We start from the raw sequence: 126,813 nt of genomic DNA, 5'->3' as shown, positions 1-126,813 counted from the left end.
GAGACATCTGCTGAGGGCAGTGCCAGTGACTCGAGTCCAGTATCGCTGGAGGGATACTTCTGGGAGTGTGTTTATTTTTGGAGTAGACCACTCCATCTACTGGCCAGACTACCCAGAGAGGAGGATCCGTCTCTGTTGCCACTGGTTATAGAACTGGTAATGCTCAATTCCCGGATAAAAGCTTCCTCAAACACATGCGTATGATAAAAAAAGATTGGCGTCCTTTCCTTTTCAAATATCAGATTTACTACAGTACCAGTCAAAGCTTGTACACACCTACTCATTCAAGGGCTTTTCTTTATTTTTAATATTTTCTACATTGTAGAACAATAGTGAAGACATCAAAATTATGAAATAAAACATATGGAATCATGTAGTAACCAAAAAAGTGTTAAACAAATCAAAATATTATTTATATTATAGATTCTTCAAAGTAGCCACCCTTTGCCTTGACAGCTTAGCACTCTTGGCATTCTCTCAACCAGCTTCACCTGGAACGCTTTTCCAACAGTCTTGAAGGAGTTCCCACATATGCTGAGCACTTGTTGGCTGCTTTTTCTTCACTCTGCAGTCCAACTCATCCCAAACCATCGCAACTGGATCGAGGTCAGGTGATTGTGGAGGCCAGTTCATCTGATGCAGCACTCCATCACTCTCCTTCTTGGTCAAACAGCCCTTATACAGCCTGGAGGTGTGTTGAGTCATTGTCCTGTTGAAAAACAAATGATAGTCCCACTAAGCACAAACCAGATGGGATGGTGTATCGTTGCAGAATGCTTTGGTAGCCATGCTTGAATTCTAAATAAATCACAATGTCACCAACAAAGCACCCCCACACCACCTCCTCCATGCTTCACGGTAGGAACTACACATGCAGAGATCATCCGTTCACCTACTCTGCGTCTCACAAAGACAAGGCGGTTTGAACCAAAAATCTCAAATTTGGACCAAAGGACAGATTTCCTACCGGTCTAATGTCCATTACTCATATTTCCTGGCCCAAGCAAGTCTCTTGTTCTTATTGGTGTCCTTTAGTAGTGGTTTCTTTGCAGCAATTTGACCATGAAGGCCTGATTTCACACAGTCTCCTTTGAACAGTTGATGTTGAGCTGTGTCTGTTGCTTGAACTCTGTGACGCATTTATTTGGGCTGCAATTGAGGTGCAGTGAACCTATCCTCTGCAGCAGGGGTAACTCTGGGTCTTACTTTCCTGTGGCAATCCTTATGAGAGCCAGTTTCATCATAGCGCTTCATGGTTTTTGCGACGGCACTTGAAGAATATTTTAAAGTTCTTGAAATTTTCCGCATTGACTGACCTTCATGTCTTAAAGGAATGATGGACTATCGTTTCCCTTTGCTTATTTCAGCTGTTCTTGCCCTATGGACTTTTACCAAATAGGGCTATCTTCTGTATACCACCCCTAACTTGTCACAACACAACTGATTGGCTCAAACACATTAAGGAAAGAAATTCCACAAATTAACTTAAGGCACACCTGTTAATTGAAATGCATTCCAGGTGACTACCTTATGAAGCTGGTTGAGAATACCAAGAGTGTACAAAGCTGTCAAGGCAAAGTGTGGCTACTTTGAAGAATCTCAAATACAAAATATATTTTGATTTGTATAACACTTTTTTGGTTACTACATGCTTCGATGTGTCATTTCATAGTTTCGATGTCTTCACTATTATTCTACAATGTAGAAAATAATAAAACCAAAGAAAACCCTGGAATGAGTAGGTGTGTCCAAACTTTTGACTGGTACTGTATATTTTTCACAAGTTGGTCAAATCTGTATTTTTCCCTGATGGGCCTTTCAGTAAATGTTTGAGTAGGTATTTCAGATTTCACACATTTCTAATTTAACAAAACGCAGGAATGTCACTGACATAATACATTGTTTATTCTGGGTGGGGAGGAAAGGCCAAGATTAGCAAAGTCCTGCACAAATAATCATTGATGACACTAAACCAGATACCTGTGCCTTCAAAGTCACATTTCAATAGTTATTTCATTGATTGCTAGTCAAAAACAAATATCTATTGAATTATTTTGACATATACATTCAGATAAATATTGACCTTCCTTGTTGCAAAGACATTTTAGCTCACAAAACAAATATTTATGTGGCGCTTAACTATTAGGAGATCTGTTTTAGAAGAAAAGTTTGAAGAGAGAAAGTCCATCCACAGCTCTGGCAATGTTCTTGAAGTGCCTTCTTGGTCCCAGGTTGACAAAGTCTTTGGCTATGTGGATCTCTGTGTGTAAGTCCAAGGTGCCGCTTTATGTTGATTGGAAGTTGGTCCAGAGTGGCTCACTAGGAAAGCTCCATATCTGCTGTGGAGGAAGTGCTGCTGGATGCCTCAGGCGCTGTGGTTGCCACCAACCGCTCCCGATTGCCAAACACCTCAGCGACTGGAGACAGCACGCAAAGAAAGTCAGTGAACATACTCGGTCACGTACACACAAACACACCATGTTGATAACCATCAGCTACTGATCTACCACCTCAGTGACCAAGCGGACACACAGATATACAAACCCATGACTCTACTACCAAGCAGGAGAGATGATAGCTAAATAAACTTACAGTCAAAGCCCATAATAAATAGATGTTCAATACAGAGGGAGAGCAATACTATCCCTCTGTATTGAACAGGTAGTTTTTTGTAGCCACTGTGCTTCTACATCTGCATTGCTTGCCGTTTTAGGCTGGGTTTCTGCTAATGTAAAAAGGGCTTTATAAATACATTTGGTTGATTGATTAAAAAGTGTAAAGGCTAGTTGTCATATTCTAAATATCTATATTTTTCTGGAACAAAAATAAAATACATGATAGACTCGGCTTGATAGACTCAGCTCCTTATCAGGCCTAGAGCAGAAGGTAATGAAATTGAAACTGTACCTGCTGCCACATCACTTATGTCCCAAACCCGCAGGCCATCCCTCTGTCCTCCAAATGCATATACAAAGGGCATGTCAGGACAGCACGCTGCACAGAACAGCACCCCCTATCAACAGAAAGGGAGCATTTCACCGCAACAGCCACATTAACAGCACACATCCAAACATTCGCTGTTAGACAGAAACATGATGGAGCTTATTGCAATGACATGGCAATGATTACAGCGACAGAGAAACCATCGTTACCATTTTCATGTCCCGGGTGTGAACTAGATTGGGCTTGTTCCCCAAGATGTCCCAAATCTTGACGTGTTTGTCTGCTGACGAGGTGACCAAGCATCCCCGGATCTGGCTGCTAAGGTCCAAGCCTACAGGGCCAGAGACAACTGACTTCAATTCTGTTCCCCTGACCTTGAATGCCATGTTTGTGTACCAGTACTCATCCAGTATTTTAACTTCTGAATATGAATGGGTAGGGGCTAGAGGAAGTAGGGGCAGAAATTGGCCTCTGACCACACCCACCTGACACCTCTCCGTCATGTGCCCTTAGCGTAAACACTGGCTTGTCCGAGCGTGCGTCCAGACAGTAAACAAAGCCGTCCTCTGTGCTCGCCTAAAACACCGCCAAACATCAGTGAGAGCGGAAACAGGAAAGTGCACCGAGCATTTTCCATGTGAAAGTTAGCCAATATGCTATGTGAGAGGTGGCAAGAGGGCAGCTTACCAGGAAGTTGCAGGGCGAGAAGTGGTTCCAGGCGACCCTTTCCACCTGCCCGCTAAACCTCCAAGTGCGATGGCTGCTGTCCGGGCTGCGGCAGTCATACAGGATTGCCGACCTGGCCAGAGGAAGAAGACACCGGTTAAGACTTGTTAGTTTTGTACATTCACAATCCCGACCTCCTATATACAGGAGATGACAATTAATTTGACAATTTCAGAGGTTGTAACAGATTAAGATTGGACATACTTATCGTATGATCCTGATATCAGGGTCTGAGCTTCAAAGGGGTGGAACATCAACGTCTGAACCTAAAAGGGACTTGACTTTAATGTTTGAGATCAACATTACAAGTAAGCAGGCGAGGCTACATCCAAAATCAACTTCACATTGTATTTTTGTTTATTTACAGTAGGTCCATTATGGGAAGTTAAACAGGCTGTGATGACTGGATACACGTACCTTGTCAGTGTGTCTGCGCAGTGTTGTTGCCGGCTTACCCTGTCCCAGATCCCACAGGATCACGGTTTCGTCGGCTGACCCACTGGCCAAGACGTTGCTGTGGAAAAGAGAAGCAACACACAGAAACTCAGAGTAAAGGTGGAGGGTAGGTTTGTGACAAGTGACATTGTGATTGTGTGGTTACACTGACATGAGTGGAAAGGTCTGGGGCTAGGGGTCAGGGGTAACGGGGACAACTCCCAATATGACTCACCGGACCAGTTTGTTCCAGGATAAGTCCAGTACAGCGTCTGTATGACCTTCCACTGGCTCTGCTGCAGCCTAAAAATTCAAATTGCATGTTAGGATACGGGCCATAGTGAGGAGACACCAACACCATAAACATAACAGTAGAAACTACCACATCCAAGTCCTTGTGGGAAGATGACCTTTTTGCTTTTCTTTTTCTTCTTGGAGGCCTTCTTGCTCCCCAGGGTGAAGGCAGGCTCTAGGCAGTCCACCACATCCAGGTCCCACACGTCGATCTGCGGTGTCATGTTTCCTATAGCCGCATAATTGCCTGTACAAACGGATGGAGTTAATGTGAAGTTAAAAAAAACATGTTATACACTGAGAAAACTCTGAATTGAATGTCCATTTCGCAGAGTCGGGTTGTGATTAACTGCTGTTTGAGCTTAACTCAAAGTCAAATCTGAGAATCCATTCAACACTATAAAAAGTGAATTCACTCACCTGTGCCTTCTGGACTAGGGTCAAAGTTAAGCCACTCCACACACAGTGGATAGGCTGACAGGAGTATGTCATGGTGAACATAGAGGGATTCCTCCTCGGAGTTGTATACTGTGCAGAGGCAAATAAATACATGAATTAAAACCTTTGTTTTTACACTGGCATGTACACGGAGTATACCAAATGTTAGGAAATCTTCATAATATTGAGTTGCAACCCCCCCCTTTCCCTCAGAACAGACTCAATTCGTCAGGGCATGGACACTGCAAGGTTTCAAAAGTATTCCACAGGGATGCTGGCCCATGTTGTGGGAAATTGGCTGGATGTCCTTTGGGTGATGGACCATTCTTCATACACAGGGGAAACTGTTCATGAAATTCCCAGCAGCGTTGCAGTTTGACACAAACCATTGCGCCTGGCACCTGCTACCATACCCCGTACAAAGGCATTTCAATATTTTGTCTTGCCCATTCAACCTCTGATTGGTAGATATACACAATCCATGTCCCAAGGTTTAAAAATCCTTCTTTAACCCGTCTCCTCCATCTACACTGATTGAAGTGGATTTGACGTCAGATGAAAGCTATGATCGCTTGTTTGACAGTCTATGTCATGGAAAGAGCATGTTTTGTACACTCACTATGTCTACACTGATACTATTTGATGCTGTGAAGCAGGAGTTTTACACAAGTAAGTCTAAGCTGAGAGTCAAATTGCCAGTTAGAACAACAGTCTCTGTAACTCACCGTGAATCTCCAGGTTGCAGCAGTCCTTCTCTGCTCTGCCTGAAATGATGAGGTTATCATTGGGCTTAATTTGAAAGTCCTCTCGCTCATACTGGTCCTGAGACACAAAGAAAAGATAACTAAGTCTGAACGACACAGAATTACCAGAAATGAAGAGCTGGGACGATAAACCGAAAATGATCGACACCAACCACTTATCGCAGGCATTTTGCTGATATCATTTATTACGATAAGTAGCCTAAACTAGAGAAATGTGAAGTTTGAAATGAAATAAGTTTGTTCAATGGGACAATTGATGGCTACAACAATCAAATTAGTAGTAGTAGTTTAAAGGATAATAAAAATTTAAAAAACACCGTGGTGCACATTATAAACGTATTGTTTCTATTTATCAGTATCGCATCAATTAGGTTATTCATCACAATATGGATTTTTTTTAAGTAGCAGGTAGCCTAGCAGTTAGAGGGTTGGGCCAGTAACCAAAAGGTCGCTGGATCGAATACCCAAACAGACATGGTGAAAAATCTATCGATGGCCCTTAAGCAAGGCACTTGACCCCAATTTGTACTACTATGGCTGACCCTGTAAAACATCACATTTTACTGCACCTATCCGGTGTGCGACAAAACATATTTTATGTGATATGCTTGGCATGCACTACTAGTTGGTACCAAACCAGACTGGTGAGATGTTTCATCACTCTGAACTGGCACATAGCCCTGGACTCACTGTGTCTTTGATGGTAATGTGAGGATCCTCCTCGTTGGTGCTGAACACTGTGAGGCCGGCAAGGCTGTCACCAAGGTTGGCAGTCACTGTACCAGAAAAAAAAGATGAACAGTAAGAGAGAGTTATTTGGGAAAAAAACAAACAGTGATTAACACAGTCCTCATGGCATATTAACAAACAGAGATAACCCATGAATTTAAGATCAGACATAATCTGAGAGCAGATGCTGAAACTATATTTACCCTCGTCTTCCTCGTCATATCTATCCAAACCATACTCTGCTAGTTCATCAGCTTCTTCCCTTCCTGCTTCATTTTCATCTTGCTCTGGCTCCTGTCCCTGAACAGCTTCTGCCTCGTCACTCTGTTCCTGCCCGCTGGCCATGCCTTCATCCTCTTCCTCTTCACCTATGCGTTCACTGAGTAAACACAAATAAACTCAGCAAAAAAATAAACGTCCCTTTTTCAGGACCCTGTCTTCCAAAGATAATTCGTAAAAATCCAAATAACTTCACAGATCATTGTAAAGGGTTTAAACACGGTTTCCCATGCTTGTTCAATGAACCATAAACAATTAATGAACATGCACCTGTGGAACGGTCATTAAGACACTAAAAGCTTACAGACGGTAGGCAATTAAGGTCACAGTTATGAAAACTTAGGACACTAAAGAGGCCTTTCTACTGACTGAAAAACACCAAAAGATGCCCAAGGTCCCTGCTCATCTGAGTGAACGTGCCTAACACGGAACCCAAACCGGCTGCGCACGTGTGCCATCGTGCATACATTTATTTTGTCCACCCACGCCAAAGATCACGATACGCAGGTTAAAATATCAAAACAAACTCTGAACCAATTACGTTAATTTGGGGACAGGTCGAAAAGCATTAAACATTTATGGCAATTTAGTTAACTAGCTTGCTGTTGCTAGCTAATTTGTTCTGGGATATAAAAATGTTGTTGTTATTTTACCTGAAATGCAATTAATCCACCCATAAAACAGTCAACCGAATCGTTTCTAGTCATTTCTCCTCCTTCTAGGACTTATATTGCGATTGGCAACTTTCATAAATTAGGTGCATTACCGCCATTGACCTCATTCGTCTTTTAGTCACCCACGTGGGTATAACCAATGAGGAGATGGCACGTGGGTACCTTCTTCTATAAACCAATGAGGAGATGGGAGAGGCAGGACTTGCATCGCAATCTGCATTACAAAGAGAACTGACTTCTATTTTAGCGCTTGGCAATGCAGACGCTCGTTGGCGCGCGCGAGCAGTGGGTGTAATAATTGAATAATATAGATTTCTAAATTCATTTTGCAACGCTTGCGCTAGTGAGTGGTGTAGTTAGCCTGTTAGGCATGCTTTAAGGAGGCATGAGGACTGCAGATGTGGCCAGGGCAACAAATTGCAATGTCCGTACTGCGAGACGCCTAAGACAGCGCTACAGAGAGACAGGACGGACAGCTGATAGTCCTCGCAGTGGCAGACCACATGTAACAACACCTGCACAGGACCGGAACATCTGAACATCACAACTGTGGGACCGGTACAGGATGGCAACAACAACTACCTGACTTACACCAGGAACGCACAATCCCTTCATCAGTGCTCAGACTATCCGCAATAGGCTGAGAGAGGCTGGACTGAGGGCTTGTAGGCCCTTTGTAAGGCAGGCCCTCACCAGACATCGCCGGTAACAACGTCACCTATGGGCACAAACCCACCGTCGATGGACCAGATAGGACTGGCAAAAAGTGCTCTTCACTGACGAGTCGCGGTTTTGTCTCACCAGGGGTGATGGTCGGACTTGCGTTTATCGTCAAACGAATGAGCGTTACACCGAGGCCTGTACTCTGGAGCAGGATCGATTTGGAGATGGAGGGTCCGTTATGGTCTGGGGTGGTGTGTCACAGCATCATCGGACTGAGCTTGTTGTCATTACAGGCAATCTCAACGCTGTGCGTTACAGGGAAGACATCCTCCTCCCTCATGTGGTACCCTTCCTGCAGGCTCAACCTGACATGACAATGCCACCAGCCATACTGCTCGTTCTGTGCGTAATTTTCTGCAAGACAAGAATGTCAGTGTTCTGCCATGACCAGCGAAGAGCCCGGATCTCAATCCCATTGAGCACATCTGGGACCTGTTGAATCAGAGGGTGAGGGCTAGGGCCATTCCCCCCAGAATTTCTGGGAAATTGCAGGTGCCTTGGTGGAAAAGTGGGGTAACATCTCACAGCAAGAACAGGCAAATCTGGTGCAGTCCATGAGGAGATGCACTGCAGTACTTAATGCAGCTGGTGGCCACACCAGATACTGACTGTTACTTTTGATTTTGAACCCCCCCCCCTTTGTTCAGGGACACATTATTCAATTTCTGTAAGTCACATGTCTGTGGAACTTGTTCAGTTTATGTCTCAGTTGTTGAATCTTGTTATGTTCATACAAATATTTACACATGTTAAGTTTGCTGAAAATAAATGCAGTTGACAGTGAGAGGACGTTTCTTTTTTTGCTGAGTTTACATTGACACAAATACATTAATTGCTAATCCTGAACAAGAGTTCAAAGAAATCACCATTTATAATGTTGGGGTCAATTTAATTTTTAACTCGTTTGATTTGATGAAACCCCCACCACTGAGGAAATTATTTCTGAGTCACTTCGCGGGTCCATAAATAATGAGTATTTCAAACATTTAGCTACACATCTCAATTAATATCCTATATTGACTGAGTTTGAATAGCAGTTTCAGTCTCATAGTCCCACTCAGGTCAGTGTTCTTTTCTGAAGCCCTCCAAATAAACAAAAAAAGTTATGTCAAGTAAGTCATCCAAAAACTCCACCAACCCCAATTGTTCTTTTGCCTCTGCTATAATGTGTTGCAATTCTTCTTTGCTCAACTCCACCTGTAACAAAATGTGGCAACAAGTTAAAACAGACATTACCTAGCTGTTGCCATTCATTTTATTTGCATGAATTATTATAAATGCTGTAACTACAACAGAACGTATTAACTAGCTTGCTATCTGGGGTGTATTCATTAATCGAATTCCGTTGCAAAATGTTTTGCAACTGAAACCGTTTACTCCGAATAATACGTTTTGCAACAAAACGAGAGTTTCTATTGGCCAAATTCTGGTAGGTCCCTCCCCGTTTCGTTCGCTTCAGTTAGATTCCTAGAGTAAACGGTTTCCGTTTTGCAACGGAATCCGACTAATGAAAACACCACAGAAGAATTTCTGTCTTGTTGGCAATTTAGCTAGCTACTTACCTTATCTGGTGTTTCCTTCGAAACGCCACGCTTTACCCATCCAACACAAGTGATTTGAGAACTCATTATTGACAATGTTCTAGTAACAACATTCAATGTAATGTACAACTCTAAAGTGTTCAAAACCACTTCGTAAAGATCCAAAAGTTACATACAAATTGCACGCATTGACATGTGAGTTGGGTCTTATACTGTTTAGAAAGGCAGTGTCGCAGACTGATGACGTTAAACGGAGGGGGGGGGGGTCCCTTGTTCTTCTTCTTTGAGTTTTTTATTGGCGGATCGCAACTAAATAACAGGTGCATACACCGCTACTTACAGTACTGGACTGTGAGACCGGTCACGACCAGTCTATACCACTATATCCAAATCAAATTGTATTAGTCACATACAAGTGTTTAGAAAATGTTATTGCGGGTGTAGCGAAACGCTTGTGTTTCTAGCTTCGACAGTGCAGTAATATCTAACAAGTAATATCTTGTTAGATCATTTCACAACATATGCCCAATACACACACATCTAGTAAAGGAATGGAATTAAGAATATATAAATATATGTGCGAGTAATGTCAGAGCGACATAGACTTAGATACAGTAGAATAGTATAGAATATAGTATACAGTCGTGGCAAAAGTTTTGAGAATGACACAAATATACATTTTCACAAAGTCTGCTGCCTCAGTTTCTATGATGGCAATTTGCATATACTCCAGAATGTTATGAAGAGTGATCAAAAGAATTTCAATTAATTGCAAAATCCCTCTTTGCCATGCAAATTAACTGAATCCCCCAAAAAACATTCCCACTGCATTTCAGCCCTGCCACAAAAGGACCAGCTGACATCATGTCAGTGATTCTCTCATTAACACAGGTGTGAGTGTTGATGAGGACAAGGCTGGAGATCACTCTGTCATGCTGATTGAGGTCAAATAACAGACTGGAAGCTTAAAAAGGAGGGTGGTGCTTGGAATCATTGTTCTTCCTCTGTCAAGCATGGTTACCTGCAAGGAAACACCTGCCATCATCATTGCTTTGCACAAAAAGGGCTTCACAGGCAAGGATATTGCTGCCAGTAAGATTGCACCTAAATCAACCATTTATCGGATCATCAAGAACTTCAAGGAGAGCGGTTCAATTGTTGTGAAGAAGGCTTCAGGGCGCCCAAGAAAGTCCAGCAAGCTCCAGGACTGTCTCCTAAAGTTGATTCAGCTGTGGGATCGGGGCAAGGGCGTGGGCTCACTCATAATTTTGCCTCAGAACACAGTCATGAATAAAGAATGGTACCAACACATCCTCCGAGAGCAACTTCTCCCAACCATCCAGGAACAGTTTTGTGACGAACAATGCCTTTTCCAGCATGATGGAGCACCTTGCCATAAGGCAAAAGTGATAACTAAGTGGCTCGAGGAACAAAACATCAATATTTTGGATCCATGGCCAGGAAACTCCCCAGACCTTAATCCCATTGAGAACTTGTGGTCGATCCTCAAGAGGCGGGTGGACAAACAAAAACCCACAAAGCATTGATTATGCAAGAATGGGCTGCCATCAGTCAGGATGTGGCCCAGAAGTTAATTGTCAGCATGCCAGGGCGGATTGCAGAGGTCTTGAAAAAGAAGGGTCAAAACTGCAAATATTGACTCTTTGCATCAACTTCATGTAATTGTCAATAAAAGCCTTTGACAGTTATGAAATGCTTGTAATTATACTTCAGTATTCCATAGTAACATCTGACAAAAATATCTAAAGACACTGAGGCAGCAAATTTTGTGGAAATTAATATTTGTGTCATTCTCAAAACTTTTGGCCACAACTGTATACATATGAGATGAGTAACGCAAGATATGTAGACATTATTAAAGTTATTATTAAAGTGCAACTTGGGTGATGTGCCTTCCTCAAGGGCACAGCGACAGACAGCTCCGATGCTCGTCGGATGTGGCAGGGCTTGCAAACTATTACAGACTACAAAGGGAAGCACAGACGCGAGCTGCCCAGTGACACGAGCATGCCAGACAAGCTAAATTACTTCTATGCACACTTTGAGGCAAGTAACACTGAAACATGCATGAGAGCATCAGCTGTTCCAGACGACTGTGTGATCACGCTCTCCGTAGCCAATGTGAGTAAGACCTTTAAACAGGTCAACATTCACAAGGCCGCAGGGCCAGACGGATTACCAGTATGTATACTCCGAGCATGCGCTGACCAACTGGCAAGTGTCTTCACTGACATTTTCAACCTCTCCCTGTCGGAGTCTGTAATACCAACATGTTTCAAGCAGACCACCATAGTGCCTGTGCCCAAGAACACTAAGGTAACCTGCCTTAATGACTACCAACCCGTAGCACTCACGTCTGTAGCCATGAAGTGCTTTGAAAGGCTGGTCATGGCTCACATCAACACCATTATCCCAGAAACCCTAGACCCACACCAATTTGCATACCTCCCCAACAGATCCACATATGATGCAATCTCTATTGCACTCCACACTGCCCTGTCACACCTGGACAAAAGGAACACCTATGTGAGAATGCTATTCATTGACTACAGCTCAGCGTTCAACACCATAGTGCCCTCAAGCTCACCACTAAGCTAAGTACCCTGGGACTAAACACCTCCCTCTGCAACTGGATCCTCGACCTCCTGACGGGCCGCCCCCAGGTGGTAAGGGCAGGTAACAACACATCCGCCACGCTGATCCGCAACACAGGGGACCCTCAGGGGTGCGTGCTCAGTCCCCTCCTGCACTCCCTGTTCACTCATGACTGCATGGCCAGGCACGACTCCAACACCATCATTAAGTTTGCCGATGACACAACAGTTGTAGGCCTGATCACAGACAACGATGAGACAGCCTATAGGGAGGAGGTCAGAGACCTGGCCGTGTGGTGCCAGGACAACAACCTCTCTCTCAACGTGATCAAGAAAAAGGAGATGATTGTGGACTACAGGAAAAGGAGGACCGAGCACGCCCCCATTCTCATCGACGGGGCTGGAGTGAAGCAGGTTTAGAGCTTCAAGTTCCTTGGTGTCCACTTCACCAACAAACTATCATGGTCCAAGCACAAAAAGACAGTTGTGAAGAGGGCATGACAAAACCTATTCCTCCTCAGACTGAAAGATGTGGCATGATGTGGCATGGGTCCTCAGATCCTGGTATGGCAACTGCTCGGCCTCTGACCGCAAGGCACTACAGAGGGTAGTGTGTACGGCCCAGTACATCACTGGGGCCAAGCTTCCTGCCATCCAAGACCTCTATATCAGGCGGTGTCAGAGGAAAACCCTAAAAATGGTCAGACTCCAGCCACCCTAGTCATAGACTGTTCTCTCTGCTACCGCACGGAAAGCGTTACCGGAGCTCCAAGTCTGGGTCGAAGAGGCTTCTACACAGCTTCTACCCCCAACCCATAAGACTCCTGAACAGCTAATCAAATGGCTACCCAGGCTATTTGCATTGCCCCACCCCCCTTTTACGCTGCTGCTACTCTCTGTTTATTATCTATGCATAGTCACTTTAATAACTCTACCTACATTACATATTACCTCAATTACCTCGACTAACCGGTGCCCACGCATATTGACTCTGTACAGGTACCTCCTGTACATAACCTCACTATTGTTATTTTACTGCTGCTTTTTAATTATTTTTTCTTTAATTTCTTATTTTTTGCTTATCTAATTTTTTTACTTAACAGGTATTTTTCTTAAAACTGCATTGTTGGTTAAGGGCTTGTACTGTAAGTAAGCATGTCACTGTAAGGTCTACACTTGTTGTATTCCGCGTATGTGACAAATCAAATTTGATTTGTGTTCCATTTATTAAAGTGGCCAGTGATTTCAAGCTAGTGAATTCAATATCCTCTTAATAACGAACCTTGAACAAAACCCCAAAACTGTACTCTTTCAGTCAGATTTAAATGTCTATTCAGATCCCTACACAGGCTCGGGAACCTCGGAGGGGGGAACCTCTTCATTCAGTATTTCCTGTAACATTTCTGCTGTAAAGTCCTGGAGATTCAGAAATCTGTTTGCCGCCTTCACAATGATGTCTAACTTCTTACATGTTTTATGAGTTTGACTAGTGCAATGTATCACTTGCGCTATAAACACAACAAAGTGCACCTTCTTCACTGTCGGGATCCTTCTCCTGCATGGCATTCACTGCAGACTGTCAGACATCTGCTACCATCTCATGTCTACTCACTCCTTCACACCGGGGTGTTCAATCATTTGCCTGAACAAAAGACTGTGTTGATTACTACCAGAGAGGAAGACGTGAAGCGAGAGGTTTTACTCTGCCCAAAATCTGTCCATGAAAACAATCTAACGACGTGAGGAATTTTTGCACAGAGGTCAATGAGAGTATCGAATTTGCTCAACAAAAAATCGAATTGCTAATTTGCTACGTGAGGCTTATTTGATGGAATAAAATTGTCATAATGGTTAGGTTGTTATGAATGCAACGATATAAGTGGACAGACGTGGCATTTCGGTAACTTTGACAAAAAAAAACTTTATATCGGAGGTTCTTTTTCATTTTAAATTGAACCTTTATTTAACTAGGCAAGTCAGTTAACAACAAATTCTTACTTACAATGACGGCCTACCACGGCCAAACCCTAACCCAGACGACATTGGGCCAATTGTGCGCTGCTCTATGGGACTTCTAATCACTGCCGGTTGTAACACAGCCTGAAATCAAACCTGGGTCTGTAGTGACGCCTCTAGCATTGAGATGCAGTGCCTTAGACCGCTGCGCCACTCGGGAGCCCTGTTGTCATAGCGATAGATATAGGATTCATCATGGATATAACACGTTTTAGCATGGACATTGCCATTGAAGGCTTCCACCATTTTAAAGTAGTCAACTGGTTGGGGATTCCTATGAGTTAGTAGAAATCAGCCAAAGAAGAAAACGAACTACTTTAAAATGCCGTCAAAGACGCTATAATGGCACAGATGCAAAGATGAGTCCTCTATCTATTTCTATCGCCTGTTGTTCACAGCATATCTGCCCTCTCATTGGATAGAATGGTCACACCTGATCTCCCCTCCTCCCATCCGCCTTCCATATTTGAGGACACGTATTTCCATTGTTAAAGCGGTCACTTGACTATCTTGTCAATATGATAGACAATCTTTGTTACTAGATAACATTTGAGTCCAAAAGCAAACAAACATCAGTCACAAACCAGTCACAAGACTGTCGGGGCAATGGCAGACACAACACACCATTTCAAGTATGAGAACATGTGCAGTTTATTTGGAAGAAGAACTGTATCTGACCTGAACTTTGAAAGGACGACCAACATAATCACGGTTCTATATAAAAAAACAAAGAATTTAGATTTTATTTGGGATAACATACAAATTACAATACACTTGACAAAATACTTGAAAGACAAATATTGTACACAGGGCAGATTCTTAGTTCATATATACCTTTGGTTTTAAAAAATCACAATAATACAGCAACATATATTGATTCAAGAGGTTAGTCTATGGCGATAGACTTCTATCAAAATGCTTAAAATCGAATACATAGGTCAAAAATGTTACTGTAAATACTTGAGGTGACCATGAGTATGTATGGAAGCTCTTTCCCGCCACCCAAAAATAAAATCTGACTACGAGTTATGAGGTAGAAAGTCATAATTATATGATAGTAAGTCATTATTATGAGATATGTTCAGGCGATCTGTATCATATAAATCCAATGTGCACTTTGCATCAGGCCCTCCTCAACTAAGGATAACCTTATGCATATCTTATAGTCAATCACACATTGTGTGTGTGAATGTGAGAGAGAGAAAAAGATAGAGTGATTGTGGTGATATTGTTCAATATTAACGTATTGAAGAGTTTGTTGATGTGAGTTGGTGCCTGTTTGATGACATCTGGTTGACATCAGATTTAATTAATATGTACAAACATTAGGAACACCTTCCTAATATTGAGTTGCACTCCCTTTTGCCCCCAGAACAGCCTCAATTTGTTGGGTCATGGACTCTACAAGGTGTCGAAAGTGTTCCACAGGGATGCTGGCCCATGTTGACTTCAATGCTTTCCACAGTTGTGTCAAGTTGGCTGGATGTCCTTTGGGTGGTGGACCATTCTTGATATACACGGGAAACTATTGAGCGTGAAAAACCCAGTAGCGTTGAAGTTCTTGACACTCTCAAACCAATGCGCCTGGCACTTACTACCATACCCCGTTCAAAGGCACTTAAATCTTTTGTCTTGCCCTTTCACCCTCTGAATGGCACACATGCACAATCCATGACTCAATAAAAATCCTTCTTTAACCTGTCTCTTCCCTTTCATCTACACTGATTGAAGTGGGTTTTACAAGTAAGATCAATAAGGAATCATAGCTTTCACCTGGATTCACCTGGTCAGTCTATGTCATGGAAATATGTTTTTACATTCAGTGTAAAGCCACTGATTCTTCAATAATGTAACTTAGAAATTAGTAACGGTCTTACCCAATCAGAACCCAAAATATAAGCTTGGTTTACTCTCTTGTGTGTAAACAATGTAATTGTAAACAAACACAGTATAGCTTCAACACATGTTTAAAAATATAATTTGTATCTCATGGATGGTCAGTCCTTGCATCCATATGAGTCCTTGTGTCTATGTATTTGAGATTGGTTACATTTCTCCTACCCCATTCCTCAGCTGTGGTGGGAGAAGCTTTGTTATTGTGCGAATCCCAGATTTCCCCTTTAAAAGGGGTCGACCTGCAGGACTATTCAATGTCCATGATCCAGACATTCTATCTCATAATTATAACTTTCTATCTCATAATTATACCTTATTATCTCATAACTCGTAGTCAGATATTTTTTCTTGGGTGGCGGGAACGAGCTTCCATACTTGATGGCTTGCCTGGTCAACGCAATTTGAGCTTTTGGAATTATTCCTGACTAAATCAAGCACACCTTGAGTATTATAAATGTTTGGATAGGCCTAGGCCACAAATTGTATAAAAATCTGTATGTTGTTTAAATTAGAAAAGTATTGTTGTCATTCATAATCTTCCATATTTACCATACAGTCAAACATATGGCATTGAATCCTAATTTTAACAATACAAGACACATTAAATGTAACAGTGTACATGTAACAATCAGTGACATAAAAGTGCTAAATATGCAATAGATCCAGAGATCTGAGCAACAGAGCTGAGCTTCATGGCTGGTTTGGTTGGTCGTAGTCCCCACCAAGCTATTAAGCTACTACTAATGTTAATAATATTAATTCATAGTAATTAAAGTTATTAAAACATGTATTGAATACATCTTTAGCTGCTCACAATACTTGTAAATATTGTAGGTCCTGACAAAGGCAGGACTCTCTCTTCTCTGACAAAGTTTCGGAGATTAAAAGTAAAGGTCCATCTCCTCCTCCTTGTCCTCATTGTGTTTAAGTATCTTATCAGAGACAGGCTTTAAGCGTTTGGTCACCAGTTTGAGGTTGGTCTCGTGAAGGATGACCTGGCTCAAGTACTTCTCTCGTTTGATCTGTTCCCTCACTGTGTAAGGCACGTCCGGGATCACGTAGGACAGAACGAACTTGGTCAGGTATACAATGTGCTGAGGGGACAATGGTATAAGGGTCGGAAGGAGGGAAAACATTATTAGGATTTCTTGAAAGGCTAGAAAATGTCCATCTGGCATTAGACTACACTGTAGAAAGAAAAATCAGGTCAAAGCAACATTTCAGAGAAATTTCTACTCACCTCTACAACTATTATGAAAGCCATCTTGGCAGCTATCACATGCCAGTAGTAGATACTGTATTCATATTGTCTGTGGTGTCCTGGTGGATATCTGAAATCTCGATATCTAAAGTATGACAGAGAGACTGCATGAACTATTTCAATGTCTAACACGATTTCATTTAAACCCATCTCATATACATTCACATTACCTGCAGGTGGTGCTGTTATTGAACCAGTAAGGTGTTTGCAAGGGCCGGCTCTTGTTGGAGAAGTCCTGGATGTCGAACACAGAGAGCGTGTTGTTGATGTAGCCCTGCATGGTGTGACTGGAATGGTCTCCATAGGGATACACAGAGAAAGACCAGTAGTAAACCAATCGTGGGATCATGTCTGATGTGAAGGCAATGATCATGGCCTGGCAGGGAGACAAGGAAGTGGAGGAGACAGTGCACTTTAAACTGGTGCTCATCATAATAGATTAATTATTATCTAAGAATGTCACTACATCAGCATGGTAACAATTAAATCATATGACTGACATCCAGTGATGGGATTATGCAATGGAGAATAAACCAAGATAAATACATTGTCACGGCTGTTGAATGAACTGGACCAAGGTGCAGCGTGCAGCGTACATTTTATTTTTATTTTACACTGCAAAACAAACGGTGAAGCTAAAGGCTATGTGCCATAAACAAAGTCAACCTCCCACAAAGACAGGTGGGAAAAAGGGCTACCATAGAAATACAAATAATAGAACATAGAATACCCACCCCAACTCACACCCTGACCAAACCAAAACAGAGACATAAAAAGGATCTCTAAGGTCAGGGCGTGACATACATCATCTTAAAAAATATATGTATGTTTCATAATACTTCATAATCCAATGGAGGAGCCATCACTCACATTTGATGCCACAGCCAAGATGGCGACACCTTGGAGAATGGGTTGCCACGCCCCGATGTCTTGGGCCTTCTCTGGAACCATGCGGCGGAACTGGGTGATGATCTTCCAGGCGTCCACCCGGATCTCAAAGAGGTTATTGACCAGAGCCAGGACAGGAGCCAGGGGGAAGGAGGCCACAAACAGAGTCACAAAACCAAACTGGATCACTGTAGGAAAAAGCCACGCAGACACAAAGCCAAATTTGATCACTGCAGAAAAAAAGCATTTCCATCAATAGATCTGGGAACCTGATACTATGATAGTAGTTGATAGGCTAGCTAGGGGGGAACCTGATACTATGATAGTAGCTGATTGGCTAGCTAGGGGGGAACCTGATACTATGGTAGTATCTGATAGGCTAGCTAGGGGGATCCTGATACTATGATAGTAGCTGATAGGCTAGCTAGGGGGAACCTGATACCATGATAGTTAGTAGCTCATAGGCTAGCTAGGGGAGAACCTGATACTATGATAGTTATAAGCTGATAGGCTAGCTAGGGGGGATCATGATACTATGATAGTAGCTGATAGGCTAGCTAGGGGGAACCTGACACTATGATAGTTAGTAGCTCATAGGCTAGCTAGGGGAGAACCTGATACTATGATAGTTAGAAGCTGATAGCCCAGCTAGTGGGGAACCTGATACTATGATAGTAGCTGATAGGCAAGCTAGGGGGGAACCTGATATTATGATAATAGTTGATAGGCTAGCTAGGGGGGAATCTGATACTATGATAGTAGCAGATAGGCTAGCTAGAGGGGAACCTGACACTATGACAGTTAGTACTGATAGGCCAGCTAGGGGGAACCTGATACTATGATATTAGCTGATAGGCTAGCTAGGGGGGGAACCTGATACTATGATAGTAGCTGATTGGTTAGCTAGGGGGGAACCTGATACTATGATAGTTAGTAGCTGATGGGCTAGCTAGGGGGGAACCTGATACTATGATAGTAGCTAGGGGGGATTTGCACCATATAGCTTATGTCCATCCAACCCTTCTAGATTAAGTAAGTGCCTTGGGGATAGGGGCTAGAGGTGGTTTCTGGACAGACCCCAAAGAAATAGCAGGATCAGCTTAAAAAACTTCAGAGCATACGCATATAGCTACCACCATATTGTGTCCACACCTATCCAATCCTCTCAGATCTACAGAGATGCCCGGGGATAGGGGCTAGGGGTTGATTTGGGTGGGAGAGAGGGAGAGAGTTTGCCTCATTCTTCATATCTTACCCATCTCCAGGTATTCATAGAAGAGGCCCAGCTTCCCAATGGGCTGCAGCTGATAGTCCTGCTCCCAGCGAGGAATCACTTTTTCAGACCCCACACGTGTGCAGTAGCGGAATATCAAATTCTTCATCCACCTGATGAGAAACATGTCAATCGCAGAATCATGATGCGTATAACAAGGTAATAGAGCTCGCCAGCTTGTAGTCCTAAAAAACTGAAATTAGTTAGCATTTTCTATGGGGAAAATACTAAAAATACTAAAAAACTGAAATTAGTTAGCATTTCCTATGGGGAAAATTAATAGGGAAAGAATGGGGTTTTGGGATAAATGCCGAAAATAAGGTCTGAGGTTGAAATAGGATTAGGAGATATTATACGTTTTCTCCTATGAGATAATATCAGCCAGTTAACATGACCTTAATGAATTGTGAAGCCTTTATGTGCTTTATGTTTTTGTTTTGATTACATAAATGCTTTAAAATTCACAAAAAGTGACGTTAGCGGATGAAAAGGATCTCATAGAACAAAACGTATAAGATCTCCTAAGCCTGTGTTTTTGGCATTTATCCAGAAACCCAACAAAAAAACATGAATTTCCCCATAGGCTTTGGCCAATAAGCCATGGTAGAGTTAGTCTCCGTTAGTGCCTACAAGGAGACGCCTTTATGATTGCTCTCTGAATCAGATAATAATCATGTCTGGATACAGATACACTGGAAGATAAGGGGGAATTGCATTTTGAGTTGGGATGGAATAAACCATTGAACCAACCCTGATCCAATGTAACTGGGAAACTTTACGGTTGCTGGGCTCCTAGAGAGCTGATGTGGTTGGCTATTTTATGTTCTTCCATTGAACCAAAAACTTACGGCAACAACACCTCCTGAATGTTATTCCAGATGGCTTTACCGCCCATGATGACAGTGAGCTGGGTTGTCAACTCAATCAGGCATCCTCCTGGATCACACTGGTAAGGATGTGACACAAACAATGCATGAACCAATGTCGGCCATCTTGTAGTATTACATGATAAAGCACCTCCATTCAAACAACTTGTATTTTGTGGAAGATTTTCTCATCTAGGTCTTTCATTTGAAATATGAGTCAAACAAAAATGCCACAGAATGCAACAGCTAATAATTTGGAAACGTAGTTAGAAGACAAGCGAAGTGGAAAAAGCAAAACACTGTCATACTGTGTTATCACATATTCTGTGCCAAGCACCAATCAACTGAGCCTTCAATCAACTGATCTTTCAATCAACTGATAGGCGTACGTACCTCCTCATTCCTGTACTTTCCCAGCAGGTAAACAGGTTGCCCAGGGTAACCAACCACTTTCCCTTTGGCAAAGGCAATGTAGAAGCAGGAGGAGTAGTAGTTGACAAACTGGAACAGGAACATCTTCAGAGTCAGACTGTTCTCATAATCCGTCCTGGTCCTTGGTAGCTCTTTAAAATGAAGTAAGGCATCTTCTCAGTCTCATCAAAAAAACATCAGGCTTAAATCAAGCTTTTGTGGTGTCCAGATTCTGCAAGTGACTCTGAATAAGGATATCAGCTAAGGGCTATTGTGGTGGTGTGAATTTCCTACAGTATAAATATGTTGGCATACATATATTTGGATTACTTCAGACCTATTGGCGTGCAATATTTACTCATATCATGGTATAATTGCAGAATGTTTGGGGCACTGCATCAACCTTGCTAAGGCATGTTTGAGTGAATATTAGCCCTTGTCTGCAAGCAGTTTGAGAAACACCATAGTTCCGTATAGCAAACCACATATTTCCTGTTGTTTGACATTGGGGTGTCTCACCGAAGTCAGTGATCCAGATGGCAACCCTCTCATACAGGATGTTGAGCACCATGATTACTACGAAGCTGATGATAGAAGCAGTGACGGAGGTGGCCATTTGTGCGGTCACATACTCCTTAAACGGTTCGAGCTCCTTTAGGTCAGACTGGAGTCTCGTCGAAAATGAGAAGAACACTGCCAGTCGGTATACGATGATGGCCACCACTGATGCTAGGATCAACACAATCTGAACACAAGCACAAACACAAGAATTGAAGGGGTCAGACTTGAAACAAAGGTTAGGGTTATATAAAACATTTTTTGCTGTTGGAGTGCATATGAATTGGCCTATTCAGAACAAGATAACAGTAGAGAAATCCAAAAGTTTTTACCCAGAATAAGACGGTCCCGATTCCTAAAGACACTCTTATACACCGTCCACAGGTTGTATAAGGTACTTTCTCTTTTACCTAAATGAAGAATAACATGTTTTACAATGAAGTAATGATACAGGTAATATTTAAATTTTAAAACAAGTATATAACATTGCTATCATCAGTTGTGGAGTGTTCTTCTGGCCTCCTGAGTCTGACGCTATGGAATCACCATAGGGACTGTGTGACGAACACATCTTCCTTACCCGTGTGACAGGGTTGATTCTCTCGTGGTTACACTTGGCCTCATACTCGGGACGAGGTTGCTCCTCCTGCTCCAGGAACTCCACGGTGTCCCACTCATACTCCAGTTCTGCTTGGTAGCGCTTCCAGAACTCCAGAAACACGGTCACTAGACCCAGGATGGGAACAAGAGTGTAAAGCTTTATTTTACTTGCCTGGTCCTAGACTGTAGCATGTGCTGAGGAAAACTCTAATATGATTATCATGCAACATCTAATTGCTAATAAGCTTATATCAACAAAACTACACACTAAAATAATACAGTTTCTGAAACCTCTACATTTGAACATTTGGTAAGTTTAATTAATTAAATGACTCACCCCAAATGGCCATAAAGACAGCAAACACCAGCGTCCCATAGTTATCAAATATGCACAGTTTCTAAGGAAAACAAGATCACATGAAATACTTTGCTTTTCACATCATTTTTTCTCTCCATCCATGACTCTTTGTAAATTTATATGAAAACAAACCCTGTTCAAAAAGGTTTAATATGACTTGTAGCATGTCTCATGGGCCAAGGAGTCTGAGAAAACAGTCTGACATAACAAGCATTGGCAAATATAATTTTAAGGGACTCACTATCCATATAAGTCACTTTCATAATCATAATCACTCTGAATTAACCATGTGAGTGAATGAGAAAAGAACCTGTACAGCCATGGACCGGAATTAGTGAACCCTAATGTATGCATGACTTACTTTAGAAGATTCACAGGTGCTGTTCAGCCTCCAGTATGTGCACTCCTTATCACACTGCGGACACATCACAATATTTCCTCCAATCAAAGGGTCGCACACCTCTTTGCTGTCCAATAAATGAACAGAACAGATGGGTCAAACTTCACCAAAAACTCAACAACAAGATGCAACAAAGTTGTTAATCATTGGGTTTTCACACAGTTAGAGTGTCAGAGAACGGCATGGAAGGAACATCAATCAACTTATATTTACTCTACTTAACCTTATGTGTAAATAATTGATCTTCATTTGATATACACTAGATTTAGCAACTTGTAATATATTTCTATGGTGTTGTGGGTTTCTGAAGTACTTTCTATGACTTTTAAACATACCTCCAGGTGCTTGTTTCTTGAGTCGTGTACCCATAAATGAAACAGCCAAGTCCAACAATGGCAGCGAGGGCTAGCATGGCTGTATAGAAGCCCAGCCAAGCAAAGTAAATTCCAATCTTTTCCCCATAATACTTTCTGTGAGAAAATGAAAATTTTATTATTTCCATCCCATATTTTCCGTAATTACAATGATTAGGCCTCTAAGCACATTCTGTTTGGAATAATAATTCTCAACACCTTATTATGCTAAAGCAGCGATGTGTGTGCAATGTGCATTTTTGCGAAAGTAGATTAAAGCATGAATTACCTTATGAGATCAAGTGGCTGCATCTTATAGAAACTTTTAGGGTGAGCCCACTCGTTATACAGGAGGTATCTCTCATTGGGGCACTCATCTTCTTTCGACCTGACGTTGAATCTGCACTAAAGTAAGTTCACAGAAAACAAAACTAAAAAGTCCATAAAAACACTGCTCAGTCTTTTCACAGATCGATTGGTGTTTAATGTACTATGTTGTCAGTTACTAGTGCCACCCCACTCTTTATCCCCACTCACATCATGCAGGGGATAAGCAGCCTTGTACACCCCCCCATCGAGCAGCTTTGTGACACCAAACTTCTTGATGTTCCCTCGCACCTCATAGGGGGCTCGGCTGAGGATGTAGTAGGCCTGAGGAGGAAGACCAACCATTCTGTTATCATTGAAGTGTTAAGAAAAGAGTGTTAACACTATGTTTTAAGTATAGGTACATTGATATTTTCATAGCGCAAGGGCTGAATAACCAAAGGGCTGAATAACCAATCTAAGTGGTCTACAGACAAAATATCTTCCAACACCATTTAGCAGCATCAGAAACCTGAGATGCTTAAACTACCGAAAGAAAGTCAATGAGGTGACTTCTTTTTAGTGATTTATTTTGAATCTCTATCAAAATCTAGTACGCTGCTGCATCTTTAACCTCTTATTGGTTGACTTTGGGGTTTATACTCCATGATGAGGTAAAGAAAGCAGTGCACTTGCCATTCTACTCCTCATGGATGGCGTGAAGAAGAGGTCCCGGTCCTTCACGTAGAAGTACTCCAGCCTGTCCTTCTCGAACGGGGCAGTAAAGTACTCCGTCTCCTTGGCTATGAGGTCCTCGCTGGGGTAGAAGTGTCTGGTGATGCAGCTGAGGAAGTTGAAGGGTGAGGACGTGGTGGACAGGTCATTGGGCTGAATGGGCAGCTTGATGTGGAGGACCTCGGCGTAGGTACACAGCACATCCCAGGGCATGTGCACCTTGACGAACAACAGCTTCTCATCTACCACCTTGTCGGAATGACGAAGATAAAACAACAAGATAAGGCAGCCCTTTTCATTTCAACTAAATGTATTACAACTTCAGTAATCCCCTAAGGGGCAATTAAGAAGACATTGCCATGATCACAAATTACATCCTTGACATAAAACAAGTACTAAAACATCACATAAATCTAATGCAATACTTTATTATCTACAAAATCAGAAGTTGGCTCTGTGTTTATCAATGTTAACTCATTGATCCTATTCCATGAAATACCACTAAAGTTTGCCAATATTTGGGAAACTACTCAAATAATGGGATTGGTGCCATAGTTTTCCCACTGCAATTCAATCTCAACCCTTTCTGAGGAAATAGTTGGCTGTTAAAGGAAAACTTTGTAAAACCACTGTGTCTGCTATCTAAAATGCAGCCAAAAACAAGATCCACAGGGTCACTTAAATAAGCAGCATGATAATAAAACTATGTAACAAAAACAAACATTAGGTATTTCTCTACCATTTCAGACCAAACGAATGTAAGATACTAAATATTGTTTCCATCCAATCTTCCCTGAAGATCGACACACTCAACCCCACTCTGCAAGCTAACAGCAGAGTAAATACATAAAGCCAGTCCTTGTAAAATGCATTATGTGGCCACTCACAGATCTGGCAGCCTCTAGTTCCATCCCCATCTTCATCAAGCTGGCCTCAAAGTACTCTCTGCGTTGCTAGGGAAGAGAATACAGGATGTTAAATCAATGGATCCTGTGTTTGTAACACTGCCCCTTCTGTTTCCCTATTGGATGAGATCCAATCTGTTTCTCTTATTACTCTTGTAATGACAAGTGCTTTACAAATGTAAAATGTAATATCTAATACATTATTATTATTATCCCATCTTAACTGTGGTTGTGTATAGTAAATAATGAATTAAAAGTGTCATTATATTGACATTAGATTGACTTATTTCCCCTCAATGGATAGCAATGCACTGACTGATTTCAACCATGTATGAAACTGACTACATCTATATGGGAATTGTGTGTACGATACAAGACTTCTGATAAAACCACGTCAAATAAATAAAAGCTCATTGGTCAATCAAAATACATTGCTACTACATACTGTACGTCTGTATGCTTCTGTTATGTGCATCCACAATACTTGTAGAGAATTGTAAATACAGGATATATAACTGGGTTGGGAATGACTAAAGGGTCAGTTTCTAGGGAAGTGGAATTTTGACTCCTTTTCCCTCTCCGTCTGTGAAAGTGCATTAAAACCACCACAGCAGCCCTTCAGTATAATGGAGTGTCTATATAATGGAGTGTCTAGTCTGGGCATGTCATAATAGCCCCAATGGGTCATGACATCAAGAGCTTGGCAACATAAGCGACCACAGCTGCATAGGAGGCGTGTACACTCCTGCTGCTTTCAATACTCCCTGCTCACAAACCATTCATTGTAAAACATTCAACATATGGGGGATTGTTGGTGAATCACAAATGTTACCTCTATCAAAGGTGCATTTACTTATTATTTCAGCCATTATGATGTGCCAAAATCTGACATTTAGAAAATGATATTTTGACATTTGCAAGGATAGTGTGTTAGTGTATGTTACATTTCTGTCACCTGGATGGATATTGTGAAACAGAGATTTTACTTTCATAAAAGTGTGTAATACAGTACACAACATACCTGCATTTGCAACACCCTGTCTAGAGTTTCCTCATGTTTTATTTTGGTATGTTTATTTGGCATATGATGATAAAATTATTGTACATTTGTAAATGGCCTCATATTAATCATAGGGATACCTTAGATCTGACACACCGTGACTGCAGCAAATAAAAACTCCCTGTACAAATATTCAAAGTCAGTTATCCGGGTGTACAATGAGAAAGTGTTGTGTGAATGCCGTAGGTCCTGCCATAAGACAACATCAGCTTCTATGACGGAACATAACACTGATTCCTACAAGTTAACATCTTTGATGGAATGCGGCTTTAGTAACTTGTTTCATAGATAGTACAGTACTCCTCTTAAGCTTTAAGAAAACACATTTAGATTCACATATTCCTCAAAAGTATGCTTACATTGTGAAACTGCATATCATTTCAAACATGCTTTTTCACAGCACAGTAGGAATACTGTTTTTAACTTCTGTTAGACAGAAACCTGCTGACCATGTTGAAAGTGAATAAGGACACTTAGACTCACAATCTGCCACTAGAAATGCACTTACTTTACGTTTCTGGAACGTTCTATTTTTGTCAATCTCCTTCATGTCCTCATCTTCATAGACTAAGACAAAGTCGATCCGTCTAACCCCATCATTGAAGAACAGAGAGTCAGATTTGCCGTTGAACTCAGCCTGTGGGCAAAAACAACAGGCGATATCTGGTAGCTCCACAGTGATATCGGGTAGCTCCACAGCCTCAAACTCAAACTCTTCTTCTTCCATGATATCATACATGTCCTTTAACGAGAGAGGGACTGACAGACAGCCTCACTGTGCTTGTATGAGACCCTACTAGACAACGTCTTTCTCAACTGACATCAGACTTAGATGGGAGAGGGAGGGAAGAGTCTACAATAGCAAAAAGTGACACACCCTTTTTTGTTCCATGAACGATAACAGTCCACATTTGGATTGGGATCAAACATAGACCTCTCTTGTAATTACAGATATTTGCCACATTGATTCATGCATTTTCTGCATATGAAAATACAAAAGCGAATTCATCCACATCCCTCTTGGTGAAATAAATGCAAGAACAAGCCATGTTATACAAATATGGTATTAATTGTAAAGTTGTTCATTGGCAGCTCAAACTAATACTACAACTACTATCAAAGCTATGCGTACTAATCATTTTCATAATGCAGAAATGTTATACAATTTAAAGGGTTGAGACTCACCTTCTCCACTTTGGGCACTGATGCCCCCTCAGGTATACTCTCAAAGGTTGGGAAAAACTCCTGAGAATAGACTGCCCCCCCCCAAAAAAAAACATGTATTAAAGACATGAGAGACATGCATGACAAGATCTTGATGGAGATGTGACTCTTCTTAACCAACATCTTTTGTAAGACTCTGACAAGGCCCAGCAGATTATTATGCATTATCAGATTTAATGAGCATATGCACCAGTGCAAAGTACTCAGATCTTTATTTCAGAGGGGAATATAATACCAAAGTAAAGCACATTCAACAACCCACATTAATATGTGTTCATTCAGTTAAATGTTATATTTTATTGTGTCTGGTACTACATTCATACTTTACACAACAGATGACATTCCATCTGGAAAACTTCTAAACGTCCCATGGTAGGAAGTACTATGGAAACCTAATGTAACTGGAATCAGATGGTGTTTGGAAAACATTACCCTTAGTAACGCCCTGGAAAAGACTGTAAATGTTCAAACTCAGATACTCCATGATGGAATAGTTTGTTTAAGTCTCTTAGGCAAGTACCTCCATTCGACAAGTTGATAGCAACTGTGCTAATAAAACTGTGCTGAAAACATTATTTAAAAATCTTCCAATGTTATTGAATTGAAGCATGCCTGATGTACTTCACTTGACTTGCTTGTATGCAATATTTCTCACTTGTTTGGCATGCAGATCCTTTGAAGTTACCAGAAATACTTAAATACTTGCATACTGCATGCCATGTGTCATGCATTTCTCCAAGTTTGACTGTGAACATATGAGACACCATACAATCTTTACCTTCAGCAAAACCATCTAGCTATGTGATTTATACAGGTAACCCTTTTCCCCCTGTAGAGTACTTCCCTAGGAACAGACATGCTACGCTGAGCCTGCTTGTACTGATGCTAGACCAGGTCAAAGGCTATGTTTACTAGCTCATGGTAGAAAGACAGACTGATGAAGCACCAGCACTTGTTGGAAGCACTTTCAAAGTACTTTGTTAAATGGAGAGAGTATAAAACACATAAATCGATGTGGATTTTTTTCAGGCCCTTCCCTCAGTGCATATATAACCTGAAACTACAATTATTATCAAGTAATTATCTAGTAATGAAAACCTGCCTGATCCCAGAGAATTGATACATTGTAGGAGAGTGGGAGTCTACATTGGGCCAAAAATATGTTCGTTTCTTGTGAATTTAGACTGGAGTAGGGGAAAGCTGTGCAGTCAGCCATAGGCTATGACTGAAATCTGGCATCTGTGAATGTAATCAATGCAGTTGTTAGGCCTATGCCTATCTATTGCTATGTCCTCCAGTGTGATCAAGGAATACTTATGTATTCCAGCGACCTTAGTACAACTAGCGACGTAGTCAAGTAAGTCGGACCTCTTGGTGTATTGGCTAAGGCCTTAGCCTGACAACCACAGATATCCCAACATTCGCTGCACTGGTGTCAGAAGTGGGATGGGGCATCCTTCATGGTAAACACTGAGGCCATGGAATGTGTGCCTGTGCATAAAGAGATTTGGAAACATTGGAGCTTACTTTCCAAAGGAAGGATTGACCAGTCAGTGACTGGGTTTGATTCTCAGTTAGGATACCCTCTAATTCACTACAGTATTATTGACACTGTGGTAGATGATAATGAAGTTTATGATCATGTATAGTGTAAGGTAGAGCAGAACCCTCTCATTACAGAGGGCAATGGTGGTGCCAAAAGTCAGTAGTTATTGCATAATTCTTGAACGTATGAAATAATAAAGGAGAAAACATATAAGGTGTACAACATAATTACATTTGACAAGAAAAGAAATGTGCACAAAAAAACTATATTTTGAATAGCGTAGCGTAGCATATGGTTCATGATAGGTGGAAACGAAAGGCTACAAAGGAAGCCTACATTCTTCCGCCCTTTTCTCTTGCGATAAAATATCTTGTGTCGCGAAAGATAATGAAATCCACGTGAACTTACCGACGTCATCTATCATACCCATCTCTATCTCCGTGTCGCCCTCCAATTCTGTTTCGGACACATAATCCATTTTAAAATTGTCGTTGTACCCGTTCTCACTAATTTTAATAAATCTGTCACATATCACAAGTCATAAATGGTTAAAAGTGGAGGGTTGTCTGGAAAATTTTACCGCGGGAATAACACATCATGTAGATTACTGCCAATGACCTGCATGTGTTCCAAAAGTTGACAAACTTTATTTGTCAACATTGTTTCAAAAGAAAAAACAGTGCATGCTTTTCAGAACAAATTCTAATTTGAAAGAGTGGGTGGGTAGTCCTATACGGACTATGGGTAATTTAGGAGGAGGGTTTTTGAGTAGTCTCTCTAGACAGACCGGTTCCCTCCCACCAGCCTAGTTTTTGAGCGATTTGGCAGCTTTGTTACGCCCACATAAACTGTCTGAATAGCATTCGTGGCCCGTAGTGTAGTTGTCGTTTTCCGATTTTCATATGCAGTGAATGGATGATTGTCATTGGGAAATGTTATTATTGCGTTTGCTGGTTATTATTAACCAGTGGGCCCGTGGGTGTCCTCAAAGAGCTTTGGAGTCCTGAAAAGGTAGGGACAAAGCAAACAAATTGAACATAACAGTATGGTCAACATATCTCACATTTAATTGAAAGATTGTTTGACATCCATATTGTGGAATTTCATATCTTGAGTGTTGACAATAAATATAGACCAAATATTTTACTCTTAAAATGTGACCCCTTGTTATCTGTTCTGATCCCAACCAAATTCCCTGTCAGATACTGTTCCCTATACTGTTCCATATGAGATAGACCTACGGGTCCCCACCATACTGTTCCCCATTAGATAAGTTCAGTGGCGACCCATCATTCATTGCCTGTTTTGCATGTTATTTTGGAATTAATACGTGTCACATATCAGTTTGCAAACAATGTAAAACAAATATACACTACCGTTCAAAGGTTTGGGCTCACTTAGAAATGTCCTTGTTTTTGAAAGAAAAGCACATTTATTTGTCCATTAAAATAACATCAAATTGATCAGAAATACAGTGTAGACATTGTTAATGTTGTAAATGACTATTGTAGCTGGAAACGGCAGATTTGTAATGGAATATCTATGTAGGCGTACAGAGGCCCATTTTCAGAAACCATCACTCCTGTGTTCCAATGGCACGTTGTGTTAGCTAATCCAAGTTGATCATTTTAAAAGGCTAATTGATCATTAGAAAACCCTTTTGCAGTTGTGTTAGCACAGCTGAAAACTGTTGGGCTGATTAAATAAGCAATAAAACTGGCCTTCTTTAGACTAGTTGAGTATCTGGAGCATCAGATTACTTTTTCTTTGCAACTCTGCCTAGAAGGCCAGCATCCAGGAGTTGCCTCTTCACTGTTGACGTTGAGACTGGTGTTTTGCGCGTACTATTTAATGAAGCTGCCAGTTGAGGACTTGTGAGGCGTCTGTTTCTCAAACTAGACACTCTAATGTACTTGTCCTCTTGCTCAATTGTGCACCGGAGCCTCCCACTCCTCTTTCTATTCTGGTTAGAGCCAGTTTGCGCTGTTCTGTGAAGGGAGTAGTACACAGCGTTGCACGAGAGCTTCAGTTTATTGCCAATTTCTCGCATGGAATAGCCTTCATTTCTCAGAACAAGAATAGAATGACGAGTTTCAGAAGAAAGTCTTTGTTACTGGCCATTTGAGCCTGTAATCGAACTCACAAATGCTGATGCTCCAGATACTCAATTAGTCTAAAGAAGGCCAGTTCTATTGCTTCTTTAATCAGCACAACAGTTTTCAGCTGTGCTAACAAAGTTGTAGTCGGAAGTTTACATACACTTAGGTTGGAGTCATTAAAACTCATTTTTCAACCACTCCACAAATTTCTTGTTAACAAACTATAGTTTTGGCAAGTTGGTTAGGGCATCTACTTTGTGCATGACGCAAGTAATTTTTCCATCAATTGTTTACAGACAGATTATTTCACTTATAATTCACTTTATCACAATTCCAGCGGGTCAGAAGTTTACATACACTAAGTTTACTGTGCCTTTAAACAGCTTGGAAAATTCCAGAAAATGATGTCATGGCTTTAGAAGTTTCTGATAGGCTCATTGACATAATTTGAGTCAATTGGAGGTGTACCTGTGGATGTATTTCAAAGCCTACCTTCAAACTCAGTGCCTCTTTGCTTGACATCATGGGGAAAATCTAAAGAAATCAGCCAAGACCTCAGATATATATATTTTTTACCTCCATAAGTCTGGTTCATCCTTGGGAGCAATTTCCAAACACCTGAAGGTACCATGTTCATCTGTACAAACAAATATAAACACCATGGGACCACGCAGCCGTCATACCGCTCAGGAAGGAGGAGCGTTCTGTCTACTAGAGATGAACGTACTTTGGTGCGAAAAGTGCAAATCAATCACAGAACAACAGCAAAGGACCTTGTGAAGATGCTGGAGGAAACAGGTACAAACGTATCTATATCCACAGTAAAACGAGTCCTATACTGACATAACCTGAAAGGCCGCTCAGCAAGGAAGAAGCCACTGCTCCAAAACCGCCATAAAAATGCCAGACTACGCTTTGCAACTGCACATGGGGACAAAGATCGCACTTTTTGGAGAAATGTGCTCTGGTCTGATGAAACAAAAATACAACTCTTTGGCCATAATGACCATTGTTATGTTTGGAGGACAAAGGGGTAGGCTTGCAAACCGAAGAACACTATCCCAACCGTGAAGCACGGGGGTGGCAGTATCATGTTGTGGGGGTGCTTTGCTGCAGGAGGGACTGGTGCATTTCACAAAATAGATGGCATCATGAGGATGAAAAATGATGTGGATATATTAAAGCCACATCTCAAGACATCAGTCAGGAAGTTAAAACTTAGTTGCAAATGGGTCTTCCAAATGGACAATGGCCCCAAGCATACTTCCAAAGTTGTGGCAAAATGGCTTAAGGACAACAAAGTCAAGGTATTGGAGTGGCCATCACAAAGCCCTGACCTCAATCCTATAGAAAAGTTGTGGGCAGAACAGAAAAAGCATGTGCGAGCAATGAGGCATACAAACCTGACTCAGTTACACCAGCTCTGTCAGGAGGAATGGGCCAAAATTCACCCAACTTATTGTGGGAAGCTTGTGGAAGGCTACCCAAAACATGTGACCCAAGTTAAACAATTTAAAGGCAATGCTACCAAATACTAATTGAGTGTATGTAAACTTCTGACCCACTGGGAATGTGATGAAAGAAATAAAAGCTGAAATAAATTATTCTCTCTACTATTATTCTGACATTTCACATTCTTAAAATAAAGTGGTGATCTTAACTGGCCTAAGACATGGATTTTTTTACTCGGATTGAATGTCAGGAATTGTGAAAAACTGAGTTTAAATGTATTTGGCTAAGGTGTATGTAAACTTCCGAATTCAACTGTAATTGCAAAATGGTTTTCTAATCATCAATTAGCCTTTTAAAATGATAAACTTGGATTAGCTAACACAACATGCCATTGGAACACAGGAGTGATGGTTGCTGATAATGGGCCTCTGTACGCCTATGTAGATATTCCATAAAAAATCTGCCGTTTCCACCTACAATAGTAATTTACAACATTAACAATGTCTTCACTGTATTTGTGATCAAATTGATGTTATATTAATGGACAAAAAATTAGCTTTCTTTCAAAAACAAGGACCTTTCTAAGTGACCCCAAACTTTTGAACGGTAGTGTACATCGTAAACAGCTACGGTACAATTCTGTCCCACAAGCAATTAATCCAGGTGTATGGAGATGTATGCTAAATACAAAATTATAACCAACTAATCTCAGCTCTGCCACAAAAATGGAAGGGGCAATTACTTTAAAGAGAAAATAATGAATTAGTTTAAAAATAATAAATGACTTAAAACCACAAATATAAATCGGAAAATGTATCAGTTTCAAAAACAGTCAAGAGGGTTGACAACTACGCTCCATAAAATTCAAGCGTTGGGAACAGAATTTCGATATCCCAACATCATGGCATCGGGTTTATGAACTGATATACAAAACAACAATTGACCAGTGGTGGAAAAAGTACTCAATTTTCATACTTGAGTAAAAGTAACGATACCCTAATAGAAAATGACTCAAGTAAATGTGAAAGTCACCCAGTAAAATACCACTTGAGTAAAAGTCTTAAAGTATTCGGTTTTAAATATACTTAAGTATCAAATGGAAATGTAATTGCCAAAATATACAGTTGAAGTCGGAAGTTTACATACACTTAGGTTGGAGTCATTAAAACTCATTTTTCAACCACTCCACAAATTTCTTGTTAACAAACTATAGTTTTGGCAAGTCGGTGAGGACATCTACTTTGTGCATGACTGTCACGCCCTGACCATAGTTTGCTTTGTATGTTTTATGTTTTGGTTGGTCAGGGTGTGATCTGTGTGGGCATTCTATGTTGTATGTCTGGTTTGTCTATTTCTGTGTTTGGCCTGATATGGTTCTCAATCAGAGGCAGGTGTTTTGCGTTGTCTCTGATTGGGAACCATATTTAGGTAGCCTGTTTTGTATTGTGGGTTGTGGGTTATTGTCTATGTGTAGTGTTTTAGTGTCAGCACTATTTGTTATATAGCTTCACGTTCGTTTGTTGTTTTGTATAGTTTGTCAAGTGTTCTTCGTTTCGTCTTCGTTTATTAAATTAAGTATGTATTCTAACCAGGCTAAGTTTTGGTCCGATTCTTACTCCTCCTCAGACGAGGAGGATTACGACGAACGTGACAATGACCAAAGTAATTTTCCCAACAATTGTTTACAGACAGATTATTTCACGTATAACTCACTGTATCACAATTCCAGTGGGTCAGAAGTTTATATACACTAAGTTGACTGTGCCTTTAAACAGCTTGGAAAATTCCAGAAAATTATGTCATGGCTTTAGAAGCTTCTGATAGGCTAATTGACATAATTTGAGTCAATTGGAGGTGTACCTGTGGATGTATTTCAAGGCCTACCTTCAAACTAAGTGTGAGAAGTGCAAATCAGTCCCAGAACAACAGCAAAGGACCTTGTGAAGATGCTGGAGGAAACAGGTACAAAAGTATCTATATCCACAGTAAAACAAGTCCTATATCAACATAACCTGAAAGGCCGCTCAGCAAGGAAGAAGCCACTGCTCCAAAAGCGCCATAAAAAATGCCAGATTACGGTTTACAACTGCACATGGGGACAAAGATCGCACTTTTTGGAGAAATGTCCTCTGGTCTGATGAAACAAAAATAGAACTGTTTGGCCATAATGACCATTGTTATGTTTGGGGGGAAAAGGTGGAGGCTTGCAAGTCGAAGAACACCATCCCAACCGTGAAGCACGGGGGTGGCAGCATCATGTTGAGGGGGTGCTTTGCTGCAGGAGGGACTGGGGCACTTCACAAAATAGATGGCATCATGAGGATGAAAAATTATTTGGATATATTGAATCTCAAGACGTCAGTCAGGAAGTCAAAGCTTGGTCGCAAATGGGTCTTCCAAATGGACAATGACCCCAAGCATACTTCCAAAGTTGTGGCAAAATGGCTTGGAGTGGCCATCACAAAGCCCTGACCTCAATCCTATAGAAAAGTTGTGGGCAGAACAGAAAAAGCGTGTGCGAGCAAGGAGGCCTACAAACCTGACTCAGTTACATCAGCTCTGTCAGGAGGAATGGGCCAAAATTCACCCAACTTATTGTGGGAAGTTTGTGAAAGGCTACCCAAAACGTTTGACCCAAGTTAAACAATTTAAAGGCAATGCTACCAAATACTAATTGAGTGTATGTAAACTTCTGACCCACTGGGAATGTGATGAAAGAAATAAAAGCTGAAATAAATCATTCTCTCTACTATTATTCTGACATTTCACATTCTTAAAATAAAGTGGTGATCCTAACTGACCTACGACAGGGAATTTTTACTAGGATTAAATGTCAGGAATTGTGAAAAACTGAGTTTAAATGTATTTGGCTAAGGTTTATGTAGACTTCCGACTTCAACTGTACTTAAGTATCAAAAGTAAAAATACAAATCATTTCAAATTCCTTCTATTAAGCAAATCAGATGGCCCAATTTTTTTGGGAAAGCCAGGGGCACACTCCAACACTCAGACATGACTTACTAACAAAGTATGTGTGTTTAGTGAGTCCGCCAGATCAGAGGCAGTAGGGATGACCAGGGATGTTCTCTTGATAAGTGCGTGAATTGGACCCTTTTCCTTTCCTGCTAAGCATTCAAAATGTATCGAGTTCTTTTGAGTATCAGGGAAAATGTGTCGTGTCTCTGGCTTGTCATTAAATGTGAAGACTGTTATTTTATCAAATCAATTCTCTATATGTAATTATTATCACGTGATAAAACTAATAATGTAAACTTTAATTAACTAGGAAGTCGGGGCACCACAGGAACATTTTTATAGAGTCTTTTCCCCGAATCGATTTTAAAGATATTTTCATATCTTATCGAGTACAGTCTTCTATTAATGAATTACTACCTCATCAGTTCTCATTCCAAACGACGTAAAATTCTTGGCTATCTGCACGAACCCAGCCTTTACTATAATCATCCATACACCAATTGGCTCAATCATTTATTTTTTCTAACTAATTACACAATTACAGAATATACAATTCATGATAACATTATACAGTAAAATACCATCCCTAGTGGACTAAACAACACAAAACAGTGTGGTTATAACACAGTAAATTCAGAGGAAGACTAAGGACATGGGTCTCTATCGGACCTGGGAAGCTATTCTCACATAAATGCATATGCCACTAACGATCGCTCATTTGGAAAAGCAATTCATTGTATTTACGTGAAGCTGACTTCGATAGTTGAGCTGGTGATGTGAGTCTCTGGTTTGCCCAGTCGATGTCTCCCTCGTCCTTTGTAGAATCTTCCGGGTTGTTGTGTGAGAGGTTCACATGGTCTGAGAGGTTCATCTCACTCTGGAGATTCATCCTCGTTGGTCAGTGTTCTTGACAAGTCCTCCCGTTATTTGGAACTTAGGTGACTTTGGGTCATGGGGGCTTTTATAGAAATGTAGAAAAGGGATTGGTTCATCATTTCCAACCATTGTCTATTCACTTGGGCGTGGCTACTGACTTAGTTAAACTTTACAGGGAAGACCATTTTCTAATTTTAAAGGTTAACATCACATTATATCATTTCACAAATAGTTTAATCTTTACTCATTCATTTTATACAAGAATTAGATGCAAGCCTCATAACTGAGGAACCTGTATTAACAGAGTTAGGGTAATGTGGCTGTATTGTCTTTCATGAGGTCACAAACATGAAACAAAACTGACAGGGTCATAGCTGACTTCGCCACCGACCGTTTCCACGTTCTCTAAATTATGAATAATGTTTAATTCTCCAATTCTGGGATGTAGTATAATTGGGCGGGAGAGCCTCTTTGTCTTACTGTGAAATTCTCTCTCTCCATACTGCATGGTCAATGAGAGAAGTGTATCTGAAAGGAATTGACGACGTGGTTGTAAAGTCGTAAAACTGCCTCCCCCTCCCCCCTAACAGGAGAGGGGGGGTTGTTCACATCTCTGCTAGCCAATTCTCTGAAAGGGCTAGCGTCATGACAAATGTATGGAGTAAAAAGTAAATCATTTTCTTTAGGAAGTGAAGTAAAAGTAAAAGTTGTCCAAAATATAAATTGTTTAGTAAAGTACAGATACCCCAAAAATGATTTAAGTAGTATTTTTACTTAAGTACTTTATACCACTGCAATTGACGCATCAATCCGTTCTTTTCAATTTAAGCTATTATATGAAATTCTCGCTACAAAAAGAATGCTCTGTATATCGGACATTAAACAGTCAGCCCTGTGCAGACTCTGCCATGTGGAAACAGAATCAAAGAGTATCTCTTTTGGTACTGTCCATCGGTGGCTTGTTTTTGGAGTCCAGGAATGGATGTTATGTCATAATATCAGGGCACGGTTGGACCTACAAACTGCATTTTGGGGGAGTTTGAAGGACCACAGTCAGTCAATATGAAATAACATTGTGCTGTTGGGTAAAATGTTTATTTTGGGGTCAATTTCAGCAGAAATGTTGCAGACGGGAGTTTCAAGTCCCTAGTGAGACACCACGGGAGAATGGAGGGATGTAGCAAGAGGAAATGGTAGAATTAGGATTCACTGGGAAAGCTGGGTTGATCTGTGGCTGTCTAAAGGTTGGAAATAATGAGTGTGGGAATAAATATATACACACATGCACAGTATAAAGGTTTGAGGTCCTCCAATCAGGGGTGAGGGTGGGGATGTGATTATTGTATGTTTTGCATTTAGTTATTTATGTTTTGTGTTTTGGTTTCATGCTGTGAGCGGTGTCTGTGCTGGTGGATGCGCTCGCTTCCATGCCCTCCCGAACGTTGGGAGGGGCTCAGTCCTACCCGCCCTTGGAAAAACCCTAGGGGCGGGGGCAGGGGCTTCGCCCTTCAGGCCTCTTGGGGCAGGTGGGGACGAGCGCACCCACTGACCAGAGCACCTACTGATGGGAGCAGCCATTGGTATTGTCATTGTATTGTTGTTTTAATATATAGTATATAGTGTTTAACATACACATTAAAAATGTATAAATAAAAAAACTATAATATTTTAAACACACATGAAGGTAACCATAAGCAATCATTTCTGATTATATATCTTTTTAACACAAATGTTGAAAATTGGTGGATATAGAATTTTGGAAATAAACTCTTTATTAACTACAAAGTAATGATCTAGTTATTAACAAACTGTCCGAAGATCCCGACGATCGAAGGATATTTGATTGTGTGGGAAAGTGGGAGTGTACATTGGGCCAATAATAGTAGGGGCAAGCTGTGCAGCCAGCCATAGGCTATGACTAAAATCTTGCATCTGTGAATCAGTGTGGTTGTTAGCCTATGCTATGTCCACCAGTGTGATAAAGGAATATTTATGTATTCCAGCGACCTTAGTTCAACAACTAGTGACCTCGTCAATTGAGTCTGACTTATTGGTGTAATGGCTACCGTGTTAGCCTGACAACCACAGATATTTAGGCTCGAGTCCCGGTCACGACACCCAAAATTCGCTGCATTGTAAGAAGTGGTATGGAGCATCCTTCATGGTAAACACTGAGAGCATCGAAGGTGTGCCTGTGCATGAGTGACCTTGGACTGACAGTTGCAGAGACAGTTTGAGTCCAAACTAATTTACTACAGTTTCATAAACACTGATGATAATGAAGTTTATGATAACGTATAGTGTAGGGTATATTGAGGCAGATAGATAGAGGCAGATACAACAGATAACTGAGTTGAGTGTTCCTCAGCTAAGCAGAACGCTCTCATTACAGAGGGCAAGGGTGGTGCCAAAAGTCAATACTGTTATTGCATACTTTTTAAAGTTTGAAATAACAAAGGAGAAAATATATAAGGGACACAACAGAATAACATTTGAGCAAATAAAATACAATTTTGGTTCATGATAGGCGGAAACGAAAGGTTACAGAGGAAGGCTACATTATTCCGCCATTTTCTCTTGCAATAAATCCTCTCGTGTTGCAAAAGATAATGAAATCTACGTTAACTCACCAACTTCCATTCCCATCTCTATCTCCGTGTCGCCATCCAAATTTGTCTCGGACAAAGAATCCATTTCAAGAATGTTGTCCCCACTCTCATTCATCTCAAATATGTCACATATCACAACAAGTCATCAACGGTTAAACCTGGATAGCAAAATGTTACAGCGGAATTAACAATTCATGTGAGATCACCGCCAATGAGCTGCATGTATTTCAAAAGTTCCCACTTTATTTCTCAACATTGTTTCAAATGAAAAAACATTGCATGCTTTTTAGATCAAGTTCAAACTTGAGAGAATGGGTGGGGTAGTCCTATGAGTACTATGGGTACTTTAGGAGGTGTTTTTTTAGTAGTCTCCGACAGACGGGTTTCCTCCCACAATGTTGTTATCAAACCAATGTAGGTCTGCCATTTCCGAGATCAGTTTTTGAGCGACTTGGCAGGACGGGCAGCTTTGTAACGCCCACATAAGTACGGTCTAATAATTGACTGTATATAGTATATATATATATATATATATATATACAGTATATATATATATATGCAACAGCATTCTTTAGGCCCGTATTGTAATATGAAACTGTTTTCCAGTTTCCATATGCAATGAATGATTCTCATTGTAAAATGTTATTATTGCATTTGCTGGTTATAGGTCTGTGATTCTCAACCAGGCGGCCCCTGAGGGGCGTCAAAGAGCTTAGGGGTCCTGAAAAAGCAGTGATGAAATGAACAAAATGAACATAACAGTAGGAAGGCCAAAATACCTCACATTTAATTTAACAATCGTTTGACATCCATTCATATATTGTGCAATTTCATGTCTTGAGAAACCCGCACACTGCACTTGGTAGTGTAACTGCTCTTTATTAAGCTTTACGTATCGGCCTCAAGGTCTTCGTCAGAGCTTTTTCAAAAAACAAAAAAAGCTCTGACGAAGGCCTTGAGGCCGATACATAAAGCTTAATAAAGAGCAGCGATACTAGCAAGAGCAGTGTGCGGGTTTCTTCTTTTTTTCTCATCTTATTCAACTGTTACCATGCACCTGCAACAAAGATCGCTCAGATGTGCGAGTCCCTTTTGAATTTTATATCTTGAGTGTTGACAATGAATATCGAGCACATCTTGTTATTTGTTCTGTTCCCAACCAAATTCCCTGTCAGATACTGTTCCATATACTGTTCCATATTAGATAGACCTACTGTTCCCTGTTCCATATTCAATGTACCTACTGTTCCCATACGGTTTCCCATTAGATAAGTTCCATATCACAGTGTTCGCAGATACTTTTGTTCCCCATCTTTGCTTCCTATCAGGTACTGATACCCCATCAGATAGGTTTGGGTCAACTGTTCCCTATCAAGTAGATACTGTTCCCCATCATAATTGTGCCCTGACAAATACTGTTCCAACCTTTCTTATCATAATACAGAGTATAGCCATAATGACAAATTGAAATGAAAGCAAATACATGATTTGTCAAAATACATGATTTATACGATTTAAATGAAAAATATTTAAATTGAACGTGTCATATGCTGCACATGGATTGTGCACATTTTCAACAGCAGGGATCATCAGCTAAATTCAGCCATGGGACAATTTTTTCTTGAGAGGATGGTCTGGGGGGCGGAACATAATAAAAACATATTCGTACACTTCAAATTGACCGCAAGAAGCCTAAACAGATTTAATATTTGACTAAAACAGAATAATTTCAAACCTTGATTACATTTGGGAACATTGGGGGCCGTCTTTCGGATGGGACGTTAAAACTGGTGTCCTGACTCTGTGGTCATTCAAAATCCCATGAAGTTTATTGTAAGAGTAGGGGTTTTCACCCCGGTGTCATGGCTAAATTCCCAACCTGGCCACATTCCATCATGGCCGCCTAATCATCCCCCTCATTCCTAATTGGCATACATCACTCCTCACCTCTCCACCTGATAGCTGATGTATGGTGAATGTTCTGACACAAAAATGGTAGCTCAGTTGGTAGAAAAGTGCTATATAAATCCAATACATTTATATATTTTTTGGTATACAATCAAATACGTGGCGGCAGGTAGCCTAGTGGTTAGAGCGTTGGGCCAGTCACCGAAAGTCATTGTAAAGAAGAATAAGAAAGAATAAGAATTTGTTCTTAACTGACTTGCCTAGTTAAATTAAAAACATATGAGTGGGAATACTTGGGGACATATTTCCAAAATTAACATCAATTGGATCTATTTTCCTGGTGTTTTACAGCCTTTTATGTCCAACAATGAAAATTCTGAAAACTTGGGGGTCAAATTAAACCAAATTTGGTCCGCGGGCCTCCACTTGGGGAACCCTGCTCAATTTATCTAAGCAAAGAAGACAGGAACCATGAAAATATGTTGAAGTAAGACACGGACCATCCATACACGACGGACATGGTTCCATCAATAACATCTACAGCCGCCTCTGATTTTTTTTTGCTTCAGCATTATGTCGTTTTTTTTATTACCTACATAGATAGCTTTTAACTTAGTTGTACAACTACAATCCATATTTTCGTTGGTGGAAAGGAACCATACAATACGGGTGCTATATGGTGTGAAAACCTTACTTTAATTTAGACTAATTTGTAAGCTAAGTATGTTTGATAGCTAATCTGGCTAGCAAACTAAACTAACATTAGCTTGGGTTAACGTTGGCAAATCGACGCGCCTCAGTCTCTTCGGTCCCAGGTACTTCTGCAGACGGCTCACCCACTAGTTAGCTAGCTAGCTAACGTAGCAATGAAGTTTTTTAATCGGTCTGGAAACTAGCTAGCTAGCTAACGCTTGTAATTAAATCTAGCTAGCCAAGTTAAGTAAGCAAGCTAGCTAACGACTGTTATCCTAACGACATTGCAGGGGCCAGGGTAACTTATCTCAGCTAAAGGACATTATAGCTAAAGGACATTGTCATAGGGCATGTTTCTCTTTCAGCCTAGTTAGCTACTGTATATATTAGCAATGTAAATTGGTGTCAGTACGTAGGCTGCAGCTAGCTAACGTTACTGGTGCCTTGCTCTTTTTATCTAAATTGAGAAGAGATGGTATTTTAACACCAGACGAAATATCTCCTATCACCTCAGCAGAACTCACACAGGGCTGAACCAGGGATGATGTTCTCAGTCTCCCACAAGACAGCCTTCGTGGTCGACCACTGCCCTTATATGGCAGAGTCCAGTCGGCAGCAGGTGGAGTGTGACGTGCTGACCAAGAGCCGTGGCCAGGGCATGATCCCGCTAGCCCCAGTGTCCAAGTCCCTGTGGACCTGTGCTGTGGAGTGCTCCATGGAGTACTGCCGCATCCTCTACGACGTTTACCCCCTCAAGAAACTGGTGAGTCCCTCCATCCCATAGCCTGGCGGTCTAGTCTGTTTTAGCCCAGGTCAGAACGGAGTATAGTCTGTCTGTGCGTTGGCCACCTCGTCTGTGTTCATTCATATTCCGAGTTGGGCACAGCACATTATATTGCTTCAGTGGTTATGTTTCAGATCAACTACATTGTGAGTGATTCAGAGTTCCACATTCTGAACAGCTGGAGGCAAGAGGACCAAAGCACTCATGAGGTACTTTATTTCCATCTTCGAGAGATGGATGCTTATTTATCAACAGGGCAGCAATTTTTTACAGCACCAGTTCTATGATTCTAAGCAATCTATTGTTGAAAGTCTACATCTTTTTGTTATTGCAATACTCACTACACTACTACCAATCTCATTGTCTCATTTTGAGGTTAACCAATCCTGTCCAGATAGAGGTTTTGTTGTAATGTATTGTTGACTTGACTTGCTTTCATGTGATAGCTCATGTCTGCTCTGGCAGCTGTGGGTCCACCTAACCCACAGGAGGACCCTGAGTGTTGCAGCGTCCTGCACGGCCTGGTGGCAGCGGTGGAGTCACTGTGTAAGATCACTGAGTACCAGCACGAGGCACGCACCACCCTCATGGACACTGCTGACAGGGTGGCCAACAGGGGGCGCATTATCTGCCTCACAAACGCCAAGAGGTAAACATTAACATAATTAGTAAATAATTGTTTATTTATTATAATACAATTTTTTTAGGGGATAGATCAGCTATGAAATTAACAGAAAGATTTGGAACTATCAAATAACATTACTTGTATAATTTCAAATCCCCAAATCCACACACTTAATCATTCACAGGTTTTTCTTTATTTTTTACTATTTTCTACATTGTAGAATAATAGTGAAGACATCAAAACTATAAAATAACACATGGAATCATGTAGTAACCAAAAAAAAGTGTTCAACAAATCAAAATGTATTTGAGATTCTTCAAAGTAGCCAGCCACCCTTTGCCTTGATGAGAGCTTTGCACACTCTTGGCATTTTCTCAACCAGCAATTACCTGGAATGCTTTTCCAACAGTCTTGGAGTTCCCACATATGCTGAGCACTTGTTGGCTGCTTTTCCTTCACTCTGCGGTCCAACTCATCCCAAACCATCTCAATTGTGTTGAGGTCGGGTGATTCTGGAGGCCAGGTCATCTGATGCAGCACTCCATCACTCTCCTTCTTGGTCAATTATCCCTTACACAGCCTGGAGGTGTGTTGGGTCATTGTCCTGTTGAAAAACAAATGATAGTCCCACTAAGCGCAAACCAGATGGGATGGCGTATTGCTGCAGAATGCTGTGGTAGCCATGCTGGTTAAGTGTTCCTTGAATTCTAAATAAATCACAGACAGTGTCACCAGCAAAGCACCATAACACCTCCTCCTCCATGTTTTACGGTGGAAACTACACATGCAGAGATTATACGTTCACCCACACCACGTCTCACAAAGACATGGCGGTTGGAACCAAAAATCTCAAATTTGGACTCCTGACCAATGGACACATTTCCACCGGTCTAATGTCCATTGCTCGTGTTTCTTGGCCCAAGCAAGTCTCTGCTTCTTATTGGTGTCCTTTAGTAGTGGTTTCTTTGCAGCAATTTGACCATGAAGGCCTGATTCACACAGTATCCTCTGAACAGTTGATGTTGAGATGTGTCTGTTACTTGAATTTTGTGAAGCATTTATTTGGGCTGCAATTTCTGAGGCTGGTAACTCTAATGAACTTATCCTCTGCAGCGGAGGTAACTCTGGGTCTTCCTTTCCTGTGGCGGTCCTCATGAGAGCCAGTTCCATGATAGTTTTTGTGACTGTATTTGAAGAAACGTTCAAAGTTCTTGACATTTTCTGGATTGACTGACCTTTTTTATTTAACCAGGTAAGTTGACTGAGAACACATTCTCATTTACAGCAACAACCTGGGGAATAGTTACAGGGGAGAGGGATAAATGAGCCAATTGTAAACTGGGGATGATTCGGTGACCGTGATGGTATGAAGGCCAGATTGGAAATTTAGCCAGGACACTGGGGTTAACACCCTTACAATAAGTGCCATGGGATCTTTAGTGGCCACAGAGATTCAGGACACCTGTTTTAACCTCCCATCTGAAAGACGGCGCCCTACACAGGGCATTGTCCCCAATCACTGCCCTGGGGCATTGGGATATTTTTTTAGACCAGAGGAAAGGGGGGCTCCTACTGGCACTCCAACACCACTTCCAGCAACATCTGGTCTCCCATCCAGGACCAACCCTGCTTAGCTTTAGAAGCAAGCCAGCAGTAGGATGCAGGGTGGTATGCTGCTGGCTTATGTCTTAAAGTAATAATTTCTCTTTGTTTATTTGAGTTGTTCTTGCCATAATATGGGCTTTACCAAATAGGGCTATTTTCTGTATACCACCCCTACCAAACATTAAGAAGGAAAAAAATTCCACAAATTAACTTTTAACATAGCACCCCTGTTAATTGAAATGCATTCCAGTTGACTACCTCTTGAAGCTGGTTGAGAGAATGCCAAGAGTGTGCAAAGTTGTCATCAAGGCAAAGGGTGGCTACTTTGAAAAATCTCAAATATATTTTGATTTAACACTTTTTTGCTCACAACATGATTCCATATGTGTTATTTCATACTTTTGATGTCTTCACTACAATGTAGAAAATATTAAAAATAAAGAAAAACCCTTGAATGAGTAGGTGTGTCCAAACTTTAGACTGGTACTGTATATATATATTTTTATTATGCCCCTACCCCCCCTCTCCACTAGTTGTAGGACCCGTGGAAAATATTACAATTATATATATACACTGAGTGTACTTTACATTGACCAGGGATCATCAACTGGATTCAGCTGCAGGCTGATTTTTATTTTTTTCATTTTTTTTCTCATTTGTGAATGTTTAGGGGGCCGGAACATAATTACAAATAATGTATAGACTGCACATTGACCACAAGAAGCCCAAACAGAAGATTAAACCCTAAGCACTTCAAACCTTGCTGACATTTGTATGCAATTACACATTTCTATTATGCGTGATAATACTTTGGAACAGATTTCCGAAATTAAAATCACTTGGAGCTGATTTGCTGGTCTTTTTACAGTCTTTTATGTCCAACAATAAATAAAAAAATTGGGGCCGCCAGTTGGGGTACCCTGACATAGACTGATCAGGTGAATCCAGGTGAAAGCTATGATGCCTTATTGATGTCACTTGTTAAATCCACTTCAATCACTGTAGATCGGGGCTCTCCAACACTGTTCCTGGAGAGCTTCCGTCCTGTAAATTCTCTCTCCAACCCTAATCTAGCATACCTGATTCTTATAATTAGCTGGTAGATAAGATGAATCGGGTTAGTTACAACTGGTGTTGTAACAAAAACATACAGGAGGGTAGCTCTCCAGGAACAGGGTTGTGGATCCCTGGTATATATGAAAGGGAGGAGGCAGGGTAAAGAAGGATTTTTAAGCCTTGAGACAATTGAGACATGGATTGTGTGTGTGTCATTCAGAGGGTAAATGGGCACGACACAATATTTGTGCCTATGAACGGGATATGGTAATTGGTGCCAGGTGCACCGGTTTGAGTGTCAAGAACTGCAATGCTGCTGGGTTTTCCACGCTCAACAGTTTCCCGTGTATATCAAGAATGGTCCACCACTCAAAGGACATCCAGCCAACTTGACACAACTGTGGGAAGCATTGGAGTCAACATGGGCCACCATCCCTGTGGAATGCTTTCGACAGCTTGTAGAGTCCATGCCCTGACAAATTGACCACTACAATCTTAATTCCAACCCTCAGATGTCCACAGACTAACCCATCTTTCCCAGTACACTACAGTTTTAATATTTCCTTTTGCAATACATTCTTCTATTTTACTGTGAAGACTTACGAAGGTCTTGAACCTCTCTGTTTGTGCCAAGATTTCCCTTAAAATAAATACTCATATTTCCCATTGATTGATGGTGGTTTTTCAGATCTCCTAACAGTGCTGTTTGTAGGTCCCTCTGAACAGACATTATTAAATTTTTTACATTTTAGTCATTTAGCAGACGCTCTTATCCAGAGCGACTTACAGTAGAGTGCATACATTTTTATTACATTTTTTACATACTGAGACAAGGATATCCCTACCGGCCAAGAGCAGACGCTCTTATCCAGAGCGACTTACAGTAGAGTGCATACATTCTATTACATCTTTACATACTGAGACAAGGATATCCCTACCGGCCAAACCCTCCCTAACCCGGACGACGCTATGCCAATTGTGCGTCGCCCCACGGATCTCCCGGTTGCGGCCGGCTGCGACAGAGCCTGGGCGCGAACCCAGCCCAGCCTGGGCGCGAACCCAGAGACTCTGGTGGCGCAGCTAGCACTGCGATGCAGTGCCCTAGACCACTGCGCCACCCGGGAGACTGACTTAACAACCACTCCTGGACCTGACTCCAAAAGTGAGCCACCGAAGGACAGTACCAAAAGAGATGATCTATTGATTCTGTTAAACCTCGTTATTAATTGAGAACCTGTAGATACTGAAGTAATGCCCATCTTTGAAGGCATCCATGGAAATCCTAATGGGGTATTGTGTGTTTCTGTCTGTTACAGTGACACCCATGTGCGAATGCTGGAGGACTGTGTGCAGGAGACCATTCTAGAGCAAAACAAGATGGCAGCAGGCTCAGACAGGTATGAGAGATTGAGAAGAGAATAACACTGTTTTTACACTCTTTAGTGGGGATAAAATATGAACTTTAGAAGTCAGATTTTGGGGGGGATTTTTGATGGGAGAACTCAAATGGATTTAGAGGAGGAGATTTGTTAGACTGGGTTAATTTCATTGGGCATCTTAAAAGGGCTTCGAGAGGATCCTAAAGAAGTGTCTTGAATCTTTCCGATGCATTCCAATGTGTCTCTGTGTTTCAGACTGATGTCTATCCAGCAGTGTGAGCTGGTGCTCGTCCACATCTTCCCTCAAGGAGAGGACACCCTGGTCTCAGACCGGCCAAAGAAAGAGGTAGGTTTAAACCTGCTCAGGGTTGCATTAAATTGACTCTGTTTTCACCTAGTCTTAAAGTTAATCTAGATATGTATAACATCGCTCCAAACACACTTTGTCATATCAAACGCATACTTAATCTGATGTAGATAAAGTATACTGTTAGTATCCTGTAAACGTGTGCTCATTTCCACATGCTGTAGTTACAAAGTTCTATAGAGATGCCATACAATAAAAAATGGCATGCTACTTTGTTAGTGTTAAAGTCCTACATAGTCCTCCTCTGTACCGGCAGGTCTCCTCTCTGCTGACCAGCGAGGTTCACAGTGTGCGGGCAGGGAGGCACCTGGCCACCAAACTCAACATTCTAGTGCAGCAGCACTTTGACCTTGCCTCCACCACCATCACCAACATCCCAATGAAGGTACATCTTCTGTCCTCTAGCTCTCCCAAGGTTCAGGCCTTCACCAGCCCCATCTATAACCTTTCACCCTTTTCACTAACTCCCACCCATTACTTCCTTCAGGGCTGTGTCCCAGCAGTCTTGAGTTAACTATTTTCCCGCCTCCTTCATGTCATGACTGATGTTAGATTAGTTATTTAAGGTATAAGATGGGCTACTTTTGAAGGTTGGACGAACGTTTGAAAAGGGCGACGTCCCATCTGCAAAATGACCTATCCTGACCCGCCCACTTATTTTCTCTCCATCCACAAACCAACACATTACACATTTTCTATTGGCCCTTCCACCCAATGCACCTATCGCTTCACTCGCCTCAACCTTCTGATACCCTAACCTTGCCACACCCCCACCCCATGCTCGGCCCCAAAATGTCCCAAACTTCATTCTTCTTCCCCGTCAGCCATTGTGCACTATTATTTTACACACTGTTCTTTATTTGTTCATCATCATGTTGAAATGACTCTTGGAACCGCTGCTGTTTTCATGCTGTATTTTCTGTTTTGCTAGCCCACATTAAATGTTTGCGAGCAGGTCAGTACTCTTAAACACACACCAAGAGGGACCGCGAAACGCAAGGCTGTGTGGATTGGTTTTGTCCATCCATCGGACGCTCAACAGCCCTCACTTTTGATTGGCCACCGATTGTCTACTTGACATTCCAGCAGCCAATCAGAGTTGAGAGTGTTAGCATGTTTGGTGGATGAGAATGTACGCATTACGTGCCCTGTAGTTTGCCCCCCCCCCGGCCTCATGTCCTGTATGACTCCTTGTTGGTGCCTTCTCTACCTCAGAGTTGATTGGTCGCAGTCCCTCCTTGTAGTGTCTTGTTGTGGTCCTTTGTGCTGTGTTGAGTAGTACGTATTGATATCAGACCTCCCTCCTTTCCCTCTCTCTTTCCTCTCTCTCTTTCTCTCATTTGAATAGTAAGTCATTTAGTCCCTAGCCATGATAGGCAGGTAGACGCCTATCTCCTAACTTTTGCCCCAAATGTTTTTGTCCTCCATGTAGTCCCATGTTATTTATCTGGGTTAGAAAACATGTACAGCCCTTTTCATTGAAATACACGTCAGACCCTTAAACTTTAGACTGCAACAACCACAGCTATCCATCTTCACATCACCGGAATTACCATATAGGAAGAACGGAAGAGAGAACAAAAGAGAGACGATGCAAAGATCAGTGGTTTATGCATTTGCTGGTACTTCTCGAACCCTTGTTAACATGAAGCAGCAGTATTTGTTTGTCTTGACAGCAGTGGATAGGCACTCACTACTGCAAGTCGCTCTGGATAAGAGTGTCTGCCAAATGACTACAATGTCAATGAAAAGGATACCTTGCTGACGTCTCTTTTTTTGGTCTTCTCCGTCTCCTGTGGGTGTGAAGGAGGAGCAGCACGCCAACACGTCGGCCAATTACGACGTAGAGCTCCTGCATCACAGGGACGCCCATCTTGAGTTCTTCAAAAGTGGTGAGGTTTTAAGAAATAATAATAAAATATTCTGTATTGTTTTGGCCACTAAATTATTGTGGCTTTTAGTGGCTTGGCCATAAAACCACTACAGTAAACATTCAGTTTCTCCCTTTCATCTCTCCTCTTTTTCTGTTGTTCAGGCGACCTGCACATGGCTGGTAGTACGAGTCGAGACAGTGGACTTAAGGAGACAGTTACTCTTAAGTGGTGCACTCCTCGCACCAACAGTGTAGGTAGGCACCATGAACCCTGGGAAACGTAGTTATTTGTTGTCGCGCTAACTTAATGAAAAGTCTCGGTAGAGGTGGGGCTTGAGTGGCGTTTGAAATTATAAAGATAAAAGAAGAGATTGAAAAATGGCTGAAAATGTCCTTGATATCGACACATCAAAATCCCAAGAGCATTTTCTGTTGTAATATTCTCCTTTGGCTTATCTGGATATTTCCCGTGTGTCTGTGTGTGAACTGGTGGCTCAGAACTGCACTACTGCACTGGAGCCTATCGGATCTCGCCTACGGACGTCAACAGCCGACCCTCATCGTGTTTGACCAACTTCTTGCTGAACGGTGAGCCTGAATATTTTTGCCCCGACCCCTTGCCTCTACCCCCTACCCTAAATGTTAATACTACTTGCATACGGAAAATACAAACAAATGTAGTTGAAATACAGATGGTGATTGATTGCATTGCAGGTCGCTCAGTGCTGCTGGAGCAGCCCAGGAAGTCCGGGTCAAAGGTCATCAGCCACATGCTGAGCAGCCACGGCGGGGAGATCTTCCTGCACGTGCTCAATAGCACCCGCTCCACCCTGGAGGACCCTCCCTCCATTAGCGAGGGCTGCGGGGGCCGGGTGACTGACTACCGCATCACTGTAAGCCCCTCCCACCCCTTCCTCCTCTACCCCATAGTGACTGACTACCACATTACTGTAAGCCCCTCCCACCCCTTCCTCCTCTACCCCATAGTGACTGACTACCACATCACTGTAAGGGGCAGAGGACGTTTAGCCACAACTAATTGGAGTTTGTTTACAAATCTAATGCATATAAAATGTCAACGTGAAAACACATAAACAATGAATTGGTGTAACAGCTGTGTACTGTGTTCTATGTAACAATGTATACCTGTAATATCCTATATTTACGCTGTGTCTATGTAACTACCATGTTAACACTGGTAGGTATAAAATACACTTATTCTAAAAGTGGGACCAAAAGTTTTATACCAGTCTTTTTGGTGTGTCTGCCGCAGGACTTTGGCGAGTTCATGAGGGAGAACCGTCTGACTCCTGTCCCAGAGTCCCCAGACGCTGAGGCTAGTGGCAAGCCCCCGGCGGAGAGGGCCAAAGCCCAGCTGGAGCGTTATACTCGCTATTGGCCAATGATCATCTCCCAGACCACCATCTTCAACATGCAGGCGGTGAGCAGGACAACCGCCTTTCACACACTGCACAGTTGCTCACCTCACATCACTCGTTTGATAAATTTTTTAACGGTGTGTGTAATTTTGTGTGAAATGTGTGTTCATTGTATGTGTGTGACTGTGTATGTGTTAATTGTGTGTGGTGTGTGTGATCCAGGTGGTTCCGCTGGCTAACCTCATAGTGAAGGAGAGTCTGAGTGAGGAGGACTTGCTGACCTGCCAGAAGACCGTTTACAACCTGGTGGATATGGAGAGGAAGAACGACCCTCTTCCCATCTCCACTGTGGGCTCCAGGGGAAAGGGCCCTAAAAGGTAGTCTGGCTCCGTGTGAGAGAGAGACTGATGTTGTGACTTAGTGTCACTCCCTGAGTGTTTAGGGGTGGGAAACAGGGTGTGTGTGTGTGTGTACGTGTCTGTTTTTGTGTGTGTTTGTATGTTAGGGATGTGTGCAGGAGAGAGTGAATTGGGGAGAGAGTCTGAAAGTGTAACTGTGTCGCTTTATGACTGTTTGGAGGTGGGAACCATATATAAGTTCAGTGTGTGTGCCTGGTCTCCTGTCCTGACTGGTTAATGTCTCCTCCGGGCTTTAGGGATGAGCAGTACCGCATCATGTGGAACGAGCTGGAGACTCTGGTGAAGACCCACGTGGCGGGCAGCGAGCGACACCAGAGGGTTCTGGACTGCATCATCGCCTGCCGCAGCAAACCCCCCGAGGAAGAGGAGAGGAAGAAACGGGGGAGGAAGAGGGAGGACAAAGAGGACAAGGCAGAGAAGAACATCAACAAGGATTCAGAGGACAAGAGCTGGCAGGAGTCAGAGAGGTCAGGGTGACACAACACACATTTTGTTTGACCTAAGCCTGACCTACTGTTTTAAACAGACCTGCATCCAATCAACTGTGATTATGAAAAAAATCCTGTCTGAAAAAGAATTTAAAAAAAAAAATATATACAGTACCAGTCAAAAGTTTGGACACACCTACTCATTCAAGGGTTTTTATTTATTTATCCTATTTTCTACATTGTAGAAAAGTAGTGAAGACATCAACACTATGAAATAACACACATGGAATTATGTAGTAACCAAAAAAAGTGTTAAACAAATCACCCCAAGCCACCCTTTGCCTTGATGACAGCTTTGCACTCTTGGCATTCTCTCAACCAGCTTCACCAGGAGTGCTTTTACAACAGTCTTGAAGGAGTTCCCACATATGCTGAGCACTTGTTAGGTGTCCATACTTTTGACTGGTACTGTATATACCGGTTTAGTATTTTACCCTGGTATTCTCCTAGTCACTGTCATACTGTGTTGCATTCTACCCCCAAGCCATAAGACTCCTGAACAGCTAATCAAAGGGCTACCCAGAACCCTCTTTTACGCTGCTGCTACTCTCCGTTTATAATCTATGCATAGTCACTTGAACTCTACCTGCATGTACATATTACCTCAATTACCTTGACTAATCGGCACATTGACTCTGTACCTTTGTATTTTACTGCTGCTGTTTAATTATTTGTTACTTTTATTTTCTATTTTCTACTTAACACTTTTTTACTTCTTAATTGCGGATCAGTGGGACGCTAGCGTCTCATTTCGAAAACTTCCGGTGAAATTGCAGAGCTCCAAATTCAAATTAAATTACTATAAATATTAAACTTTCATGAAATCACAAGTGCAATACATCAAAATAAGCTTAACTTGTTGTTAATCCAGCCGCCGTGTCAGATTTCAAAAAGGCTTTACGGTGAAAGCAAACCATGCGATTATCTGAGGACAGCGCCCAGCACACACATGCAGAACAAATCATTTTCAACCAGGGAGTTGCGACACGAAAGTCAGAAATAGCGATATAATATATGCCTTACCTTTGAAGATCTTCTTCTGTTGGCACTCCAAAAGTCCCAGTTACATTACAAATGGTCCTTTTGTTCGATAATGTCCTTCTTTATATCCATAAAAACTCAGTTTAGCTGGCACGCTTCAGTCAATAATCCACTCGGTTTCCCTCCTTCAAAATGCATACAAAATTAATCCCAAACGTTACCAATAAACTTATCCAAACAAGTCAATCAACGTTTATAATCAAACCTTAGGTACCCTAATACGCAAATAAACGATAAAATTTAAGACGGAGAATCGTTATTGTCTTTACCGGAGAAAAATACCAAAGAACGCGCTCTCATTCACGTGCTTGGAAACACTACAGACAAAATGGGAGCCACCTAGAAAAACTACAATTTCTGGCTCATTTTTCCAAAAACCAGCCTGAAACTCTTTCTAAAGACTGACATCTAGTGGAAGCCCTAGGAACTGCAATTAGGCACGATTTCGCCCTATTATAAAAGTGCCAGCCATTGAAATCAGTGGTAGAATGACATTTATTTTTGGGGGGATGGTTTGTCCTCGGGGTTTCACCTGCCATTTCAGTTCTGTTATACTCAGACATTATTTTAACAGTTTTAGAAACTTTAGAGTGTTTTCTATCCAAATCTACCAATTATATGCATATCCTAGCTTCTGGGCCTGAGTAGCAGGCAGTTTACTTTGGGCACGCTTTTCATCCGGATGTCAAAATACCGCCCCCTATCCCAAAGAAGTTAAAGCATTGTTGGTTAAGGGCTTGTAAGTAAGCATTTCACTGTAAGGTCTACTACACCTGTTGTATTCGGGGCATGTGACAAATAACATTTGATTTGATTCCTCCACCAGGCTGAAGGGGGCACTAGAGCGTGGAAAGGAGGAGCAGGGGGAGTCGGAGATCATAAAGGATTCTCCTGACTCGCCAGAGCCTCTCAACAAGAAGCCCCGTCTGGAAGAGATCCAACTACCTGAAAAAGCCAAAGGTGCATACCCCCCCCCCCCTTCTGGTTGGCCTTGACCTTATTGTCCTCAGATCCATGGTGTGAACTGGTATATTTGTTGAATGCCAAGTTCATGGTTGTCATTGCAATGAGTAGTATTCTATTATTATTCGTTTTTTGTCTCATCACTGCATTAATTACCTTTTTTATTCAGAGACAATACATTGATAAGGTGTGCCATTACATGTATTTTTCCTTTTCATTGATTTTTCTGCCTCTGTGTGTGTTTTCGGCCTGTGGTTACAATGTAGGTCCGGTGTCCCTGCTCACCATGTGGACTAACAGAATCACTGTGGCCAACTCCAGGAAACACCAGGAGTTTGCCGGAAGGATCAGCTCTGTGAACAACAAGGCAGAGTTATACCAGCACCTTAAAGATGAGAATGGGTGTGTGATAATGTACTGTATATAACCATTCCCCACATCACAGTGTATTATAACCCCTAGTTCTAATTAAGCAATAAGGCCCAAGGAGGTGTGTTATATGGCCAATATACTATGGCTAAGGGCTGCACAATGCAACACGAAGGGCCTGGATACAGGCCCTTAGCTGTGGTATATTGGCCATATACCACAAACCCCTGAGGTGCCTTATTGCTATTATAAACTGGTTACCAAAGTAATTAGAGCAGTAAAAATACATGTTTTGTCATACCTGTGGTATACAGTCTGATGTACCACGTCTGTCAGCCAGTCAGTATTCAGGTCTCGAACCACCCAGTTTATAATGTTTGATAGAGATGTTGTAGTTTGTTTTCTTGACTGAAATCTGATTGTCCAGTGCCTGTTATGGAGTAGACGGTCTTATGATAAATAATCAGTTTACTTTTTTCCTATTGTTAACAGAATGGACCTCCACGAGAATGGGAAAGCCACCAGATGATGTGACCTGTCTCTATACAGGATGCACCCACTCCACCGAACACCTTACCACAGCAGGAATATGAGCTTGGACCAGACATCATGTCAATCTGAGGTGTATGGACTGTCTTCCCCTACTCTGTCCATACCAGGCATAGATTAAATGGGTAGCAGTCAGACTTTGTAATTTTTAGAGTGATTTTTGTTCGTTTTTCTACCCACGTTTGTATGGATAGGCTCACATATTGTGTGAAGCAATAAAGTTTGGTCAACAGGCAGTATTTTTTTTTTGTGCCGTTCTATTTTTCTCATGGTTAGGTTAATGGTACGGTGACCGCGAATGGTTGGCATCAAGTCTCATATATAACAAAATGCAGTTTTGTCAGTTTGGAAGGTTTTTGTCTGAAATATAGTAAAATCCAGCTATGATGTATATTGTATCTTAATTCTACTTTAGGATTCCTCAATGAAATGAAAAACGACAATTTTCATGCTTTATGTTGTACGTTTTGGTACATAGAAGTGCAAATGTGTGTAGATTATCACAGCAATACAACGTTCCAGTATAAAAGGTACATTTATAATTGCCCTCCTAAGATCCATTAATACTTTGTCTTCCAAAACGGTTGTGCAACACATTTGTCTCAACAACCCTCGTAGTAGCATGACTAGTGTGTGTATGAACATGTCACAACCTCACTTCCAAGAATGGATTCATTTGTTTGTATGCTTTTCTTCTTGGGATTTGTGTTCCCATGGTCTTTTATGTGGGTATTGTGGTGGGAACTGGTATTGTGGAGGTGGGTGAAAAGACACTGCTCTTTGATAAGGCTGTCTGCCCTGGAGATATGTGGGAGTGAGATGCTCTCCACTGGCTGGTGAAGCGTTACGCCACAACCTCGGGGGAAGTGGGGGTACTTTTGGTCAGAACAGCAGGGGCATCCTTGGCCTTATTGTCCTCAGATCCATGATGTGACCTGGGACAACCCCCTCTGAGGGCCAAATCGCAAGAGTCCTTACCCTCACACGGCTTCTATAGAAAACTGTAAATGTAAGGGTGACTGCCAGAAAGAGGCAGCAGACCACTAGTAAAGCTGTCAACACACTGGCCATCCAATGATAGGGGTCTGTCTGTCGCACTGATGCACCAGTGGGATCCGAGGCTGAGACGGTGTTGACAGAAGTGGGATATGGAGTACTGGGGGAAAGAGTGGGACTAGAGGCTATAGTTGTGGCAGTAGTTGGGGCTGGAGAAACAGTCACGTCTGAAGCTCACAGGGCCTACCTTGCTGATGGGGAACTCTGGGAAAATCGTCTGGCTGAACGCAGGGCTACTCTGTCTGGCCTCTGAACTAATTTCCTCCCACATACGCCAGACCCGACCCACAGGGCACTGTCCCTCGACACCATCACCCCCCCACCTGGCATAGGGTGAAGTTGTATCAAGACACAATAGTGGATCCAGGTGCCAGGGACAGCACGGCAAGGTGGTGGCTGCCAGAGTCATTGAAGAAGCGGGACAGCTTGTCTAGGAGAAGCTCCACCCTGTGGCGCTGGCTGAGGATGGAGTGAAGACTCCGGTGAGCCGTGAGGCTAAAGCTGTGGCAGGGCTCCGCATGGCTGCGGTGGAGGTCCAAGGTGAGGGGGAGCCAGGCAGCCAGGCCCTGATTGTCCCGAGCAGCCAGCAGCAGCTGCAGAGGGGCAAACTGCAGGTCCACTTCCAGAGGGACACCGTGCAGCTCAAGTCCATCCCAGACCACCCAGGACCCCAGAGTCACAGGAGGGCCATCTTTGAACATCAGCTCCAGGGAGAGGGACTCTGCTTCTCCATCCTCTGGATCCAGAAAGGTCCTTGATGGTATTGTGTAGTGGAAAGGGAAGCCGACTGTGGCTTCCAGAAGTGGGATGGACTGCAACACTTTGGGAGGGAGATTGGAGGGCCCTGGAATAACATCAGTACATATTTAGAAAGACCATTACATCATGCCAAAGTTCATACAGAGAGGAAGTTATGCATGAGAAATGTGATGTGAAAGTTAGTAGTAAACTAACCTGAGGAGGCAGCTGAAGGAGACATGGGCTGGGAAGATGCTCTAAGTACTCCAGTTGGAGCAAGGCCCAAAGAAACCTTGCGTCTCAACTGGACCTGATGAGAAGCTTGAAGTTGCGTCATACTCTCCAGCCTGGTGCTGAGAATGGTTTGATTCTCTGGACATACTAACAGTTGATACCGTCTCCGTTTTGGTGGCTGTGTGAAATGTAGGCCTCTTCAGTGATTGTGTGAAACATTCTGGGGTGAGTAGGGATGGTTTGAGAGGCATGGACAACAAATCGTCTCTCGTGCCAGATGGTGGTGATTGCAAAACACCCTCACAAGCAACAGGATGTTAGAGGGTAACTTGAGGCCTGTGTTAGTTCTAGGTTTGGGGTCCCAGTGTGTGTCTCCAGGATGGCTGTGGGGCATGACATCATCAAACTAGTAGAAGGCTCCAGAGCAGGTATGTGTGAAAGCTCCAGTCTGACTGACTCTGACACCTGCGTTGGTGGTGGGAGAACTGCATTTGGAGTGGCTGTATGACGCAGAGGTTGCAGGCCCCTCCTGATCCTAGAAAGCAACCCCTTGCAGAGAACCCTCCACCCTAGTATGGGGACTCCCAACATGATGGTCAGCAGACCTGAGGCAGTGCTATGCTCCAAAATCAGGACTAAGTCTGATAACTGCTCCCCCACAACCGACCGGTCACAAGAGCTCGGCAGCCTGCCCTCTTCCCACGGTCCCTTTCCCCGAGTAGCGCGGGCAGTCAGGAGATCCTGCTTACACACCCTGGTTTTCTCTCTTTGCAGTGCAGTGGGGCCCCTGAGCGAGAGGAGGTGTACGGAGCCAGGAGCCATTCGCAGATAGTCAGCCATTCTGCTGGTCAGCTGTACACGTTGGTCTGCGTCCAAGCTGCCAGGGTCCACCTGAAGCATTAGATCAGCCCAGATGACAGTCTCCCCCACAGGGCAGATGAGACTGGCCCTGTCAAACACACCACCAACCAGGATTAGTGTCAAAATAATTATTCAATTCAGTCAGTTTATGAAGTAAATTTAAATACCTAAATTGAACAGATCAAATTTATTTAAAGCTGGAATCCTTAAATGCAACATCCATAAAAAAAAAAAAAAAATGTATAAATTAATTATATATACCTATTGAATCTTGAAGAATATAACTTATAAATACCTTATGAGCTTAGTTCAACTGTCGTACCCCATCAGAACCCAAAATACAAACATGTTTTACTCAAATGTTTGTAAACAATATAAATGTAAACAAAGTCTGTATAGCCTTAAAATATGGTTTAAACTCTCATTTTGATATAATGGATGGTCACTCCTTGCATCTATAGCTCTATGAATTTGAGAGTGGTTACATTTCTCCAGGCCCATCTCTCAGCTTTTTACCGAAAACAGTTCAATTTAATCAATCGATACATGCAATGCACATGATGAATATAAAATGATCAATGTCCTCTTTATGTGTGTAGAGAATATGCTCCCCTCTCCCGCTGTTCCATTAAGGACATGTGGATGAAAGTAGGTAATGGATACACAGTAGCCTGCGACGGACACTTTAAGGGGGTACTGCCAAGCCAAATAGCTTGCCAGTCTTCTCAGTGAACTCCAACCACCTTGGCATTGCATCATCATTGGCCAAAGAGACCTGAAGGAGTGGATGAACTTTCATTCAGTAACCCTTTTCCTCCATGAGTTACTTAATTATTCTGCCAGGCCTATATGGCCATATTCCATTGTAGTTGTGTAGTCCATAACTCCCCAGCCAAATGAGTAAACAGTGTTCCCCACTTATGTGTTTGAAATAAGCATTTGCTACCAAGCTATTGAAATATCAGCCTCTAGTTGACATTATTAATGGCCTTGGATTTACATGGCAACTTTCAGTACAGTCAGCTCACCTGATAGTGCTGTAAAGTTCTCTGTATGGCTGGCAGGGGGAGTGGAAAGTAGAAAGCTGTCCCAGCTTGGACTGTGCGGTTTGGGAGGCCCTGCTGCCGTCCCACTGGAGGACAAGAGTGCGGTTTCACCAAGCCATGGGACTTCGACACACATCCCAGCAGCATCAAGAGACAGAGGAGAGGGGAGAAAGGTTCAAAAAGCATGGACTCTACTTCCTCTGTACCTTCGTATCCAATAAGGAACGACACCCGTTGCACCAGGTATCTGTTTTGGAGGGTGAATACACCGTATCATGTCTCTTGGTCACCCCTCTCCCATTTCCCCCAGTCATCCAAACCGACAAATAAACACTTATTCCAATTGAAGTTGTGCGAGGATCCTCATGCTTATGAATACATCTGGTTCAGAAGAAAACAGTAATCAAGGTCCAGGAGAGCAGTGGAATGTTCCTAGCAGGAAGCACCAGTTGAACATGATCCTTCAAGCCGTCCTCCGCGTTGGTGTCATACCATGTCATTATGTGTCCAATTACTAGGCTGCCTGGTTACTAGGAAACCAGAAATGCTACCAGGCAGGGACCCTCCAAAGGCTTTTATGACACATTCAAGGCTGGCTGAACACATTGCTTTCTATAGTTTTATATGTTCAGGGTTCCACTTTACTATCATATAGAAAATAATATAAAAATTGCATTACATTATAACTGTAACTCAAGTTATGTAGTCTACATATATGAAATGCACCTGTCAGCTCATTTATGTAGACAAAACCCTGTAGCAACATGCACAAGATACAGCCACATCAAAAAGCAGCCCCATCCACCCCTGTTCTTCAGCCATGTCGTATTTCATCCCCCTATTACAGTTGTGATGGATACAGTGGGGGATGTTGACAAACCCAGGGGGTGACATCAACGAGAGACTTTCGAAAAAAATAAACTATCACTGGGTTTCTCAACGCCGCTAGGCTTTAGTTGCGCTGTCCCTTATTCAGCTCTCCACTGTGAAAGAATGTGGTCACGCAACAGGATGTGGAGGACAGGACAGTGGAGAGCTGAATAAGAGACAGGGCAACTAAAGCCTAGCGGCATTGAGAAACCCAGTGATAGTTTATTTTTTCGAAAGTCTCTCGTTGATGTCACCCCCTGGGTTTGTCAACATCCCCCACTGGTCAGTTGTTGCTCAAAGTCTCTCAACATTTCCCTTTTGCCTTTTTCTTTACTTATGGAGTTGAGTAACAGAGTGTTACTTAGCTTAGATTTTAATTGACCCAGTTTCCCTGCAGTGAAAGAATGCTTGGCTTGAGTTGCAATCTGACCCTTGACAAAGTGACCACCTGGTCCCGCTGGGTTTCGGTTTATGCTGTGGGGTCACACCTGAACTAACTTGTATTGGGGTCCACCATGTCTCAGCAGGGTGTCTGTTCAGATAGCTACCTGGATATAGGCCAGGCAGTTTAATGATTAACATGAGGAAATTGGCGCACTGGAATCCCAGACCATAATGATTCCTTATAAAGGGATGTAACTGACGATGACAGAATACAGCTCAGTGTAGTAGTGCAATGCTAAAATAAATCATAAATTCCACTAATATATTTTTCACAGTGTGGTCAACACAGTTTTACTACAACTGTTTTTGCATTTTAGTCCACATGAGTGTACTGTAATGATCAATTATTAACTTGTTATATTGACTACACTAATAAACTCTTAAGACTAGAGGGAGGAGTTAGAAGATATTCTCAAAGTACATTTAGGTTTTTCCTCAGAGGATCAAGGAAATTGCACATCGAGGTAAGTTTAAACAGTTCTTAGCATCTTATATTTGTTTTGTCATGTTAATCGTACTTGGGAGTACACTTTGGTATGTCTCAATGCTGAAACATCAATCAAATAAGTATCTACTGAACTTGAAGAGAAATACTACAAAGTATATAAAACCAATTAAATATGTGATACAGTATCTATTGAATATTGGAACATTAAAATAGGACTAAATGTATTTTAAAATGTTATACTGTACTTGCATAATTGACTGACATTTAGAAATATAATAACATTTGAAGGGTGTACTGTACTGTCTGGTCTGTTTTATGAAAATATTGCGAAGACATTACAGAATTGTACAAGATCTGTTTATTTACATAACAAAATGATTGTCTCAGTTTCCATATATGAAACCACAATGAATTTGAATGCAGAATGATATAACAACTTTTGTGTGTAGTAATTATAGTGTAATGCTACATTTATGACAAGTCAGAAACTCGGGAACCTCTGAGTTAAAATTAACGTAAGTTGTTTGCGTAGAGCTTCCTATTGGTTGATTCTGATACTTTCCAAGTGTGAAACTTGGGTATCATCTTTCTACAACAAGTTTCCAAGTTTGACATTTCCGAGTTTCCTAGTTCTGACTCAATCAGCCTGACTAACCGGTGTCTGTATGTAGCCTCGCTACTTTTATAGCCTCGTTACTGTATATAGCCTGTCTTTTTACTGTTGTTTTATTTCTTTACTTACCTATTGCTCACCTAATACCTTTTTTGCACTATTGGTTAAAGCCTGTAAGTAAGCATTTCACTGTAAGGTCTACTACACCTGTTGTATTCGGCGCACGTGACAAATAAACTTGGATTTTATTTGACATGCAGCATAACTATTTTGTAATTATACAGTAAATACATTACCATTTTCTTATGTGCAAGACCATCCACCTTTAGTATGTGGTTCCAGTGTAATGCCTTTGTAAAGAGATTTTTTTGGGTATGGGATGCGTGTGTGTGAGTGAGTTCAGCATGTTAATGAAACCGACTGACTGACTGAATGCATATCTGCTCTCTCTTTACTGGTTGCCTTGGTGACTTCTTGGGCTAAGGTGAAGATCTATGGCAACATCTCTGACCACAAATCTCTCCTAACTTTACCCTTATTTGGGTTTCACGTTCATTTCTCCCATATATTCCATGTGGTGAAGACTCCTGTGGAGTGGACTCCTTTCTGTTGTTCTAAATGCTGGTGTTATGCAAATTAGGTTGGAGTTCACACTAACAGTACATTTATACTGGGCATTACTTTGAGAAATCAAACAACCAGGAATAAGTTATTTCCAATTTTTCCTGTTATTTTACCAGGTAATTTGACTGAGAACACATTCTCATTTACAGCAACAACCTGGGGAATAGTTACAGAGAGGAGGGGGGATGAATGAGCCAATTGTAAACTTGGGATTATTAGGTGACCGTGATGGTTTGAGGGCCAGATTGGGAATTTAGCCAGGACACCAGGGTTAACACCCCTACGATAAGTGCCATGGGATCTTTAATGACCTCAGAGAGTCAGGACACCCATTTAACATCCCATCCGAAAGACTGCACCCTACACAGGGAAGTGTCCCCAATCATTGCCCTGGGGCATTGGGATATTTTTTAGACCAGAGGAAAGAGTGCCTCCTACTGGCCCCCCAACACCACTTCCAGCAGCATCTGCTCTCCCATCCAGGGACTGACCAGGACCAAACCTGCTTAGCTTCAGAAGCAAGCCAGCAGTGGTATGCAGGGTGGTATGCTGCTGGCCGCAATGGGAGGAAAAGACACAAGGAGACATTGTCAGAGGTTGTCCACTATAAGCGACAAATTGCAGAAGTCATTATTTTTCAAAGGAAGGAAACACCTGTTAACCCTCTTATTATGTTGCGGATCAACTTGACCCCTAAAATACTAGTTAACCTCTCTTTTTCTCCATGAAATTAAATACCTTGTCCTCGTTTAGCGTCATGAACCTAACTCAAAATGTGGACACACTGATGTGTTGTAGAATGTCTAGATTTTGTGTACAAACATGATGTTGTTTGTTATTTTGACCCAGAGGCTTTCATGTGTATAGATATTTGCACAGGTCCAAAATAAACAAATGTGTGATGTATTTTGTTTTGACTGGTTGTGGTTGCACTTTTATAATTATGTTTGGGTGAAAAGGAGCATTCCCAAGCTTCTCAGCGTGAGAGCAGCCGATTGTTAAGTTCATGTTTTAAGTATCCCTATATTTCTGTTATTACGGGGCTATCACTCAGTCAAGAGTGCGCATGCGCAGGAAGTCTTGTCGTTGTTGGACCTAGCCTTGAGTGTAATGGCTACCTTGTAGTGTGTTCATATAGTAGAGTAAACTTTGTTAAACTGGAACCTTGTCGTTGTGTCATTTCGAGTTAACACCGATCTCTGACAGACACCCCAAAATGAGCTCCAACAGAAAATGCTTGTTTGTGAGAAAGAAAATATGTTTAACAAATAGTACTTAAATATAGAGTTCTTTAAATCAAATGTTCTTGCATTTCTTCTTTCTGAAAGGTCTGACAAGACAAAATAAAGTTTTGGTTGTTTTTACGTGATTCTTTGACTGTCTTGAGTGTGTTTAAACTATACGGGTCAATCTGACTCATACCACAATGGCCGTACATTGTTTTCAGCAAAGCACCAGGGTTAAATGAGTGATGCAAACCAATTCTGGTGAACAGAAAGAGGCAAAAAGTTAGGCTGAACTTTATGAAAATCACAGAAGAAAACCACTGTGCAATTAACCAATCGGGGGAGGGAAGGTCTCGCTAGCTTGAACACCGGGCTAGATTGGCTATTGATAAATTCCCGACCTGTGTGAATGTTGTTTGATACCACAAGCTACATTTCTTTGGAAATAGCAAACTGAAGTGATCCGTCACTTACCGGGCATGTCCACTAGCAAGAGATGCCTCCGACAAAGTTACGGAGCCCATTCATTTTCAGTGTAAGGAAGTAAGTTAGCAAGGCAAGAGAAGCTCGCTGAACAGACCCTGAACAGGGCAGGACTTAAGTTGGGGAAAGCTTGATATATGTAAATTATTGCCAATATTGCACAACCAATTAAAGCTTAAAATAGCTTCCAGCCCCTACTGGATTGGCAGTACCTATCATGTTGTTGGCTTGCTAGCACCCACATGGCAAGCTTCTCAGGGCGAAGCTCGCGTGGCTAGGTGAAGCATTGCTTGCTGGTGGATATTGGCCATTTATAGTAGACAGCCTCTGAGCGATTTAACAGTTTGCATCAAGAGGCAACCAAAGTTTTGCTAAACATTATGCAAATTATAATTAGATGTACATAAAAAGTAAGAATTAGTTGAACTTTTGATGGACAAAATGGACAAAACTACACTGCTCAAAAAAATAAAGGGAACACTTAAACAACACAATGTAACTCCAAGTCAATCACACTTCTGTGAAATCAAACTGTCCACTTAGGAAGCAACACTGATTGACAGTAAATTTCACATGCTGTTGTGCAAATGGAATAGACAAAAGGTGGAAATTATAGGCAATTAGCAAGACACCCCCAATAAAGGAGTGATTCTGCAGGTGGTGACCACAGACCACTTCTCAGTTCCTATGCTTCCTGGCTGATGTTTTGGTCACTTTTGAATGCTGGCGGTGCTCTCACTCTAGTGGTAGCATGAGACGGAGTCTACAACCCACACAAGTGGCTCAGGTAGTGCAGCTCATCCAGGATGGCACATCAATGCGAGCTGTGGCAAGAAGGTTTGCTGTGTCTGTCAGCGTAGTGTCCAGAGCATGGAGGCGCTACCAGTAGACAGGCCAGTACATCAGGAGACGTGGAGGAGGCCGTAGGAGGGCAACAACCCAGCAGCAGGACCGCTACCTCCGCCTTTGAGCAGGAGGAGCACTGCCAGAGCCCTGTAAAATGACCTCCAGCAGGCCACAAATGTGCATGTGTCTGCTCAAACGGTCAGAAACAGACTCCATGAGGGTGGTATGAGGGCCCGACGTCCACAGGTGGGGGTTGTGCTTACAGCACAACACCGTGCAGGACGTTTGGCATTTGCCAGAGAACACCAAGATTGGCAAATTCGCCACTGGCGCCCTGTGCTCTTCACAGATGAAAGCAGGTTCACACTGAGCACATGAGCACATGTGACAGACGTGACAGAGTCTGGAGACGCCGTGGAGAACGTTCTGCTGCCTGCAACATCCTCCAGCATGACCGGTTTGGCGGTGGGTCAGTCATGGTGTGGGGTGGCATTTCTTTGTGGGGCCGCACAGCCCTCCATGTGCTCGCCAGAGATAGCCTGACTGCCATCAGGTACCGAGATGAGATCCTCAGAGCCATATGCTGACACATGCACATTTGTGGCCTGCTGGAGGTCATTTTGCAGGGCTCTGGCAGTGCTCCTCCTGCTCAAAGGCGGAAGTAGCGGTCCTGCTGCTGGGTTGTTGCCCTCCTACGGCCTCCTCCACGTCTCCTGATGTACTGGCCTGTCTCCTGGTAGTGCCTCCATGCTCTGGACACTACGCTGACAGACACAGCAAACCTTCTTGCCACAGCTCGCATTGATGTGCCATCCTGGTTGAGCTGCACTACCTGAGCCACTTGTGTGGGTTGTAGACTCCGTCTCGTGCTACCACTAGAGTGAGAGCACCGCCAGCATTCAAAAGTGACCAAAACATCAGCCAGGAAGCATAGGAACTGAGAAGTGGTCTGTGGTCACCACCTGCAGAATCACTCCTTTATTGGGGGTGTCTGGCTAATTGCCTATAATTTCCACCTTTTGTCTATTCCATTTGCACAACAGCATGTAAAATGTATTGTCAATCAGTGTTGCTTCCTAAGTGGACAGTTTGATTTCACAGAAGTGTGATTGACTTGGAGTTACATTGTGTTGTTTAAGTGTTCCCTTTATTTTTTTGAGCAGTGTATATAAACTCAGCAAAAAACGAAACGTCCCTTTTTCAGGATCCTGTCTTTCAAAGATAATTAGTAAAAATCCAAATAACTTCATTATCTTCATTGTAAAGAGTTTAAACACTGTTTCCCATGCTTGTTTAATGAACCATTAACAATTAAGGAACATGCACCTGTGGAACGGTCATTAAGACACTAACAGCTTACAGACGATAGGCAATTAAGGTCACAGTTATGAAAAATTAGGACACTAAAGAGGCCTTTCTACTGACTCTGAAAACACAAAAAGAAAGATGCCCAGGGTCCCTGCCCGTGAATGTGCCTTGGGCATGCTGCAAGGAGGCATGAGGATTGCAGATGTGGCCAGAGCAATAAATGGCAATTTCCGTACTGTGAGACGTCTAAGACAGCGCTACAGGGAGACAGGACGGACAGCTGATCGTCCTCGCAGTGGCAGACCACGTGTAACAACACCTGCACAGGATCGTTACATCCGAACATCACACCTGCGGGACAGGTACAGGATGGCAACAACAACTCCCTGACTTACACCAGGAACGCACAATCCCTCCATCAGTGCTCAGACTGTCCGCAATAGACTGAGAGAGGCTGGACTGAGGGCTTGTAGCCCTGTTGTAAGGCAGGTCTTCACCAGACATCACCGGCAACAACGTCGCCTATTGGCACAAACCCACCGTCGCTGGACCAGACAGGACTGGCAAAAAGTGCTCTTCACTGACGAGTCGCGGTTTTGTCTCACCAGGGGTGATGGTCGGATTCACGTTTATCGTCGAAGGAATGAGCGTTACACCAAGGCCTGTTCTCGGGAAAGAGATCGATTTGGAGGTGGAGGGTCCGTCATGGTCTGGACTGAGCTTGTTGTCATTGCAGGCAATCTCAGCGCTGTGCATTACAGGGAAGACATCCTCCTTCCTCATGTGGTACCCTTCCTGCAGGTTCATCCTGACATGACCCTCCAGCATGACAATGCCACCAGCCATACTGCTCGTTCTGTGCGTGATTTCCTGCAAGACAAGAATGTCAGTGTTCTGCCATGGCCAGCGAAGAGCCCGGATCTCAATCCCATTGAGCATGTCTGGGACCTGTTGGATTGGAGGGTGAGGGCTAGGGCCATTCCTCCCAGAAATGTCCAGGAACTTGCAGGTGCCTTGGTGGAAGAGTGGGGTAACATCTCACAGCAAGAACTGGCAAATCTGGTGCAATCCATGAGGAGGAGATGCACCGCAGTACTTATTGCAGCTGGTGGCCACACCAGATACCGACTGTTACTTCTGATTTTGACCCCCCCTTTGTTCAGGAACACATTATTAAATTTCTGTTAGTCACATGTCTGTGGAACTTGTTCAGTTTATGTCTCAGTTGTTGAATCTTGTTATGTTCACACAAATACTTACGCATGTTAAGTTTGCTAAAAAATAAATACAGTTGACAGTGAGAGGACGTTTCCTTTTTTGCGTTTACGTTTTCGTCCATCTCTGTGTGACATTGGCCTAAGTCTCGATGGTCTGTCGTCAATATTCATGTATCTTATAGAAATTCCCTCTCCTCCCTGAAGATGGCGCTTAACTGGCCCGGCCTGCTGTCGATCGGGGTGTTCTACCTTATCGTCCTCGCGACAGGCGTCTGGGCGTCCAGGAAGTCCAAACACGAGGAGAGGAAGTGCACTGGAAACCTTAGTGAGGTTGCCATGGTTGGAGGGCGGAACCTCAACATCTGGGTCAGCATCTTCACTACCACAGGTGTGCAGTCAACCTAACTAACGTGTAACATAAGATCACCCAGATTTGAAAGTCATTGAGTCTCTTTCAAAGTACTTTAGTGTTTTTCAATGCTTAGTGGTTGTTCTGTGTTACCACCCACTCTCTACAGCTACATGGGTGGGAGGAGGTTTCATCTTAGGCAATGCTGAGGTGGTCTACGACCCTAAAAGGGGCCTGGCTTGGGCCATCGGACCAATAGGCTTCACCCTTAGCCTGGTTGTAGGTATGTATGGTTATGTTATCATAATAATTGGGCTGTGGAGGCTGCTGAGTGGAGGACGGCTCATAATAATGACTGGAATGGAGCGAATGGAATGGCATCAAACACATGGCAACCATGCGGTGTAAGGTAAGTAATTCACAGTAAATGGATTTGTGACTGCAGGTGCGTTGTTCTTTGTGAAACCGGTCCGAGAGAAGAATTACGTCACAATAATGGATCCGTTCCAGGAGAAGTATGGAAACACGTTAACTGCTATTCTCTTTGTCCCATCACTCCTTGCTGACATCTTCTGGATAGCCTGTGTGCTCGCTGCATTGGGTAAGTCAGTTGTTCTGTCAGCAAAATAGCCTTCACAGCACCTTTTAGCACGTGCCATGACTAGAGCCACGTTTACCTGGTTATGTCACGTGGAAAAACTGTCTCTAGCTTAGATTTCTCTGAATGATTCTTTGATGTAATTTATTGAAGAATAAGCATTTGTTTTCCACCACCACATTATCTGGAAGCATGAGAATGAGTCTAAACTCTTACATTATTAGTTGGTGATGTTGGCCAACTTCCTGATGCATGAATGAGTGCCTGAACCTGCATGGCATGTCTGTAAGTTATACATTGGGTGAATGGTTGAGGCCTTCTAGCGACATCATGACACTAGATCTCAGGGATGTTGTTGGCTATAGGCTACACACAGAAGCTTGCAAGCTACTACGCTAGCTAGAATGTGTGAACAATCTGTACAATGCTTTGCTCTAGGGGGAACGGTGAGTGTGATCATGGATATCCCATCACCCTTGGCTGTGGCCCTGTCTGCTGCCGTGGCAATTCTCTACACATTGCTGGGAGGGCTGTACTCGGTGGCCTACACTGATGTCATCCAGCTCATCTTCATGTTCCTCAGCCTGGTGATAAAACTTTGTCCTGCACTCTTAGAAAAAATGGTTTCAAAAGGGTTCTTTGTCTGTCCCCATAGGAGAACCCTTCATTTAACCCAAAAGGGTTCTACCTGGAACCAAAAAGTGTTCTTCAAAGGTTTCTCCTATGGGGACAGCCCGAAGAACCCTTATTGGTTCTAGGGTCAACGTGTTATAGTGAGTGAGGCACGTGTGGTCTACTGTATATATACACGCTAAGATTCACTTTATTTACGTGTCAGAGTTTCTGTATGGGAATTGCTTCAACTTTTTTTTTCTCTTCCCTTTCAATGGTTTTGTGGTTTATTTTTTTTTTCCTTTCAGTGATTTTGTGGTTTTGTTTTTTTCCTTCCAGTGGTTCTGTGTGCCCTTCATACTGATGAGCCCCGCCTCAACAGACATTACAGTCACAGCGGTGACAAAACTGTATCAGGAGCCATGGACCGGCAGGCTGAAGTTGGCAGATGCAGGGCGCTGGCTGGATGACCTGCTACTGGTGGTAATGTCAACTTAAAGTCACATTTCACTCAAATTTCACAGTTTGTCAGAGGTGTTCAGACCTCAAACATGGTCTAATATCTAGTTGATTCCACATCACAGACCATCTGTTGTATAGATCTATATCTAAATGTCTCAATCCCAAACAAAGACCCTATAATTTTCATTGTATTGTGTTACCTTTCTATTTTCTGTGCTGGTTGTTTTCTCATTTAGGTCCTGTCACTTTTTTGATTTCAACATTTTTACGGTCCATTTCAATGTCTCGCTCTCTCAGACTCTAGGTGGAATCTGTTACCAGTCCTTCTACCAGAGAGTCCTGGCCACAGCCACTGTGGCTCAGGCTCAGTTCACCTGCTATGCTGCCTCTGTCTTCTGCTTCATCCTCGCCATACCACCTCTTCTCATTGGTGCTGTGGCAGCATCCACAGGTACAGCAGTGTGTTCATCAAAATGGAGGAGTAGGCTTCATGGGAGGAGCCGACTCTGTCCCAATAATGTCAATCACTGGGAGTTCTGTAAATCTCATATGCTTGCTTTTTACTCTCTCCCTCACTTAGATTGGAACCAGACCAGTTTTGGTCTACCTACTCCCTACGAGCAGGGCAAGGCGGGTATGATTCTGCCCATCTCCCTGCACCACCTGTGTCCACATTTCGTCTCTCTTGCTGGAATCGGCGCCATTGCTGCTGCCGTGATGTCATCGATTGACTCTGCCCTGCTGTCTTCTGCGTCCCTTTTTGCCCGAAACATCTACAAAAACATTTTCAGCAAAAGGGTGAGAGAAAGTTTGAGAATCTACTTACAAACATCTTCGTTTATTCTATGTAACTATTTATTTGTAAATGTTTCCCACAAATTTACTGAATAGGGCACTGCGATTGATTTTTGTTCTTCATTTTAGGCCTCTGAGAAACAGATTCTACTGGTTGTAAAGGTGTCCATCCTACTGTTTGGTTTGATGGGGGCGGGCTTGGCAATGACGACCTCCTCTGTGTATGTCTTCTGGATTCTCAGTGGAGATGTGATGTACACGGTGGTGTGTGCACAGTTGATCTGCGTCCTCTTTCTGCCTGGGAAGGTCAATGGGTATGGTGCCTTGGCAGGCCTTGTGGTAGGGCTACTGCTGCGGTTCCTAGTAGGAGAGCCCCTGCTTGGTGTGCCTGGACTCATGCCCCTTCCCTGGGACAGCCTACACGAGGACGGGCGTCTGCTGCATGTCTTCCCGTTCCGCACCGGCATCATGTTGGTCTCTCTGGCCACCATCCTGATTGTGTCACGTTTCGCAGCCTGCCTTTTCCTTAAAGGGCTACTGCCTGACAACTGGGATGTATATGAACTTGGTCAAAAAAGGAGGATTTTGATTAAGGATATGGTAGCTAAGGATCTGACTGAGAAGATTGGACTGAACACAAGGCAGATGGACCCATCTCCTCATGCTAGCACAGAAGATATGAGATCTTTACAATGACCTGGGGTCCCATCATGTAGATAGTTACATACAACGGCCAAAGGCCAGGAACAGGCAGGACTCAAACACCACAGCACAGTCAAAACTCTTAATCTTATGGGAAGGTGGGATAGTAGCGTCCCACCTGGCCAACATCCGGTGAAATTGCAGAGTGCGAAATTCAAAAATACCAAATATTTAACATTCTTGAAAATATATGTGTTATACATCAAAATAAAGCTTAACTTCTTGTTAATCCAGCCACTGTGTCAGATTTCTTTACGGCGAAAGCAAACCATGCGATTATCTGAGGACAGCGCCCCGCATACAAACGCATGAAAATCATATTTCAACCAGGCAGGTGTGCCACAAAAGTCAGAAATAGCGATATAATTAATGCCTTACCTTTGAAGATCTTCTTCTGTTGGCACTCCAAAATGTCCCAGAAACATCACAAATGGTCCTTTTGTTCGATAATGTCCTTCTTTATGTCCCAAAAATGTCAATTTATTTGCCGCATTTGATTCAGAAATACACCAGTTTCAACTCGCCCAACATGCCTACAAAGTATCTAATAAGTTACCTGTAAACTTGGTCCAAACATTTCAAACAACGTTCCTAATCCAACCTCAGGTACCCTAAAACGTAAATAATCAATAAAATTTAAGACAGAATAAACTGTTTCTAATACCGGATAAAAACAACATAAAGCGTGCTCCAGTTTACGCGCACCAAAACAGTAGTCCACCTGGAGTGACACTTACATTGAATAGGACTACTTCTTAATTTCTCAAAAGAAAAAGATTGAACAATTTATAAAGACTGTTGACATCTATGGAAGCCATAGGAACTGCAGCCAGGTTCCTAATAATAAGGGTATAATATAATAAGGGTATCACAGGGTACCCAGGGTATCACATAGAAAACAACTGGAAAATCCTATGACCTCAATTTTTCCCCCCCTGGATGGTTTGTCCTTGGGGTTTCGCCTGCTATATCAGTTCTGTTATACTCACAGACATTATTTTAACAGTTATAGAAACTTTAGAGTGTTTTCTATCCAAATCGAACAATTATATGCATATCCTAGCTTCTGGGCCTGAGTAACAGGCAGTTTACTTTGGGCACGCTTTTCATCCGGAGGTGAAAATACTGCCCCCTACCCAAGAGAGGTTAATAAATAATGTAATAATAATTCAATAAACAATGTTACTTTTTCAAAGAAATGAAGCTTGTGGAAAGTACTGTTTCCTTGTTCTTGTTACTTGTATGTCATCTTCATGTTTATGGTACATTTGTATGAATATCCTTCAAAGTCTGTTTGTTTAGAAATAAATAAAAATACAAGCTAAATAACGAGTGATCATGCATGAATGACACCACCCTAGTTAGGTGGAAAAACAAGGTAAAACGGTGAACTGTCACTTTAAGAGTTTGTCTCCCAGACACATATTAACCCAGTTCTGGACTAAGTAGCATTTTCAATTGAGATTATTTGTGTGCACATTCTGGATCCTGAGTGTCTATAATATCATATACACAGTGGTGTTAGCCCAGTTAGCTATCCTATTTCTGTCTGACAGGTCAATGAATATGGAGTGTGTTTGGGCTTTGGGATAGGGCTTTTCCTCTGTGGCCTGTTTGATCTGCCCACACACACATACCTGTTCCTTGCTCTTTCCCTTACTTCTCTCCTCAGCCACAATCCTTCTTGTGTCACGTTTGGCAGGCCACCTTTTCCTTACTGGCTACTGCCCCATAGATGGGATGTGTTAATTAGGTCTGTCAGAAGGGGATCTTTAACGGCTGTGGCTGCTAAGGATCAGACTGAGAAGAAAGGACTGAATACTGTCAAAGAAAATCTAAGGCCTTTCTTCTGCCTGTATCTCATTTACAGTTGAATTAATTTGGTATTAATGAACTGATCATATTAGTTGTCAATTAATCAATCCATTATTTATTTAAATGGTATTCCATTCAATACACATGTTTATGTTTTTGTTAGTTACTTCCACCTCATAAAAAAAAGAAACAGCTTCATGAATGAATTAAAGTAAGTTACTTCATGATCAAAACACGTGCAGCGAAAAGGACTTTTATTTTGACAATTTTGTGGACGTTCCCACCCGGAAGTAGCTAAATACTCGAGGACACGTTTTTTTCCTTCTGTTTTGTTCATGCATTTTAGAACAACATCTAATAATAAAACTGCTGTTTTACAGCAGAATGCTGTAAACAGTTGTCAGCATTGATACAGTCATTTAGCAGACTTATAACACAGCAAAAGATGGATGCTATGGGTATGTAGCAAACAGCTTCCTGTAGCTAGCCTAGTTATATATGTCTTCAAACTTGCTGTAGCTATTTTAGCACACAGTTTATTTTTGTATGAGGGATTTATATGTCTATATGGCCCCAGCTAGCTAGCTTTGCAACCTGGTCTCAGAGCATGTCGTATTATTCTGTATGTAAATCAGTAACCTGCCGTTAACTATGATATGTTAAGTTTCGTATGGTATGTAATAATTTGTGGACGTCCATCAGCCATTTTGTATGATATGTAACGAAGTACAATATTACGTATTATATGTTACACATTTTCAAACGTACAATATGTTACGAATTTGCAAACGTAGGATATGTTACGAATTCTAGCTTGGTGGCTAACGTTAGGGTTAAGTTTAGGAGTTAGGTTAAAGGGTTTGGGGAAAGGTTAGCTAATATACTAAGTAATTGCAAAGTAGCTAAAAAGTAGTAAGTAGTTGAAAAGTTGATAAAATGCTAGTTGTCCTTAATGAGATTCGAATTAGCAACCTTTGGTTGCTAGACATTCGCAGTTCGGCACGAGACCGCCGTTAGACGAAGACTTGTTTCTGCGCGTGAGCTTAGCTATCTCCTACAAGCAAGATCAGGGATTTATTTTGGAGAAGCAGTTATCTTTATACTGTACTGTCTTTGATATTACTGTACATCCTTCTCTACACAATAGATTACCCCCTCCCTTTCTCCTCCCTGCGCCTTTTGGTTCCACCTCTACGGCTATTGTCTGCATTTATGTGGCAGGTAGCGCAACAGAGGGCCATCAAGCACTATGGAAAGTTAGAGGAGTTTGTGACGGTGGTTACACAAACTGTCCCAGAACTTATAACTGACAGACAGAGGACATTGCTTCTTCTGGCATTAAGGGCAAGGGTAAGTAAATTCTGAAACTTACCCTGGGTGTAGAAATGTGTTTAACAACGTGTCAGGTGCAGGGGCGAAAATCTGAGATCAACCTTGGAGGGGACAATTACATTAAATTTTCTCAAGAGCAATTCCTGAGGGGGACACCAAAAGTAGTGCTGTAACACATAGCATATGTTGTTAAATGTATATTGAGGAACCATAATTCCTACAACTGGATAATTGATAGGTACAGTAGTTAACTGAAGGGTTTTCCCAACTTGTTCAAATGTTTAAATCATTATAATTCTACTACTAATAATAGTTATAGCAGTGCTCCTTACCAGTCCAGTATGTATGCAGGTATTCGTACTTACAACCAGCAATATCAAGAAAGGTCAGTAGGTGACAATGGTACTGTACACTGTATGGGTGTAGTTTTCATAAATACAATGAACATGGCGTGATCACATCTAAAATAATCTCCATTGAGAACCATCACAAAGTTGGTCTCCGTATTGAATTGACCTTTTAATTTGACTTTTTCTGATACATTTATATAGTCATTAAATATGTGCACCTGGCCTGAGTTTACAATATCTTTGCAAGAACAAAAAGCTTAAAATAAGTACAGTTCTAAAAGCAAAATAACTACTTCAATGAAAAACCCAAATAAATCAAACAAAATATCCTTCAGTCAGTGTCTCAACTCTTCAAACAGCAGCTATGGACAAGTATGTCGCACAAAGTATGCAATTTTAAATAAAATAACATGAAATAAATCATTTGTAAGTGTACTGAAAACTACTAAACAAAAGAACAACTATCAATTACACCATGGGTTCTCAAACAGGGGTCCATGGACTAATTGCAAGGGGTCCGTGAAATAAAAAAGTGTAATGAATGTAGTCAGTACCACAAGGTTTCCAGTAAGTTTACATATAATATAGGGGGGGTGGAGGTCCCTGAGGACCGCTCAAAACCTTGCCTGCCTTGCCTCAAAATATGCAGGGGTTCCAGTACCCCAAAAAGGTTGAGAACCACTGCTATACACACTACTGAACAAAAGAACCGAGCATATGTTTGCGGGTTTCCTCAACAACACATCAGTTGGCACTTTCGCAATGCCCTCGCCTGTTGTCTCCGACACCCTGTATAGCCCAATAAACTCCTTGTGAGGGACATGGTCATGGTCAACATAACGCAGACAGACATTCTCCTGTTCAGCACCAGAGACATCTTGAGTACCATCAACAATTAATGAAAATTGTACAATCGGAAGAGACCTAATCTCAGCTGCAATGCCTCGAATGACTATTGGCCATGATGTTCAGAATTTCATTCTGTGCTTTGGGGCCTGTGTACATTGTGGTACGCTCTGTTAACCACTTCAGTAAAATGGGATCATCCTCTTCTGCCCTAAGTTTCAAAATCTGGTATAAATTCCCACTGTCATCCGTGTGGCCTCTAAAGGCTTGTCCCTGTCTTACTACATGCCGCACCGAACTAACAATTTTCATCAAGCAATGCCTTGCGTCATCCTGCTGTTTACCCCACGCGCTGGACATAACTGGACACTGATTGGATTTAGCTGGTGTGCTGTTACAATTACAAAGTGGCGGTGGGTTTGGCAATTTTGATGTGCTGTGAATTTTTCAATGGCTTTTCTCCAGTTCCTAAATCCTGCACTAATGAAGGCAGCATCAGCTCTTTGGCCAAAAGATGGCTGGCTTGAAAACCCTTGGCTACAGTGAAAACACAACACTCCTTTTATTGATGGATTATAATGTAGCCAGGGGAAATCGCGAAACCATCTCTCTTGAAACGTCAACACTCTGTTGGCAAGAGTTTGCGGTTCTATAAATTGTGGGTGTGGCTGATATGGTTTTGTGCCATCACTGTGGTAACTGGACAATGCTGTGCCACTGTCCCCTATACTGGTGCTGCTGGCAACAAGGGTGACACTTGGTCCTGCCGTGGCTGTGACACTGTCCTCTGAAGTCTCTCTCCCTGGCTCTTTCCCTTTCACTACCCTAACTGACTCAGTCTGTCTCCTAGAAAATAAATAAGGTGTTTGCCGTACTCCTAACTACCGGTACCCAAAACTACACAATTAATCACAACAGCAATACCATTGCCGTAAACAAATCTTAGTTTAGTCACCAGTTTAAGTTGAGAGTGGGGGTATCCATGGCATTTTCCAATTATGTCCCTATTTTACAAGTCAAAAAAATTGAGAACCTTTCATAATGTTGCCAAACAAAGACTCAACAAACTTACCTGAGACTCCCTGTCTGCCAGTCTGTCCCTGCATATCTGTCCCCAGCTCTGCTGTCTGTGTGCCATCTGTTGCCTGCTCTGCCTAATGACATCATTGTGAAACATTTCCATTAGCATTTCACTTCTTTCTTATGAACATTTTATCAACTAGTCTTTGAGATATTAGGATACTAGAGTTCTTACTATGCGTTTTGGTGTACTGACAAATACTCTTGATGTCCGTCTTCTTCTAAATGTTCGCCATTTTTCTACCTGGCTGGCTGGCTGGCCTAGCTGCACACACACACATTTACACAACACATGCTGCAACCTTTTGTAATTTAAATAGTTTGTTTCATATTGGCTGGCTTCCAACAATAGCTGAATTTGTAAAGCTAGCGAGCACCAATTCCGTTTCTGTGTGTTTGCTATAATCTTTGCTACCTGGTTAAATAAAGGTTAAATAAAATAAAATAAAAAAAGTTCACTAGCGACAATTTATCTTTTGCAACGAGACCATTATATATATTTAAGACAATGGTAGAAGAGAGTGTAGTTCTGTTCTGTTCAGTTTGGACTTCAGTTTATCGCTAACCTTATAACAGGGACGTCGAAACACTACAGCTGCATGCTGATCTTGGAATAAACTGATGATAGCAAAGATTCCATCTTTGACGACGCCACATAAATGGAATAGGTACTAGCTAGCTTGATAGTTAATGTTTGCTTTAGTTTGCGCGCTAGCTCTGCAAATTCAGCTAGTGTGTGAACCCTGCCAACATAAAAATAAATAAATAACATTGCTATGGACCTGCTATGGATTGACTGGATTAACTTCAAGTCAGTTACGTACATGTCCCTTTCGGACAGTAGTTACGAACCCTCTATTACCTTGCCAGCTAAAGAACTGGCAGTGGATCAAACCATTGTGAGGCAAAGGGCGGGGGGGGTCGCAATCTTTTGAAACTTAAACGCGCTATTAAGTGTCTATAATCAGCACAAGTGCTTTCATTGCGTATTATTAATATTATTGAAATTACATAGTTATGTTTACAGTGATATATTGGGGGGGACAAATCATATTTTTCCCAAGATGGGGGGGTCGTGTCCCCCCCGTCCCCCCTGGGATTTCCGCCTATGCTCAGGTGTATGAAGGGCTGCGTCTAGCCCAAGATGCACTCTTAAGGAGCCTACCGTTACTCCTTAAGGTCCAAGGACCTTATGTTATTTTCAGAGGTAGATTGGCTCTGGCAGCCAAACCAGCCAAATACTCCCATCTAAACGTGAATCGATTTCAATTGTTACGTGATACGGTTCTAGAAACAAAAAACCCTCTACTTTCATATCACATCAAAATAATTTCACAAATGCAAAAATGTTCACTTACTGTACACTGTTTTAACCGGCTTTATCACAGTTGCAGCAAACAGTATTTTTCAGTGACAACACGATTCTGCCGGCCTTCTTCGGTTACACACAGGTATGCTATATAGATAATTAGCGCAACTGGTCCCTCTGTCTTCCGTAAACATGCGCTGTAACGAGATATGGCCGTGTGGGAACCATAATTATCCCTAGAAAGGTGTGTATCGATTAAACTTTTTAAAAGTTATTATTTCTTGCTAATATGAAAGAAGGTCCTTATGTTTCCAAAACCGTACCGCAAGCGATGCGTGTTAATGTTCAGATTGAGCATAGGGGCTCTTAACAAAACTCTGTACAGAAGACGCCTTCATCCAATGACTCTTATGTGTAATGTACTAAAAGTTAAATTAATAAAGGTTAAATAAATAAAAAATAATGGAGCTGAGAGTCATGATCAAGGGCTAGGCCATGTAGACATGACAGTTAATGCAGTTTTTGTATTCTGATCATGCAATTCCGAACACATCATGCGTCTACACCTACATTTAAATGTGTTCCGATTCCCTTTTCCTGCGCTATATTCAAATGCCAGTATGCATTCTGCAAACGGTGGAATAAGCCAAATATGATAACACGACAACACCTTGATGGCAGTAGCTAACCTCTGTAGCTAGCCAGCAAGCAAAGTTAAAGGGGTTGCAAATAACTCTAGCTAAAAAAAGTGCATTCTTTTTCAAAATATTAGCTAGCTGGCTAGCAATTATGAGGCCAGCCAACACGTTCCCCACATCAGATCAGCTCTGCAAAAGATCTGTGAAAAGATCTGATGTGATTGATCAAAAGACCAATTTGTGAAAAAATATCAGAATTGGTCTGTCTGTGTAAAAACAGCTTTTACCTATATTTTCAATGCTTTTTATTATTACATTTTATATATATATTTTTTTTTAATTATTAAAAAAAAATATATATTATTAATTAAACAGTAACATGCAAAACACAAACAGAACAGCCAGAGGGATTCCACAAAGAAATAAGAGAAGAAAAAAATATAATAATACAAATCCACATTATATCAATTCAAATACAGACATGTAGCGAATACATTTTTTAGACATTTTGTTTTGTATACGTTTTAATGACTAAATAGTTTTCCAAATCAGATAAAAAAATTAAGAAAAGGGGATTTTTCTTCATAAATTATTTGTGTATGAAACATTTTCCTAATAAAATTGAGATTTATGACATACTCAAGTTAAATTATGGAATCAGTATAGTAAAATAATGTCAAACCTAGATATTTCAATTGTTGTATGCATTTTGTTGCCAAGATATATAGTTTTACATCAGTCCAGAACACTTCACTATGTGAACAATGACAGAATAAGTGTTCAATAGATTCAGTTTCTAGTTCACAAAAACTGCATTCACTGGTAACATCAGGTATATATTTAGAAATCAAGCTATTACACGGATAGAATCTATGGATAATCTTAAAGGAGATCTCCTTTACTTTATTGGTCACCATAAATTTGTGTGGAGTGAGCCAAGCATGGCGCCAGTTTACATCAAACGATGAAGCCCAACAAAATATCGCAGAGGGAATAGACTTCCTGTAGAAAATATCCCTTAATAAACGATTGTTGAATTTCTTATCTAGTAAACCTATGCCATTCACCTGGATATCGCTTACAATAGATATTCCAAAATATGCATTATTCTGAAGTAAATATTTTATCCCACTAGGTATAGCTTTTATAACAGTGTCATATTCTTTGCTTGAAACCCCAAAGTTGTATCTTTCCATAAATTCTCTCAGCGTACATAGATTCCCACAATACTAACTAATTAGCTGACAAGGACAATGTTTTTCGAGAACCAGTTACAGTAAAATAACATCTTGTTTCTATGTAATATCGACCCATTATTCCATATAAAACATTTATGAGGTGAAAAGTTTATACAGCAAAGCCCAGCACATTAAAGCCTGCTTGTGAAAAGCCGCCAATTTTACTGGAAGTTTACCCACAATATATGGACATTGTAGTAAAAACTAAGCGCTCCGAGCTTCAGAAAAACAAAATGAGGTATAATATTCCAGAAACTGAGGATTTTTTATGTACCAGTTGACTTTTGATATCTGATTGAAGTGAGTGAAGTCTAAGACATTTAGACGGCCATCACAAACCCTGTTGGTGATAACACCTCTTTTTATTTTATGTGGCTTGTTTTTCCATATGAAGTTGTACAAAAGCCTATCTAAGGTACAGCAAGTGGATTTGGGAATGTCAATAGATGGAAAAAGATAGCCCCTCAGCTTTGGATAAAAGCACGCTTCCTTGAAGACTTAAATTCTTCCCTAACCATGAGGATATTTTTTGTTGTTGACAGATTCAGTTAGTGTTCAAATTTAAGATCATTCACAGCCTTAACATTTTTGGTGATCTTTACACCGAGGTAGGTTACAGTATCTTTTTCAGAGATGTTACAATCTGCTAGATTGACAGCTCCTTTCAGAACAAACATCTCACATTTGGAAAGATTAAATACCAAACCTGAGATTTTGGAGAACTGCTTCACAATATCCAATGCTAATCTAGCTTGTTACACATTTTTCAAAAAAAGTGATGTGTCATCTGCCAGTTGGGATATCTTGATCTCTCTGGCCTGGAATCGAATGCCTTCAAATTGACTTTGATGAACTAATGAGCATAAGATGTGAGATACTAACAAAAATTAAAAAGGTGAGATTGGACAACCTTGTCATATTCCTTTGTAAATGTTAAACCTTGAGGATGTTCCATGACAGAGTTTGATACAGCTATTGCCACCATTATATAGAGTTCTAATAGCATCAACAAAAAAATGACCAAACTTCAAATGCTTAAGATAATCAAAGATAAAATTGTGATTTACGGCATCAAATGCTTTCTGAAGATCCAAAAATAACAGGGAAGTCATCCAATAGATTAAAATACTCAACCAAGTCTAACACCAGCCTCAGATTATTAGATATATGGCGCACTTTCATAAACCCTGATTGACATTCATCAATCAGATCATTCAAGCAAGACTTTAACCTTTTCGCAAAGATTACGGCTATAATTTTGTAGTCTTTATTTAGGAGTGTGATTGGATGCCAATTATCAATATTTAAGAGATCCTTGTGTGGTGTAGGTATAATAGTAATAACCCCTTGCTTCAGAGAGGCAGGGAGTTCTCCCTTCTTTATAGCCTCCTTAAAGGTTTCAAGTAAAAATTGTGCTGTTGAGAGGGATAAAAGTTAAGGTTACTCAGAGCAAGCTAAAATCTCATCGGCACTCGCCGCCATCGTCCTGGAACCTCTTATATTTTCAATGCGATCTTCGTGTTCTCATAGCAAAGTCACATGTACAGTTGAAGTCGGAAGTTTACATACACCTTAGCCAAATACATTTAAACTCAGTTTTTCACAATTCCTAAAATATTTAATCCTAGTAATAATTCCCTGTCTTAGGTCAGTTAGGATAACCACTTTATTTTAAGAATGTGAAATGTCAGAATAATAGTAGAGATAATGATTTATTTCAGCTTTTATTTCTTTCATCACATTCCCAGTTGGTCAGATGTTTACATACACTCAATTAGTATTTGGTAGAATTGCCTTTACATTTTTTAACTTAGGTCAAATGTTTCGGGTAGCCTTCAACAAGATTTCCACAATAAGTTGGGTGAATTTTGACCCATTCCTCCCGACAGAGCTGGTGTAACTGGGTCAGGTTTGTAGGCCTCCTTGCCCGCACACGCCTTTTCAGTTCTGCCAACAAATTTTCTATAGGATTGAGATCATGGCTTTGTGATTGCCACTCCAATAGCTTGACTTTGTTGTCCTTAAGCCATTTTGCCACAACTTTGGAAGTATGCTTGGGGTCATTGTCCATTTGGAAGACCCATTTGCGACCAAGCTTTAACTTCCTGACTGATGTCTTGAGATGTGGCTTCAATATATCCACATCATTTTTCATCCACATCATTTTTCATCCTCATGATGCCATCTATTTTGTGAAGTGCACCAGTCCCTCCTGCAGCAAAGCACCCCCACAACACGATGCTGCCACCCCCGTGCTTCACGGTTGGGATGGTGTTCTTCGGCTTGCAAGCGTCCCAATTTTCCCTCCAAACATAATGATGGTCATTATGGCCAAACAGGTCTATTTTTGTTTCATCAGACCAGAGGACATTTCTCCAAAAAGTACGATCTTTCTCCCCATGCGCAGTTGCAAACCATAGTCTGTTTTTTTATGGCGGTTTTGGAGCAATGGCTTTTTCCTTGCTGAGCGGCCTTTCAAGTTATGTCGATATAGGACTTGTTCTACTGTAGATACAGATAATTTTGTACCTGTTTCCTCCAGCACCTTCACAAGGTCCTTTGCTGTTGTTCTGGGATTGATTTGCATTTTTCACACCAAAGTACGTTAATCTCTAGGAGACAGAACGCGTCTCCTTCCTGAGCGGTATGACGGCTGCGTGGTCCCATGGTGTTTATACTTGCGTACTATTGTTTGTACAGATGAATGTGGTACCTTCAGGCATTTGGAAATTGCTCCCAAGGACTTGTGGAGGTCTACAATTGTTTTTCTGAGGTCTTGGCTGATTTCTTTTGATTTTCCCATGATGTCAAGCAACGAGGCACAGCGTTTGAAGGTAGGCCTTGAAGTACATCCACAGGTACACGTCCAATTGACTCAAATTATGTCAATTAGCCTATCAGAAGCTTCTAAAGCCATGACATCATTTTCTGGAATTTTCCAAGCTGTTTAAAGGCACAGTCAATTTAGTGTATGTAAACTTCTGACCCACTGGAATTGTGATACAGTGAGTTATAATTGAAATAATTTGCCTGTTAACAATTGTTGGAAAAATTACTTTTGTCATGCACAAAGTAGATGTCCTAACCGACTTGCCAAAATTATAGTTTGTTAACAAGAAATTTGTGGAGTTGTTGAAAAACGAGTTTTAAGGACTCCAACCTAAGTGTATGTAAACTTCCAACTTAAACTGTAAGTGTCAAGTGTAGACACGGCCATGGATACAGTTAATATTTTTCAGGTAACTCTTCAGCTGTTTCAAGGTGAGCATCCAGAGGACCTCAACAAAATTAAGATCCATCTTGACAGATTCTCATCCTGTGGTCTGTCACAGGTGAGTTGGTATGGTATGTTCTTGCACTTTTCTGTATATAGGGTAAAATGTATCACATTTTCTGGTTGCCCTGCTTTTTGTATCATTGTGTTGGGTTTATGTTACAGAATAATGATGCACAGATGGATGCGTTGGAAGCAAACTTCCTCAAGCTCACCAAAAACCTTCTCGAAGACCCAGTCGAGAGGATCCAATTCTTCAAGGTATGGAACTGTTTATTCCCAGCTGGCTTAAATCTTAATTGTGAATAACAACATTTCGTCACTGAATAGCAGACATTATTAACCAGTTGAATTATCAAAAAAAGTTTATAGTTTATAGTTAATTATAGTTAACGAATGGTCAGTCTGCCCTTCTGCTATAGCAACTGTGCCAAGGGCAGCAACATCAATATTATCTATCCTTGGTTTGCAGACGTACTTGTCTGTCATACAAATTGTGGGACTCCTTTCACTTGCTCTCTCTATCTCCCTCTCAGGCAGATTTCCCTGTGGTGTATGGCTGTGATTTTGACAGAGCTTTGCAGGCACTCGTTTGTCAGTTCCTCTCCAGACTAGAAGATCTGCTACCAGTGCCAGACCTTAAGCAGGTAGAGAGAAAACCAAGGGAGATGTAAATATCACTGATATTCAATGCAGTCTTTATGAGCTCCATTTTGGCTCTATGTTTGTCGTTATATCATCATCTTTAAAATGTTGCATTTAACACATTGAGAGTGATGTTTGAGATATAAATGGATTTCTATGCTTTTGTTACACTCTCATTTTCGGTGTACTGTCTTCATAGACTGCATCTTGGCTCAGCGCTGTGCCCTCTGCCTCGGATGAGTGTCTGCAGTCTCTTTCTCACACAGAGGACCTGCAATACCTGCTTCAGCACCACGCATGCTGTGGAAAGTTAGACAAACGTGATAATCTAAGCTCCTTTATCACAAGAAACACATTGTGACAGGCCACTAACTTTTCTGACATACTGACTTAAAACTTTACTGTCCTCTACCCTTGTGTCTGTCAGCATTTCCCTCCTCGGCAGAAGACTGCATCGTCGCTTCACTGTCCCTTCCTACCACAGTGGGAGTGGCATTTGCCTTTGACAGAAAATTAGATGTCTTGCCTAACTTGGAAGGCTCTACCCATGTAAGCAGAGAGATGGAGACTTTGTCAGACAGCAGAGATTATCAACAGGCAGAGTCAAGAGCACGTTTAGATGGAAACCAGAACAGTAAAGAAGACAGAGTGTCTACCATGGGTAGTGATGATGATGAATTCACAGAGAGAGGTGTGGAAGAGGAGAATGAAAACATAAGTGCTGTGGGAAGGGTTATTACCGAACCAAAGGACCAGAGGAGATGTGAAGGGGCTGTTGGGGACCTGTATGCTGCTGGAGAACCAGACCTCGCAGCCAACTCTCCAATGGTCTCCAGTGTGGCTCAAAAACCCTCAATATTTCCTGCCCGACTTCCACTCAAAAGTAAAGGGGACTACAGAGTCAATTCCTCCAAGAGATCTAGAAAGAGCCCAGAAGGGAGGATGGCTGAGTCCAGTGTGAACTCTAATACACCTCTGCTTGAATACTCACAGGAAACGTAAGAGCAAAGTGTGTTGGAATTGTGCTTGTGAATTAGGTTTTTATTTGATTTATTTATTTTTATTTCACTTTTATTTAACCAGGTAGGCCAATTGAGAATAAGTTCTCATTTACAACTGCGACCTGGCCAAGATAAAGCATAGCAGTGCGACAAAAACAACAACACAGAGTTACACATGAACAAACGTACAGTCAATAACACAAAAGAAAAATAGAAAGATCTATGTACAGTGTGTGCAAATGTAGAAGAGTAGGGAGGTAGGCAATAAATTGGCCCTAGAGGCAAAAATAATTACAATTTAGCATTAATACTGGAGTGATTGATGTGCAAGTAGAGATACTGGGGTGCAAGAGGGTAAGTAATAATATGGGGATGAGGTAGTCAGGTGTGCTATTTACAGATTGGCTGTGTACAGGTACAGTGATCGGTAAGCTGCTCTGACAGCTGATGCTTAAAGTTCGAGAGGGAGATATAGGACTCCAGCTGCAGAGATATTTGCAATTCGTTCCAGTCATTGGCAGCAGAGAACTGGAAGGAAAGGCGGCCAAAGGAAGTGTTGGGGATGACCAGTGCAATATACCTGCTGGAGCGCGTGCTACGGGTGGATGTTGCTATGGTGATCAGTGAGATGAGATAAGGTGGGGCTTTACCTAGCAAAGACTTATAGATGACCTGGAGCCAGTGGGTTTGGCGACGGATATGTAGTAAGGGCCAGCCAACGAGAGCATAGAGGTTGCAGTGGTGGGTAAGAAATGGGGCTTTGGTGATAAAACGGATGGCACTGTGATAGCAAACTGGATGTAGTCTGAGTAGAGTGTTGGGGGCTATTTTGTAAATGACATCGCCGAAGTCAAGGATCGGTAGGATAGTCAGTTTTACGAGGGTATGTTTGGCGGCATGAGTGAAGGAGGCTTTGTTTGCGAAATAGGAAGCCGATTCTAGATTTAATTTTGGATTGGAGATGCTTAAAGTAAGTCTGGAAGGAGAGTTTACAGTCTAACCAGACAACTAGGTATTTGTAGCTGTCCACATTTTTTAGGTCAGAACCGTCCAGAGTAGTGATGCTAGTCGGGCGGGAGGGTGCGGGCAGCAATCGGTTGAAGAGCATGCACTTAGTTTTACTATCATTTAAAAGCAATTAGAGGCCACGGAAGGAGTTTTGTATGGTGTTGAAGCTCGTTTGGAGGTTTGTTAGCACAGTGTCCAAAGAAGGGCCAGATGTACACAGAATGGTGTTGTCTGCATAGAGGTGGATCAGAGAATCACCAGCAGCAAGAGCGACATCATTGATGTATATAGAGAAGAGAGTCGGCCTGAGAATTGAACCCTGTGGCACCCCCATAGAGACTGCCAGAGGTCCGGAAAACATGCCCTCCGATTTGACACACTGAACTCTATCTGAGAAGTAGTTGGTGAACCAGGCGAGGCAGTCATTTGAGAAGCCAAGGCTATTGAGTCTGCCGATAAGAATGTGGTGATTGACAGAGTCGAAAGCCTTGGCCAGGTCGATGAAGACGGCTGCACAGTACTGTCTTTTATCGATGGGGGTTATGATATCGTTTAGGACCTTGAGCGTGGCTGAGGTGCACCCATGGCCAGCTCAGAAACTAGATTGCATAGTGGAGAAGGTATGGTGGGATTCGAAATGGTGGGTGATCTGTTTATTAACTTTGCTTTCGAAGGTTTTCGAAAGGCAGGGCAGGATGGATATAGGTCTATAACATTTTGGGTCTAAGGTGTCTCTACCTATGAAGAGGGGGATGACCGCGGCAGCTTTCCAATCTTTGGGGATCTCAGACGATATGAAAGAGAGGTTGAATAGGCTAGTAATAGGGGTTGCAACCCATTTGTGCGGTTGATTTTAGAAAGAGAGGTTCCCGATTGTCTAGCCCAGCTGATTTGTAGGGATCCAGATTTTGCAGCTCTTTCAGAACATCAGCTGTTTGGATTTGGGTGATGGAGAAGTGGGGGCGGGGGGGGGGGGGTTGGGCGAGTTGCTGCAGGGGGTGCTGAGGTGTTGGCCGGGGTAGGGGTAGCCAGGTGGAAAGCACGGCCAGCCGTGAAAAGATGCTTATTGAAATTATCGATTATCGTAGATTTATCGGTGGTGACAGTGTTTCCTATCCTCAGTGCAGTGGGCAGCTGGGAGGAGGTGCTCTTATTCTCCATGGACTTTAGTGTCCCAAAACTTTTGTGAATTAGTGCTACAGGAACACATTTCTGTTTGAAAAAGCTAGCCTTAGGAAAGCTAACTGACTGAGTATATTGGTTCCTGACTTCCCTGAACAGTTGCATATCGCGGGGGCTATTCGATGCTAATGCAGAAAGCCACAGGATGTTTTTGTGCTGGTCAAGGGCAGTCAAGTCTGGGGTGAACCAAGGGCTATATCTGTTCTTAGTTCTACATGTTTTGAATGGTGCATGCTTATTTAAGATGGAGAGGAAATTACTTTTGACGAGCAACCAGGCATCCTCTACTGACGGGATGAGGTCAATATCCTTCCAGGATACCCGGGCCAGATCGGTTAGAAAGGCCTGCTCGCTGAAGTGTTCTAGGGAGCGTTTGACAGTGATGAGGGGTGGTCATTTGACCGCGGACCCATTGCGCACGTAGGCAATGAAGCAGTGATCGCTGAGATTCTGGTTGAAGACAGCAGAGATGTATTTAGAGGGCAAGTTGGTCAGGATGATATCTAAGAGGGTGCCCCTGGTTACAGATTTTGGGTTGTACCTGGTAGGTTCCTTGATAATTTGTGTGAGATTGAGGGCATCTAGCTTAGATTGTAGGACGGCCGGGGTGTTAAGCAAGTCCTAGTTTAGGTCACCTAACAGTTCGAATTCTGAAGATAGATGGGGGGCGATCAATTCACATATGGTGTCCAGGGCACAGCTGGGGGCTGAAGGTGGTCTATAACAAGCGGCAACGGTGAGAGACTTGTTTCTGAAAACGTGGATTTTTAAAAGAAGAAGCTCGAATTGTTTGGGCACAGACCTGGATTGTATGATAGAACTCTGCAGGCTATCTCTGCAGTAGATTGCAACTCCACCCCCTTTGGCAGTTCTATCTTGTCGGAAAATGTTATAGTTAGGTTTGTTTGACATACACCACCAACACCATGCATCTTTACATTTGAATCCATTATATTAAACTACTGTTATCTACTACTGTGGTGCATTAGTATTTAACTGAACATGCGCTGTGGATCCTCCAGTAACAGGAGTGCTGCTGAAGAATCAAGACCATTTTCTCCAGACCATGATGACACAGAAGAGGAAAACAACGGTAAGACTTTTGAAACTTACTTATAAACGGGGCCCCAAGGATTCCATAGTTGTGCAAAGACAATTGCATTTATTTTCTTACTTTATTCTCCACAGAACCTGCTTCAAGGGAGTCTTCTCGGCTGTCTAGCTGCGCTCAACCACCACCTGGTGACGTATCACCATCCTTGGGGACCCTTTCCAAAGCATTGTCCACTGCACGGCGTATTGCCAACAAGTGCTCCCAGTGTGGAAGGTGTTTTATCTATCCATCTCAACTGGTTCAGCATCAGCGAATTCACACTGGAGATCGACCCTACAAATGCACCCAGTGCGGAAAGACTTTCAGTAATTCAACTGGGCTTTCAAAACACCACCAAAAACACTGTCTAGACGCGACCTTCGATTGCCCCAAGTGCGGAGAGAGTTTCAGATCTCTCCGCCAGCGGTTCAAACACCTATCTACTCACAAGTCCCTCAAATGTCTGTTGTGTGGAAAGAGTTGCCAGACGACTTCTGATTTGCGAAAGCACCAGCAAACTCATAGTGTGACGCCGTCGTTCAACTGCTCTTTCTGTGAAAAACGTTTCAAGTTCCTGTCGAGCCTAACCAGGCACAACAGGACCCATTCAGTGGAGGGGGGGTATGCTTGTTCCAAGTGTGGGAAAACATTTGGATCTTTAAGTGAACGGCTCCAACATAAGAGGACACATAGGGCACAGCTCAACTGTATGGAGTGCGGACGGAGTTGCAGTTCCCGCTCCGAACTAAAGAGTCACCAGCAAACTCACTCTCGTGAACCTCTCTTCAACTGTCGACACTGTGAAGACAAATTCTTTGGGTCAGTTGAGCTGAAGATCCACCAAAAAACTCATGCAGTGGACAAACCCCATCAGTGTGATGCGTGTGGAAAGTGCTTTGGCGCCTTAGCCACCCTTGTACTCCACCAACGGACACACACAGGGGAGAAACCCCACACATGTCCTCGCTGTAATAAGCAGTATATCTCCAAAAGTCAGCTGACATCACACATGCGGACTCACACGGGCGAGCGTCCATACAGCTGCTCTTACTGTGGGAAGTGTTTCTCTCAGTTGGCTAATCTTACTGTGCACACAAGGATTCACACGGGGGAGAGACCTCACATCTGCTCTCAGTGCAAGAAATGGTTTTGCTCAGTCAGTGACCTGCAGAAGCATGAGCGCTCTCACACCCAAGAGAAACCTTACAGGTGCACAGTTTGTGGAAAGGCCTTCACAGTGTCAAGTCATTTGACGGTTCACATACGCAGTCACACAGGAGAGCGCCCCTACACCTGCCCTGAGTGTGGAAAGCGTTTTGCGCAGAGCTCTGTCTTAACTAAACATCAATTCACCCATACGGGAGAGAGGCCATACCCATGTCATCACTGTGTAAAAAGTTACACCCGTCTCACACACTTGAAGAGACACCTACAAACACACACTTGAGGAAGTCCGGTGTGTTTTCCTGTTTTGGTTTCATTCTGAAAAGCGTTACCATGGATTGCTCTTTCACTGTCTGTCAATTTGTTATGCTGAATAACGTCAATGTATAACTGAAAACCATGCTCACCATGCCTTTTTCTCAAACTGTAGTTTGTGTACATTACTGCCAACATGGATGGAAAATAAACAAGAAACATTTCAAAATATAAAATAACCTCTTTCAAGTTACAGTATGTGTCATATAAATTAGGCATTTTATGATACTTTCTAGCTTGGGCCTGCTTCTCTCTGGAAGTTTGTGGTTTGAGTCATTTTATTTTGAATGTAACAAATGTCAGCATAAAAACCAATACAAAAACTGAGAAGACAATATTTGAACTTTGAAATACAACTGTATTTTTTTTCTTTCTTCTATGCAAATGAAAACTGTTACAGTAGGCTTAATTTATTATATTCTACCTTACCTATTCTATATATAATAAGCATTTGGCTTAATTAAAAATAATACACAAACAGGTGTGTACGTAAATGTAAATATTGTTTATTAAACTTTTATATATTACCGTTTATAGATTATAATTTGAACACTTAAACTGCTACAAATGTCATCTACATTTCCACATGGAGGTAGTAGGTACTTTAGCAATTACGAGTGTTTTGTATTGTTATACGTAAACTTGTATTCAGGTGTGTGAGGTGTAATTATGGCTTATGGTCATGTGTATGCAGGGCCACTTTCAGTTGCCAAACTTTGCAGTGTGCGGGTTTCTTTTTTCTAATTTTATTCAACTGTTACCATGCACCCACAAAAAAAGTTAGCTCAGATGGGCGAGTGCCTTTTGAATTTTAAAACTTTGCATATAGAAATAGAGCCGACATGATTCCTTGTCAGAGCGGCATGTTTGTTTTACATTACGTATTTATATCTGAACGTTCCAAAACTAACTTGTGACCTACTGAACGTGACCCTAGTATGTGAGGTAGTTGTGTCATGGTGACGGGCCAATGCCCATATATGGAGTTCCTGCTGCAAAGGCTGAGATGACACAGACAGCCCAATTCTGATACGTTTTCCACTAACTGGTATTTTGACCAATCCGATCAGCTCTGAAAAAGATCTGATGTGATTGGTCAAAAGACCAGTTAGTGGAAAAAATAGCCAAATATTAATATCAAATCAAATACAAATACAACATGTGTAGGTAGACCTTACAGTGAAATGCTTACTTATGAGCCCCTAATCAACAATGCAGTAAAAATAAATAAGTACGAATAAGAATAAAAAATAAAATGAACAAGTAATTAAAGAGCAGTAGTAAAATAACAATAGCGAGAATATATACAGGGGGGTACCGGTACAGAGTCAATGTGCGGGGGCACCAGTTAATTGAGGTAATATATACACATGTGGGTAGAGTTAAAGTGACTATGCATAGATGATAACAGAGAGTAGCTGCTGTGTAAAAGAGGGGGAAGGTGGCGGCAATGCAAATAGTCTGGGTAGCCATTTAATTAGGTTCAGGAGTCTTATGGCTTGGGGGTAGAATCTGTTTAGAAGCATCTTGGACCTAGACTTTGCGCTCCGGTACAGCTTGCTGTGCGGTAGCAGAGAGAACAGTCTATGACTAGGGTGGCTGGAGTCTTTGACAATTTTTAGGGCCTTCCTCTGACACCACCTGGTATAGAGGTCCTGGATGGCAGGGAGCTCGGCCCCAGTGATGTAGTTGCCATACCAGGCAGTGATGCAACCAGTCAGGATGCTCTCGATGGCACAGCTGTAGAACCTTTTGAGGATCTGAGGACCCATGCCAAATCTTTTCAGTCTCCTGAGGGTGAATAGGTTTTGTCGTGCCCTCTTCACGATTGTCTTGGTGTGCTTGGACCATGTTAGTTTGTTGGTGATGTGGACACCAAGGAACTTGAAACTCTCAATCTGCTCCACTGCAGCCCCGTCGATGAGAATGGGGCGTGCTCGGTCCTCTTTTTCCTGTAGTCCACAATCATCTCCTTTGTCTTGATCACGTTGAGGGAGAGGTTGTTGTCCTGGCACCACACGGCCAGGTCTCTGACCTCCCTATAGGCTGTCTCGTCGTTGTCGGTGATCAGGCCTACCACTGTTGTGTCATCGGGAAACTTAATGGTGTTGGAGTCATGATTGAACAGGGAGTACAGGAGTGGACTGAGCACACACCCCCGAGGGGCCCCTGTGCTGAGGATCAGCGTGGCAGGTGTGTTGTTACCTACCCTTACCACTTGGGGGCAGCCCGTCAGGAAATCCAGGATCCAGTTGCAGAGAGAGGTGTTTAGTCCCAGGGTCCTTAGCTTATTGATGAGCTTTGAGGGCACTATGGTGTTGAACACTGAGCTGTAGTCAATGAATAGCATTCTCACATAGGTGTTCCTTTTGTTCAGGTGGGAAAGGGCAGTGTGGAGTGCAATAGAGATTGCATCATCTGTGGATCTGTTGGGGCGGTATGCAAATTAGAGTGGGTCTATGGCTTCTGGGATAATGGTGTTAATGTGAGCAATGACCAGCCTTTCAAAGCACTTCATGGCTACAGACGTGAGTGCTACGGGTCGGTAGTCATTTAGGCACGTTACCTTCGTGTTCTTGGGCACAGGCACTATGGTGGTCTGCTTAAACCATGTTGGTATTACAGACTCGGACAGGGAGAGGTTGAAAATGTCAGTGAAGACACTTGTTGTGTTGTGCACATGGCCAGTCCGTGGTGAGTAATTGCAGTCCTGATGTCCAGAAGTTATTTTCAGTCATAAGAGACGGTAGCGGCAACATTATGTACACAATAAGTAAAAATTTAAGTTACAAAAAACGTAAATAAACGAACAAAAAAACACAATCGGTTGGGGACATGTAAAATTTCTATGCCTTATTATTAAAATGCCTGCCAAACGGCCAAATTCCCCATTGACTGTGGATTGAAAGTGTCTGATTGCTTGTGAATGTCCTCCCAAGCCCACTTTATCATGTTTGATTGAGATATCTAGAAAATATTGTTTTTGTAGGCTCTGATGATATCTGATTGGATTTTTGTTATTTTGTTTGTGGGTCATTACCAGTATGTCAGCCCTGGGCCCAGTTTTTAAAAAATCTATATGGATTTCATAGAAATATAATGGTCAAAACGGGGGTCCCCATCCAAGTCAATGATTAGTCCGTTCTATTCATTATATTTCTATGCATTTCAACCTATAGAATAGATAACATTTGAAAAACTGTGTTCTGTTGATTCAGAACTGTAATTGTTAGTGAAAACAGATTTGATATAATACACAACCAACTCTTACAGTGCAACTGCAAAGGTATTCAAGTCTGCAAGTTTTTATTTTTATCATATGACCAGGTAAGCTTTCTGAAGGTTAGAAAATGCCCCCACCACTTTGTGTATATTGTTTCATTTGCATCAATCACATCAATGAGACCATTTGCAAGATTGACACATAGCAAAGAACGTCAGGAATAACAAACATTCTGTAGCAGAGTAGCAATGCATCTCATACCTTTACCTTTCTGGGTGTTCAATACAATCACCAGCATTACTTTAGCATCGTGAAGAAGAATTGTATTTATTTTATCCACACAGAAGATATCACCTTTCTTCTAGGAAACTGGTCCTGAGGTCCATAGTGTCAGGTCTGGATGAGACACTACCCCCCAGCTGGAGGACTCAGTCCCAACTTGAAGCTCGTCTGCATGTGATGTAGTGGTAAAACAAATAGATGGGTGAACTCTGATCGCCGGTCGCGGTGAAAAAAGTAATACGTTCAATTAATTTTTCCTCAAAGGTGGGTAAACTGTCAAAAAAACACTTCCGCTGTAGTAAACAACTTGGAAGAACCCTGTGAAACCTGTATGTCTGCATTTACACAGGCAGACAAATTAATATTTTTTTCACTAATGACTCTTTTGACCAATCAGATCAGCTCTGAAAAAGATTGGTGATTGGTCAAAAGACCAATTAGTGGGAAAAATATCAGAATTGGGCTGCCTGTGTCTACACAGCCTATGTGAACCGTGCTGATTGAATCATGTTTCTGGATGTCTGTTTCAGCTCATGTTTTACCCACTGCAAAGTGAGAACATGTTACTGATAGAAGCAAAGGAAGATACAGGTAACTTCCTAAATCCAACATAGTGTCTTAATAGGGCTTTGGGCCTGCCAGCACAGCTTCAATGTCCCATGGCATAGATTCTACAAGTGTCTGGAATTCTATTGGAAGAATGTGACACCATTCTTGCTCAAGAAATTCCACAATTTGGGTTTTTGTTGATGGTGGTGGAAACGCCTGTCTCAGTGTTCAATTGGGTTGAGATCTGGTGAGACACCCTTTAAACCCCCTATGCTTCTTTGAGACCCGTTTCAAAGTCACAGATCTCTTCTACCCATTGTAGCCAAAATAATGAGCAACTGGGTATTTTTATACATGACCCTAAGCATGATGGGATGTGAATTGCTTAAATTAACTCAGGAACCACACCTGTGTGGAAGCAACAGCTTTCAATATACTTTGTAACCCTCATTTAACTCAAGTGTTTCCTGTATGTTGGCAGTTACCCATCATTCTGAGCTTTGGCTTGTTTGATTGCACGAGGCCCAGTCGGGGGCCCTCTGGTCCACCCAGGACATCTAGGGCAGTCCCGTCCCAGTTCTGAACAGTCACCTGTACGATAACCCTGTAAGCCAGTGCCAGATGGGAGTACACCAGCATGTAATGATTATGAAAATGCTTGACTCAATCATTCATCTACTTTAATGTTTTGGAATGGCACAACGTTTACACAAAGGCTAAACGGTTGGCATTTTTAGATGGATATGTTTATTGATATATGAATGCATAACTCAATTACAGATGAGTAGATTCTGCCGATTATACTGCATTCAACAGAACACTAAATCACTATATCACCATGGAAATAAATCCAGGTGCTGAACATTTAAACAGTTTCACCAAAACTCCATATAACATTACGTAAACAAACAGATGGAACAGCCTCAACCAGTGGAGTGGCTTATGTACATATTTTCATCCTTAACTATTATGCAGAGTGATTTTTAAAAAGGGCAAGTTAACTATTTAACAACTTATGGTTAGATAGTTCATCACCTTGAAAGTAGTCTATGGGCCAGGAAAACCTGTAATCTATGGTTCAGTCTTACTTTAAGCAGCCACTACAAACTTAAGCTAATTTTAAACACCTCTAACTATAAATCAAAGGGAGTGATAGGGTCAATTATGTAATTGTTCTAAATGTAATAGCCAAATCAACTGAAATAAATCCAATATTTGGTTTTACATTAGCAAAAGGTAATTTAGCAATTTAAAAAACGTTTTTTTTTTTTTTCATGGATGCCCCATATCACTTCCATTGATTATCAGTGGAGGCTCACGTTAGCTTGTTTGTTTGTTGTAGTGTCTGAAGCGCAGATTAGTGTCTCCTGGCCCATAGACTACTTAAAGGATGAGGAATCGTCAAGCTGTAAATTACTGAACTTACCCTTCAACTGGGAAACAAGGCTTTAAAGTGTTGAGGATATGATAAATTAGTTTGGTACTGGGTGTACTTCCTGCATTTCCACTAATGCCACTTTTACAAAAGCTCTACCAAAAAAAGCATATTGTAAATACACTACAACTTTCAATGATTTTTCTTCATGTGATAGTTCAGGTGTGAACTGCGTTTGTAAGTATTCGGGCAACGAAGACATGAATATGGCCTCTCCCCTGAATGAACTAGCAAATGTTTTTTTAAGCAAGTTCTCCGGATAAAACCCCTTCCACATTCATTACAAGTGTAGGGACGCTCTCCCCTATGCCCACGCATGTGGACGACTAAATGGCTCGACTTAAAAAAACGTTTGTCACACTCTTTGCATTGGTAAGGTCTCTCCCCAGTGTGAAAGCGCTGGTGTACCTGCAGATCCCCTCCTGATGGAAACGCCTTCCCACACACAGAGCACATGTAGGGTCTCTCCCCTGTGTGGAGCCTTATGTGCACAGTGAGATTACCTTTCTGAGTGAAACATTTACCACAGTAGGAGCAGGAAAAGGGACGATAATTCATATGAGTACGCATGTGATCCTTGAGACGACGGTTTGTTACGAAGGACTTTCCACATTGGTGACAATGGTGTGTTCTCGGAAGTTGCAATCCTTTCTTCTTTGGAAGATGCGACGATGGCCTCAGATCCGACCTCTTGTGGGCTTCCACGTGGTGCACTAGACTGGGCAAGTTGCTGAAGGTCATTCCACATTTGTGACAGTCAAGCGTTTGGACGACACTGTGACTTTTTTCGTGGGTGTCCAGTTGATTCGATTCGGGAAAGCTCCTTGCACAGTGACGGCACTGGAATGGATATTGCGGTGATGTCTTAAAACTCTTCCCGTTCTGTGGACAGATGTACATGGCTTCGTTGTGTGGACACTGGTGTCTCAATTTCTCCCGCAGAGAACCAAACTCTCTCCAGCACTTGGGACAGCTAAAGGCAGTGCCCACACATTGCATCCTCTTATGATTTGACAGACTTGTAAAGAATTTGAATCTATTCCCGCAGTTGGAGCACTTGTATGGATTGTCCCCACAGTGAATTTGCTGGTGTTGGACAAGTTGAGACTGATAATTAAAGCATTTCCCACACTGGGGACACTGGTGGAAAATGTTCACGTGTGATGAACTGGAAGTAGATGGGGCACACTCATTTGAAGCTGAAGAAAGAGGAGTCAACACCTGAAACGATACCCCTGCAACAGTGTCTGTGGAAAAATGAATACAAATATTGAACTCATGAGGAAGTTTCCCCTACCATTGCCCCACAATGGTCAACTGAGGCTTTCCAAAGGGTAAATGTACTCAACTAAAAGTTAGTGAGGTCTCACCTGTATCACCACCTTGCATGACACTGGTAGGAGAAAGACCAGAACCAGCCCTGTGAACAGCACAAAACAGAAATGCAAATTGATGACCATTACTAAGTCAAGTGGTAAAGTTGTTTGATGCACTGTTTCAAACAACAAAATTTTATAAATTAATTATCACATACAGTGTCTCAAAGTATTCACACCACTTGACTTATTCCACATTTTGCTGTTACAGCCTGAATTCAAAATGGATTAAATAAAAAATATTCTCACCCATCTACACACAATACCCCATAATGACAAAGTGAAAACATGTTTTTAGAAATGTTTGCAAATGTATTAAATTATATACAGAAATAATTAATTTACATACGTATTCACACCCCTGAGTCAAGACCTGGTAGAAGCACCTTTAGCAGCGATTACAGCTGTAAGTCAAAACTGTAACTCTGCCACTCCGGAACATTCACGGTCTTCTTGGTAAGCAACTTCAGTGTGGATTTCGTCTTGTGTTTTAGGTTATTGTCCTGCATCTCCAAGTGTCTGGTGGAAAGCAGACTGAACCTGGTTTTCCTCTAGAATGTTGCCTGTGCTTAGCTCCATTCCGTTTACTTTTTATCCTGAAAAACTCCCCAGTCCCCAATGATTACAAGCATACCTATAACATGATTCAGCTACCAGTATGCTTGAAAATATGGAGAGTGGTACTGAGTATTATTTTAGTGCCTTGTATTTTAATGTTTTATTTAACCTTTATTCAACTAGGCAAGTCAGTAAAGAACAAATTCTCATTTACAATGACGGCCTACTTGTAAAGCACCCCTGGCCAAACCCTTCCCTAACCCGGATGACGCTGGGCCAATTGTGCGCCGTCCTATGGGATTCCCCCGATCACGGCCGATTGTGATACAGGCCGGGATCGAACCCGGGTCTCTAGTGACGCCTCTATCACTGCGATGCATTGCCTTAGACTGCTGCACCATTCGGTAGGCCAAGCATAATGCATGTTTTGGAATATTTGTTATTCTGTACAGGCTTCCTTCTTTTCACTCTGTCAATCAGGTTAGTATTGTAGAGTAACTACACTGCTCAAAAAAATAAAGGGAACACTAAAATAACACATCCTAGATCTGAATGAATGAAATATTCTTATTAAATACTTTTTTCTTTACATAGTTGAATGTGCTGACAACAAAATCACACAAAAATGATCAATGGAAATCAAATTTATCAACCCATGGAGGTCTGGATTTGGAGTCACACTCAAAATTAAAGTGGAAAACCACACTACAGGCTGATCCAACTTTGATGTAATGTCCTTAAAACAAGTCAAATTGAGGCTCAGTAGTGTGTGTGGCCTCCACGTGCCTGTATGACCTCCCTACAATGCCTGGGCATGCTCCTGATAAGGTGGCGGATGGTCTCCTGAGGGATCTCCTCCCAGACCTGGACTAAAGCATCCGCCAACTCCTGGACAGTCTGTGGTGCAACGTGGCGTTGGTGGATGGAGCAAGACATGATGTCCCAGATGTGCTCAATTGGATTCAGGTCTGGGGAATGGGCGGGCCAGTCCATAGCATCAATGCCTTCCTCTTGCAGGAACTGCTGACACACTCCAGCCACATGAGGTCTAGCATTGTCTTGCATTAGGAGGAACCCAGGGCCAACCGCACCAGCATATGGTCTCACAAGGGGTCTGAGGATCTCATCTCGGTACCTAATGGCAGTCAGGCTACCTCTGGCGAGCACATGGAGGGCTGTGCGGCCCCCCAAAGAAATGCCACCCCACACCATGACTGACCCACCGCCAAACCGGTCATGATGGAGGATGTTGCAGGCAGCAGAACGTTCTCCACGGCGTCTCCAGACTCTGTCACGTCTGTCACATGTGCTCAGTGTGAACCTGCTTTCATCTGTGAAGAGCACAGGGCGCCAGTGGCGAATTTGCCAATCTTGGTGTTCTCTGGCAAATGCCAAATGTCCTGCACGGTGTTGGGCTGTAAGCACAACCCCCACCTGTGGACGTCGGGCCCTCATACCACCCTTATGGAGTCTGTTTCTGACCATTTGAGTAGACACATGCACATTTGTGGCCTGCTGGAGGTCATTTTGCAGGGCTCTGGCAGTGCTCCACCTGCACCTCCTTGCACAAAGGCGGAGGTAGCGGACTTGCTGCTGGGTTGTTGCCCTCCTACGGCCTCCTCCACGTCTCCTGATGTACTGGCCTGTCTCCTGGTAGCGCCTCCATGCTCTGGACACTACGCTGACAGACACAGCAAACCTTCTTGCCACAGCTCGCATTGATGTGCCATCCTGGATGAGCTGCACTACCTGAGCCACTTGTGTGGGTTGTAGACTCCGTCTCATGCTACCACTAGAGGGCAAGCACCGCCAGCATTCAAATGTGACCAAAACATCAGCCAGGAAGCATAGGAACTGAGAAGTGGTCTGTGGTCACCACCTGCAGAACCACTCCTTTGTTGGGGGTGTCTTGCTAATTGCCTATAATTTCCACCTTTTGTCTATTCCATTTGCACAACAGCATGTGAAATTTATTGTCAATCAGTGTTGCTTCCTAAGTGGACAGTTTGATTTCACAGAAGTGTGATTGACTTGGAGTTACATTGTGTTGTTTAAGTGTTCCCTTTATTTTTTTGAGCAGTGTACAATGTTGTTGTCCATCCCCAGTTTTCTCCTATCACAGCCATTAAACTCTGCAACTGTTTTATATTCACCATTAGCGGTTTTCTTCCTCTCCAGCAACTGAGTGGACGCTAGTATCTTTGTACTGACTGGGTGTATTGATACACGATCCAAAGTATAATTAGTAACTTCACCATGCTCAAAGTGCTATTCAAAGTCCCATCTACCAATAGTTGCCTTTCTTTGCGAAGCATTAGAAAACCTCCCTGGTCTTAGTGGTTGAATCTGTGTTTGAAATTAACTGAGGGATCTAATAAATAATTGTATGTGTGGGGTACAGAGATGAGGTAGTCATTGAAAAATAATGTTCAACACTTATTGCACACAGAGTGAGTCCATGCAACTTCTTATGTGACTTGTTAAGCAAATATTTACTCCTGAACTTATTTAGGCTTGCCATAAAAAAGGGGTTGAATACTTATTGATTCAAGACATTTCAGCTTTTCATTTGTAAAAATGTCTAAAAACATAATTTAACATTGACATTGTGGGGTATTGTGTGTAGAACAGTGACAAAACATCTTAATTTAATCTTAATTTTAAATTCAGGCTGTAACACAACAACATTTGGAAAAAGTCAAGGGGTGTGAATACTTTCTGAAGGCACTGTACCTTTTCTGTGCTGACTCGTCCTCTACATCTATGTCATCTTCATTCGCTTCATCACAGGTTTCATCGCAGCCTATAATATCTCTTGTGCTCCCCATTGCCACTAAATGTGCTGTCCTCATAGCCACACCAGAGTCCAGATTGGTACGGTTTAACTGGTCAGGGAAGGCATCGGATTCAATATCTGATTCCTGAGGAATGTCAGAGGAGGAAACTGCACAGACAAAAACAAATACGTTAAATAAATTGAATATCTGCCAGGCTGTTCTGAATACTTCTCATATCCCTAATTTACATTTTAATCTGTCAAATTGTTTATTATTTGGCTAATCCATCCAAGTTTAAATCCCTTTAAAATGAACAAGAAAGGTAAGGAACATGGTGAGAGGAAGTTCCTGCACATAAATCAGATCATTTTTTATGGAATGGTCTGCCTATCCATGTGAGAGATGCAGACTCGGTCTCAACCTTTAAGTCTTTATTGAAGACTCATCTCATCAGTAGGTCATATGATTGAGTGTAGTCTGGCCCAAGAGTGTGAAGGTGAACGGAAAGGCACTGGAGCAACGAACCGCCCTTGCTGTCTCTGCCTGGCCGGTTCCCCTCTCTCCACTGGGATTCTCTGCCTCTAACCCTATTACAGGGGCTGTGTCACTGGCTTACTGGTGCTCTTCCATGCCGTCCCTAGGAGGGGTGCGTCACTTGAGTGGGTTGAGTCACTGACATGATCTTCCTGTCCGGGTTGGCGCCCCCCTTGGGTTTGTGCTGTGGGGGAGATCTTTGTGGGCTATACTCGGCCTTGTCTCAGGGTGGTAAGTTGGTGGTTGAAGGTATCCCTCTAGTGGTGTGGGGGCTGTGCTTTGGCAAAGTGGGTGGGGTTATATCCTGCCTGTTTGGCCCTGTCCGGGGGTATCGTCAGTGTCTCCCAACCCCTCCTGTCTCAACCTCCAGTATTTATGCTGCAATAGTTTGTGTCGGGGGGCTAGGGTCAGTCTGTTATATCTGGAGAATTTCTCCAGTCTTATCCGGTGTCCTGTGTGAATTTAAGTATGCTCTCTCTAATTCTCTCTCACTTTTTCTCTCTCGGAGGACCTGAGTCCTAGGACCATGCCTCAGGACTACCTGGCCTGATTACTCCTTGCTGTGCCCAGTCCACCTGGTCGTGCTGCTGCTTCAGTTTCAACTGTTCTGCCTGCGGCTATGGAACCCTGACCTGTTCACCGGACGTGCTACCTGTCCCAGACCTGCTGTTTTCAACTCTCTAGACACAGCAGGAGCGGGAGAGATACTCTGAATGATCGGCTATGAAAAGCCAACTGACATTTACTCCTGAGGTGCTGACCTGTTGCACCCTCTACAACCACTGTGATTATTATTATTTGACCCTGCTGGTCATCTATGAACATTTGAACAACTTGGCCATGTTCTGCTATAATCTCCAACCGGCACAGCCAGAAGAGGACTGGCCACCCCTCATAGCCTGGTTCCTCTCTAGGTTTCTTCCTAGGTTCCGGCCTTTCTAGGCAGTTTTTTGTAGTCACTGTGCTTCTACACCTGCATTGCTTGCTGTTTGGGGTTTTAGGCTGGGTGTCTGTACAGCACTTTGTGACATCAGCTGATGTAAGAAGGGCTTTATAAATACATTTGATTGATTGATCCTCAGATGCAGTTGTTACATCAATAAACCTTATCTGACCATGTGGCGCTAAAATGATTGGTATAAAAAATGAGTAATTTTCTATGAACTTACTGTTTGTGTACAATGTTCTGCATTGTTTGTAATTCTGGAGCAGAAACTGGAGATCTTCTGAGTGAGAGAAAGATTGCAGGCATTCATCCAGGCCAGAGGAGCCAGCACTCAGCAACAATGCAGTCTAGGGAAAAGAGGGACACAAATAAAATGCCAAAATAGATTCCAGGCCAACTACAGTTATTAATTTGAATGCTGTCTTACAAGACTGTCTTACAAAAGTGATTTCTGCACCTGCTTAAAGTCTGGTAGTGTAAGCAGCTCTTCCAACCTAGTGAGGAAGTCACAGACCAGTTCCTGAAGCGCTTTGTCAAAATCAGGTCTGAATTCCTCAAGGAACACCACCTAAAAAGATGGAGTCAGTGAGATAATGCAAAAGGAAAACGGTTAGCCTACTTAATGATTGGTTGGGAGACCCTGCATGATCCTACTTTGGGTGCCAAGTCTTTTTCTTCTCTCTTGCCAGGGTCTACTAGTTATGACTTATCATACAACAAAATGCAATTTTTAAAGGACATTATTACTAGGTTCTCCCTGGCTGTACCATCGATCCAGTCAAGCCATATGGCAGAGACTGCCTTTCCAAACTGCCTCAACTATCTGAAGCTGACTAGACACCATTCACTTTCCATTTTGATTATTTGCTGTGCAGGTTTGTTTTGCTTTTGAAGTGTTTTGAGATTATATTTTGTAATGAGAAGCGCTATATAAGCAAAATAAATTATTATTAGGTTGAGTCAGGCTAAAGAAAATGTTAAACTAAAACAGGTTCAAGACAAGCTTGACATGAACAGCTACTTACTTGAACGAAGTGTTCACGCTCAACTGGGTCTGTAATCAAGCTTTGGGTGAGCTTGGCGAAGTTACCTTCAGGTGATTCCATGCCTGCATCATAGGACTGTAAAACAATGTGGAAAACACACTGAAACCGGACGGTCATTTTTACACTTTGTGTTAAAGGGGGTGACAAATGGCACACAACTGTCCATACCAACAAACTTAAGCTCTTGATTTTAATGTGGCTGAATTATCAGGGTGTTAATTCTCATTTAAGTGTCCAGCAGGGGGAAAAAAAGTTCAAATATTGGCATTGTACTATGACATTTGATTTACCAACCTGAACCTGTGCAAGTTGAGAAGACTTTATAGAATAAAGGAGGGTTTGGAGGCTAACAGGGTGTTCAGCAGAAAATCGCCCCAAAGTTACCTGCAAGAAAAGTGGTGATGGAGTCTGATACTTTGCATAAAACTATTCTCTGCACTTCACCAATTGAAGTGATCCTGTATGAAAGATTAGACAGAATTTCTTACCCTTGCTCTCAGCCCCAAAATAAGAAGGGTCCTCTGTCTGTCAGTCATAAGTTCTGGGACAGTTTGTGTTACCACGGTCACAAACTCCTCTAATTTTCCATAGTGCTTAATGGCCCTCTGTTGTGATACCTGCCACATAAATGCAGACATCAGTCGTAGAGGTGGGACCAAAAGGCGCAGGGAGGAGAGAGGGATGGGGTAATCTATAATGTGAAAAGCACAGTGTGTTACTGTTAGATGGCTAGTTAAATCAATTACGTTTAGCTATGCATATCTTAGCTACCGTTATGTCATAATAACATTGTCATAACAAATTTCATAACAATCCCAGCAGACAATAGCTTCCGCGGAATGTGCATGTGGACACTCAATAACATAATAATAGCGAGCTAGCTAGTCAATAACATATTATAAACTTGGTGGATGGAACCCTGTAATGCTGATTGGCTGACAGCCGTGGTATATCAGACCGTATACCACAGGTATGACAAAATATGTATTTTTACTGCTCTAATTACCTTGGAAACCAGTTTATAATAGCAATAAGGCACCTCAGGGGTTTGTGGTATATTGCCAATATACAACGGCTAAGGGCTGTATCCAGGCACTCCGCGTTGCGTCGTGATGAAAAACAGCCCTTAGCCGTGGTATATTGGCCATATACCACAACCCCTCGGTCTTATTGCTTTAAAATATCGAAAGGCACAGCTAGCTAACGTTAGATATACAAGAGGTTTTGCTAGAAACCGCACAATAGCTAGCTAGATATCCAGCTACTTCCTTGACGTCAGGGTCGTTTTCACTAGACACCAAGTGCTAGAAAACTGACCGAAACGTGGAGCGACGACCCGAATTTGTCCAATTAGAAACGCTCGTTTACATGTTCCGTTGCAAAACGTTTAGCTACGGGTTGTTCCTATACGACCCTGGTCATAGCTAGCTAGCGAACTGGTTATTACGCCCACCTAGTTTAGAAAGCTAGCTAGCAAACACACAATATTGTTTTCTATCTTGCAAGTTACCACCAATACCGTATACATACCCATTATGGCCCATGTGCCAATCAATATCTTAGCTACCTTAGCTAGTGAGCGCCGCATGAGACGGTAGAAAGTAAATCTAGCTAGCTAATGTTACCACCATAAAAGAGGATGTGAAACCTTTGCCACCAAGTACAATTTTAACGTCAGTGTCCAAAAAGTCTTCAAAATAAAAGTCATCAATTATGCTAAATGTGTAATATTTAACTATCAAGCTATTCAATATATGTATTTATGAACTTGATTATTGCCAATACAATCTGCATTTTAGTTATTACTAACTGTATTTCCATGTAACCATTAACTTCATCATTAGTATAATAAGAGGTCTAAGACATCTGTAACAAGGGCATTGTAGACTAACATTAGACATCTACATCATCATACCATTATAGACCATATCTGTCTAAAATAGTATGCCTACTAATCACTTCCTCATGCTGTGATTGTGAATTGAATAGTAATAATCAATGGCAGCCTAAGATGTGTCCCTATCAAGGAAAACTATGTAAGGGTAGGGCTTACATCCGTCATATACTTATATGTTTTATTATGCGAGCCACTTGACCTACTGAAGCTTCATGGGAGTGGAGTCATAATTCTCTGTGACATGTCAGACCAAGGGACCATAGGGAATTTGGTAATTTCTGATAGTTGAAAAGGTATCCACAAATGTGTTTACCTGTGTTGTTCATGATGCCTCTCCATTGATAATCACTTTGTGCCAAAATAGAGCACGGCAGTCACACACACTAAACCCTGTTCATATAATTCACTGTACAATATTCAGGAAGTAAATGCTGATTGTACCCACAATTCTATGAAACTGTATGGAAGAGGGTGAATGTTTTCAGAAACCGTGTGTTGTGAGTAGGGTTGCACATTTTGGGGAATATTCAGAGGTGGAAACTTTCCGTGGGAATTAACGGAATATATGCAAAGTAATATTAATACCACTTAATTGTAGATGTTTTTTGCATTGGATATATTTACCATATATGGAGACAGAAACATAAACCTTTTACCTTATCATAAGTAGACATAATTGCAAATGATTAAATCCTTCCAATAGAAAAAAACAACAACAATTTAGTTACAAATTTAACTTTAATTAAATTAGTTGACTCTTCACATGGGATGATTTCACTGAACAACAAAAGAAAGGGAATATTGAATGATCCCCAATGATCCATCGCATCTCCCAAAAATGTTTTCAACATACATCTGTAAAATTATAGTCTAGAAACTAAATCTTTGGTTCCTCTCAGATTAAATCCTCTTCCTCTCAGGCTTCCTCCTCAGACTCTGAGGCCTCATCTTCACTGTCACTTTCCAACCTTGTTGAGGATGGCTCGTTGTCAGGCTCAAAAAGCCTAAAATTTGCAGGATGGCCACCAATTTTTCAACCCTTGTATTGGTCAGTCTGTTGCGTGCTTTGGTGTGTGTGTGTTCCCAAACAAGGACCAGTTGCGCTCTGAGGCGGCTGATGTTGGTGGGATTTGGAGGATGATGGAGGCAACAGGGGAAAGAGCCTCAGAAACACAAAGTCCCTTCCAGTAGGTGGCTGATGAGATATGTTGGCACGACTGCCTCATTGCATCTCCATCCCGAAGCCCTTGCTTGGAAGTGTACTTTGCCAGACTGCCAAGAACCTTGCCCTTATCCAGGCCAAGGTGGCGAGACATGGTAGTGATGACACCATAGGCCTTGTTGATCTCTGCACCAGACAGGATGCTCTTGCCAGCATACTTAGGGTCCAACATGTAAGCTGTGGCGTGTATGGGCTTCAGGCAGAAGTCTTCACGCTTTTTGATGTATTTCAGACCTGCAGTTTCCTCTGCTTGGATTTACAGTGAAGTGGGCAGGGCAGTACGGATTTCTTCTCTTACATCTGCAAGCAGAGTCTGAACATCAGACAGGATGGTATTGTCTCCCTTAATCCGTGCCATGCCTACTGCTATAGTTTTCAGGAGTTTCAGGCTGCTTACCACTCTCTCCCAAAATACATAATCCAGGAGGATCCTGTTGATGGGGCTGTCCATATCGGCAGACTGCGATATGACCATTTCTTGGAGACTCCTTCCCCTCCAGGAAGACTGTCAAACATGATGACACCACCCCAACGGGTGTTGCTGGGCAGCTTCAATGTGGTGCTCTTATTCTTCTCACTTTGCTTGGTGAGGTAGATTGCTGTTATAACTTGATGACCCTTCACATACCTAACCAGTTCCTTGGCTCTCGTAGTGTATCCGTTTTCAGTGCCATGATGTCCTCGAGGAGCAGATTCAATGCATGAGCAGCACAGCCAATGGGTGTGATGCGAGGGTAGGATTCCTCCACTTTAGACCAAACAGCCTTCATGTTCGCAGCATTGTCTGTCACCAGTGCAAATACCTTCTGTGGTCCAAGGTCATTGATGACTGCCTTCAGCTCATCTGCAATGTAGAGTCCGGTGTGTGTTGTCCCTAGTGTCTGTGCTCTTGTAGAATACTGGTCGAAGGGTGGAGATTATGTAGTTAATTATTCCTTGCCCACAAACATTCGATCACCCATCAGAGATGATTGCAATACAGTCTGCTTTCTCTATGATTTGCTTGACCTTTACTTGAACTCTGCATCCAGCAAATGAGTAGATAAAGTATATCTGGTTGGACAGGTGTTTGCTGGGCGAAGAATATTCAGAAATCTCTTCCAATACACATTGCCTGTGAGCATCAGAGGTGAACCAGTTGCATACACAGCTCGAGCAAGACATTCATCAGCCTTTCTTTGACTACGTTCCTCCATTGAGTCAAAAAAACTTCGGATTCCAGGAGGACCATGAGCTGTTGCTATCGATAAGGTGTCTGATTCATCATTTTCACATCAAATAGAAGTAGAGGGACTTTTGTCAGAGGTTGCTTGTTGTGAGTGCTGAGGGAACTTTATGCACTTGGCCAGATTATTCTGCATCTTTGTTGCATTCTTCACATATGATTTGGCACAGTATTTGCAAATGTACACAGCTTTTCCTTCTACATTAGCTGCAGTGAAATGTCTCCACACATTAGACAGTGACATTTTCCTGTAAAGATTAGAAAAAAAGAGTTTAAGAAAAAACCAAATACAATTCCATGTACAGATATAGTTAAGCAATTAGATTAAACAACTCCTTTGTAAGATAAATGTTTTAAAATGAAATATGTATGGAAACAGGTGAATTAACACTCCTCAGTTAGCAGGCTCAAATAAGCTAACACCCACATGGTAGCAAAAACTAACTAGCATAAATTGTTAACAAGTTAGAAATGATTTAAACACACTTTGCTGTAGGCTACTGTTTACTAGTTAACAAAAAATATTTTATGTCATAAAATATATTCACCCCACCCAGTATTGTAATGAAAACTTACCAGAAAGCATGTAGTCCTTGGCTCAGACAGTGTAGTAGTGTTGGTCCAATAGCATCTCATTAGTGTGCAAGACCTTGAGAATCAGCTGTACATGTGATGGAAGAATGCACTGTGCATGCAGAGGGTTGCAATTCCATTGAATTGGGGATAGTTTAACCAAAATATGCCGCAAGACCTAGAATTGCCGTATGTGTTTCCCACAAAAAAAGGTTAACTTTTATGAGCCAACTTTTTTGATGACTTTTAGCAAAATTCCCCAAATTCCCGGGCTTAACTTCCCATGGAAAGTTTCTGACCCTTTGCAACCATAGTTGTGAGCAGCCAATAACCCAGAAAACAGAATATACAACCTAATGGTGTTGCGATAGCATGTGATTGTGCAGGTTGGTCACATGTAACACAGAGAGAGCACAGTGCTGAATGCCCCTAAAAAATAAATAAATAGAAGCTTAAGTATTAAAACCTTTAATAATAGGTATAACAAAGAATATCACAACCCTCCAAATATAACACCAGGAAATACACTTTTCTAGATTCCTTGAAAGTCTAGAAATACACTTATCAAATAACACATTATCATTATTACTGTTAAGAGTAAATACTTATATTACAATTGCACATGCATTTCACCAGTTCAACCTCTATCCATGACTACCGCTCCTATTACATAAACATGTCTACATGCAAACAGCTCTACATGTTTATAATACATCTGTAAAGGAATAATATTTGTAATGAGAAAAACAGAACATCACATGAAACTATAAAGTAGCTTCTTAACTGGTCCGGTAACCTTGGCAACCAAATCAGCTACTTGATGAGGTTCTGAGACATGATGTATAGAGAAAGACTAGAGTCTACACCCCCTTCACCTTCCAAAGCCCCTCCCCCATCCGTGAATGATGCCATTGCCGCACGTTTTTGGAAAACCTACACCAGACAATTCCTTTGTTTCTGTGTTAATGATAAATTGTTAGTTGTTCCAATTCAATTCCGTGCATGAAGCCATTGCAGAGGGTTTGTTTGAAACCTACAATGAAAAATGCAGTTGTTTCCATGTTAACAATAATTAGAACACCCATTAATCTCTCTGGACTAGTATTGATCTTTCCCCATAACTTGCTGCTTCCCTAGCGAATTGCACTCCCAACTACCCTCTAAGATGGATACTCAAAAGTGAGAGGTAGGGCCGGGGGGGGAGTATTGGGAAATTTTTCCGTGCGCAGGGCAGCGTTCAACAATTTGAAGGACCACCTCCTAGTCTCTCCATGGCATAGCCTCGGGACATGCCAACATGTGCCAACATTTTTATGTTAAGGCTGTCATGATAGATTGCTGGTACGGCCACATGTCCAGCCACGGCGGCCACATGTCCAGCCATGGCGGCCGCATGTCCAGCCATGGCAGTCGCATGTCCAGTCATGGCACTCGCATTAGTAGGATTCTCCTTCATATGATAGCTTGGTTGTGAACTGCGCTTGGAATTATTCGGGCAACGAGGCCGTGAATAAGGCTTCTGTCCTGAATGAACTAGCAAATGTTTCTTTAAGCAAGTTTTCCGGATAAAACTCCTTCCACATTCATTACAAGTGAAAGGACGCTCTCCAGTATGCCCACGCATGTGGACGACTAAATGGCTCGACTTAGTAAAACGTTTGTCACACTCTTTGCATTGGTAGGGTTTCTCCCCAGTGTGAAAGCGCTGGTGTACCTGCAGATTCCCTGCTGACTGAAAGGTCTTCCCACACACAGAGCACATGTAGGGTCTCTCCCCTGTGTGGATCCTTATGTGCACATTGAGATTACCTTTCTGAGTGAAACATTTTCCACAGTAGGAGCAGGGGAAGGGACGATAATTCAAATGAGTACGAACGTGATCCTTAAGGCGTCGGTTTGTTACAAAGGACTTTCCACATTGGTGACAATGGTGAGTTTTCGGAAGCTGCAATCCTTTCTTCTTCTTTGGAAGGTGTGACGATGGCCTCAGATCCGACCTCTTGTGGGCTTCCACGTGGTGCACGAGGCTGGGCAAGTTGCTGAATGTAATTCCACATGTGTGACAGTCAAGAGTTTGGGGGATTCCGTGAATTTTTTCGTGAGCATGCAGTTGATCCATTTCGGAAAAGGCCATTGCGCAATGACGGCACTGGAATGGTTGTTGCTGTGGCGTCTTAAAACTCTTCCCGCTCTGTGGACAGATGTACATGACTTCGTTGTGTGGACACTGGTGTCTCAATTTCTCCCGCAGAGAACCAAACTCTCTCCAGCACTTGGGACAGCTAAAGGCAGTGCCCACACATTGCATCCTCTTATGATTTGACAGACTTGTAAAGAATTTGAATCTATTCCCGCAGTTGGAGCACTTGTATGGATTGTCCCCACAGTGAATTTGCTGGTGTTGGACAAGTTGAGACTGATAATTAAAGCACTTTCCACACTGGGGACACTGGTGGAAAATGTTCATGTGTGATGAACTGGAAGTAGATGGGGCACACTCATTTGAAGCTGAAGAAAGAGGAGTCAACACCTGAAACGATACCCCTGCAACAGTGTCTGTGGAAAAATGAATACAAATATTGAACTCATGAGGAAGTTTCCCCTACCATTGCCCCACAATGGTCAACTGAGGCTTTCCAAAGGGTAAATGTACTCAACTAAAAGTTAGTGAGGTCTCACCTGTATCACCACCTTGCATGACACTGGTAGGAGAAAGACCAGAACAAGCCCTGTGAACAGCACAAAACAGAAATGCAAATGGTTGACTATTACTGGGTCAAGTGGTAAGTTTGTTTGATAGACTGTCCAAATGCAAATGATTATTTACCAACTGTACTGTTTGAAATAACAAAAATACATTTATTCTCATACCTTTTCTGTTTTGGGTCGTCCTCTACATCAATGTCATCTTCATTCCCTTCATCACAGGTTTCATCGCAGCCTATAATATCTCTTGTGCTCCCCATTTCCACTAAATGTGATGCCAACTCCATCCTTTGGCAGTCTCTGCTTTGTATCCCAGTCCTCATCCCCACACCAGTGTCCAGATTGGTACGGTTTAACTGGTCAGGGAAAGCATCAGATTCAATATCTGATTCCTGAGGAATGTCAGAGGAGGAAACTGCACAGACAAAAACAAATACATTAAAAACACACTTTTTTATCTAGGTGACTGTTCTGAACACAGAGGCAAAACTTCTCAAATCCATAAATTACATTTTAATCCGTCACTTTATTTGACTAATCCTTCCAACTTTAAATCCCTTTCAAATGAACAAGGAAGGTAAGGAACATGGTGAGAGGAACTTCCTGCACATAAATCATATTATTCTCCTCAGATGCAGTTGTTATATCAATAAACCTTATCTGACCATGTGGTGCTAAAATGATGCATGAAAAATTTATAATTTTCTATGAACTTACTGTTTGTGTACAATGTTCTGCATTGTTTGTAATTCTGGAGCAGAAACTGGAGATCTTCTGAGTGAGAGAAAGATTGCAGGCATTCATCCAGGCCAGAGGAGCCAGCACTCAGCAACAATGCAGTCTAGGGAAAAGAGGGACACAAATAAAATGCCAAAATAGATTCCAGGCCAACTACAGTTATTCATTTGAATGCCGTTGTCTCAAGACAATCTTACGAAAGTGATTTCTGCACCTGCTTAAAGTCTGGTAGTGTAAGCAGCTCTTCCAGCCGAGTGAGGAAGTCACAGACCAGTTCCTGAAGCACTTGGTCAAAATCAGGTCTGAATTCTTCAGGAAACACCACCTGAAAAGATAGAGAGTCAGTGAGATAATGCAAAAGGGAAAATAATTATATCAATGAATTATTGTTTGAGAGACCCTGCATGATCCTAGCCTGGGTACCAAGCCTGTTTCTGCTGTCTTGGCACTCAGGCTAGCACAATCCAGTACGCAAAGAACAGAAATCAGTGTTGTGGCATGTAAGGCTGCATGTTGTGGCACTTTTGACCAATCACACCAGATTTTTTCACATCAGATCTGATTGGTCAAAATACCAATTACTGGGAAAAAAATCTGAATTGGGCTGTCTGTGTAAACACAGCACAGACAAATTAATGTTAGTGAATGACTAGTTATGATTTCTAGTAGCGTAGGCCTATTCACTATTCAAATGCTATCTTGTTGACTAACAATCTTACCGAATCTCAACTCAACTATATTCTCCACAAACATCATAACTAACTTGAGTTAGGCCAGAGAAAATGTTCAAGTAAAGGCCCGCACAGACTGCATGATTTTAGCCGCCTTATGACACGATTTTGCCATCCAGACAAAATGTCCACATTGTGGGTAAATTCTTAGGTCGTAAACAATTGTCGGACGTCTTGGCTTGATCAATGTGACAGGGTCTGCCGATTAAAGGAAAACTCCACTCTTTTGGTATTTGTTTCATTAGTCCATTGTTGATGTAGCCCCAAAATGTTTTGTATGTCAGCAATCGAGTTAAGATGTATAACTTTCAAAATACAGCTGAGTTTTGCATCATCATATGATGCTGCGTTTTGGTATTTGTGTATTTCGAAAGTTCTATATCTTGAAAACTCGATTGCTGACATGTGCCCTCCAAGCTCACCACTAAGCTAAGGACCCTGGGATTAAACACCTCCCTCTGCAACTGGATCCTGAACCTCCTGACGGGCCGCCCCCCAGGTGGTGAGGGTAGGCAACAACACATCCGCCATGCAGACCCTCTACACGGGGGCCCCTCAGGGGTGCGTGCTTAGTCCCCACCTGTACTCCCTGTTCACCCACGACTGTGTGGCCGCTCACAACTCAAACACCATCATTAAGTTTGCCGATAACATAACGGTGGTAGGCCTGATCACTGACGATGATGAGACAGCCTACAGGGCGCTACAGAGAGCAGTGCGTACGGCAGAGCTCCCTGCCATCCAGGACCTCTATACCAGGCAGTGTCAGAGGAAGGCCCTAAAAATGGTCAAAGACACCAACCACCCAAGTCATAGACTGTTGTCTCTGCTTCCGCACAGCAAGCGGTACTGATGCACCAAGTCTGTAACCAACAGGACCCTGAACAGCTTCTACCCCCAAGCCATAAGACTGTTAAATAGTTAATCAATAGCTACACAGAGTATCTGCATTGAACTCTTAAATCATCACAGCATGCTGCTTTTACTATCTATTATCTATCCTGTAGCAGTTAGGAAGGCACAGCTACACTGTGCCTACTCTCCCACTTACACTGTTTCTCTCTCCTTCCACAGACTCCCTGGAAGGGGAGTTACAGACTCTGCCAGTGAGGCCACACCACCGCAAGAGACTACAGGTGGCCGACATCTTCAACCACCCTCTTGCCTGAACTGCTTGTGGACTAGAACACAAGAGACACTAAAAGCTAAAGCATCTGAAACTTTTACTCTTTTGTTGTGTGTTTACTCATTGCCGCTTGTGTAGTCGGGCACACCCCACTCTTCCCGACATATGATGGAGAATGCAGACATCTGAGTAAAAACACAACTTATTGCATTTTCTTTCAACTTTTTTTTTGTGCAAGAGCGGAACCCTGTCTAATCCTGGAGTTGGAAACTTGGAAAACATGCTGGGATAACTCATAAATCTTCATGGAGTCAGCCAACAGATCTCTGATACCATGGTAGAAGGCATGGCCGGCTCGTACAACAGATTACCCACCTCAAAGGTACCCTGGAAGATCAGAGGCCTGTTGGAACAGCTTAGGGGTCCAGTCCCTCTTCGCTCACCCGCCAGTAAGGCAAGAGAGACACTCACTAAGATAACTGACGCTGATGACCCAGAGGCTTTTCTCTTGATGTTTGAGAGTGGCAGAGAGAGAGAGTTATGGGACCGGATGACATGGCCGCTCTTGTAGCCCGTATCTCACAGGAGAGGCCCAACAAGGCTATCAGGATCTGGGGACAGTAGGGGTCATTAACTATGACCGTTTGAAGGAGGAGATCCTGAGCAGATTAAGGCTCAACCCCTTTGCAATGCGCCCACCGGTTCAGAACCTGGGAATAACAAGCTGGCCAGGTACCCCGGGCCCAATTATACCACCGAAGGCGGCTTGGGAAAAAATTGTCTGAAGCCATAAGGCCTGGACCAGTTCATGAGAGGCCTTCCCTATGATCTGCACAAAGCAGCCACCCAACAATGCCAGATGCTCAGACTTACCAGGACATGATTTAGCTGGTGGAAAAGTTGGGGGCTTCAAAAGATGCACTTAAGTCAAACTAACAGGAATGACCTTCACCTATGAAGAAACAACCGGACAACCTTTTTCCTCAAGAAAATATGAGCCTCCCAAAACTGCCGCTTACTTCCCAGCCAGAGAGGAGCGACATAATGTTGTCTGGTGCGGAAAATGTGAGACCAAGGGTACCCTACTCGACTAACAGCAATTGCCACTTGTGGGACCTGAGGGAGGAGGGAAGTGAGGTACCTGCTCGCTAGTATCTAGTGCAGGTGGGCTCACATAACCTATTCTGGCAGAGCAGTCACGCTGACAGAATAGATTCCTGTAGGGGGTCTTCGAAACCACAACACCATACCCCTCACCTGCATCCATGGGGACACACCAAAGACATCCCACATCCGGTTCAACACTGATTGTGGGGCATGGACGGTCATTGCAGGGGTGATGACAGAATTGACAACCCCTCTGCTCCCGAGTCGAAACTGCCTGGGATTTGAGTCTTTGAGGCTGCTGGGGTAAGCAAAAATTCATTTCGCACTACCTCTGCTCTTCACCACACCCATAGACCCAAGTCTTTGCTGCCTGTTCTGAAGGGTCAACATACTAAAAAACATTCTCGCCAGCAGAGATCAGTAAAGGTGCTGCTGGGTGATGCCACACAACCAGACCAGCCTGAGGACAACGGAGATACCACTGATGTGGAAGGTGAGCCTCCCCTACATATCAATGACTTCTCAGTTCTGTTGCAGGGCCGTTTTGGTGATGCCCAGAGACCAAAACCTCGCAAATGCCCTTTGGTGACTCCTTACATTGCCCTTCATCAAGGGCTACTCTATAGGTTAAAGAAGTAGGCGAATAACTTATATCCTCCTAGTGCCCAAAGTGTATGTTCCAGTTGTTCTCCAACTGGCCAACTCTCACATCTTGGGCACTCATCTGGGTGAGGAAAAGACATGGGAACAAATCCTACAGAAGTTTTACTGGCCCGGGAATCTACATGTCTGTCTCACAGTACTGTCAGAGGTTTCCCACCTGTCAGCAGACATCCCCAGTAGGGCGTACCCCGCTACCTATCATTGAGACCCCATTTGATAGACTAAGGATAGACCTAGTTGGACCTCTCCCAAAGTCTGGGAAAGGATACCGATATATCCTGGTGGTGGTAGACTATGCCACCAGGTACCCAGAGGCAATTACCCTATGAACCATCCCTACCAAGGCCATAGCCAAGGAGTTGGTACATATGTTCGCAAGGGTGGGCCTTCCTAGAGTTCAATCCTGGTGACCGAGTGCGCCTTCTTCCCACCACAGAAAGCAAGTTCCTCGCCCGGTGGCAGCAGCCCTACGCAGTCATGGAGAAACTAGACCCAATGACGTACGGGATAAACCAGCCAGATCGAGAGCAAGTATATCACATCAACCTTCTGAAGAAGTGGGAGGAGGATGATGTTACTTTGGCCTTTGTCTCCAGAGCTTCCTCGGGAAATACCCAGAGATGTCATAAACATGGGCCAAGACCTTACTCCCCAACAACTCCAAGAGGTAAGACACTTTGTTGATCAGTACACGGATACATTTACCTCTTTGCCAGGGCGGACAGATGTGCTAGAGCAGGATATCCTTATGCTACCTGGGAAGACTGTACACGTCAAGCCGTATAGGGTCCTTGAAGCTCATCGCAAAGCCGTCTGCGCCGAGGTCAAAAATGTGTGCGAGTTGGATGCCATAGAGGAGTCAAAAAGTCAGAGGGCCAGCCCTATCGTCCTGGTATCCAAGCAACTGACCTCATCCAACCACCAAGACTCAGGTGAGAGCCTTCATGGGACTGGCCAGTTACTACCGGCGGTTTATTCTGTGGATCTTCAAACCTCGTTCTGTTCAGGACCAGTCCTGAGGTCACCAGACTACTCCAAGCCTTTCGTCGTCCAAACAGACGCCTCTGAAACTGGACAAGGAGCCGTCCAGTCCCAGGTCTGGGATGGTTAAGAACATTATGCTTTATTTATCAGTCAAAAGCTCCTACCCAGGGAACGGAAGTATGCTTACCGCAGAAAAATAATATCTGGAAAATAATGTCTGGCTATAAAATAGGCTGCCTGCTCCCGATCCTACCATTTCATGGGAAGGCAGTTCACCCTGGAGACAGACCATGCACCCTTGCAGTGGATGGCCAAGGACCCCAATGACCGGGTGACTCACTGGTTCCTCGAGCTCCAACCATACAACTTTGTGGTTTGACACAGACCAGGGTCTGCTCATGGGAACGCTGATGCCCTCTCCCGGCTCCATTTTCTCTTCTCTTCCACCAATTCGTTTCATGGCTCGGAGTTAAAGGGAGGGCTGTGTGGCACCATGAGAGGCATGGGCATAGGTTTGGCTGAAGGACTCTCAGTGCAGCAACATGGACAGAGCCATCCACCTTAGCACAGGAGAGAGGTGCGCTCACTTCAGCCCCATGGACAATGGCACTCAGTTCAGCACTGTGCAAGGCTGCACTACCTTCAGCACCAGGCCAGCCGAAGACAGCCAGAACGCTGCTCACCCAACACACCTGTGCAGGATTACTAATCAGCACACCTGCAAGGAATTCCCTAATCAACTGACTGGCACAAGAGTGCAGGCTGGACCTAACTCAAGTGAGCAGTTAGGAAGACACAGCATGCCTACTCTCCCCTTCCACAGACCTCTTAGAAGGAGTGTTACGTACTCTGCCAGTGAAGCCACACCGCCGCAAGAGACTACAGGTGGCCGCCGTCTTCAAACACCATCTGGACTGAACGGTTTGTGGACTACAATGCCAGAGACACAAAAACCTAATGTAAAAGCATCTAAAACTTGAACTCATGTTTACACTCATTGCTGCTTGTGTAGTCGGGCACAACCCACTCTTCCCGACAGTACCCCGTGTATATAGCCAGGTTATTGTTACTCATTGTAATTATTTCTAATTTATATTATTTCTCTACATTGTTGGAAAGGGACACATTATCAGAACCTTGCATAATGCACATTCACTAATAATGACTAACTTAACGTAGCAGGCATTAGGCTACAGAAAATTACACAGGTTAAATCAAGCTTTAATTATACAGCACATTTCAGCCATGGAATGCAATAATGTTCTTCACATTTATTTTTTTTAAATGCTATATTTACTACACAACAAGAGGATGAATAACAAACTGAACAACTAAAAAGCACCCCAAGTAAAAGCAAAGCTAAAAAGGTGTGTTTTAAGATCTTTAAAAAAAAAAAATCACAGTTTCGGCCCTCCTCAGGTTCTCTGGCAGGCTATTCCAGAGGCTGGGGGCATAGTAACTAAAGGCTGCCTCTCCATGACTCCTGGTTCTAGGCTTTGGGATAGTTAAAAGGCCAGTGCACCAGAGGACCTGAGGGACCTACTGTACTGGACACATAACCCACCTCTCCAGTCTGTTCAGAAGGACATCATGGTCAACAGTGTTGAATGCAGCACTTAGATGCACAAGATGCTCTCTCAGAATATCACAATGGACCTGTAACTTTTACTACTTACGCTCCTCCTTTTTGCAATTTCTCTTTCATTTATTAGTTTCCTCTTTCAAATGCAAATAGCAAGTTGAAACCGCTTGTCAAGGAGGAAGACGTGATCTCTCATCTTTGTTGTTGTGAGTGACAGGGAGAGTGGCTTGGTGTGTGTAAACAAGAGGAAGAGGTGAAGTGATCAGTTTCACGCAAGCTAAAATCTGTCCAAAATAAGCCCAATGCGTTTCAAATGGGCTTATAGTGGACCTAAGCTTGCTTTCGGGACAACAACCCCAATTGTTAGGGCGAAGACATGCATCTCATCATTACATACAGATCTCTGGTGTAAAATGGGAAGGCGCACACATCACAGAGCGAAGGAGACGAGACCAAAAAGACATGAAAACAAGTGGACATAAACACTCAAAAATGAAAAAATAAAAACACTTGATTCTTGCGATACAGTTACTTGGAATATCGTACAAAACATAATTTCAAATTATTTTGATTTAGTCGCCCAGCCCTACAATGGACTAATAAAACAAATACCAAAAGATAGTTTTTGGGTGGAATTTTCCTTTAAATACCTCTACTTTTCCTAAGCTCCGAAAAAGTTATGGCAGTATCAATAAGAAAACGACCAGCAATGACGCCATTCATAAAAAAAATTTTTTTTTTTAAAATCACACTTTGTAGAATGAAAGCTTGGTGCAAGTAATTGGCTCTGTAGTTATAAATAACCATCACACCTTGAATGTCAAAATTGCAATGCTTTTATTGAGTAATGCCAATGATTATGCTACGGGGCTTATATTCGGCATTAGCGTTTCCATGTTGTGATGAGCCTCTTCAATTCAAGAATTTAGCTTTTTATTACAAGGACCGCTCAGTCACAGAGGTAGGAGGAGCATTGTCTGTCAATCAACATAGCAACAGCTTGTTGTTTTTCTTTTGACACCAATGCTTGATACGCCCAGTTGACGTAGCCTAAGTCGACTGACATAGCCTCGCAAGCCAATCGTAGAATATGACAACAGAACTGAGTTAAACCGTACAACCCAGCCAGGTTGATGTCAAGATTTTAATTTGGTCACGTTGCACAGTGTGACATGTAATAATCGTAAAAGACTGAATCTGACGTAGTGTGGGAAGGCCTTGTAGGTTCAAGACAAGCTTGGCATTAACAGCTACTTACTTGGACGAAGTGTTCACGCTCAACCGGGTCTATAATCAAGCTTTGGGTGAGCTTGGAAAAGTTAGCTTCAGGTGATTCCATGCCTGCATCATTGGACTGTAAAAAAAGTAAAAAATAAATAAATAAACAATCATTTTTAGACTTTCAGACAAATGGCGCACAACCATCCATACCAACAATCTTAAATCTCTTGTTTTTAAACGTTTCTGAATTATGAGGGTGTTAATTATCTCATAAGTGTCCAGCAGAACAAAATCTCCAATCTTGGCATTGTATTCATACTTTGATTCACCAACCTGTGCATGTTGAGAAGACTTTATTCTATAAAGGAGGGTCCGGAGGCTGACAGGGTTTACCTGCAAGAAAAGTGATCAAGTCTGATACTTTGCATAAAACTATTTTCTACATTTTACCTATACACTAAGAAAGTCCCCCTGCTTCCTGGATAAAGTTGCATACTGTTTTTTAATGGGCTTCAAGATTATATCATCAAATTCATGAAAAACACAGTCATTTGAGATATGTGAAATTCTACCTGATGCCTTATGGTTTTTGATTACAAAAACAATTGAAAACCTTCATAAAAGGCATCAGGTAGAAGTAAATTAATCCACGAATACAACTAGAATATTATATCTTAAATGCCCATGTTTTCATGATTTTTTAAAGCCCATTCAAAAACAGTATGTGACAGGATGCAGGAAGTAGGTGGGACTGTCCCAGCACATTGAAGTGATTCTGTATGGTATAAAATGTGGCATTTCTTACTCTTGCTCTCAGACCCAAAATAAGGAGGGTCCTCTGTCTGTCAGTCATAAGTTCTGGGACAGTTTGTGTTACCACGGTCACAAACTCCTCTAATTTTCCATAGTGCTTAATGGCCCTCTGTTGTGCAACCTGCCACATAAATGCAGACATCAGCCGTAGAGGTGGAACCAAAAGGCGCAGAGAGGAGAGCGGAATGGGGGAATCTATAATGTGAAAAGTACAGTGAAGTGTGTTAGATGGCTAGTTAAATCAATTCCATTTTGTAAAAACATTAACATAGCAGAACTAACCAAATTAGCTAGTTTTGCATATCTTAACTACAGATAGTTATTCATTGAGTGATAAGAAATGTTACGGTTGATATAACATTGCCAGCAGATAGCTAACTTAACGTTAATAGCTTAACTTGCACTTACGTATTAGCTATAAGGCTAGCTTGCACAGAACGTGCGCAAATGGACACGCAATAACATAATACAAAACTGTACGTTAGTCAGTCAATAATATAACAGATCGCCGTAGCGGCACTGCTAGATAGATCCTGGGGTTTTGCTAAAAACGGCAAAGTAGGCCTAGCTAGCTACCCAGCTACTTCCTTGAGATCAGGGTCGTGTTCATTAGACACCGAAGGAGAAAAAAACGGACAGGGACAGCCTGAACTTATCCAATAGGAAACGCTCGTTTTCGTTTTGCCTCGCAAAACGGTTAGTAAAGTGTACACGAATGAGGACAACCCTGCCTGATCATGGCTAGTTGGCCACCTAGCTAGAAAACACAACCTAGACAGATTAACAAGAAAAAACACAATATTGTTTTATATAATAAGTTACCACGAATACATACCCATTATGGCCCATGTGCCAATCAGTATCTTAGCTACCTTTGCTAGTGAGCGCCGCATGAGACGGCAGAAAGTAAACCTAGCTAGCCAACGTTACTGCCAACGAACAAAGAGGATGTGAAACCTTTGCCACCAGTAGGCCTATTACTCCAGCGTCCAAAATTGTCTTCAAAATAAAAGTCCTAATTACGGGTTCACAGCAATGATGTACTGTACACAGTCTACAAACGTTAAGAGTACCTTCCTAATATTGAGTTGCACCCCCTGTCCTCAGAACAGCCTCAATTCGCCGGGGCATGGACTCTACAATTCTGGCCTAGGTTGACTCCAATTCTTCCCACAGTTGTGTCAAGTCGGCTGGATGTCCTTTGGGTGGTGGACCATTCTTTATACACACGGGAAACTGTTGAGCGTTGAAAACCCAGCAGAGTTGCAATTCATAACACAAACCGGTGCGCCTGGCATCTACTACCATACCCCATTCAAAGGCACGTAAATATTGTGTCTTGCCCATTCACCCACTGAACGGCACACATACACAATCCATGTCTCAATTATTTCAACACCTAAAAATCCTTATTTAACCTGTCTCCCCCCGTTCCTCTACACTGATTGAAGTGGATTTAATGCTGCAATATGTCATATTTTTAGGCAACCAAATTTACATAGAAATGTGAGTTATAGATCTGTCATTCTCATTGAAAGTCTAAGAAGCGGTATGTACGGATGTATTGTGATGGAAGGTGGGGTGTGTGTTTTTGTGTTTGGAAAAGTGTGGAGTTAAGTGAGTGACACGAGCAACACTAGCTGCAGTAACCTATGGGGAGGGGGTCGCACTCGGATAATCAGAGAGGAGGGATATTATTGTGGCCCTGGTGGCACAAAATAAATCGAATCAAATGTTATTTGTCACATGCGCAGAATACGCCGTGAAGTGCTCACTTACAAGCCCTTAAGCCCTTAACCAGCAATGCAGTTCAAGAAATAGACTTAAGAAAATATTTACTAAATAAACTAAAGTAAAAAAAAAAAAAAAAATGTATCAAAAAGTAAGACAAGAAAATGACATAACAAAAATGAGGCTATATACAGGGGGTACCGATGCCGAGTCAATGTGGGGGGGTGTCATGAGAATTTTCAATCCCAATGATAATAACTAACAATCAATAAGATTTGACCAATCCCCGAGGTTTGTAAGACCCTGGGTTTAATAATAATTAGGCAAAGACTCAGTTTATGCAAAAGGTTCGTACAGTTTATTCACGAGAGCGCTCTGAAGTCCATAATACAAAGACATCCATTATATAACTCACTCCCTATTTACGCACATCCATACACACGAACAGTAGTTCAGGATTGGAATGCATGCCTGCCCTCCCGACATCTCATGTTTCATAACCAATGGAGCAGACAGTCTTCCCACTGTCTGATGTCCGGAAGCTGAACGACCAAAATCTTTTCCCCATTTATTCTTACTCCTTCAGGCTTATCGACCGCACAAATGGCAGTCCGACAAGTCCCAATATCACTCAACATTTTTATTTTCTTTCCATTTTTATTTTCTGTTCCTGTTGTAATGCCAAATCAATAGTAGCCAATTCGAAAACTTCACAATCAGTGTTTACAACAGAATCCTGAACCTCCTCCTCCTCCTCAATAGAGTCTATTCCCCCGCTCCCCATAATTAGTCATGCCTCATCTTCCACTTCCTCCTCTGAGTCTAGCTGTGGGCGCCTGACCTTTTTCTCTTTTCCCCATGCTGCTCATAGTGAACTGCATATCTCTTCACCTCTCCTAGCTCTGCTAGCCCCCACACTACTAAGTTATGTTTGATGGTACGGCTTATCTTGGGACGCATTCCTCTGAGGAAAGCAATTTTTAATTGTTGATGATACGGGGCATTGAGTCCCTCCACTGCCAGGGGTTCTATTAACCCACTATTTAGAGTTAAACACGTCCTTTAATCTCTCTAGGTATTGACTTACAGTCTCAATGTCTCCCTGTTTGCACTCATGGATTTTAGAAAAATCAACATGTCTATGGTATTAAGATTATTACATAGTTCATTAAGTTTATCTCGATACTCTCAATGATCCTGGATCACCACAGATGTCATATATCCCTGTCCTGTTGGCTTAGAATATGTCCTAAATTCTTAACCTAAGTCTACCATTATTAAACTAATTCTTGCTAACTTTATAACTTTATTCAACAACAACCTATAATAATACTATTATATCAATATCACAGTCTTGTTGTGTTAAATTTCTTACACTGCATACAACAACAGCTGACTGCCTAAGGGAAAATAAAACTTAGCTAGGTAATTTATAAAAAGAATACTACGGGTCAAAAGATGAAATAAAATTTCAAATGACATAATCAGATCAAAATCACTACTCTGAAAAACTCCACAAAGAAAAATTATTGTACTCTTATGGACATAGGAAAATAGACTTAAGGAAGCCTACCCTTAGTCAAAGGGTTCACCCTTTCTTTCTTACATTTACATTTACATTTAAGTCATTTAGCAGACGCTCTTATCCAGAGCGACTTACAAATTGGTGCATTCACCTTATGACATCCAGTGGAACAGCCACTTTACAATAGTGCATCTAAATCTTTTAGGGGGGGGGGGTCAGAAGGATTACTTTATCCTATCCTAGGTATTCCTTAAAGAGGTGGGGTTTCAGGTGTCTCCGGAAGGTGGTGATTGACTCCGCTGTCCTGGCGTCGTGAGGGAGTTTGTTCCACCATTGGGGGGCCAGAGCAGCGAACAGTTTTGACTGGGCTGCGCGGGAACTGTACTTCCTCAGTGGTAGGGAGGCGAGCAGGCCAGAGGTGGATGAACGCAGTGCCCTAGTTTGGGTGTAGGGCCTGATCAGAGCCTGAAGGTACTGAGGTGCCGTTCCCCTCACAGCTCCGTAGGCAAGCACCATGGTCTTGTAGCGGATGCGAGCTTCAACTGGAAGCCAGTGGAGGGAGCGGAGAAGCGGGGTGACGTGAGAGAACTTGGGAAGGTTGAACACCAGACGGGCTGCGGCGTTCTGGATGAGTTGTAGGGGTTTAATGGCACAGGCAGGGAGCCCAGCCAACAGCGAGTTGCAGTAATCCAGACGGGAGATGACAAGTGCCTGGATTAGGACCTGCGCCGCTTCCTGTGTGAGGCAGGGTCGTACTCTGCGGATGTTGTAGAGCATGAACCTACAGGAACGGGCCACCGCCTTGATGTTAGTTGAGAACGACAGGGTGTTGTCCAGGATCACGCCAAGGTTCTTAGCGCTCTGGGAGGAGGACACAATGGAGTTGTCAACCGTGATGGCGAGATCATGGAACGGGCAGTCCTTCCCCGGGAGGAAGAGCAGCTCCGTCTTGCCGAGGTTCAGCTTGAGGTGGTGATCCGTCATCCACACTGATATGTCTGCCAGACATGCAGAGATGCGATTCGCCACCTGGTCATCAGAAGGGGGAAAGGAGAAGATTAATTGTGTGTCGTCTGCATAGCAATGATAGGAGAGACCATGTGAGGTTATGACAGAGCCAAGTGACTTGGTGTATAGCGAGAACAGGAGAGGGCCCAGAACAGAGCCCTGGGGGACACCAGTGGTGAGAACGCGTGGTGAGGAGACAGATTCTCGCCACGCCACCTGGTAGGAGCGACCTGTCAGGTAGGACGCAATCCAAGCGTGGGCCGCGCCGGAGATGCCCAACTCGGAGAGGGTGGAGAGGAGGATCTGATGGTTCACAGTATCGAAGGCAGCCGATAGGTCTAGAAGGATGAGAGCAGAGGAGAGAGAGTTAGCTTTAGCAGTGCGGAGCGCCTCCGTGATACAGAGAAGAGCAGTCTCAGTTGAATGACTAGTCTTGAAACCTGACTGATTTGGATCAAGAAGGTCATTCTGAGAGAGATAGCAGGAGAGCTGGCCAAGGACGGCACGTTCAAGAGTTTTGGAGAGAAAAGAAAGAAGGGATACTGGTCTGTAGTTGTTGACATCGGAGGGATCGAGTGTAGGTTTCTTCAGAAGGGGTGCAACTCTCGCTCTCTTGAAGACGGAAGGGACGTAGCCAGCGGTCAGGGATGAGTTGATGAGCGAGGTGAGGTAAGGGAGAAGGTCTCCGGAAATAGTCTGGAGAAGAGAGGAGGGGATAGGGTCAAGCGGGCAGGTTGTTGGGCGGCCGGCCGTCACAAGACGCGAGATTTCATCTGGAGAGAGAGGGGAGAAAGAGGTCAGAGCACAGGGTAGGGCAGTGTGAGCAGAACCAGCGGTGTCGTTTGACTTAGCAAACGAGGATCGGATGTCGTCGACCTTCTTTTCAAAATGGTTGACGAAGTCATCTGCAGAGAGGGAGGAGGGGGGGGGAGGGGGAGGAGGATTCAGGAGGGAGGAGAAGGTGGCAAAGAGCTTCCTAGGGTTAGAGGCAGATGCTTGGAATTTAGAGTGGTAGAAAGTGAGGAAAGCCATGATAGAGGTCAAAAATCATACCACTCCTTCAAATATAAACTGAACGTGTTAATAGATTGTTTAGGTTAAATTGAAAGACTAATTCATTCTAAATAATAGCGAGGCGATTTTGATGTAATACGTTGTCTGTTGCCTAAATGGTCTGCGGAAATAACATATTGAGAATGGAGGTGTATTTAAATAACTGAATCATAGAAGAGACCGTACCTAAATCTAATGAATTCTATTAATAAGCGGACAGGTAATTGTAACAGCCAAACTAGTCAAGTAATATGTTAATTAGGGGAATTTCATAGATTTGAAGTTCAGTATTGTATCCAAGGGTAGCGCATGTTCAATTAAGTACATATAACCATTGAGGAAGTTTAAAACTAATGATTGGAGGGAGTACAATGGAATTATCATTATTATTAGGTTTTGTTTGTAGTCAACGTTTGGGTTTCTGAACTTCAAAGAAGTGTGTCTTACTATATTAGACAAATTAAAGGAAAACCGTCAAACATTTTCTACATGTTGTATCCCAGGTTCCCAGAATATTCCCTTATCAAAAGAATTCACGTGTAATTAAAACTCCATTAAAATTCCATATGTGTGTGTACCCCTTTTAAGATATCGTGGCTCTAGGAAAAATGGAAATCTCCTCAAACCCAATGGAAATAGAACACACCAATCCTAACATAGTCTTTTTTTAAATACACTATTTGTTGCGTGTGGGTATTTGCAACCCCTAGGTTAAAAACAAACAAAACATTTCCAGGCCCTTTCAACCTGGTAGTTCACGGCCTCTATCTCACTCGCTCCCTCCAAGATTATAGCCCCAGAAAACTTTCCAAAGAGAGACAATGAAACACTCCTTTTCCCAGAAAAAAACCCACAACCAATTGGTCAGCATTCATTATACTACACCGATTCAGAAACCCAAACGTTGACTACAAACAAAACCTAATAATAATGATAATTCCATTGTACTCCCTCCAATCATTAGTTTTAAACTTCCTCAATGGTTATATGTACTTAATTGAACATGCGCTACCCTTGGATACAATACTGAACTTCAAATCTATGAAATTCCCCTAATTAACATATTACTTGACTAGTTTGGCTGTTACAATTACCTGTCCGCTTATTAATAGAATTCATTAGATTTAGGTACGGTCTCTTCTATGATTCAGTTATTTAAATACACCTCCATTCTCAATATGTTATTTCCGCAGACCATTTAGGCAACAGACAACGTATTACATCAAAATCGCCTCGCTATTATTTAGAATGAATTAGTCTTTCAATTTAACCTAAACAATCTATTAACACGTTCAGTTTATATCTTAAACAAACACTAACAACCGTATATTTTCAGGCAAAACATACCAATAGTTGAATTACAATCAGAAACCTAGATTTTAGTCAATTGGTGCATAGGCTGGGATACGAACCCGAGTGGTAGGCAAGAATTCTACCACTGAACCACTAACACTATTGAAATGATGGAGACTCCTCGCAAATAACCCCATTTATAATTGTCTATAGTCATAAAATCAGGCACATATTACCGAGACAATTCCCAGAAAATAGCCCTAATTTAAAGGTCCAAGCATTTCTCTGGCGATGATTCTCATTACTCTCGTTGTCTCTCTCTCTCTCTCTCTCTCTCTTTCTATCTTTATGTATGCCCCCTTATCTTCCCTTTTCCTTTCCTCTCTTAACTTTTGTAACTCTCTATCTCCTACTCAGAATTTAGGAATAATTACTATTGTGATTTTTGATAACTTATTAGGTCTCACACGCACATCATTTTCCCCCTGCTGATATCCTTCTTGAAACTTTCTCTCACCCTTTCTCTACACTTGCCTTCTTGCCTTCTTTTTCGGGCTTCAGACAGCCACACCCTGGCTGTATCTAACCCTCGACCTGCTGTTTCCCTTGACTATCTACACACGTCTTATGTATCTGCTTTATCATTAATTTTAATTTTTCTACATCTTAACGTCTCTCAAATTCGTACTTCTTTCTCCATTTTGGGCATTAGATTTACCTTTCATCCCCGGTTAATTCCGGGACCTCCTTTGAGGATTTACTACCCATGTTATTCAATTACCTTTCGTTGTTATTATGCTTCTTCTCACGATCTATGTGTATGTACTATTAATCTCTATATGTGTGCTTTCTACCATTATTATCCTTAACCTATGTTGATAAATACCTCCCGTTAATTTTTTTTATTTTTTATTTTTATTTCACCTTTATTTAACCAGGTAGGCTAGTTGAGAACAAGTTCTCATTTGCAACTGCGACCTGGCCAAGATAAAGCATAGCAGTGTGAACAGACAACACAGAGTTACACATGGAGTAAACAATAAACAAGTCAATAACATGGTAGAAAAAAAGAGAATCTATATACAATGTGTGCAAAAGGCATGAGGTAGGCAATAAATCGAATAATTACAATTTAGCAGATTAACACTGGAGTGATAAATCATCAGATGAACATGTGCAAGAAGAGATACTGGTGTGCAAAAGAGCAGAAAAGTAAATAAATAAAAGCAGTATGGGGGGTGAGGTAGGTAAATTGGGTGGGTAGTTTACAGATGGACTATGTACAGCTGCAGCGATCGGTTAGCTGCTCGGATAGCAGATTTTTAAAGTTGTTGAGGGAGATAAAAGTCTCCAACTTCAGAGATTTTTGCAATTCGTTCCAGTCGCAGGCAGCAGAGAACTGGAAGGAAAGGCGTCCAAATTAGGTTTTAGCTTTAGGGATGATCAGTGAGATACACCTGCTGGAGCGCGTGCTGCGGGTGGGTGTAGCCATCGTGACCAGTGAACTGAGATAAGGCGGCACTTTACCTAGCATAGCCTTGTAGATGACCTGGAGCCAGTGGGTCTGACGACGAACATGTAGCGAGGGCCAGCCGACTAGGGCATACAGGTCGCAGTGGTGGGTCGTATAAGGTGCTTTAGTAACAAAACGAATGGCACTGTGATAAACTGCATCCAGTTTGCTGAGTAGAGTGTTGGAAGCTATTTTGTAGATGACATCGCCGAAGTCGAGGATCGGTAGGATAGTCAGTTTTACTAGGGTAAGTTTGGCGGCGTGAGTGAAGGAGGCTTTGTTGCGGAATAGAAAGCCGATTCTTGATTTGATTTTGGATTGGAGATGTTTGATATGAGTCTGGAAGGAGAGTTTGCAGTCTAGCCAGACACCTAGGTACTTATAGATGTCCACATATTCTAGGTCGGAACCGTCCAGGGTGGTGATGCTAGTCGGGCGTGCGGGTGCAGGCAGCGAACGGTTGAAAAGCATGCATTTGGTTTTACTAGCGTTTAAGAGCAGTTGGAGGCCACGGAAGGAGTGTTGTATGGCATTGAAGCTCGTTTGGAGGTTAGATAATGTCCAAGGAAGGGCCGGAAGTATATAGAATGGTGTCGTCTGCGTAGAGGTGGATCAGGGAATCGCCCGCAGCAAGAGCAACATCATTGATGTATACAGAGAAAAGAGTCGGCCCGAGAATTGAACCCTGTGGTACCCCCATAGAGACTGCCAGAGGACCGGACAACATGCCCTCCGATTTGACACACTGAACTCTGTCTGCAAAGTAGTTGGTGAACCAGGCAAGGCAGTCATTAGAAAAACCGAGGCTACTGAGTCTGCCGATAAGAATATGGTGATTGACAGAGTCGAAAGCCTTGGCCAGGTCGATGAAGACGGCTGCACAGTAATGTCTTTTATCGATGGCGGTTATGATGTCGTTTAGTACCTTGAGCGTGGCTGAGGTGCACCCGTGACCGGCTCGGAAACCGGATTGCACAGCGGAGAAGGTACGGTGGGATTCGAGATGGTCAGTGATCTGTTTGTTGACTTGGCTTTCGAAGACCTTAGATAGGCAGGGCAGGATGGATATAGGTCTGTAACAGTTTGGGTCCAGGGTGTCTCCCCCTTTGAAGAGGGGGATGACCGCGGCAGCTTTCCAATCCTTGGGGATCTCAGATGATACGAAGGAGAGGTTGAACAGGCTGGTAATAGGGGGTGCGACAATGGCGGCGGACAGTTTCAGAAATA

The 126,813-nt window shown here is 42.4% G+C and overlaps 8 protein-coding genes across 17 annotated transcripts; 3 read left to right on the top strand and 5 right to left on the bottom strand.

The window, feature by feature from the left end:
• Positions 1 to 1,881: 1,881 nt before the first annotated feature.
• On the bottom strand, positions 1,882 to 9,786 carry LOC139533867 (periodic tryptophan protein 1 homolog). Its single transcript, XM_071332317.1, has 15 exons — positions 9,568 to 9,786; positions 9,144 to 9,202; positions 6,533 to 6,708; positions 6,291 to 6,376; positions 5,562 to 5,658; positions 4,819 to 4,926; positions 4,515 to 4,645; positions 4,340 to 4,407; positions 4,087 to 4,183; positions 3,874 to 3,935; positions 3,631 to 3,742; positions 3,429 to 3,519; positions 3,153 to 3,274; positions 2,908 to 3,013; positions 1,882 to 2,417 (listed from the first exon to the last, which is right to left on the bottom strand). Exons 1-15 carry the CDS (start codon positions 9,631 to 9,633, stop codon positions 2,320 to 2,322), a joined length of 1,479 nt encoding a protein of 492 aa, XP_071188418.1. The 5' UTR covers positions 9,634 to 9,786; the 3' UTR covers positions 1,882 to 2,319.
• Positions 9,787 to 14,889: 5,103 nt separating this feature from the next.
• LOC139533857 (anoctamin-6-like) lies at positions 14,890 to 29,550 on the bottom strand. 3 transcript variants are annotated; one of them, XM_071332297.1, is made up of 21 exons: positions 29,398 to 29,550; positions 29,226 to 29,273; positions 27,233 to 27,303; positions 26,556 to 26,684; positions 24,970 to 25,035; positions 24,044 to 24,331; positions 23,579 to 23,692; positions 23,331 to 23,446; positions 23,024 to 23,158; positions 22,650 to 22,755; positions 22,268 to 22,328; positions 21,911 to 22,056; positions 21,663 to 21,740; positions 21,292 to 21,517; positions 20,755 to 20,924; positions 20,344 to 20,441; positions 19,478 to 19,608; positions 18,205 to 18,410; positions 17,505 to 17,710; positions 17,314 to 17,419; positions 14,890 to 17,167 (listed from the first exon to the last, which is right to left on the bottom strand). In XM_071332297.1, the coding sequence occupies exons 1-21, from the start codon at positions 29,414 to 29,416 to the stop codon at positions 16,955 to 16,957; spliced, it is 2,733 nt and encodes a 910-aa protein (XP_071188398.1). In that variant the 5' UTR covers positions 29,417 to 29,550; the 3' UTR covers positions 14,890 to 16,954. The 3 variants fall into 3 exon arrangements, 2 of the variants coding, with proteins under 2 accessions (XP_071188398.1, XP_071188397.1); XM_071332296.1 differs by having other exon boundaries at positions 29,226 to 29,550; XR_011666868.1 differs by having other exon boundaries at positions 17,137 to 17,167; positions 18,205 to 18,327; positions 29,226 to 29,550.
• Positions 29,551 to 41,235: 11,685 nt separating this feature from the next.
• LOC139533861 (integrator complex subunit 13-like) lies at positions 41,236 to 54,563 on the top strand. Of its 4 annotated transcripts, none has more exons than XM_071332303.1 (17): positions 41,236 to 41,416; positions 41,948 to 42,193; positions 42,349 to 42,423; positions 42,661 to 42,863; positions 46,817 to 46,897; positions 47,135 to 47,225; positions 47,503 to 47,631; positions 49,054 to 49,138; positions 49,282 to 49,374; positions 49,618 to 49,707; positions 49,834 to 50,012; positions 50,393 to 50,560; positions 50,721 to 50,875; positions 51,154 to 51,384; positions 53,273 to 53,406; positions 53,676 to 53,811; positions 54,271 to 54,563. In XM_071332303.1, the coding sequence occupies exons 1-17, from the start codon at positions 41,414 to 41,416 to the stop codon at positions 54,305 to 54,307; spliced, it is 2,136 nt and encodes a 711-aa protein (XP_071188404.1). In that variant the 5' UTR covers positions 41,236 to 41,413; the 3' UTR covers positions 54,308 to 54,563. The 4 variants fall into 4 exon arrangements, with proteins under 4 accessions (XP_071188404.1, XP_071188402.1, XP_071188406.1 ...); XM_071332301.1 differs by having other exon boundaries at positions 41,945 to 42,193; XM_071332305.1 differs by having other exon boundaries at positions 41,236 to 41,552.
• A 202-nt stretch (positions 54,564 to 54,765) lies between these two features.
• Positions 54,766 to 58,705, bottom strand: LOC139533873 (uncharacterized). The gene is made up of 3 exons (XM_071332325.1): positions 58,245 to 58,705; positions 56,338 to 57,304; positions 54,766 to 56,227 (listed from the first exon to the last, which is right to left on the bottom strand). Exons 2-3 carry the CDS (start codon positions 56,456 to 56,458, stop codon positions 55,728 to 55,730), a joined length of 621 nt encoding a protein of 206 aa, XP_071188426.1. The 5' UTR covers positions 56,459 to 57,304; positions 58,245 to 58,705; the 3' UTR covers positions 54,766 to 55,727.
• Positions 58,706 to 59,414: 709 nt separating this feature from the next.
• LOC139533866 (high-affinity choline transporter 1-like) lies at positions 59,415 to 70,092 on the top strand. Of its 3 annotated transcripts, none has more exons than XM_071332315.1 (9): positions 59,415 to 60,040; positions 66,546 to 66,729; positions 66,860 to 66,973; positions 67,136 to 67,291; positions 67,727 to 67,875; positions 68,240 to 68,383; positions 68,660 to 68,813; positions 68,943 to 69,160; positions 69,400 to 69,829. In XM_071332315.1, the coding sequence occupies exons 2-9, from the start codon at positions 66,546 to 66,548 to the stop codon at positions 69,685 to 69,687; spliced, it is 1,407 nt and encodes a 468-aa protein (XP_071188416.1). In that variant the 5' UTR covers positions 59,415 to 60,040; the 3' UTR covers positions 69,688 to 69,829. The 3 variants fall into 3 exon arrangements, with proteins under 3 accessions (XP_071188416.1, XP_071188415.1, XP_071188414.1); XM_071332314.1 differs by having other exon boundaries at positions 59,422 to 60,040; positions 67,256 to 67,291; positions 69,287 to 70,092; XM_071332313.1 differs by having other exon boundaries at positions 59,424 to 60,040; positions 69,287 to 70,092.
• A 130-nt stretch (positions 70,093 to 70,222) lies between these two features.
• On the top strand, positions 70,223 to 88,681 carry LOC139533858 (zinc finger protein 271-like). Its single transcript, XM_071332298.1, has 9 exons — positions 70,223 to 72,132; positions 72,822 to 73,024; positions 81,707 to 81,799; positions 81,907 to 82,002; positions 82,278 to 82,388; positions 82,586 to 82,706; positions 82,814 to 83,384; positions 86,600 to 86,670; positions 86,766 to 88,681. The coding sequence occupies exons 1-9, from the start codon at positions 72,120 to 72,122 to the stop codon at positions 88,115 to 88,117; spliced, it is 2,631 nt and encodes an 876-aa protein (XP_071188399.1). The 5' UTR covers positions 70,223 to 72,119; the 3' UTR covers positions 88,118 to 88,681.
• Positions 88,682 to 92,866: 4,185 nt separating this feature from the next.
• On the bottom strand, positions 92,867 to 102,546 carry LOC139533862 (zinc finger protein ZFMSA12A-like). Of its 3 annotated transcripts, none has more exons than XM_071332306.1 (9): positions 102,406 to 102,546; positions 101,364 to 101,566; positions 101,170 to 101,259; positions 100,855 to 100,950; positions 100,287 to 100,397; positions 100,053 to 100,176; positions 98,306 to 98,516; positions 95,009 to 95,058; positions 92,867 to 94,885 (listed from the first exon to the last, which is right to left on the bottom strand). In XM_071332306.1, exons 1-9 carry the CDS (start codon positions 102,461 to 102,463, stop codon positions 93,771 to 93,773), a joined length of 2,058 nt encoding a protein of 685 aa, XP_071188407.1. In that variant the 5' UTR covers positions 102,464 to 102,546; the 3' UTR covers positions 92,867 to 93,770. The 3 variants fall into 3 exon arrangements, with proteins under 3 accessions (XP_071188407.1, XP_071188409.1, XP_071188408.1); XM_071332308.1 differs by having other exon boundaries at positions 101,364 to 101,492; positions 102,406 to 102,539; XM_071332307.1 differs by lacking the exon at positions 102,406 to 102,546 and adding an exon at positions 101,882 to 102,375.
• A 3,698-nt stretch (positions 102,547 to 106,244) lies between these two features.
• Positions 106,245 to 118,463, bottom strand: LOC139533860 (zinc finger protein ZFMSA12A-like). Its single transcript, XM_071332300.1, has 9 exons — positions 118,299 to 118,463; positions 117,456 to 117,658; positions 116,984 to 117,043; positions 116,688 to 116,783; positions 109,451 to 109,561; positions 109,216 to 109,339; positions 108,664 to 108,913; positions 108,472 to 108,521; positions 106,245 to 108,348 (listed from the first exon to the last, which is right to left on the bottom strand). Exons 1-9 carry the CDS (start codon positions 118,354 to 118,356, stop codon positions 107,030 to 107,032), a joined length of 2,271 nt encoding a protein of 756 aa, XP_071188401.1. The 5' UTR covers positions 118,357 to 118,463; the 3' UTR covers positions 106,245 to 107,029.
• Between the last annotated feature and the right edge of the window lie 8,350 nt (positions 118,464 to 126,813).

The sequence above is a fragment of the Salvelinus alpinus genome, chromosome 11 (assembly GCF_045679555.1).
Source record: "Salvelinus alpinus chromosome 11, SLU_Salpinus.1, whole genome shotgun sequence".
Taxonomy (NCBI): Eukaryota; Metazoa; Chordata; class Actinopteri; order Salmoniformes; family Salmonidae; genus Salvelinus; species Salvelinus alpinus.
The sequence above is the reverse complement of the archived record's forward strand: the minus strand, read 5'-3'. Positions and strand labels throughout refer to the sequence as shown.

What these genes read in the sequence shown, in the direction of transcription:
- LOC139533862 (XM_071332306.1), bottom strand. Translation starts at nt 102,463, where the DNA reads ATGCGGCGCTCACTAGCTAAGGTAGCTAAGATATTGATTGGCACATGG. An exon ending in CACTACCAGACTTTAAGCAG is followed by an intron (nt 100,177 to 100,286) that starts GTGCAGAAATCA and finishes TCTTTTCCCTAG; the next exon opens with ACTGCATTGTTGCTGAGTGC. An exon ending in GACGAGTCAGCACAGAAAAG is followed by an intron (nt 95,059 to 98,305) that starts GTACAGTGCCTT and finishes TGCTGTTCACAG; the next exon opens with GGCTGGTTCTGGTCTTTCTC.
- LOC139533861 (XM_071332301.1), top strand. An exon ending in TCTTGAGTTCTTCAAAAGTG is followed by an intron (nt 49,139 to 49,281) that starts GTGAGGTTTTAA and finishes TCTGTTGTTCAG; the next exon opens with GCGACCTGCACATGGCTGGT. An exon ending in CCATCTTCAACATGCAGGCG is followed by an intron (nt 50,561 to 50,720) that starts GTGAGCAGGACA and finishes TGTGTGATCCAG; the next exon opens with GTGGTTCCGCTGGCTAACCT.
- LOC139533858 (XM_071332298.1), top strand. An exon ending in CAGTGCCAGACCTTAAGCAG is followed by an intron (nt 82,389 to 82,585) that starts GTAGAGAGAAAA and finishes CTGTCTTCATAG; the next exon opens with ACTGCATCTTGGCTCAGCGC. An exon ending in CACAGAAGAGGAAAACAACG is followed by an intron (nt 86,671 to 86,765) that starts GTAAGACTTTTG and finishes TATTCTCCACAG; the next exon opens with AACCTGCTTCAAGGGAGTCT.
- LOC139533873 (XM_071332325.1), bottom strand. Translation starts at nt 56,458, where the DNA reads ATGACGCAACTTCAAGCTTCTCATCAGGTCCAGTTGAGACGCAAGGTT. An exon ending in TCCTTCAGCTGCCTCCTCAG is followed by an intron (nt 56,228 to 56,337) that starts GTTAGTTTACTA and finishes ATGTTATTCCAG; the next exon opens with GGCCCTCCAATCTCCCTCCC.
- LOC139533857 (XM_071332296.1), bottom strand. Translation starts at nt 29,295, where the DNA reads ATGGATTATGTGTCCGAAACAGAATTGGAGGGCGACACGGAGATAGAG. An exon ending in CTGCTTATCCCCTGCATGAT is followed by an intron (nt 23,447 to 23,578) that starts GTGAGTGGGGAT and finishes AACTTACTTTAG; the next exon opens with TGCAGATTCAACGTCAGGTC. An exon ending in GAATCAACCCTGTCACACGG is followed by an intron (nt 21,741 to 21,910) that starts GTAAGGAAGATG and finishes TTCTTCATTTAG; the next exon opens with GTAAAAGAGAAAGTACCTTA.
- LOC139533860 (XM_071332300.1), bottom strand. Translation starts at nt 118,356, where the DNA reads ATGCGGCGCTCACTAGCAAAGGTAGCTAAGATACTGATTGGCACATGG. An exon ending in AGTCTTCTCAACATGCACAG is followed by an intron (nt 116,784 to 116,983) that starts GTTGGTGAATCA and finishes CTTTTTTTACAG; the next exon opens with TCCAATGATGCAGGCATGGA. An exon ending in CACTACCAGACTTTAAGCAG is followed by an intron (nt 109,340 to 109,450) that starts GTGCAGAAATCA and finishes TCTTTTCCCTAG; the next exon opens with ACTGCATTGTTGCTGAGTGC.
- LOC139533867 (XM_071332317.1), bottom strand. Translation starts at nt 9,633, where the DNA reads ATGAGTTCTCAAATCACTTGTGTTGGATGGGTAAAGCGTGGCGTTTCG. An exon ending in AGAAAAAGAAAAGCAAAAAG is followed by an intron (nt 4,408 to 4,514) that starts GTCATCTTCCCA and finishes TTGAATTTTTAG; the next exon opens with GCTGCAGCAGAGCCAGTGGA. An exon ending in CATAAGTGATGTGGCAGCAG is followed by an intron (nt 2,418 to 2,907) that starts GTACAGTTTCAA and finishes TGCTGTCTCCAG; the next exon opens with TCGCTGAGGTGTTTGGCAAT.
- LOC139533866 (XM_071332313.1), top strand. Translation starts at nt 66,546, where the DNA reads ATGGCGCTTAACTGGCCCGGCCTGCTGTCGATCGGGGTGTTCTACCTT. An exon ending in CAGCATCTTCACTACCACAG is followed by an intron (nt 66,730 to 66,859) that starts GTGTGCAGTCAA and finishes CACTCTCTACAG; the next exon opens with CTACATGGGTGGGAGGAGGT. An exon ending in TGGATGACCTGCTACTGGTG is followed by an intron (nt 68,384 to 68,659) that starts GTAATGTCAACT and finishes TCGCTCTCTCAG; the next exon opens with ACTCTAGGTGGAATCTGTTA.